Source organism: Oncorhynchus masou, chromosome 29 (genome assembly GCF_036934945.1).
Source record: "Oncorhynchus masou masou isolate Uvic2021 chromosome 29, UVic_Omas_1.1, whole genome shotgun sequence".
In the NCBI taxonomy this organism is placed as follows: Eukaryota; Metazoa; Chordata; class Actinopteri; order Salmoniformes; family Salmonidae; genus Oncorhynchus; species Oncorhynchus masou.
The window spans coordinates 39,361,564-39,505,742 of NC_088240.1; the positions used below are offsets into that span (position 1 = coordinate 39,361,564).

The window sequence follows — 144,179 nt, forward strand, 5'->3', positions numbered from 1 at the left end:
GAGCAAATCTTGATTTGAAAAAGTAATCAGATGAGAAGAAACAAAACGCATCAGTGATCAGAAATACCGAGGTTATTTTTGGAGACAGCAAAAACTGAGGATGATGTCAAAAAAAAAAACATGAATAATTTAACATTAACGGTATCAGGAAACATGCCTTTTGCAATGCTTTAAATTAGATTTGAAACCTAAACTTTTGAAAGGGCCACACGTTCACTGTTTCTTAACTCCAACAAAGGAAAATAATGTATTTACACATTTTCAATTCAACCCAGCATTTATATATATTCAAACAATTCCCAAACCAATCGATACAGCCCAGCTGCTTCTACCACCTACTGTATGATCTGTGAGTTGAGCTGAGCCCTTGGAGCTATAGAACTCTATAGCCCGGTTCTCTTCTGACTCCAGGCTAGATGGAGAGAGAATCACAGAGTCTTGATGACTCTGAGACTTTGATAGCCTCCAACTTGCCTGCCACTGCCCACCTCCAATTAACAGTCAGCTGAGCCGCAACCAGTTAAGGATCCACAACTTTTCCCTTTCCATCTGCCCATCACCAAGGAGGATAACTGTCTGACTAGGGGTCCAGGGGTCAGCAAAGCCAGGTTTAGCAGCCCGGGATAGGGGAAAGTGAGGGGAATCTCAACGTATCACCTGGAGTTTATCTAAGCTACAGGTGACACTCGGGTCGCCCCCAGGTGGTGAAGATAGGAAACAACATCGCCACCCCCCTGATCCTCAACATTTGGGCTCCACAAGGGTGCGTGCTCAGCCCCCTCCTGTACTCCCTGTTCACCCATGCGCACCTCCAACTCAATCAGCAAGTTTGCAGACAACACAACAGTAGTGGGCTTGATTACCAACACCGACGAGACAGCCTACAGGGAGGAGGTGAGGGCACTCGGAGTGTGGTGTCAGGAAAACAACCTCTCACTCAACGTCAACAAAACAAAGGAGATGATCGTGGACTTCAGGAAACAGCAGATGGAGCACCTCCTAACCACGTCAATGGGACAGCAGAGGAGAAGGCATACCTTGGCATACCTTGGCATACCGTCTGCGTACCCATCACAGACAAACTGAAATAGTCCACCCACACAGGCAGTGTGGTGAAGAAGGCCCAACAGCACCTCTTCAACCTCAGGAGACTGAAGAAATTTGTCTTGTCACCTAAAACCCTCACACACTTTTACAGATGCACAATTGAGAGCATGCTGTCAGACTGTATCACAGCCTGGTACGGCAACTGCACCACCCACAACCGCAAGGCTCTCCAGAGGATGGTGCGGACTGCACAACGCATCACCGGGAGCAAACTACCTGCCCTCCAGGACACCTACAGCACCTAATGTCACAGGAAGGCCAAAAAGATAATCAAGAGCAACAACCACCCGAGCCACTGCCTGATCACCTCGCTACCATCCAGAAGGCGAGGTCAGTACAGGTACATCAAATCTGGGACAGAGAGACTGAAAGAGAGACAGCTTCTATCTCAAGGCCACCAGACTGTTAAATAGCCATCACTAGCACAGAAAGGCTGCTGCCTATATACGAACTTGAAATCATTGGCCACTTTAATAAATGGAACACTAACTTTAACAATGGCACTTTGATCATGTTTACATATCTTGCAATACTCATCTCATATGTATACAGTGCCTTGCGAAAGTATTCGGCCCCCTTGAACTTTGCGACCTTTTGCCACATTTCAGGCTTCAAACATAAAGATATAAAACTGTATTTTTTTGTGAAGAATCAACAACAAGTGGGACACAATCATGAAGTGGAACGACATTTATTGGATATTTCAAACTTTTTTAACAAATCAAAAACTGAAAAATTGGGTCGTGCAAAATTATTCAGCCCCCTTAAGTTAATACTTTGTAGCGCCACCTTTTGCTGCGATTACAGCTGTAAGTCGCTTGGGGTATGTCTCTATCAGTTTTGCACATCGAGAGACTGACATTTTTTCCCATTCCTCCTTGCAAAACAGCTCGAGCTCAGTGAGGTTGGATGGAGAGCATTTGTGAACAGCAGTTTTCAGTTCTTTCCACAGATTCTCGATTGGAATCAGGTCTGGACTTTGACTTGGCCATTCTAACACCTGGATATGTTTATTTTTGAACCATTCCATTGTAGATTTTGCTTTATGTTTTGGATCATTGTCTTGTTGGAAGACAAATCTCCGTCCCAGTCTCAGGTCTTTTGCAGACTCCATCAGGTTTTCTTCCAGAATGGTCCTGTATTTGGCTCCATCCATCTTCCCATCAATTTTAACCATCTTCCCTGTCCTTGCTGAAGAAAAGCAGGCCCAAACCATGATGCTGCCACCACCATGTTTGACATTGGATCATTCAGAGATCCCCAATGAACTTCTGGAAAGAGTTTGCTGCACTGAAAGTAAAGGGGCTGAATAATTTTGCACGCCCAATTTTTCAGTTTTTCATTTGTTAAAAAAGTTTGAAATATCCAATAAATCTCGTTCCACTTCATGATTGTGTCCCACTTGTTGTTGATTCTTCACAAAAAAATACAGTTTATATCTTTATGTTTGAAGCCTGAAATGTGGCAAAAGGTCGGAAGGTTCGAGGGGGCCGAATACTTTCGCAAGGCACTGTACATATTCTTATTCCATCCCTTAACTTAGATTTGTGTGTATTAGGTAGTTGTTGTGGAATTGTTCGATTGCATGTTAGATGTTACTGCAGTGTTGGAACTAGAAGCACAAGCATTTCGCTACACTCACAATAACATCTACTAACCGTGTGTATGTGACCAATACAATTTGATTTGATTCAATACTTTTTTCTCTGGCTGCAGGAATGGGAATGTCCCTGTTTCTCTGGTTCGATAACAAGCAGGTGATCATACCCATCCAAACGCAAATGTCTAGAGGTCAGCTCCCACCACCTGCCATTTCCTATAGACAGTATTTCCTATACTTATAGGATTTTCTGGATTTGGACGCCATGATATAGCCTAAATGTATACCTATATACAGCTATATAATACCCCAGATCATCATCTTTCACTGGCTCCACATTTCCACAAAGTGTCTAAAGTGTCATGTAGTTACCCTTTACTGTGGTGAAATGTGGCTCTGAAGAGAGATTTAATGATGTGGTGATCAGAGAGGATACCTGCACTGCTGCTCCTATGCAATAAATAGCCTCATTAATGTCAGCAAGAATAAGCCATTATTTAAAAGCAATGTTTTAATCATTAATTTTGGGCTATCAGAGTAATAACATAATATTCATGTTCTAATTTGGTGGCAATTACCTTTTTTTTGGGGGGGGGGGGGGTTGAATATCCGAGTAACATTTTAATTAACAACAATAAATTAAGAAGTTAAACCGGAGTAGCACGGAATTCTGACTGTTTGATTTCTAGTTAATATCTTAATTACTATTTGGGAATCCCTAATTGACTTATTCTCAGAGCTGTTATTTACTGTAGGTCATCACAAATATAGTTTTACGCAAAAGATAATATTTTCCTTCCAGCTGAAATACCACGGGCTGAGGCTGACCAGCTCTTGGCTCTAGGACCCGGGCTTCTCTTTAGTCTGTCTTAACCCTTGACTGAGAACAAGTGGTGCTAATGGGGAGCAAAGACAGAGGAGAACATGTCCAATAACCACACATCCTGTATCCAAGGCGATCATTGGAAACACAGAGCGTCACTCTTTCAATTTCATCCTTTTTCCACCGCAAGCCTCCCCTCTCTAATGTCATTATCTGCACCAGATCTGCTGGCTCTTTTGACAGGGGCTATGTTATCCAGGCACTAGGGAAATGCAAATTGATTTCATATCTGCAATGGCATTTTTAAGGCTTCGAATGTCACACGTACGTACTGTCAATTCCAGGACCTGGATATGAAAATCATAGGGAAATGTCAGATGCATGGGAGGACTCCGTGTCCTGGGGTTTGTGTTTAACTGTGATCATCAGCTAGTGAAACAATACACTTTGTGATGTTTCATGGTACAGTCTCCCCGATTCCTTTAATCTCACTAAGAGTGGGTTTCTCACATGCACCATAGCTGACTGGAGTGCCTGCCAACAGACATCCAGACTTATGGAAAATAATATAGTACATTTGTTGTTGTGGTTCATCCAATTAAGTTGCTATGAAAATACTTCTTTGTCAAAGGATATTACACTAAGTGACAGATACATCGGGAGCTATTCAATGAGAGATGTTCAATTAAAACTGGTTTTCAGGTTGGTTCAACTTCATAATAATTTGCAAATGCTCTGTCGAGACGTCTGTATGTTATGGTATAATGAACTGCACTCATTTTAATTCCGAACTGGCAAGTACTATGTGTATGTTTTATAAATAGGTGCCGACCATCCCTTGCAAGCACTTTTGAGTTAAGGGATACTGCAGAGTTCGTCTCAAAGGATCTGATAGCAGTGGAAGGAAAACAGAGGGTAACAAAATAGTGGAAAGCAGATGGCTAACGATGAAGGTCAAATCCGATTGAGAAGTTTGTCAAAATGTGATGACATAAGCAATCTGTAAACTGTTATTGCGCCATGCTTGAGGTGCAGAGAAACATATTGAAATTACAAAAAACACTGCAGCTGCCATCATACTGCCAGGAATGATTGCCCCGAGTGTTTTTCTTTGTTGCCTCTCATTCTCACTCCCCTCTACTCCCTCCCTCGCTCTCTTGCACACGCATGGCTGACTGCCAGATGTGAAGAGAAGCATATCTGGATTTAATGATATTACAAACGGCTTTCTTTATGCTCAATAATAACTAAATTATGATTGATACAAAACTGTCAACGTTTTATCTGATTCAAATGGACTTGTCTGTCATCCTGTATCGAGTCATCAACTTCCATTGGTTACGAGGCTCGTTTGCATTATCTAATCATCTGTCTCGATGGGATGTCTCGGAGGCTGATCAGATAGCACTTTTGAACAGTGATGCAACAACCGTGACACCAGAATCATTCTGTGGAGATTGCCATAAGTAGGAGTCACAATGTGACCCTCTCAATGTCTGCGCTTTCTTGGTACATAAAACCATTGACTCTACTCAATCCCTCAGCACAGCCACATTTGTATCGATTAAAGTCACTTCCACGTCTCCGTCTGGTGTGTTTTCCACAGAATAAACAGACGTTGTATATTCTCCCCTGTCCAAATTGTAGGGCTCTCTATCAAGGCCAGTCTGAGCCACACAAGTCCTACAGTATGTGGGAAAAAAAGAATCGAGCACCAGATCACTAGAATACATTTTGCTCTAATTTCAAAAGCTGCATTGGGATTCTGTCAGTGAATTGATTTTACTGTAAATCGTTGAAATCAGTCTCAGTAATCTGCATTTGCAGAAACAAATCTTGTTGGTTTTTTTTTAAATGCAGAACCCACGTAGGGAATCCAAACAACATGGCTACCCTGTTGACTTTGCTATCTTTATATTTGTGTGTCAAAAGTGTTATATCATATTTTATTCATAGAGCTTCATGTCACTTAAAAAAAAATGTATTTGTGATATTGTAAGCATGGTTGAGCTTTAGTCATTTTTTTCAAAGACTCTCAAAGGAAGGGCCAGCGGAGACGAGTTTATGTTATGGTAAGGCCCCCTGCAGTAGTGCATTGGCCAATTTCCTATACAATCACTGTGATGAAAACGTAAAGGAGGTGTCAGTTGAGGAGTGTTAAGCAGGCATAGAGCCTTTGAACCCTGGTTTCATTCATATGCCTGACATCAGGGAGTCTAGGTCTGGCGTGACTGGAAAAAGTTTTTTTTTTTTTTTTTTTTAATTCTCCAGGCAGAACCACAAATTAAGCTCGCTTCTATTTGACCCGAAGATGAGACCCAGCCCAGAAGTGAGAAGCTCTTGTCCTCCCAGCTCAATTTCAGTGTACAGTGTACAGGAGTGAGAAGGTGACGGAGAAAAGGTAAGTACTTTACTGTATTTACGTGTTTATCTTACGATTTTTATTGTCAAAAGCCAATGAAGGATTAGAAAAAAGAGTATTGAACCCCAACTGTAGGACAGAGGCATTAATGTATCACCAAAACAGAGGTCTTTTCATTTCAGATTTTGGTGTCCCTGTCTTGGACGTTGCTATTAGATAGACACATAAATGCTTTTTTTTTCAAATGAATACTGGCATTCACTCAAATCTTACTTGCGAATTCAACTGTGAAAAAAACGTGTCCAAACTGGGATATATATTTCCATACTACTCAGCTGTTTATTGATCAGTAAACTGGATGTTTTACGCAGTTTTTTTTTGCTGCATTCTCACACTTAAACTGAGAGGAGTGAAGAGGAGGGTGGATATGTTCTTGCTTGAGTAAGGGTACGAGAAATGTGGCATTTCAATCTATAAATGCAAATACCTCTTCCCCTCATTTGTGATGATAATGTTTGGATGTAAGTTGATTTTGAGGGAGAACAAAAATACTGGTGGGGAGAATATATTGATTGAGGATACTTGCAGCTTACAGGTAATAAATATTCATCATGGAATATGATTTTGAAATTCGAAGTGGGGATGGATCTGTTTCCTGGCACTTACATTGAAACATTATTTTCTGTTTGAATAAGACCAGAGAGTTTGTCCAGTGCGTTTCATCTGATGACAAACTGGGTGCATTTAAGAAGTTACAAGTCTCTCTCATGACAAGCAATCAGCCCCTAGTAAGACACTTCTCATCCTGACAGATTCTCAGGGAGAGATTATCTGAAGCTATTCTGAGCACATTCAAAGGCAAGGGACCGTGCACTCCCCTTGCGAGTTCATTATCATTCGCAGGTCATCACAGGCCCAGCGAATCTGGAACACAGATGAATTAGTGAGAATTTAACAGTCTCTGTGGTCTGAAACCTCTCCAAATCTCCTCCAAGATGAAAGCATACATAGCCATGGCTTGTGCACCGTCGCTCCCCTCGCCTGAGCCCCCTGTGGAAGTCCTCTGTCTACAGACCTAACCCTAACCCTCCTGAAATGACACAGGCAGTTAATGTAGCCTGTGTCTCCTGACCGCGGGGTCTGTCGTGAGGGAGAAAGTTGTGCAAGGCTGCAGGACTGAGTGTGCTTAATTACAGTGCTAGCTGTGGTGCCGGCACCAAGGCATCAATGATCTCTCCGCAGGCAGGCCGAGCTGCCTCTCATCTCAGCCTCTCTGCAGCTATCAAGGATCTCTGTATTGCCTGGCTGCCAGTGACTGTGTCAACCTGTGCCGGGCAAAGCTGTGTTATTTCACTCTAGTATTTGAACAGGAATTTATCAGTTACATGATTTGATACTTCATACTCCTAAATGTGTTCTCACCATTAGACATCTCTAATACATGCAATGGGTCACTTAATGGTTTCCTTCAACTAGTAGCGGCGCACCACTCGGTTTTTGGTTTTTGCTCCAGAGATGATACAATATTACAAAAAAACGTGTGACTTTTAAAATGGCATATTTCAAATGGCCATGGAACAGAAATAGAGCTTACGGATTGACATTGATGTCCACCGGTTTCAAAACACGGACATGGCTACAGTGCATATATACCGTACAGTACCATTTCCCACTTTGTTGTGCTCACATGTAGCTGGTTATCAAAGCCTTATTTTTCCCTCACTAAGTCTCTGGAATACAGTAATGGTCTGTCTGTTTATACTCTTCCCTGCCTGCCTGCCAGGCCTTTGTAACAGACTGCAGAGAGAGGCTGCCTCTCTCCATAAGCTCATTCAGCATCCCACCCTGCCCTTGTGCTGGACATCAAATGACCAGCCGACCCCCTGAGGAGCTCTCAAGTTTCTTCATTTCAGCAGCCGCTCTGCTCTCCCCCTGGTCCCTCCCCTGGTCAGCAGCCCCTCGGCTCGGGGACAGAGAGAGGACATCTGCTTGTCAGAGGATAAGGGACAGACTGGCCCGCTGTCCGTCTGTCACAGGATCGGATTGGGCAGGTCATCTCTCCGACTCTTTATTATTCACATAAAAATGTATCTGATATGGGCTTTTGTTTGTGCCTTGTGCCAGACTGTCCAGAAAAGAAGACTAGCTAGCTACAACCTTGCCAGATTGACCTGGTAGACATAGTTGAGATATGGTTTGGGAGGTCATGACTGCTCTCACATAATATTACGTGTATTTCAAACATGTATCATTTCTATTATAAAAAACTGATTTTAGTGTCAGCTATGGGCTGGGATATCCCTTGTCAAATATAAAAACAGGAAATCTCTAAATCAAAGCCATATACAGTACTTCACGCTGGAAACAGGTGGTCTCTCTCTCTCTCTCTCTCTCTCGTAATGATTATCTCTATCCAATTACATGGAGATTTTGACATCCCATTCTGTCAACGAAAGACTCTAGGATCGATAGAAACATAGCTGCATAAAAATCTATTTCACCGCAAACAGCAGGAGGGAGATTGAGCCTCCTGGATCAGGATGCCTTTGGCCTTGTCTCCTGTCTCACCTGCTCAGGCGTTTGTTTGATTCCTAAACTTAATATGAGGTTCTTTCACCCGGAGATTTTCACATCCCCCTTTCAAGTGCAAGCAAATGTGTTTGAGGGGGAGGGGCATCTTACAAGAATGACATACGAACTTACATTACATTTGCAGGGTCCTAAATGGTCCCAGCACATTCCCATCGTTGGCATATAACGGTGATAAATGGCGAATCACTGCTTTTGCGTTCTATAGATTACGCAATTAAAAGTGATTATGGCTCGTTACATGTCGGGCTGTGGCCGTGGCATAATGGTACCTTGTTGTGTCTGACACAAGTACAGAGGGAGACACCAGGGAGGCTGTAAGTGATCCTGCAGGAGTGGCTGCTGGCCAGGAGCCATGACCATGTGAGGAGCAGCGAAAGAAAGACCAGTATGAAGAGGCTGCTGCCTGGCCGTGCTAGCTCTGCCTCCTGGCCTGAGCTGGAGGTGAAAGAGAAAGTATCACACTCTCCTTGTCAGCTGCAAGGGTAATTACTGCTGGCTGAAATTACTCAACATTTGTTTATTAGCTCCCCAGAGCACACTGTAAATAGATGGTCTGTTAGAGTCCGATCGCATTAAAACCCTGCTACCTCCTCGCAGCCAGGCACCACAGCAAATCCCCGGGCTCCTGTTTGCTGTAAGCTAGCCTGCTGCTCACTTATTGAACAGCTAGAACCAAGCAGCCATGTTAAATGTGATTGTTTTCCATTAGCTACATCCTGTCTAATACCTCATTGTGCGTGGCAATTACTGAATTCTGCCATGCAACATCAGATTCATTAGCACACTGTATACTCCTACAACACTAGCAGCCTGCTACTCAAACATTTTTTTCTCCTTTCAGTTTGTTATTCATGAGCTTCGGGTGTTTTAATTCAATATTGATTTCCACCTACACTTGTGCTGTGTGTGTGTGTGTGTGTTTGTGTTTGTGTGCGTGTCCCTCCACGGTTGCTATGCATTTGTGTATGTATGCAGTGATTGAAAAACTTGGGAAGGCCAGATCCATCCCTGCATTCATTGTGTTGGATGGTTCCTGTCAAAGATGACATTCTAAAACACTTGACCCACAAAAATGAATTCTTGGCCGGGGCCCAGTGACAGTGGAGAGCAATTCATTCTCCTAAAATGTGAGGACATAAAAAGCAGGGGCATCCAATAGTCCTGTCAAAGGAAGCGCTAGGGGGTATAACAAAATAGAAAGGGAGTACGTTAATGTCGAACAAATGTGAATGAAATGTATAAGCAGTCGTAGAGAGACATTCTAGGATTATTAAAGGAAAATTCCAAAGAATGCATCAACAAACAACACAGACCGATACCATTATAATATAGATGTTTTGCTGTGAAATGCATTGAACAGCCATGCTTTGTATGCCTGTGACAGGTAGCAGCACACGGCTACCTAGAAAGCAGAGTATTAAAATCCCCTCTTTGTGTGGCATCCTCCATGCCTCTGTCTCTAATGTCCCCCTAATAAAAGCCACCGCTGAGGTGACTGTGTGTAAATAAGATCCGGGAGCTGCTGGACGTCTATCATATCTCTCTGGAGCAACATTACACACACCTAATGGGCACTCTTCGCTTCATTATGAGATTAACTCTCCGCATTTCTGAAGTGATTCCGTCTGTAATGTGACAGAGTCGGGCGGCTTGGCCAGACAACTTGTATGCATGCCGTCCTCCTCCCTCTTTCTCCTCCTCCCTCTTTCTCCTCCCTCCCTCTTTTCCTCCCTCCCTCTTTTCCTCCCTCCCTTGCTTTGCCATATTGTTATTCTTACAGTGCCTCTGTATCAGGTCTTCCAGGGAGAAGAAATCTGATAATAGTGGATCTCCTTTGAGACACTGCCAACAACGTACATTTGACCGGCGGACCAGATGGCCGTTTACACCCGGGGTCTGTGAGACAAGCAGCAACGCAAACATTAGATGTCATTTTGCATTTTTAAATACATATCACATCCTCCCACCTGCAGAATGTCAAAAGCACACACTGATGCCAACGGTCATGGAAAGTGCATGCCTCAATAATGGATTTATTTCTAAATGACATTTGAAAAAGAGCATGTAAATCCCAAAGTTAAATGAGGACAAATAAGTCAAGTTGCCTTTGTAGACTTAATGAACACAGTTGGCTGTTATATTATTTGGGTTAATTCATTTGGTGTAATGAACAACCTGAGAAACTCAAGGTCTACTGAAATTCTGTCGAATCCAAATATTTATCGCCGTTAATTGTTCCCCATGACAAACTCATTTATATCTTTGGAGGTTGTACATCTTCCATTTTATTTGTGGGTAGGGGAATGTCACTGATAAAGCGTTGGGCCACCACAAGGCGGCAGAACAACTTCAATCCGCCTTGGCATAGATTCTGTAAGTGTGTGGAACTCTATTGCAGGGATGCGACACCATTCTTCCACAATCAATTCCAGCATTTGGTATTGTGTTGATGGTGCTGGAAAACACTCAGGTGTCTCAGGCGCCACTTCAGAATCTCCCATAAATGTCCTGGTGTCTAAGACACACACACACACACACACACACACACACACTTTAAGAACCTCTCTTTCAAAGTCACTGAGATCACTTCTTCCAGTCATGATCAAAATAATGTGCAACTAGGCATTTTTACACATGACCTTAAGCATGATGGGATGTTGATTGCTTAATAAAATCAAGAACCTTTCAATGTAACTTTTTATCCCTCATTTACACAAGTGTTCCTTTATTTTTGCAGTTGCCTACAGTATATCTCCTGGCAGCTATATTTCTATATTTGTTATTAACTAGGGCTATAGGTTTATCCTGACCATGTGACCTGACTAGAAACACCCCCAATGGCCCTCGTTATAGCTTATAACTAGGGCCCCGAATTCTTCCTGACCAGGTCACGTGGTCAGGGAACACTCCAGGTCCTAATCATAACCCTCTTCGGTACAGCTAAAAATGCCAAAGGGAGGGCAATACACATTCCATTGCCAGCACTGCCACCAAGTTAAGACAGAACCTCTGAAATCAAATTCAAGGCAGAAATCTAAAACGTCTCCATCAGCATCTTACATATGGAATATTCTCACAGTCTACAGCTTAAAAAAAAACGTGATGGATAGAAAAAAAAGAGGCTCTTGGAGAGAATCAAAGCAGAAGGAAATGAATGGGGAGTATTTCAAATGCAAAAACTCCTCTTCTTTTTCAAAGGCCAATATCAGCGGGGTGGGGGTGGGGGTGGGGGTGGGGGTTAGTCATCTTTGCCGGTGAAGAATTCCATTCATCCCAACAAGGCCCCTGAAAATACAACTGAAGTGCAAGATTCTGACATCTCTAAAAAGTGAAATGATAATTGCCTTTAAAGACCAAGGAGGAAAGAGAGAGGAGATGAAAGATAAAGAGTGCGTACTAAAGAGAACATTAGGATGTGGAGAGAGATGCTCAAAGCCATAGAGACAAGCCACATAAATAGTCATGAAATGAGAACTTTCTGCCCTGCGTTGAAGTTGAGGAATACTCTGGGAGAGGCCAGCAGGCCAGTCTAAATAATCCTAGACTTAGCGTCCCATTCTGAATCCCATATTAGCTGCCGAGGTTTTAATGTAAATATGCCATTACGCCGTTATCATAGTGATCAGACTGCGTGGCTTACAGGTCAGCCCAGCCACTGTTAATTTTGCAGGCAAAAGCTTTTTTTTCTCTCTCTCTCTCTTGAAATGTTAATAACTTTCTATTAGTTAATGTAGCGTGACTAAAATTCAAATTAGACATAATTTATTTTAATATCTGTGACTAGCTTGCCTGATCATTTAGCAATGGTCTCCTGCTGAATACAAGATTCTAAATTGGGGTAATTTGCATTAGATGGTTGAGGCATGCCTTGTCTCACAGTTGTGCCATTGTGAAGTCAAGGATGGTTCATTTTGATCCTTGAGGTACAAGTATTCAGAATTGAATAATGCCATCCGTCACATTTAATGCATGTAGCAACATTTGTGGGACAGTGCTTCCTGCTATGCTGTTAAACAAGCGAGTGAGCATTAGTCCAGTTTGAACCAATCCAATTTCACATTGTGGTATATGTTTCAAAAATAAATGTTGGTATATTTATAAACTGCTGGTTGGTGTTGTGAACTCACAAATGAACTCAACTTGCTTTCCAAACATGCCATGCCTTCTCTGATGTCATAGAATCTATGGTCGACATAAAAAGACAACTAAGAACACAACTTATCTAATTGGCGACGTGCATTAGAGGAGCGTTACACCGTGACACATTTTACGACGAGCACCTCTTTGACTTGTTTTTGCAAAGTTGTTGAAACCATGTCGGTGGCACTTTAAACGCAGGCTGTGCTGACAGTGGGTGAGCAGGATAGGAGAAGCCCAGCAGATTGGAAACATCTGGGCGATTGTAGGGAGCACTCCCACATCACACAGAGCTCGCTGAGATTTGACAGTGCCCTCTGAAGTGACAGCTCTGACCTCAGCTAGTGTGCATGCGTGCAGCTGCCAGAGACAGGACTGCGTGGCTAAAACACAGTGGTTGGAGCCAGCCGCTCAAGGCACTGATTGGTACTACAGCCAGCCATGGGCTTGATAGGAACATAGTCGACACGCATCATTTCGACAACAGTAAAAATACAAAACTCTTGTTGAAATGTACTTATTATGAACGTAATAAAAGGAAATCTACTCCTTCAAAAATATTTACGGGGTACAATTAAGAAGAACGAGCCATAAGAATGTTGCGTGTATGTGTGTGGTTGTGTGTATGTCCCTCCTTCCGTTGCTTTTAAACTGAATGCAACAGTCTCCAAATTAAGCTGCAGTATTGCTGTATTGGCCAATACACAAGCCACAGTATATATATATATACATTCTGTAATGGCCAATTTTAACATCAAATATGATCGGCGGCTGCAGACGTCATGAGTCCTTCGTTACTTCATACATTATCATGATGCATTACTTACGTTGTCCACCACAACGACCTCCTTCCTAACATACAGCTGTATCAAATCCAAAAGACAAGGGAGCAACTGCACACGTTTATGTAGAGCCAGATGTTCTGTGAGAAACCTTAACTAAATAATGGGAACCAAACCGTGCCTTTTTAAATTCTACCTGACAACAGCTCCCCTGCAAGCTTAACCAGACCCACATTGACACGTACTCTGTAACATAACAAACACACATACCCGTTTTTTAATTTTTTATTTTAGAAGCACTCTTCTTGACCTAAGAGACAAAAACGTTGCTCTTTAAAAGTTCATTTCCTGGAGCTACACATTTTGCCATGGTGCGGAGAGAAAATGTGACCGTTTTAAAGTACATTTCCTGCAGTTCTACTAATTTTGCCGTGGCTTATGCCGTGTTCTTATGTTCTCTGGCTTAAAAAAATTCGAACAAAATCAAATGGGGACCCCATTGCTATGATTTAGGATTCCCTGACTATCCAGTTTTATTTTGGTGGTTGGTAGTTCTCAAAGATGATCTTATTTAAAAAAGATATAACGTCATATTTGGGTTTTAGTCGTTTAGTTGTTTAAACACTGAAAACGTTTTACCATCCCGAAAAGTATTTGCGGCCATGACTTAGCAGCGGCGGCCCACCTCTGCTAAATTAAAATGGGAAACATTGCATACACAACTTTGCTACATATCTTTCTTTTGAGTAATTGAATGTTGGCATTTAGCCAAAACATAACAACAACACTGTTTTGTTTGGAGTGCTGGCATAGTTTCTAAATGTCTAAATGTGTTAGGTATTTTTAGAGCTCACATACAGTCTAGTAAAAAATCCTACAGCACACCTTTTCCTATTGCTCTGTTTTACATACATCTCTACACTGAAACATGCTATTATAGAGTTTAGCTCAACATCACTCTATAACCATATGAATATTCATGTTTATGGTAATGAACATTGTTTGATGGGGGAACACTGATTCATATTAGATTCATTAATGTAACGAAAGCAGGAAATGATCAGATAATATGTTTCTGTGTCCTTGATATGCAATCAGGGGTATTAAACAGACTTTAAGGGAAGATCGGTGTGTCTGAGATACATTCAATCGGTGGCAGGATATATATACATTTTTTAAAAACGGACTGAGGGAAAGATTTGCTGAGAACATACAATGTTATAGATTAAACAGAACAGAGAGCGAAATGGATTTCATTTGCATCAACCTCATCTTTGGAGAAGAGCTCAACTGCCTACCATTATTCAAAGATATCTTTTAAACGAGGCCCAAATATGAGGGTGAAACCAATTTAGTTAACGGCCACCAAAGACTGCATAAGCCTCTTATCATGGCTGCTACAAAACACACATCGTTCTGTTTCACCACTGAATCTGAGAGATATAGAAACACAATAAATGTGACATTTTAAAGCTCGGCTTACTTGTTCATTACAGAACCATTTTAAATTGAACTTAGGGAACTTAATAAGGGCATATTTGGGTTGAGGAATGTGCTTAGCTCTGAGAAGGGAAAAGTATCTTCTCGCTGATGCTTTTCACAAGAGATCGACTAATGGTCTAGAATTCTATGTCATTTTATTTAACTTCTAATCAAGCTGTGTTCCAGGTGGGTTGCTTCTTGGGTGACTTACAACTTTTCTATCCCGTAGTTTTGTGTGTAGCATGAATATATTATAATATATTTTGATTTTGTATCACGTCTCATTTTGCATTAACTTGAACTTTTAGCCAAAACATGCACTATAGGCTGCTTTGTAAATTGAACAAGCGACAGTCATGTAATCACATTTGCATCAAGCAGGGGGCAATGAGGACAATAGCACCCAAGCGGAAGACTTCAATTATATCAAAGAGAAGCAAATTAATGCATCTTCTTTAATTGTCTACTAATAATCCATGACAGCGTAGAAAGAATTGCCCAAACCAAAGTAGGGTGCAGCACTACATATGATTCAGTATACAGCATGTATGTCTGTTAAAGTACAGTATGTGTAACATGATTCATTATACTGAACTAGGTATAGTTTATTACATAATGTCTATTGTATATAGTGTTTTCAGTATATGCACTAAGTGAACATAGTGTACAGTGCTTTCAGAAAGTATTCATACCCCTTGACTTGTTTCAGATTTTGATGTGTGACAGCCTGAATTCAAAATTGATTCAATATTTTAAAGATTCTCACCCATCTACACACAATAGCCCAAAATATCTATACATTCCTATGTATCATACTTCCACAGTTCTCCTTCCTTCATTTACAGTTAAGGTTATCATGCTCTGTTTTTCAGTAATAACCGTCAACTCTGTGACCTCCCAGTGAGATGTGAACGCCCCTCAGATGTCTCTCACTGGAGAGAGGCCTATAATTTTTTGGGACACATAAGTCACCACCCCCTCCATTAATGAATGGTGGAGACATCACATCTATTGTACCCTGATTAAGACTTTAATATTAGCAATTATTCCTAAGTCAAATGAAACATAAACAGTCTTTTTACCTTCTTGACAGGCCTGTTTAACAGTCCGAATTCAATTGAATTTTGCCTGATGAGTTGTTACAGTGCTGCGGCAAGCTGGGTCCACCGGTTTAATAATCACAAAGGTTGGCCAATGTTAATAATTCCATGGGAATACTTCTAATTGGTACACTTTCTGATTTAAAAAAAACACAATCCCCTTTTAACAGTTACATGAAGTAGTAATCATCAAGTCATACATTTGTTGCGGGGTTAAATTGACAAATGTAACCCGACCCGAGCCATCTTTCTTGACTACCTGTTAGCAGTTAATATAATATTCATAGACTTTGTACATGCATTAAATAAAGTAGAGTGGTACACATGCTCTCAAAGATGGATGAGCAGCACACCTCAGTCATAGCAGCCACATTCATTTAGAACAGAGGGGAGATTTCTGTTGTGGAATGACTGTAGTCGGGGGTTGGTAGCCAGTTTGGGAGAGAGAGAGGACCACCACTAGTCCACCTGACAGTGACGAAGAACGTAGGCACGTGCTGGCAGTTTCCTCTTGAGCCGTGGCCGAGAGAGAGGCGAGGAACTCCGAGGAGAGAACAGCCAGTGGATGCATACTAATGAAACACTACGCTTTCAGTGAAAACTCTTTCTTTTAGCCTTCACAACAACAGCACACTGCTTGCCGTGTGCTCTTCACAGAGCACGGATAGAGTATAACATAAAGTAGGTCTGTTGGAGTAAGAAGGAAACAAAAGAGCTTCTAAAGTGTAGTACATGTCGATAATTTGACTGAAGTTATAGTCGTTTCATTCGATCACTTCTTCCAGTCTTTGTGTTTTGTGATAACGTTGATGTTGGTTACAGTCTGTGCTCTCTATGGTCATGCCGTCTGTCTGTCAGAGCGGAGTGCAGTGAGGCACGGCTGAGCCCAGGGATATAAAGGAGGGCATGCCTTTTAGATGACTGGGAGATGTGAACTCTGGATATTTATGCATTCAAGCTGCCCTCTGCTGTTCACAAACTCAATGACAAGACAAATGGATTCGAACAATGGAGAATTACGGACCTGTTGTGGTTGGAGCATTTCATGCTAAGTCTGGCACTGCCAATGAAATGCATCTTTCAACTAAAGAATAGAGCACAGTGAACAGCAGAAGATGTGGGTGGATTTCCAAACACATTTTCAACTTGTTGTACGAGATGTAATTTATGACAGTTGATCCAAATCATACTTTGTTTTATAAATAACAACACAGGTACATATCGGTGGATAATTAAAATGATAAATTCACACATGCAAAGCTTTTCTGGGTCATGGCAAAATAAAAGTGATGATGTTTCGGTGAGAGTTGAAAAACAGGACATTCAACCATGATAGCCTATTGAATTGAGAAAACATTCAAAACATCTCTTCTTAAACAACCAAGACGCTTCTTTACACGTAAAATATATGTGGAGGAAAGTATTTTTCTCTGTTATACGCCGGCATGCAATGCTTTTACATCTGTCAAGCACCTCAACGATGATAGGGACCTTAGAATAAAAGGACTGTTCCTTATGTTGGTGATGCAAACAGCTCAGCTTCAGGCTAGCTATGTCCGCAGAATACACGTTTCACAGCAGAAACGCAAACTTACTCGATACTGTACTGCACAATAGGTTCCAGGGCTTTAGCACCAGGATATTCAGGACCTAACTTCCTGTTTTTATACTGCATCGTGATGTCTTTAAAAATCTAAACATTAGTTTATTACAAAGTCTAACCTGTCTGAGTCAAGAATACTTAACTTAACAATTTACATTACTTTGAGAACAGAGCCCTTTATCTTGGTTGAGGGGATTTTTTAGTCTTTAACACACTATCTTTGACCTTATAAAACAATGCAAATGTATTTTTCTACCAGACAATTAGATTATTATTGTGCTGTTCGGAAGGTGCGCGAGCTGAATGATAATAAGGCCCAGGAATGCAATTGGTCCATATGCTAATTATGGCAACATATTTCCCCTTCACATTAACATATCATCTGAATTTAGTACCTGACACAATTGTAGAGATCAACACAGTTGATGTGTCAGCTACATGTATGTGTTGGCTTGGAAAATCTGCTGCACTCAAAGTCAAGTGGATGTTAATGCCCCACAGACCCGTCAGTCCGATTTACCTCACAAAGAGGGAGCACATTTGTGCAATGGCTCCTCTTTACCTCTCTTTAAAAAGAGGAAATTGTGGAGTTTAACCTCCAAATATTATCTTTTTCCTTTGCTCTTTATGCAGGGAACGGCCGTACATCCGCCAAGAATTTGGCACAGTCAAGACGCTGATAATCCCAACTTTTTAAGTGCTGATAAGACAACCAATTTAACATAATTATTAACCGGCTAGTAGGAATGGTTAGTATCTTCAGACATTTAATATACATAGGTAGATAGGTCATTTAAATCATCTTAGCATTTTGCTTACAATTACCACACAATAGTTTAACAAAATTCTGCACAGAATGTGGCATTATAAATATAATTGGCTCTCGCAGTCAAAGCTACTGGTACACTTCTAAAATCACACACCATGAATAGGATTGTGTGCTAGGCTGCATTAAAGAGGCAAGACAGACAAATCCTTTTCTAAAACAAATGCTTTTGACCAACGCTATTATTACCTCAGCACTTAATTACTTTTTTTTTTTTTTTTTGGCTTTTTGGTTTAATTGCTTCAATAAAAATAATCTATAACACATTTTTTTATTACACTTTCCAAGTGACCTATGTAAAGAGAGTTTTATTATGCAGGCAAAATAATTAGCCTGTCACAGTCCAGTTAGGGGCTATTGTCTAGCTATCCTTTTCATTGCTATTCCTGGCATGACCAACATTCCAAAGTACTTATTTATTGCTCCCATAACTTTCTGAATAGTAATACAATATGTTCAGCACGAGCACATTTGGGCTGTCTAATTTGTCCATTCAGTGTCATGGGGAGGACAAACTCTGGGGAGAATCCTGAACAATACCACTAATATCTTTAAAGAACCTCATTGACCGTCTTTTGCTGTCTTTGCTGCTTGCTGAAATACACAACACTGCTGGTCCAACATCTCATTCCAAAATAATGGGCCGTTAATATGGAGTTGGTCCACCCTTTACTGCTACTGTATAACAGCCTCCACTCTTCTGGAAAGGCTTTCCACTAGATGTTGGAACATTGCTGCGGAGACTTGCTTCCACTCAGCCACAGGGGCATTGTCATGCTGGAACAGGAACGGGCCTTCCCCAAACTGTTGCCACTAATTTGAAAGCACAGAATCATCTAGAATGTCATTGTATGCTGTGGCTTTAAGATTTTCCTTCACTGGAACTAAGGGGCCTAGTCCGAACCATGAAAAACAGCCCCAGACCGTTATTCCTCCTTCACCAAACTTTACAGTTGGCACTATGCATTCTACTGGCATCCACCAAACCCAGATTAGTCCGTCAGACTGCCAGGTGGTGAAGCGGGATTCATCACTCCAGAGAACACGTTTCCACTGCGCCAGAGTCCAATGGCGGTGAGCTTTACACCACTCCAGCCGTCTTTTGGCATTGCTCATGGTGATGTTAGGCTTGTGTGCAGCTGCTTGGCCATGGAAACCCATTTCATAAAGCTCCCGACAAACAGTTCATGTGCTGACGTTGTTTACAGAGGCAGTTTGGAACTCAGTAGTGAGTGTTGCAACCGAGAACAGATGATTTTTATGCACTACGCGCTTCAGCACTGGGCGGTCCCATTCTGTGAGCTTGTGTGGCCTACCACTTCGCGGCTGAGCCGTTGCTGCTCCTAGATGTTTCCACTTTACAATAACAGTACTTACAGTTGAACGGGGCAACTCTAGCATGGCAGACATTTGACAAACTGACTTGTTGGAAAGGTGGCATCCTATGACGGTGCCATGTTGAAAGTCACTGAACTCTTCAGTAAGGGCATTCTACTGCCAATGTTTGTCTATGGAGATTGTATGGCTGTGTGCTCAATTTTATATCAGCAACGGATATGGCTGAAATAGTCAAATCCACAAATTTGACGTGGTGTCCACATACACTATATACACAAAAGTATGTTAATATCTAAATGATAAGTTTGTGTATGTGTGTGTGTGTGTGCGCGTGTCATCCCTTAACTGTATTGATTGGAGGGGTTAGTAAATATGTTAAGATGTCAGGGGGATCTTTGCCTTATCTGAAATCTCCTTCGAATTGATATTTGCACAAATTTAGGAACCCATTCTCTCCCCCATCTTAACAGGGAATCTCTTTCCCCATCTTACTGGAACGAAAATTGTGATGCAAGAATGTAGGTTTATGACTGCTCATCATTGGAAAGACAGGGAAATGAAAATGGACATAGTCAAAGCATGTGAGTTACGTGGCCAGATAAATGACGTTGTGCGTTACATGTATCACTAATATACGTAGCTAGATTCATTGTTAAGAAAATAACGATTTGGCATTCTAAAATGTTAATGCATACCAATTTAACCTTGAGCGGTTCATAATTACTTTTAGTTCCGACTGGTTGATCATGGCATTAGAAAGCACCACATTTACAATACATAACCCTTCTAAGTGATTTCAGGAGCTTGTTTTGTAATTGCAACCTTCTGAGGGTAGCATTTTAAAATCTATGACGTCGTTGAATCTCATGAATAAGTACATTCTTGCTTCGACTTGCTTCCTTGCTTGGATTTAACCCCGTTTAAAATCAACAAACCAACATAGAACATTTACAGTATGTGCAACAGTAGAATACATGTATATTCTTTGATATAAACTGATCCAGAATCAATTTGAAAACCCTCGGGGAAACGAGCCTAGTGAACAGGTACGAGATGTTGTTTGGCTGCTCTGCTACTGGTTGAAACAGTACGTGTTGTAAATGTGTTGTACATCTCTAACTGCTATCATTATAGTTGCCTCTCCTCCTCCCTCTCACCATCTGGAATGTTTAAGCACAGACACATCAGTGCTAAAGTGGACCATCAGCCAGGTAGAAACAAACATGTTTGATTTGAACAGATGTATCCACGATTTGCCAGAGTTTTCTCTTCGACTCTCACAGGAAGAAACATGGAGTGATTTCAAAGAGCTGAAAGTATCAAAAGGTACTAATAACCATAGCGGTGGGTTGTGAATATGTGCTCTCCCCTCCCCCACTGGATGACTTGGTGCTGCCTCTTCCTTCGTTTTTTTTTGGGGGGTGGCCTTGTCAGTCCTCATCATCTCCCAGCAGCCGTGGCCTTCCCTCATCCTCCCCATTGCCTCCCCCAGCTCCTCAGGCTCCACACAGTCTATTCTCACTGCAGCCTCTTACTGGAGCCTTTGAAGAACTGGATCCCTCCAAGGCACGGAGAAATATCTACAACTACATGCAGTCAGAAAATAACATAGGCCTTCATGTGGATATTGTTTATGAAGGCATCGAGTCGACAAATCTGGGGGCTCGTCATTGTCTGCCGAACTGGTGAAGTAATTACAAAATGATTATAGTTTCATTTGAATGTTATGGCTGAGGCTCAGCATGTGTGCTCCGACAATGCTGCAAACATTTCGCTAGTGTTCTATCCACTGAGAAGTGTGTGGATGGCATAAACTTGATAACGCCTGTGAAGAAGGTTTAACCATGTCATACTGAGATGGCACTGGCAGTCGGCTATATTGACTGCAGAACACTCTGAAATATCCTCTGCATTTCCAGGTGCACTTTTGCCTCAGTCAGTATGCTAGAAGCTCAAACCCAAACCCTGTCTTCAGACTCCCTGTGTAGAGGCTGAGTGGGGAGCAGCGGGACGGCCCTGGGACTGGAGCAGACTGTCTTCATGCTGGGCTAGAGAAGAGGCGCCCAAAGCATGGACAATTAGAGGGGTCCCCAGTGCCTCTTTGCTCTCTGTGTGCTTGGTGGGCTGCGCTGTGAGGCACTGTGAAGCACTGGGGGGCTGGCTGGGCCCAGCCAGAGGCACTGAGCTAGGGAAGGCTTGCTCTCAATAATCCCCCTGCCCCAAGAGGCTGTCATAGCGCTCATGCAGCTGGAGGCTACATGGAAATGGACTGAGGGCTTTCTGTGGGTGTTACCTGTTAGAGGAGTTCATCTTCGAGAGACACTATGAAGAATACCATGTTTCAAATACTGTGCCGGGATCTATCAAGTCAAAATTGTATGCTAAAATGTGTGTCAATGAATTCGATCAGATGTTTAATACGATACGGTATATCAAGGCCTCTACAACATATTTTTTCCTCTGTAATTACAGAAGTCATGGATTGCTTAGATTAAAAGTGCCATGTGACATCATGAACAAATCAAAAAGGAACACATGTAGACAAAGCAGAATATTATGCCCTTCTATGACATTTCCATTTGAGTCACTTAGCAGTAGTGAGCGCTGGTTCCCAGTAGAAATCGAACCTGCAACCCTGGTGTTGCAAGCACCATGCTCCAACTGAGCCACATGGGACTGGCAAGCAGCCAGATAGCTCTTGAAATGAGCAATAAGCTATTTCAAGGCAGTCTTTTTATGCTTTGATTAGGCTAGAATTTCTACTTGAAATTCCCAAGACCCCTGGCATAATCTATTGGCCCAGCACAATATATGTAATATATGTAATATAGTAATATCGTAATCATATGTAATATATATAATCACCTTGTTGTACAACTTATAGTGAGTTGTCCCGTATGAATATGACCACAGTCAAAACCATTGCCCCTAATTACGGCTACATGCCCAAGAATGTAAGGAGAAACTTAGTGTAAATGGAGAAAGGTCTTTCAGTCGGCTACCACTGGCTGTCTCAGTCCCTTAATGTATTACCACCTGCAACCGCAATCACCGCTGGAAAATGTAAATGACGGTAATTCAGAGGAGACCCAGCACCAAACTGCAGAGAAACATTGGCTGTAATGAAGCTGACCGTCGGCTAGCTCTGATCTGAATGTGATGGGAGAAATTAGGGGTGGAAACAGGTCAGGGATGGAGTTGGAAAAGGGCAGTGCAGCAAATGAAACACAGAAAGGAGGAAGTCTGCTGCCGACTGTTGACGGGGCTGTTGTTTACTTCCAAGAGGGCTACAGGGCCTGTTCCCACAGCAGGGGGAGAGGTAGAGGTAGGATTGGCTCTGACTGTTCACTTCTCCAACATAAGGTTTCTGTTTTCTTTAATTCCGACCTCAAACCTATGAGTGAAAGTAACAACCTATTTTGACAATGTTTTTCCCTATACACAGCGCCGGCCATAGCCTTTTGGTGGCCCTACGCACGATTTGGTTAGGGAGGCCCAACCACCTCACAGGAAAAACCTTTTAGTTGTTCTTCTCTTGACGGAGGATACAACAAAAATATGTTTTAAAGTTATTTTCCTGCAATTCTACACATTTTGCCAAGGGGCTACAGAAAATTTTGCAGTTTTATAACAAAATTCATGCAATTCAAAAAAAAAATCCATGTTTGCAGAGATATTATTTTTCTTCAGTTTGACAGTTGACTTCCTGCAATTCTGTCAATTTCTTTCATGGGGCGGAGAGAAATGCTTGCAATTTGAAGCAAATTTTCTGCAATTCTACACATTTTGGCATGACTTGTGCCATGTCGATGGGGGCCATCTGGAGGTCAGGGCCCCTGGGCACGTGTCTTGCGTGCCCTCCATGCCCGGTCGGTCTTCTGTATTTTTTGGTTGGGAGCCCCCGGCCTGGACCGCCTATGTTGCTTTTTTTCTGGGGCCGGCCCTGCCCATATCCCACATAGGATCATAAAACATTTATGTTTAACAATCATTTTTATTAAAAAGAATTGTGAAACATTTTTCATGTTGGTCGTGGCCTCCGGCGGGGACCGCCTGTGCCACTTATGCCTGGGGCCGGCCCTGCCTATATACCACAACGGATCATAAAATCTTCATGTTTTACAATCATTTTCAGTAAAAAGGATTGTGAAACATTGTTCATGCTACAATGGCATAACACACTCAACTAATTACAGTAAGATTAGATGCATAATGACGATAACAACACACAAAGTCTGAACTTACATTTACAATAGAATTACTCTACTTCTAGGTTTACAAACCTTTGTGGTGTTCCACCTTCTTTTTGTAACATCAAGAGACATAAGACAACCAGCACCAGCCCAGAGACGAAGACTGATGTCTGCTAACTGATCCCTGAGATTGTGATAGACAGCCACTGACCACCACTCAACTGGCCCTGGCTTCTCCACACTGCTGAGCACAGCAGGTAGTGTGAAGGCTTGCTGAGATTCCCCAATAAAATGGACATTACAGGGATAAACAACAGGCAGCCTAGCAGAGGTGAATGTTAGGCACGTAGCATTCTTCCATCACACAATGGAGTAAGGTTCACTGACTCTCTTCTGTTTCACCATTGCAGCATAGACCCACACTGAGGTAGATCTTATTGAGAGAAAAAACCCAGCTTAAATGACCACCAATTCACTCACGGTGAAGGCTACTCCTTGATCAAAGAGCCTCATATAAGTCGTACCGATGGGTAATACTCTATTGATCAATTGCGCTCGTTTGGTTTTACAAGGCATAAGGTGGAGATTCGGATCGGTATGCCATCGAGTCACTTTGACACAGAAAACCTCTTTCCATCCATCCTCACTGTTGATGAGTCGTGTGTTAAAATGATGCATTAGAAGACTTTGGTGTTTGTCTACTTGTCCTTGAAGATGTTAGAGCGTACCTAAAATAGCATTCGGGCGCTTTCAAACAAAAAAAACCAGCTTGTATAATGCAGGTTACATAAAGTGTCATCTTTATCTGGTGAACGTTCCCACGAGTGTTGAAAAGAAAGACTCCAGACCATTTACATGGCTAATTTTCACATCTATTAAAGAGATGAATGCTTTGATACTTTTGCAGTGTTTATCTACGTTCTCGGGGGATTCATTAAACTGAACACTCCCTTCAAAACATAATCTATTGCTTAATTAAACTTTCCAAGTATGAAATCTGAACCCACATATCGGGATAGAAGTTATCACTTTGTTGGTCCCTCATTTGCACAATATTTTAATGAACATGTTGTTAAGATATATTATAATTTGCATGTAAATAAATCTTTTCCTCAAGCACTTATGCCTTTGATTTGGGCAGCTTTTTTAGGCGAACGACTCTCCCAAGAATACAAATTCAGACTCATTGACTTCTCCGTACATTTCACAGCTTCTAACGCTGAAGCACAATCATTACATTGTGTGAAATTTTAAATCAGAGATGTTGTGAAGAAACAACGATCGACTGATGACCATAATTAATGTCCTCTGTCATAGAGATTACGATGGCGAATTTGGATGTGCAAGTGTTTTAAACAGCAAGGGGAATTAGCTGAATAACATAGCATGACAGGTGGGAGAACGAGCCATTATGGTTTTCTGTCACTTTTAAGTATGTCCTGATTTTCTTTGTTATATACTGTGGGATGCCATTACTTTTCCTTTAATTGAACAACATTTTGTTCGGCATACCGAACTTCTCATTTGTCATGCATAAATTTCATGCATGGCTTGTTGATACGTGTCACAGTCAAAGTGGATTGCTGAAGTGTAGGATGCAACAACGCTGAAATAATGGTGCATATTGCATGTGCATAATTACTGTAGGCCAAATACAATAGGCTATATACAATTAATATTGTACAAGTAAAATCAAATCGATCTTTATCAAAAACAAGTTCTTAATGAGTACATAGTGCATTTTCATTCACATTATAACCACACACAGAAGTTAAATGTATCCTTACGAAAATGTTATTGTATTACAATAACAAGCTGGAAGCTACAGTTGTTTAAGTGAGAGGGTTGTGTAGCTGGGATCATTTATTTTATAATGCTCAATAGCTCATTAAAATGCAAATGGTGTATTATACGTTCATATTCCAGCACAGTAAGCCAGCACATTTTATCCAATCATCAACTGTACTCTACGATCAACAGAGAGAGGTTGATCCTTAGAGGAGTTTTCTGCTTCGCACACATACTTGATTAACTCACTAATCACAGATGGCAAACTGATGTCTGCTTCAACATATTTTTAATTTGACTTAGTAAGTAAGAGCACATTCCCATTGGTCCAATCAGTCAGTTTAAGTCTTCCTTGAGCCCAGGGAATCTTGAAAATAGGGGCAACATTTTTTCCTACTAATATTGTTTATAATGTTAACAAAACTTGAAGTACATATTTTGATAGACCAAAGTATCAACATGTAAAGAGAGAAAATCTTCATTTTGTCTTCATAAAACGGCACTAACTGGATTCATAGCACCATCAGAAAGTATTCGCACCCCTTCACTTTTTCCACATTTTGTCGTGTTACAGCCTGAATTTAAAATGGATTCCATTGAAATACTGTGTCACTGTACTACACACAATATCGCATGAATTCAAATTGGAAGTACGTTTTTAGAAATGTTTTCAAATGTATTCAAAATGAAAAGCTTACGTAAATTCAGGACTAAACATTTGCATAAAAAGTCACATAATAAGTTGCATGGACTCACTCTGTGTGCAATAATAGTGTTTAACATGGTTTTAAATGATTACCCCATCTCTGTACCCCACACATACAATTATCTGTAAAGTCCCTCAGTCGAGGAGTGGATTTCAAGCACAGATTCAACCCCAAAGACCAGGGAGGTTTCCCTATGGTTCACAAAGAAGGGCACCTATTGGTAGCTGACATTGAATATCCCTTTGAGCATGGTGAAGTTATAAATGTTACACTTTGGATGGTGTATCAATACAACCAGTCACTACAAAGATACAAGTGCCCTTCTTAAATCAGTTGCCGAAGAGGATGGAAACTGCTCAGGGATTTCATCACGAGGCCAATAGTGACTTTAAAACAGTTACAGAATTGAATGGCTGTGATAGGAGATAACTGAGGATGTATCAACAACATTGTATTAATTCCACAATACTAACATAAATGACAGAGTGCAAAGAAGGACGCCTGTACAGAATAAAAATATTCCAAAAATTACATTTGAATGTTCCTGTGTGGCATAGTTACAGTTTTGACTTTAATCAGCTTGAAAATCTATGACAAGACTTGAAAATGGCTGTCTAGCAATGATCAACAATCAACGTGACTGAGCTTGATTCATTTTGAAAATAATATTGTGTAAATATTGTACATATATTGTACAGGTGTGCAAAGCTCTTAGACACTTACCCAGAAAGATCACAGCTGTAATCGCTGCAAAAGGTGATTCTAACATGTATTGACTCAGGGGGCTGAATACTTATCTCATCAATATATATTCAAATGTTTCTTCCAATTTGATATTACAGAGTATTTTGTAATATTTTGTAACAAATAAATCCATTTTAATCCCACTTTGTACGCATGAAAATGTGGAAAAAGTCAACTGGTTTGAATACTTTCTGAAGGCACCATATGTCAACTCCATCAGACACCATGAAATGCATTTCATTGTTACATACAGCGCCTTCGGAAAGTATTCAGACTTTTTGACTTTTTACACATTTTGCTAGGTTACAGCCTTATTCTAAAATTCATTACATTGTTTTTCCCCCCTCATCAATCTACACACAATACCCAATAATGACAAATCAAAAACAGGTTTAAAGATATTGTTGCTAATTTATAAAAACAAAAAACTGTAATATCACTTTTACATAAGTATTCAGACCCTTTACTCAGTACTTTGTTGAAGCACCTTTGGCAGCGATTACAGCCTTGAGTCTTGGGTATGACACCACAAGCTTGGCACACCTGTATTTGGGAAGTTTCTCCCATTCTTCTTTGCAGATCCTCTCAAGCTCTATCAGGTTGGGTGGGGAGTGTTGCTGCACAGCTATTTCCAGGTCGCTCCAGAGATGTTCGATCAGGTTCAAGTCCAGGCTCTGGATGGGCCACTCAAGGACATTCAGAGACTTGTCCTGAAGTGTTGTCTTGGCTGTGTGCAAAGTGTCATTGTCCTGTTGGAAGGTGAACATTCACCCAGTCTGAGGACCTGAGCGCTCTGGAGCAGGTTTTCATCAAGGATCTTTCTGTACTTTGTTCCGTTCATCTTCGCCTCAATCCTGACTAGTCTCCCAGTCCCTGCCTCTGAAAAACATCCCTACAGCCACCACCATGCTTTACCATAGGGATGGTGCCAGGTTTCCTCCAGACGTGAAGCTTGGCATTGAGGCCAAAGAGTTTAATCTTGGTTTCAACAGACCAGAGAATCCATGTTTCTCATGGTTTGAGAATCTTTAGGTGCCTTTTGGCAAACTCCAAGCGGGCTGTCATGTGCCTTCTACTGAGTGGCTTCCGTCTGGCCACTCTACCATAAAGGCCTGTTTGGCGGAGTCCTGCAGAGATAGGAGAACCTTCCAGAAGGACAACTATCTCCACAGAGGAACTCTAGAGCTCCGTCAGAGTGACCATCTGGTACTTGGTCACCTCCCTGACCAAGGCCCATCTCCCCCGATTGCTCTAGGAAGAGTCTTGGTGGTTCCAAACTTTTTCCATTTAAGAATGATGGAGGCCACTGTGTTCTTGGGGACCTTCAATGCTGCAGAAATGTTTTGGTACCTTTCCCCAGATCTGTGCCTCAACCCAGTCCTGTCTCAGAGCTCTATGGACAGTTCCTTCGACCTCATGGCTTGGTTTTATATATATTTGGACCTTATATAGACAGGTGTGTGCCTTTCCAAGTCATGTCCAATCAATTGAATTTACAACAGTTGTAGAAACATGTCAAGGATGATCAATGGAAACAGGATGCACTTGAGCTCAATTTAGAGTCTCATAGCAAAGGGTCTGAATACTTATGTAAATAAGGTATTTCTGTTTTCTATATTTAATTCATTTTCGACTAAGGCTGTGTGGAAAAGTCAAGGGGTTTGAGTACTTTCTGAAGGCACTTTATAGTGTCCAACAAGTGTTTAAATGCCTTGATTGTGTAATTCTAACATTAGATAATCTCCAAACATCTTTATGTTTAATTTTATAGCACTACATAATGCACCAGAGCTAAAAACAAAATCTCGCATTTTTGCATGTTTTCTAGATTCAGAACATAAAACAATATTTTATAAAACAAACATTGTCCCTTAGGTCAAGCACAGCAAATAATTCAATAGATTAAGGATGTACTAAAGAACAGTTGACAACAGATACTCAAAACAGACAATACAAACATTTGTACAATTTGAAAATCCTCAACAAAAACAGCACTCTGACAGTGTTTCACAAATCTGACTTGATGTTTTAAACAAAGTAGCAAGACATTTTTCCTCAGTTGCTTTTTGACTCTCAAACCTACATAAAATAAACATAATTGAACCTAAATAAATGTTCTGTCTTAATCAATCAGGGATATGGAGTTCACATTTTATGTTTGTTTTTTTTTAATTATAAAAGCTTTTTTGGAGAGTTTGATGTTTATCTCGTGGTGTTGGTACAGGACCCTGGTCATTGTAGACACTTCATTCCTTTTTGCATTGAAATCCTTTTCCACTATATCTTGTACAATGGCATTTCCGGGCATTGAGCAGACATGGAAATAAATAATATAGAAATAAATGGAAAATTCCAAAAACATATTTTCTTCCCTGATAAGATGTCAATAAAAAACATTAGTCTGTGAGCCACAAAATTACCTTTAAAGTGAAGATTTTTATACAATATTGGGAGCTGTACACTTAAGGTATTCTAAGTATTCCATCATGACAGGTAAACTAAATACACAATCTCAATAAAATCACTTTGAGGACATGCATTTATAGCACACTGCAATGAAGTCTACTAACTCTCATCCCTTCTGGACATTTTTTTTACAGTATTCCAATTCAGGTTGAGATGTTAAGTATGCTTATGCTTAATGGCACCCTATTCACTATATAGTGCACTACTTCTGACCAGAAGCCCTGGTCAAAAGTTGCACACTTTAAAGGAAATAGTGTGCTATTTGGAAAGCATACAGACCCCTTCCTTTTTCCACATCTTGTTACTTTACAGCCTTATTCTAAAATGGAATAAAACAATGTTTTCCTCATCAATCTACACACAATACTCCAAAATGACAAAGCGAAAACAGGTTTTTAGAAATGTTTGCAAGTAAAAAAAACACACAAAAAAACAGATACCTTATTTACATAAGTATCGAAGGAATTGTCCGTATAGCTCCGGGACAGGATTGTGTGGAATATCTGTGGAAGGATACCAAAACATTTTGGCAGTTTAGAACCACAAAGACAATACTTATGTAAATGTCATATTTTATTTTTCACTTTTTCAAATTCCTTTTCTAGATGTTCTAAAAACCTGTTTTTGCTTTGTCATTATAGGGTATTGTGTGTAGATTGATGAGGGGGAAAGACAATTTAATCCATTTTAGAATTAAGCTGTAACGTAACAAAATCTGGAAAAAGTCAAAGGGTCTGAATACTTTCCGAATGCACTGTACAGTGTAACGGCAGAGAGATAGAGCCTGATGGGAGTATGTGGGGCTGGCCTGGCCTGGCAACGTGCCCAACTGTTACCAGGACATGCATTCACCTCTGTCGCAAGTGTTTGTTTCACAAGTCTCCTAATAAATTTTAATGTGGACCTCGGTAAAGAACTTGGCACTGAGATCTACCCTCCCATTGTGTCTCCTACTCAATGCTCAGAGAATACTACAGGTCATTCATGTTGCTTTCATATTTTCCTCAACTATAAGTAGGAAGGAAATTAAACAAAGTGTATATTATTGTACTGCGCTGTGACGGCCCAGTTGTGAAAGTAGTGCTCCTTTTTTTGTGGTGGGGAGGGGTCTACAGTGCAGTGTGTGTGCATATGGTCGTTTGCTTGAGTGCTTTGCCTGGTGTGTGCCCTATTGTGTTTAGCTGACAAGCAGTGTTAATGAAATCACAGGCGACAGGCCGGGGAATAAAGGGGACCTGTGAGATCCTGTGAAAACACTCCCCATGTGGATGAGCTCTGGAAACTGCACTTATTTCTAATTCACTTCAGACAGCGTTGAGTGGGATCCCGGCGAAGCCACACAATCATTAGTCCTCTTGGAACACTATCGGCTGGAGGATGCAAATTGCTGATTCTTCTCACAATGGCAGACAGCAACAAACATGAGATAAAGGACCCGGCTGGAACAAGAAGACTGATAGGCCATCGCCTCGACAACAAGCGAGTGCATCAGCCTCTGTCTGCATGTTGGCATGTATTCCCAGACAAATTAAGGGCAGCTTGCCTCTCACCGTCTCTGTCTTAGCCTGCCAAAAGCTTCATCACAGCCTGGGTTAAACAGGAATAAAAACACATTAGTGTCATGTTAGGCTGATAAAGAAAGCTGCCTCAATTGCCCGTCCACAATGGTCAACGTTTGTCCGGGGTATTGATTTGTGTTACATAAATCTTGTTCCCTGTCTGCAGTAGTGAATCAGGGATAACCCGGAGGGCTAACAAACATTGTAGAGCCTTGCCTTTCAGCTGGCGTGTGAGCCAACAGCCTCCTTGCATTACAATAGCCATGTCCCATCTTGTCATTTCTCTGCCTCCATAGCTTTACTAATTGCAGGCAATCCACACACAATGCGACAGGGGCTAAAGGAGAGAACTTGGTGCCACCAGTTTTGGCACTAGCAAGGACTTTGAGCTCCTGGGGCCAAAAACAATCAACAATGGATGTGAATAAATCAGCAGGAGTCTCTCCTAGTTACAACCTGGATTAATTGGCATCAACGTTTCCAGCATGGCAAGCTCCAGATCCCATTAAGCTGATGTGAATTTGACTCTGTAAACTTCTGCAATAGCAAGCCATACCTTTACCCATGGAAAGACAGTATAGCACATTAACGTGGCTACTTCTTTTTGGTCATTACTCTGACATGCAAAGTACATTTCACTGTAATGGAATTGTGTCCTGAAATCTTAACAAAACACAACTCTGGGGTGTAGTACCAGCAGCAAAGAGCTACAGCAGTCCATTAGTAGAGGAGGAGGTGGAACTGTAGCAGTGCTGAACTGGATCCAAGGTGTTTGGATACTTAGGGACCTCCCTTATGGTCACGTAATGTTTATAATCATTCAAAAAGGACATTAAATGTTAAATTAAATTGTTTAATCTTTTTGCAGTATATGAAATCCATTTGTTTGTGGCTTGGGAGATTACAACGGCGAAAGTAATGACAATATCTGCAGGTGTCATCATCGTTATTTATCTTTATGACATTCTGTCTCACTAAATGCCACAGGATTCCTTTGAGGACAATGCTTGATTACATGCAGTGTTTAGATGCTTAAAATGCTGGTTTTGAAATAGCTAACTATAGTTAACGTCCATGTACAGGCGTACCATAAGATATGACTGAGTGACTTGATAACATTCTAAAACAAGCAGATGACGTTCAGTTAATGCTACTGAAAGTTATGCATGGCATATAACGATGCTACATCCTATCATTGAGCATATTGTTCGGACATATTGAGAAAAACAGCATTGTAAAACTGTCCCAAGTGTCTTGAGGTAGATAAGTACTGTTGACATGGAAATGATGGACATTTGAATGCAAATGCAGATATTAAAAGGTATTTTCCTGTGTCATATTGGATAAATCTGTCCGTACGGCCATAAATATATGAACAAATCAATTCCATAGCTGCTTGTGTTGTTACAGAGCACACTTGGGCACCTGTTATTAGTGCTTTGGAAGCCGTAAAAGATCTTGAGTGAAAGTGGTTAACATTAATCAGCCAGCTTGCTGAGGTTTGTATGTTTATTTATACACTATCGTGCAAAAGTTTGCGGTCACTTAGAATGTGTCCTTGTTTGTGAAAGAAAAGCACATTTTTTTGTACCTTAAAATAACATCAAACTGATCAGAAATACAGTGTAGACATTGTTAATGTTGTAAATGACTATTGTAGCTGGAAATGGCAGATTTTTTTGATGGAAAATCTAAATAGGTGTACAGAGACCCATTATCAGCAACCATCACTCCTGTGTTCCAATGGCACATTGTGTTAGCTAATCCAAGTTTATCATTTTAAAAGGCTAATTGATCATTCGAAAACCCTTTTGCAGTTATGTTAGCACAGCTGAAAACTGTTGTCCTGATTAATAAAGCAATATAATTGGCCTTCTTTAGACTAGTTGAGTATCTGGAGCATCAGCATTGGTGGGTTCGATTACAGGCTCAAAGAGGGCAGAAACAAAGACCTTTCTTCTGAAACTCGTCAGTCTATTCTTGTTTTGAGAAATTAAGGCTATTCCATGCGAGACATTTCCAAGAAACTGAAGATCTCATATGCTGCAGATACTCAGCTAGTCTAAAGAAGGCAAGTTTTCTTGCTTCTTTAATCAGGACAGCAGTTTTCAGCTATGCTAATATAATTGCAAAAGGGTTTTCTAATGATCAATTAGCCTTTTAAATGATCAACTTGGATTAGCTAACACAACGTACCATTGGAACACAGAAGTGATGGTTAACAATGTCTACACTGTATTTCTGATCAATTTGATGTTATTGTAATGGACAAAAAATGTGTTGTTCTTTCAAAAACAAGGACACTTCTAAGTGACCCCACACTTTTGAATGGTAGCAAATATATATATATATATATATATATATATATATACATATATACATATATGCATGTGTATGCGGTTATGTATGTCTGTATGTGCATGCGTGCCTGTGTGTGTGTGTGTGTGTGTGTGTGTGTGTGTGTGTGTGTGTGTGTGTGTGTGTGTGTGTGTGTGTGTGTGTGTGTGTGTGTGCGTGTGCATGTGACCCCCCCTAGTGGGGTATGGGACCACAAGGTTTAAATAAATGATGGTTATTGTAGTTTTTTACACTTCATTCAGTTCTGGGATTATCACTCAGATTTTCCTACAAACGTTTATACATGAAAGACATAGAAAGTGATACGGACAACATGAAAAAGAAAATCTTATGTATTATTACTACATACGAGACTCTACATCACATTAACAAACAGTTCTGTGAGAGAATACAGTACTGAGGGCAATGCTGATATCTCTTCATGAAGAGCAGACTATCATTGGAGTGTGTACAGTATGAGTATAATGCTCTTTTGTTTCCATGAGTGAGAGAGTAAGAGAGAGAAAGAGAGAGAGGGGGAGAATTAAAGAGCTAGATAGAAAAATAGGGGGTGGAGGGCCTCTGGAGGCCCCTGGACCAGCATTCACCCTGCTGCCAGGCACGCTACGCACACCAGAGACCTTGTTTACTCAGCAGCCCTGGAGAGGACTGGGCCTGAGATCTTATTTACTCAGAGCCTGGCCAGCCATCAGGTGCTGAGGGGATCTGGCCAGCAGCAAAAGCAAATACCACAGATCAAAACCAACCATGGAGGAAGAGTGGAGCGCACAGCCAAAGTCATGGTCAAGCGCTAATGTTTACTCTTTGGTTTGGAGGGCTTTTGGATGGACTCCATTTTGAAGAGCTCACATCAAATTGACTCAAGCCCTTCCGCTGCTAGCTAGCTACCACCGCTAGCCACTCTTTATTGTTCATCTACCTGCAGTAATGTGGCCCTCTCCTGTCTTTTAAACCTGCCACTGCCACTGGTCTCCGGGATCAGACGTGGTGTCGGGGGGGAGAGAGATGAAGATGGGAAAAAAAGGCTCAGCTAATGACTAGCTCTTATGCATCAGTGCACTTACTAATGAGCTTCCAGGGAGAGGCTGAAGGAGCTGGAGCGAAGGCTGAGTCGGGATGTGAGAGGCCTGGACCATCACTTCCCCGCTGTGATCCCTGCCTTTCCACTCACAGGGAGCCCGGGCTCCCAGCCACTAATGAGTGTTAGAGGGAAAGTCCAAGCCCGCGTCCACCTGCCAGCCTTCAGAGCCCAGCCCGGTGCAAGACAGTGGGGGTCAGACGCATTCCTGAGCTCTTAATAATTTACATCATATTGATTTCCTTACTGTTAGACATTCTCACCTGGATGGGCGCACTCTTTCACAAAGAAGCACATTCCAACCAGAGAGAGGAATTATAACGATACAAAAGAAACCATGTCTCTCTGTCCAGGTTCCAAGTGAGTTAAATGTAACATTCAATTGAATCGTCTGTGATGTAGTCAGACTACTGTACATGTCAACTACGGGTCATATACAGGTACACAGTTTATGTCTTTTTGCTTCTCTAAAGCCCTTACAGCTAAATATTAAATGTACTAATAACAGTGGTTCAATTGGTATGTTTAAAATGTGTGCATGGTAAAGATGTGAGTATTCCTTCTATGTAATGTCAAAACACAGACATCACCTATGTACTCTCATTTGCATGCACCGTCTTCCTATATATTCATTTTTTCACTGAAAATATTTCTTCTTTTTTGGACAGGAAATAAAAAACAGAGAAGTTATTCAACCCTCCAAAAATCTATCAAAGGTAAGAAAATGCAAAAACGAAACTGAATTATGCAGTTAGCATTCTGTTTAACCTCTCATCAGAAACAGAGATGAGAAAATTAGTATTCTCCCATTGTCAATATGCTGATATGTATGCTCAATCCTTTAAATATTAATCAACTCAGAACATAGACTTTTCCTCGTTCTGATTTATAATTCAAATGATATGAATGTTACATAGGTATGGTGGCATTTTGCCCCTCAATGGTGCCACTTCCTTTACAATATTATCAGAGTCAGGCTTCTGAATAACTCTCTCCATCTTCCTGCTAACTACATGGGGGAGAGAGAGAACTTAAACGTTGAGTCTGTCGGCCTCTTGGTTAAAAAAATACCCAGATATTGAGCGTCACACAGCCATTATTGATGTATTTATTTCCACTAATAACGTGTCTATTTGGCTGTACCCTTCAGTGCCACCCTGTGGTCAGCTGAAACAGCCATACAGCCATTGGGGCCACAATGTGTTCAGGAGGGATGCTATGCTATGCTAACGTGTTCAGGGGAAATTCTATGATATGCTATGCTCTCCTCTCCTCTCATCTCCTCTCCTCTCCCTGGCTCAATTACAAGAGCCCATATGGCAGGCTTTTACCCCAGCTCTGCTTGTCTGACTGCAGTGTGGTAATCTGACACTGTCACGCATGGCCAGAGCACCACTGTTTCATATCGCCAGTCACACAGGTATGACTGCCTGTCCCACAGAGGTCACCATAGGAGCTTTGGTCTGAAAATATCAAGTTGTTTTCCTCTGCTTGAGAACGGATAATTAACACAGGTTGGGACAAATACAGTACTACAGTATACCTGTGATCAGTAACGTCTCAAGTCTAGTTCATACACTGAGTGTACAAAACATTAGGAACGCCTTCCTAATATTGAGTTGCACCACCCTTTAACCCTCCGAACAGCCTCAATTCGTCAGGAGCATGGACTCTACAAGGTGTTGAAAGCATTCCACAGGGATGCTGGACCATATTGACTCCAATGTTTCCCACAGTTGTGTCAAGTTGGCTGGGTGTACTTTGTGTGGTGGACCATTCTTGATACACACAGGAAACTGTTGAGCGTTAAAAAAAAACCAGCAGCGTTGCAGTTCTTGACACAAAACGGTGCGCCTGTCCCCTACTACCATATCCCATTCAAAGGCACTTAAATGACCCTCTGAATGGCATATATTCAGATGTAGGATCTTAATTTGGGCCAGTTTGCTACAACCAGAAAAGAATCCAACAGCAACAGGAAATGTGAATTATTATTTTTTGTAGGGGTTGATACATTTTTCATCAGGGCAAATCAAATCTGACATTTTAAAGTGGAAATGACAAACTTCAGAAGCATTTTTAAACCTTGACTATACATTTGCATTTCCTGCTGTAGAGGAAAAATTATCAGCAACAAAAGAGTGATCAAACTAAGATCCTATATCTGTACACAATCCATGTCTCAAGGCTTAAAAATCCTTCTTTAACCTGTCTCCTCGCCTTCATCTGCACTGATTGAAGTGGATTTAACAAGTGACATCAATAAGGGATCAATGCTTTCACCTGGATTCACCTGGTCAGTCTATGTCATGGAAAGAGCAGGTGTCCCCACTGTTTTGTACACTCAGTGTGCAATTTAGTGTTCGAGTTGGGAAGCGACCACACATTTAATGCACAGAACAAGGCCCTCCCACAGGTGTTGAATTTTGACAACTACCTGTAAGTACCTATTTGCTGTCCATTTATGCTATGAGAAAACGGTCATGTAATTTGCTTTATAAATGACCATTTCAAAAACGACTCCAATAATAACATTGTCAATGTTCAATATTTTGGATCACCATCAATTATACGTCTTCTTTGGAGGGTAATATAAACAGTTCTGCGCTTGAGACACATGCAATAGTCAACCCTGCCCTCTACTGGCAAGACAACTGTTATGTGTCCTACTGGCACAGGTCAAAGAGCAAGTTTATAATGATATTGTGAATATAGGGGTGCAGTTCTAAAACATTGTGTACGAGGAAATAAAACATATAGGATGCTGTACTACTGCATTATCCCAAACAGACAAAGGACTGAAGTTTGGTGGAAGAAAGTGAAATCGTTCTCCAGCTGTGGCTGCATCATAAATGCAGAGTAAAGCTGACCAAAACACCCTTAACTGATGTGGATGGAGGATGATTGAGTAGAACATGAGACACATCACCATCAGGAAAAGTGACAACGTGATACTTACTCTGAGTGCATAACGCTTCCACTCCTTCCACTATTAAGTTTCAAAATGTCTTTGACTTTGACGTACCTCGGTATCTGATGTTGGTCAATGTTTCCGTTGCTGCTAAGCAATCTATTCAAATGTAAAAGTACGTCGAAGTTCACAAGAACGCCGCTATCTACTGTGCCGCTCTATTAAGCATTTACCATATAACAAAATAATCTTTCTCTCAGAAACATACGCCTGATAAAGTGTGTCTCGAGTGACGTGAAGCATTTAGTAAGGAGTGCAAACATGAACCCATTGTTAAACAATGGGGTTTCCAGACAGCTTTTACCCCCAAGACCCTAAACCTCCTTCTGCTGAAGTAATGACCTTGCATCTGCTTTCTGCCTCATTGGGTCTCCGTTTTAATTCTGGATGCACAATGTCCTTAGAACAACCTGGTAATTTGCCCAGGCATGACTGTAATTGTTTATGAGGCTGTAAATGGCTTTGCAGCGCAACACTAATAGCCAGTGCAAATGGAAATTCATCATGTAGGCTATTTTTCTTACAACTACAATGTGTCCTATTTAAAGTGAACTACTTCTATTTCCCGTGTAACTACTTTCTACTCACACAGTGGTGATATCGCCTGCCTCCTTCCATTGCAGTTCCTCAGAGCATTTACAGAATGTCTGCCTATAAGACATTAGACCCGGTGGCCTTTAGCGGTGGGGGAAAGACAGTGTGGTTACAGTGTGAGACCCAGATGGGTTGTGTTCACTTCGCAAGTCAGTGAGTAATCGATAGTGTGAAGGGTGTTGCTTACGCTTCTGCAAAGTCACATTTCCCCAAATAACATTGTTTACAAACCACTTTTCCAGACAACCCCATGGCATTGCTCATCGTGAAATCAGATGACATACTTCGTATTCATGATTCTGATAACAGAGGATAAGAGCACCTACACAGTCCACCACTAGCACCAAAGCACCTGCAGAAACACATGAGCAACTACCACATGGTCTTGACAGCTTGACGAGGACCTGTGAGAAGAGATTCTGGTATTTTGTTACATACGGACAAGCCACTTTAGAAGAGTTAGTTAAGGACCTAAGGCAGTGGAGAAGGTGTCCACTTGCTGGTCAGTGTGATTGATTGAAGTGTTCTTTGGCGCTGTCTAAATTTACCCCAGCTCAATTACTTACTTTTCCATTGCCTTCGTGCTTTCTCCAATCAACAATTAGAAGCAAGTTAGTAAAGCCATGACTAAAGTATAAATCTAGGACCCACATGGACTTTAACCTTTTTTTTATGGTCAGCTGGTCAATTTCCTAATTTCCAACAACTAATATGTCGATCACAAGAATCTTTGTATTTGGATATACAAGTTAGTTATAAAATAGAACATGTCAAAGCTGCACTACTTGAAACATACATATTGTTATCAATCCACCACACACAAAAAAAAACTGTTTTATCAGATTCATTGTAAAGCATTTTTTTGTTGTTGCTAGTGTCTAGAGTTCATTGTCACAGATCAGGAGGTGTGTCTGAGTCTAGATTTGTCCTTTACAAATAGTTTACCTGATTTATTCTTACATTTTGAGAGGAGTAGTCTGTGTAATTAATGACAATTAAGTTTGAATGACTCCTTTAAGGTTAATGGACAATAGACAGGTTCCATGCCCCTTAGAGCCCATGCCCATGCCCCTACCGACATCGAATTAGAGGGGGGGGCTACGTCTGTCGCCGAACGGTTTGGCCTGCAAATGAATACCGCCTACATACCACTCTATGGACAGAGGAGGCTCTCATGAATACGATGGTGTTCTCTCCATTTGCTCTAGGATGCCCACCAGCCTTACAAGACTCGTCTGAAGGTTTCTAAAAAAAATGCATGTAAGTATATGGAAGTAGTTCACCCCCCAAAACATAGGTTAAAAAAATCCTGTTCTTTCCTATATCTCTCAGATATAGGACCGACACTTTAAACACTTTAAAACAAACTTCCTTTTGATTCATTTTGGTTGTTTTTTTGATTCATCTGTTTTTCCATGTAAGAATCTGTTATTAAATGTAAGAATGTGTTATTCAATGTAAGAATCTGCTATTCAATGTAAGAATATGTTATTCAATGTGTTTCTATGGGCTCATAGCAGCAAAGCCAAATTCATCAAATACGTGTCTTTATTTTATACCAAACGGGGTCCTAAAATTCCAAATCAAATAGCTAAATGATCCTTGCTATGACCATCTTCAAACAATTCCATATGTTGGATTGGACTCTTAATAGGGATTATGCTCGTTTTAGAAAGATATCCGGTTCAGTGCCGGTTCAAGGAATATACTCTGAACAACATCAAATGTCTTATAGAGCTCACATCTCAAAGTTATTTCTGTTCTGTGTCAATTTAGACTGGATTTTAAATAGTCGCTGTCGTAATGTGAATAAGGTTAATGAACCTGATCTACAGTGAATAATTCTAAGTGTACATGATGATAATTTCCACAAGAGGGCGGCATATAGCTTTTCATAAATCAATACATTCAACAGTGATAGCCTTCAGTACGTTCTCCAAAAGAGTATGACTTGTTAGGTTAAAAAATAGAACATTTTAACATTTTAGCTTCCTACTCAATTCTAACCTCAGTGTTCAGAAATGCAGAAGACATTGTTATAGATGAAGGTTGTTGAACAAAGCAACCCAAATAAGTACGTTAAGATTAGGCATTATCGAGCAACTAGATATAAATCAACTGAATTGCAAAAAAAAAAAAAAAAAAAGGAATTGCAACACACACTTCCTATCCAGGGAATAAACATGTACCGTACATCATGCTGCCTCATGCTACAGAAACGGGAGATAGGCTCATGCCCTTATGGGCCATTCAGGCTCGGATACGGCTTACTTAATAACTTACGTTTATCAAGTCACTCGATCGAAATAAACTAAATGAAACAAAAACGAGCATGTATTTACATAGTATAGGAACATGTAACTTGCACAAATGATGCATTTGGGCTATTCAAAGGGATGAGGAGCACATTGAAGGAGCATGAGGCAACATTCTGTTGAAGATCATTCTAATATCGGTTCTCTAAGGCAATAGCTATTATTTGTTTTACAACATGAATGAAAGTTTAATTACAATTTCATCACTGTGCTGGGAGTGATAGGATATGAGGTAGCTCAAATTAAAACAATAACTGAGTTTCAGATGAGCTGCTCCAAACAAATTACGTCTGGGAAGGGGCTGTGTAGATTTAATAAACTGATCTTTTGCCTGGTTTTGGAATATTTGTCATTCATTAATTCCGCAGCTCATTTTCATGTAATAAAAGGTAACTAGTGAGAATTAGATTGCATCGAATGAGAGGTCCTCGTTATTCCTGGAAAACCTTGAATGACGCATGTTGAATTTCCAATCTGTATGGATGACCTGTCCGTAACTGATGCCATGCTGAGGTCTGATATGTCAAGCGACAATTTACAGTAGTGGAAAACGGAAAGTGAATCCAGGTTTCAAGGGAACTCTTGATTCAAGACGCTTACTGTAGGAAAGCCATACTACTGTATAATATGTTTTACCCCTTGTAATGGAATGTCCTTCACTGGGATATATTTTCACACAAATTCTCAATTACTGTTATTTGGGGTATCTTATCGCAGGTTATCTCACTCCGGTATAGCAGTGTATACAGTTGAAGTCAGAAGTTTATATACACTTAGGTTGGAGTCATTAAAACTCGTTTTTCAACCACTCCACAAATTTCTTGTGAACAAACTATAGTTTTGGCAAGTCGGTTAGGACATCTACTTTGTGCATGACACAAGTCATTTTTTCCAACAATTGTTTACAATTACAATTAATTCACTGTATCACAATTCCAGTGGGTCAGAAGTTTACATACACTAAGTTGACTGTGCCTTTAACCTGAATGTGGTACCCTCATGCGTTTGTAAACAGCTTGGAAAATTCCAGAAAATTATGAACTTGGTACCTTCAGGCATTTGGAAATTGCTCCCAAGGATGAACCAGACTTGTGGAGGTCTACAATTTTTTTCTGAGGTCTTGGCTGATTTCTTTTGATTTTCCCATGATGTCAAGCAAAGAGGCACTGGGTTTGAAGGTAGGCCTTTAAATACATCCACGGGTACACCTCCAATTGACTCAGATGATGTCAATTAGCCTATCAGAAGCTTCTAAAGCCATGACATAATCTTCTGGAATTTTCCAAGCTGTTTACAAACGCATGAGGGTACCATGTTCATCTGTGCAAACAATAGTACGCAAGTATAAACACCATGGGACCACACAGCCGTCATTCCGCTCAGGAAAGAGACGCGTTCTGTCTCCTAGAGATGAATGTAGTTTGGTGTGAAAACTGCAAATCAATCCCAGAAAAACAGCAAAGGACCTTGTGAAGATGCTGGAGGAAACAGGTACAAAAGTATCTATATCCACAGTAAAAACGAGTCCTACATCGACATAACCTGAAAGGCCGCTCAGCAAGGAAGAAACCACCATCAAAAAGCCAGACTACGGTTTGCAACTGCACATGGGGACAAATATCGTACTTTTTGGAGAAATGTCCTCTGCTCTGATGAAACAAAAATAGAGCTGTTTGACCATAATGACCATCGTTATGTTTGGAGGGAAAGGGGGAGGCCTGCAAGCCGAAGAACACCTCCTCAACCGCGAAGCACGGGGGTGGCAACATCATGTTGTGGGGGTGCTTTGCTGCAGGAGGGACTGGTGCACTTCACAAAACAGATGGCATCATGAGAAAGGAAAATTATGTGGATATATTGAAGCAACATCTCAAGACATCAGTCAGGAAGTTAAAGCTTGGTCGCAATGGGTCTTCCAAATGGACAATGACCCCAAGCATACTTCCAAAGTTGTGGCAAAATGGCTTAAGGACAACAAAGTCAAGGTATTGGAGTGGCCATCACAAAGCCCTGACCTCAGTCCTATAGAAAATTTGTGGGCAGAACTGAAAAGGCTTGTGCGAGCAAGGAGGCCTACAAACCTGACTCAGTTACACCAGCTCTGTCAGGAGGAATGGTCCAAAATTCACCCACGTTATTGTGGGAAGCTTGTTGGAAGGCTACCCAAAATGTTTGACTCAAGTTAAATAATTTAAAGGCAATGCTACCAAATACCAATTGAGTGTATGTAAACTTCTGACCCACTGGGAATGTGATGAAGAAATTAAAGCTGAAATAAATCATTTTCTCTACTATTATTGTGACATTTCACATTCTTAAACAAAGTGGTGATCCTAACTGACCTAAGACAGGGAATTTTTACTAGGATTAAATGTCAGGAATTGTGAAAAACATCTGACTTCAACTGTAAGTCGTTTCTCCTTAACATATTCTACTCAAGTGCAAGATAATGTCAGCATAACGACAGGTTTCACATAATATATTTTGGGCTGAATGTGAATGTGGAAAGATAGCCTTAGGAAAGAGTCTGAAGGAAATGTGGCTTCTTATTTTGAAGCGTAGCATAATTTGAGAGTGTAGATTTAGGTGTGGAGAAGGGGTTTTCTGTTGGCAGTCCTCCAGAGGACCTTTGCTGTGCAGACAGACTACCCACAAAGAGAGTCCCTGGTGTGGGATGTGCCAAGCAGGCAGAGCTGAAAGAGAGGTGCTTGTCTGTGCCTGCAGAATTCAATGTAATGCACTTCCATGTGGTAAAGACACAAAGAGAGAGCTCTACGATGTAAGGGGATACGCTTTTGCCAGGTTGTTGCTTTCTATTGTAAGAAACTGCATTAGCAAGCTACATTTGAATGCTGCCAGCAGCTGAGTTTACAAACAGTCCACATGACTTGAAAATGTTTGACATTACAGTGGTTTTGTACTGATTCTAAGCCATCAAGATAAAAATGTGAAGCTTGCCGATGGGAAGCTGGCCGATGGGAAGCTGGCCGATGGGTTATGAGGAGATCACAGCCTTAGAACTATGGGAAGTCAATTTACATTAAGAAAAAGCAGGCGGGATCCATTGGGGCACAGCAGTTTCCATGGAAACGTCTAATCAAGCAGACCAATGGATCTGGCAGCAATGAGGAAATCACTCCATTGAGACCTGCCAGCAGTTTGACAACAGTAGTAATGAACTGGCTCCTTTCTAAACTACCCAAGAGGACACTAATAGTTTTGAGCTATTCCATTTCCTGTAACAGCCCTATCAAGAAATCTCCCAAAGAGAAAAAGACAGAAAACTCTATCATCCTCAATGAATATTTCCAGCTGGTTTGATAACGGCTGTTGGGTTTTGTGAATGGCATAATGAAATAATCATCAGAAAGTGCCTGCGTATCAATACATTACATTATATTCCCCATGGATATGCAAATAATCAATCTGTTTTATCTGCTGTGTTCTAATGCTCCTGCAGATACAGTAAATGCATGTCCCTTGACTGTATAGAGCAGATGTGGGCAACATGTGTGCCAGATCTGGCCCAAGAGCCTTTTCAATCTGGGGGGGATTCATACTTTGTTTTGTTTTTTAAACACTCCAGGCCACACTTGAACACCTAAAACTAGGTAGAAAGTACGTAGAAAATATAAAGGACCTATACGTTTTCAAATAACTTCCTGTTTTCTAGAGCACAAATTGCTTTTCACAAAAAAATAGTTCCATAAAGAAAATCTGTGTGGCCCTTAATTTTTAAATCCAAAGTGGCCCTTGAGACAGTTATTGCCCACCCCTGGGGCCTCAGAGAGAGTGGACCATGTCATACAAATGTACTGTAATTAGTGATGAAATTAGCTGACTCATCAGCTTCCTATATAGAGCCCCACAGTGGAGGTGTCATAATACTTATAAAACCTAGGGGTCAAACAAGGAAATTATTCCAATCATTTTTCCACCATTTCATTTTTCCCATTGGGGATTTTAAAAATACTTACAATACAGGCTGTTTTTCTTGTAGGCTTACCCTGTCGTGACGTTTTGATAACCAAAAATCTATTTCGGACACGGTGACTTTTATCAATATATTCAGCTCTATTTACTTCAGCATATTTTCCATATGAAACACTTCCTGCTCCACCTCTCTTTCTCTCTGATCATGTGCCCTTTTATCTTTTCTTTGTCTGCTGCGTAATGGTTTTGAGGCAATATTTTATTGTGTAAAACAAATCAATTATTTATGATGGAAAATTGGTACTTTGGAAAAGAGCTCAAGGATGATACCTTTAGCATGCCGTTGAAAATGGCAGGGCTATGTCCCTGGGTAAACGATCAACACTCAGGTGTTGTTGGAGACTTGGAAAGCCATTTCCATTGGAGAAATAAGGGCACTTATAGCTCAGCTCAGTGGGAAATTATTACAAGACCATTTGGAAATTATGAAAGGTTTTAAAGTGAATTCTCAAACTATATGGTTTTATATCTGTGCCCTGATTATTTGATAGACAGTAAGCCAGTAATGCTGACTCCAATGTGATGTCCTACTTAGGTACAGTGGGGTCCATAATTATTGGCACGCTTGATAAAGATGAGCAAGAAATACTGTATAAAATAAACAATACAAATATGCTATGTTGTACGCTAAATTTGGAAATTATATTATTTTCAAATAATACAATTGCTCAGAGAAATAAATATTGTTTAACAAGTAATATATAAAAAATGTAAAAAGACATGGGTCAAAATGATTGGCAACCCTATTTTCAAGACTCAAGCACCCTCCCCTTGCAAGGATAACGACACTGAGCCTTTTAAGTCCAGAGACTGAGACGGCCATTGGAAAATGTTGATTTTGTGGTCAATTAAGCATTTGTTTGTCGATTTTGATTAGTGCTGGGGGTTATTGTCTTTCTGGAAGATTCACTTGCAGTGTTATCCTCCTAGCAGAGACAACCAGGGTTTTGGCTCAAATGTCCTGGCACTTCATGCTGTTGTTGACCTTAACAGGTGCCCCGGGATCAGTGGAAATAAAATAGCCCAATCACACCAAAGATCCACCACCATATTTTGCCATAGGTATGAGGTACCTTTCTGCATGTGGTTGTGTTTTTCAACACCAAACCCACTGTTAGTGTGAGTGGCTAAAGAACTCTATTTTCATCTTATCTGACCATAGCACCAGTTCTAATCCAAGTGCCAATGCCTTTTATCAAACTCCAGGCGGTGCTATGGTCAGGCAGTGCTATGGTCAAATATTACAAAGATGAATAGTGGGCACCACCAACCCACTAGTACTGTTATCCAGCATTACACTGAAGATAATAGGAGGAGCTGAGAACGACACATAGATTAGATATGAGCCTACAGTCTCATCTCAGACAGGGACTGTAACAGTAGACAATGCAGGCAGTTCACCGTGGGGCACTGCCCGATTTGTGGGTGACATCAGGGTGAACGATCAGTCCTTGGTTACAATGTGCTGTGCCTGCCTGTCTACTGCTGTATTCTCACAGGACTAGTGCTGAGTGATTAACCAAATTTGACATTGGTCAATTTGTTGTTAAATAATAATAAAACAATGTCGGTTCAATTGCATTAATTCTATTTAGTTTGTTTTTCTTATGAGCTCAACGCACCGTTTCTAGAGGGAAATCATATCACGCATGAGAGGCATCAAATCAATAATGAACTGAGGGATGCTGTAAGGAGTTGTAGTTTTCAATAGGCAAATATTAAGCCTAGATTCAGCACAGAAAAAGTGACAATTGAAAACAATGTCCAGAACCTAGTGCGCCTATTCTATTCCATTGCACCCGCACATAGACCTCAGGAGAGAGGAATGTGCACAACACAGCAACGAGAGTGAGAGAGACTACTAAAATAGTGATTGTGTCAGACAGCTGTACAGCATAGCCAGCTGTGGCAACCCAATGATCACTGGCGCTACCCTTTCGCTAGCCAAGAGGAGCACAGAAATAACCCTAGATGGCTGGCTGGCTGCTACAGCCTGAGCAGAGATGAGATGATGACCGTAAGAAATTAAATTGTCAAGTCATCAAAAGAATAATAACCTATACACAACTGAAATGTTTTATTTTGGTAAAGTAATGTGAATAAATAATAGTAAGTGATGAGCAGTAATGGGCAGTCATTCTGTTTTGTAGTGACAATGGAATATTTTGTATGTTTTACAATTGAATGTTCTCAATTTGCGGCTTTGGAGTTTAAATTAAAAGGCTCTAAAATAATTTGAAGGTCATATTTCATCATGCATTTCATGTAAACAAAAGAAGGGAAAAAAATTGAAACCGACCAAAACCGTACCGACACCCAAGTGCACTAATTGCTCAGCCGTACACGGGACTCAGCAGCACCTCCCTATAGATAGAGACACTGGGGACACATGGTTCAGCACTGCAAATGAACGGAAAAATATGAGGTAAGGAGAGGTATCGAAGGAAGCTGTGGACTGAGCAGGATAATTGGGAGTTTTTCAACACAGCATGCATTATCATTATGCCTTAGTGATGATCAACTCAACAGAACCTCCTCTAACTCTATTAGGCTGTGACAATCAATGAGCTCATTGTTCTCTTTTTGCAACCAGACAACAGCCTGTCCTTAAAACTCAGTTCACACAGTGTGCAGGCTTTCAAATCACAACTGATAAGTCTACAACTTTGAAAAGATTGCCGACAACCCGAAACCTCAACCTCTAGTAGATTAGACTTGCAGTGGTTCTCAAACATCTCCTTGGGGAACCCCAGCCATTTCCTGTATTTGATATATTCTAGAGCTAGCCCACCTGATTCATCTAATCATCAAAGCCCGGGTGAGCTACTTCAGAGCACCAACATTATGAAAGGTCCGGGGCTCTCCGAGGAGAGGATTTGACAACCACTGGATTAGTTAAAGCCACATGAAGTGGCCAGAGGTTCAAGTCAGCGTTTGTTGTTCATTCAGTTGTTCCTTTTGTCTCATTCATGGCAGATGGTTTTGACTGCGTGTGGGATGTGGGGTATAAGCGCAGCACTCTATTTTATGTGGTGGATTATTCTCTGAGATGGGACAGTAATAGTTTATATGGACAATGAGTAAGCCCTCTGTTGTGCTGTGTTACCAGGGTGGCCCTAATCAATGGCAATGTGTGTGGGAGAGAGGGAGGGAGGGAGAGAAAAGAGAGAGGTGCGAGAGATAGGCGAGGGGAGTGAGGCAGAGTGAGAGGCAGAGAGAGAGGCAGAGAGAGAGTGAGGGAAAGAGCGCAGGGGTGGGCACTGCAGGGGACAGAGAGATGGAGTCCCTGCCTGCCTCCATGTATGCCTGGCCTACTGTGAGACCTGGATTAGGCACTGTACTGCTGTTTTCAAATTGCTCTAAATTCCCAGAGATTAAGGGGGAAATGAATGAACAGTGACAATCTGTCATGAGGGGAATGCTTAATGTCCAAACAGCCATGCAATATCGAAAAAACATCCTTAAAAAGCAATATGCAGTGTGCAGAGAGTCATGTTTGAAGATCTATTACTGCTCATTATACCTGGCTAAAAAGTCGGAAATATATTTTCTACAACAAGCATGAACAGTACTGGGTATGTTAACTGTTTTATAAGGAGGTTTACATTGCTTTGCTCATTTTCAAGGTTTAAAGAGCACCCTTTGGGCTAACGATCAATGTCCTTAGCTGAATAATACTGGCAATCTGAATTATATGAAGCTCTCCACTGTTAGTGGGGCTTTTAACGCCAGTCCTTAAGAGATACACCGGTACTTTTGTATACTTTTTAATCGGTAGTTCTGAAAGTAGCCCTCACAATTGAGTACCATATGAGCAGATATGTGCATTATTGCTCTCTCTCTATCTCTCTCCATTGTGTATCCATGTGCATGGGGTTTTCCACTGAGCCGGTGGGTCTGCCCTACATGCTATGTGACCCACACTGTGCAGGCCTGAGCCAGCCTTGTTTTTCCCCCCACACGCAACCTCATTTGACTTGAACACAAGATTGTGCCTCCCCCCCAAAAAAAATAAGTTCATGCTTGTGGCCCTCTCACTCAAGTCAGCCATAGAGAAAAGTTGCTCCAGCTATAACTATGCTACAAATGTGGAAATGATGCTATTGATACTTGGTGTCAGGCCAAGAAGAGAAAACTAGATTGAGATATCAATGGAGGAGTCGTTCATGAAAGACAAAAGGCAGACAAATAATAGATATCGGATGCTTTTCCGAGATGGCCTCAAGGAAGAGAAACACGAGTGCCTCATCCAGTGTTGGACATCCATAAAAGTCATATTTGGTCAAAAGGTAAGAGATGAAACGTATTGTGTTCAGTGAGAAGCTTATTTTGTTTGTGTAAAGTGGAATGGGTCTGTGTCGCCATTAGCTACGCTAGCCAACATTCTGTCTGTCATCATAGCTAGCTAGCGATCATTGTATTTTTTTATTTGCATTTTATTAAGGATCCCTATTCCAAGGCAAACAAGATTAAGGCAATTACATCACCCACCCATCACCCACCTACATCATACAACATGTTATTACATCACTACTGTACCACTACATACTGTATCTACAATACAAAATGTAGAATACTGAAATAAAAACAATTACAACATTACAATGTATAGTGCCTCAAGAAAGTATTCATAACCCTTGAATTGTTCCACATTTTGTGGTGGCACTTCCTGATACACACAATAACCCATGATAACGAAGTAAAAACATGTTTTTGGAAAAATATATACTTAAAAAAAATGAAAACGAAATACAGAAATATCTAATTTACATAAGTCTTCACACCCCCGAGTCAATACTTTGTAGAACCACCATTGGCATTGATTACAGCTCTTTGGCTTCATGACTTTTTAGCCAGGCATACAATGAGCAGTAATAGATCTTCAAACATGACCCTCTGTGCGACTCATTTCCCACTTTGACACACGTGTTCAGTCAGCGCAGAAGAAGCATGTTACGCCCGAGGACAGCGCAACTCAACCAACTGGCATTTGAAGGGGAACTTACAAGCATATTTTGGGGGAGAATTGAATGCAACTCCTTTGAAATTATACAACTAAAACAATCTAGCTGGTTGATTTCATACAAATCTTGCTTTAGTGTGTATTGCGCTGTCCAAGGTGCTGACAAAAGCGCAGCAGGATATCGTGCCATTGAACCTGTCACTTCTTGGCGAAAAGCATTTTTTGAACTTTCATGTCCATTGTGGTAGTGCATGATACCAGCAGAATTCAATATAATTCCAATGCAAGAACGCAAATGACGCGCCTGGGTATAGCTACATATCAGTATGTTTCATCATAGAAATAGATACGTTATAATATGGTTTTCTTGGTAACCTGTTGGTTTTCGTTCCTGTAATGGAAGTGTACGTATTGGAAACATGTTTATAGTAGGCTGGCATTGCTTAATTGATCATGTGGGTCGAATTTGATTCACAGAAGTGTATTGTGCCATATCACAATGTGTTGCTGAACTCATGAGGGAGCGGCATGATTCTCCATGTTGGAAGCGGGCCTATAGGCCTATTTATTTTGCAAGACAGCTGTGCACGGCTGCATCTCACTGTAGTAGACTATAGGCTATGTTTTGGTTACCGTATATAGACAGGTGTGTGCCTTTCCAAATTATGTCTAATCAATTGAATGTACCACAGGTGGACTCCAATCAAGTTGTAGAATTTCGAGTCGCTTAGCAAAGGGTCTGAATAATCACGTAAATAAGGTATTACTGGTTTTTTTTAAAGATGTTTCTGCTTTGTCATTATGGGGTATTGTATGTAGATTGATGAGGGGGGGAAAACTATTTAATCCATTTTAGAATATGGCAGTAATGTAGCAAAATGTGGAAAAATTCAATGGGTCTGAATAGTTTCCGAATGCACTGTATATGGCTCTGGCTATAGCTAGCCTAGCTCGACTAACAAACAGCCATGTTTTTGTGGTTGTTGTTGTTTTTTAGGGGATAGATCAGCTACCAAATTAGCAGATATATTTGGAGTCTATTAAATAACATTACTTGCATAATTTCTATTCCCCTTTTTAAATATATATTTTTTATTATGCCCCTAACCCCCAGTTGTATAAAACACATCAGTTCATAAATCAGTGTTCATAAAAACATGATGCATAGCCTATATACCTTACCTCTTTGGATGACATTTTGAAAATAATAGCAATTGTTTACCCAATCCATGCAACGACTCTGTTAGATAGCTGCAGTCTCGTCAGTCTTGTGCGAACTCATGCATCTAGCTAGCTGGAACTCAAATTGCTAGTGGGCAGGTCCATGTGGGCCAAGCTTGCCGTGCGTCACTAAAATGTGTGTAGATTCCCTATATAGGGAAAATGCCACCGCGCAGCTTTCATAAAACTGTTGCTTTCAAACTAGGGATTTCATGGCTAATTGAGGTAAAACAGTAATTCTGCTCAGAGATTATGCACGTATGAACTACACATGGACACATCCAGCCCAAAGGGAGGTTTAAACAATAACGACGAGGTTTAGCCCATTTCGCCAAAGTCCCGGAGAATGTCTTTAATGTCAGACTACTCCAGACTCTGCATAGGGAATAATAGATCAGGGTAACTGCTCCCTTCAATGTAATAGAGGAGGACCTACTGGTACCTACTGGCACTATCTGTTTGCCAATGTTATAAAGCCTCATAACTTCTACTTCTACAGTTCTGCGAGTCTCTGACATCTCCCAGGAGTACAGATACAGTAGTACAAACAGTATATTGTATTCTACAAAGCATCATATGGTTTTAATAGCTTTTAGTTAAAGGGATAGCTCACCCAAATTACAACATGATACATTGGTTTCTTTACCCTGTAAGAAGTGTATGGACAAGGTCAGACAGCAATCCATGCTTTGGTTTTTGTTTACCTGACCAGTCTCCAAATGATAACATTTTATTATTTTTGTCTTAACAAACCAATGTCAATATCCCCTATATAAGCATTTTGTGTTTAGGATTCGGCGCTCTCACCGCCGCGGCCCGGGTTCGATTCCCGGTCAGGGAACTACTCTTTAAGGTTCCCGAGTGGTACAGTGGTCTAAAGCACTGCATCTCAGCAAGAGGCGTCACTACAGTCCCTGGTTCAAATCCAGGCTGTATCACATCTGGTTGTAATTGGGATTCCCATAGCCTACAATTGCAGCCCACAATTGGCCCAGCATCGTCCGGGTTTGGCTGGGGTAGGCCATCATTGCAAATAAGAATTTGTTCTTAACTGACTTGCCTAGTTAAATAAAGGTTAAATTAAAATAGTATATTTCAAAATATTTAATATGCGTGTAATTAGGACACCAGTAACCAGCAGCCATTAGAGAGATCAAACTACTGCTGGTAAGTAGGTGCCCTCACAATGTCATGGTTTGCAATCAAAGTGAGCGCCAGCCATCATAGTTCCAGCTGTGCCAGCTAGTTCTATTTCCAGTCTTTCACACCCAGGATGCTGGCTGCTGAGAGATGAGGGACCAGATTGGAGCATCTGTAATGTCCATACCCAAGGGCACTAAGGGCTCGGTGGGGGACTATTTGCCTTGTGTGGAACACTCAAACGAGGTCAGTAGATATATCCCCTCACCCACCCGAAGCTTCTCCTCTGCCGTAAACACTCAGCATATTTTATCACATAAATCAAACACACTCATGTGACTATGATGCATTAGTCAAGTCTTGCACTCTTCCTAGCTCAGATCCATTTCCACATAAGAAATTCAGCTTTAATTGTACTGTATGGATGAAATGAAAAAGCATGCCAAGATTTTACCCATAACCCATAACTTGATTTTGGGTGAATGATGACCGCCCTGGTACATATCTGCAAGGTCCCAGTGTAACTGGTATAACTGTAGAATGAGTAACGAGGGAGGCCTGCTGATTCCCTTAATGCAACTGTGATTGAATAAAAGCCCACAGATAAAGCTCTGAGGCCAGAGGTAGGCTGTGTTTTCCTGTAAGCCACACCAACAGCACGGCTAATACACAGTGGCACCACCACGCCTTGCCGAGATCACGACACACCAGCTGAGGGCTAAAATACACTCACATTCACTCTGGGTCTATAAATACACTACATGACCAAAATTATGCGGACACCTGATCGTTTGAACATCTCATTCCAAATCATGGGCATTAGTATGGAGTGGGCCGCCCCCTTTTTCGATATAACAGCCTCCACTCTTTTGGGAAGGCTTTCGATGTTGGAACATTCCTGCGGGGCCTTGCTTCCATTCAGCTACAAGAGCAGTGATGTCGGACACTGATGTTGGGCGATTAGGCCTGGTTCACTGTCGGCGTTCCAATTCATCCTAAAGGTGTTCGATGGGGTGAGGTTAGGCCTTTGGGCAGGCCAGTCAAGTTCTTCCATGCCGATCTCGACAAACCATTTCTGTATGGACCTCACATTGTGCACGTGGGCATTGTCATGCTGAAACAGGAAAGGCCCTTTCCCAAACTGTTGCCACAAAGTCGGAAGAACAGAATCATCTAGAATGTCATTGTATGCTGTAGCGTTAAGATTTCCATTCACTGGAACTAAGGGGCCTAGCCTGAACAATGAAAAACAATTCATTAAAAAAAAATCTTCCTCCACCAAACTTTACATTTGGCACTATGCATTGGGGCAGGTAGCATTCTCATGGCATCCACCAAACCCAGATTAATCCATTGGACAGGTGAAGCGTGATTCACCACCGTAGAGAACGCACTTCCACTGCTCCAGAGTCCAATGGTTGCAAGCTTTATACCAATCCAGCCAACACTTGGGATTGCGCATAGTGATCTTAGGCTTGTGTGCGTCTGCTTGGCCATGGAAACCCATTTCATGATGCTCCCAATAAACATTTATTGTGCTGTCTTTGTTTGGAAATTGGTATTGAGTGTTGCAACCAAGGACAGACGATTTTTACGCGCTACGCGCTTCAGTACTAGGCGGTCCCGTTCTGTGAGCTTATGTGACCTACCACTTCGTGGCTGAACTGTTGTTGCTCCTATACATTTACACCTCACAATAACAGCACTTACAGTTGACCGGGGCAGCTCTAGCAGGACTGAAATTTTCGTTAACTGACTTGTTGGAAAGGTGGCATCCTATGACGGTGCCATGTTGAAAGCCACTGAGTTCTTCAGTAAGGCCATTCTACTGCCAATGTTTGTCTATGGAGATTGCATGGCTGAAGTCAGTTGAAGTCAAAAGTTTACATACACCTAAGTTGAAGTCATTAAAACTCGTTTTTCAACCACTCCACATATTTCTTGTTAACAAACTATAGTTTTGCAAGTCGGTCTGGACATCTACTTTGTGCGTGACACCAGTCATTTTTCCAACAATTGTTTACAGACAGATTATTTCACTTATAATTCATTGTATCACAATTCCAGTGGGTCAGAATTGTACATACACTAGGTTGACTGTGCCTTCAAACAGCTTGGAAAATTCCAGGAAATTATGTCATAGCTTTAGAAGTTTCTGATATGCTAATTGGCATCATTTGAGTCAATTGGAGGTGTACCTGTGGTTGTATTTCAAGGCCTAACTTCAAACTCAGTGCCTCTTTGCTTGACATCATGGGAAAATCAAAAGAAATCAGCCAAGACCTCAGAAAAAATTGTAGACCTCCACAAGTCTGGTTCATCCTTATTAGCAATTTCCAAACGCCTGAAGGCACCAGATTCATCTGTACAAATAATAGTAAGTATAAACACCATGGGACCACGGAGCCATCAGACCGCTCAGGAAGGAGACACGTTCTGTCTCCTAGAGATGAATGTACTTGGTGTGAAAACTGCGAATCAATCCCAGAAAAACAGCAAAGGACCTTGTGAAGATGCTGGAGGAAACAGGTACAAAATATCTATAACCACAGTAAAACGAGTCTTATATCGGCATAACCTGAAAGGCCGCTCAGCAAGGAAGAAGCCACTTCTCCAAATCCGCCATAAAAAAGCCAGACTACCGTTTGCAACTGCACATGGGGACAAAGATTGTACTTTTTGGAGAAATGTCCTCTGGTCTGATGAAACAAAAAATATAACTTGTTGGCCATAATGACTATCGTTATGTTTGGAGGAAAAAGGGGGAGGCCTGCAAGCTGAAGAACACCATCATGAACTGGTGCACTTCACAAACTAGATGGCATCATGAGTCAGGAAGTTAAAGCTTGGTCACAAATGGGTCTTCCAAGCATACTTCCAACGTTGTGGCGAAATGGCTTAAGGACAACAAAGTCCAGGTATTGGAGTGGCCATCACAAAGCCCTGACCACAATCCAATAGAAAATATGTGGGCAGAACTGAAAAAGCGTGTGCGAGCAAGGAGGCCTACAAACCTGACTCTGTTAGACCAGCTCTGTCAGTAGGAATGGGCCAAAATTCACCCAACTTATTGTGGGAAGCTTGTGGAAGGCTGCCCGAAACGTTTGACCCAAGTTAAACAATTTAAAGACAATGCTACCAAATACTTATTGGGTGTATGTAAACTTCTGACCCACTGGGAATGTGATGAAAGAAATAAAAGCTGAAACAAATCATTCTCTCTACAATTATGCTGACATTTCACATTCTTAAAATAAAGTGGTGATCCTAACTGACGTAAGACAGTGAATGTTTTACTAGGATTACATGTCAGGAATTGTGAAAACTGAGTTTAAATGTATTTGGCTAAGGTGTATGTAAACTTCCGACTTCAACTGTAGGCCCTTTTCAAAGGTATTAGTTGGGTTTTAGGGTCAGTCGAAACAAGCAGAACTTCAGAAGTCTTCCCTCTTCCGCCTACTTCCCTCAGGCATCTAATATGATTGTAAATGGAGACAACTACAATATAGACACTGAGTCATGTATCACTATGTAAATTGCAGACCTCCTGCCATTAGGGGCTATTTCAGAGGCCTGTCCAGGAGCCCTGTTGAGTATGATGGCTTTATTGTGTGTTAGGGCTGTTGTAACATCAGTGCATGTGGCCCTGAAACAGATGGCAAAACATTGTGTAAGGAGGTTTCTGAATGATGGCTGCCTCATATTGATTTTATACACCTGTCAGAAGTGGGTGTGGCTGAAATAGCGAATCCACTCATTTTAAGGGGTGTCCACATACTTTTGCTCATATAGTGTATGTATCGCCAGATGCCAAAATATGGCTAAATTGAGATGAGAGTATATATTTATTCTGTTGTATATTTGCTTGCAGTTCAATGGTGCTGATATAAATATCAGACAGATTAAAATAGCAGTGCTGGAAAAAAAGAATGCTGGAAGACAAAATATTATGTAAGACTTTGTAATAGCTGACAGTGAAATGAGAAGAGAAGCGGACACGTGCAGCACACATGCTAAGGCTCTCTATTATACACATGGTTGTGTTTGTCAGTCATGCCTTCATTCAACCCGTTTTCTTAATGGAGCAGATAGGCAATGAGCTCCTATACTGAAATACATGGACAGATGTTGCAGGACAGTATGAAGGGCTTTTCATTCTGCACACATTTGCATATCTTTACGGAGATTATCTGAGCTGTGTATTAGACAGGTATGGGTTTCATATAAATTGGAATGCAACACTGAATCAATTTAAACTATGTTTTGCTACACAACAAGGTAGAACTATACAATTAATTAAAAACTGTCAATAGGCTATATAATCAATGCAAAACAATATTTTATAGGAAATCAAGAGGTCTCAATTGCGCCCATGTGTCATCGCTGAAACTTCAGCACCATGGACAAGTCCTCGTGCGCTATTACTAGGCTACAGCATACAGTAAGTAGGCTACTCACAATTTGTTACAGAACGCTTTCATGTTATCAGTTTGAAATTATAACGCTCAAGATGTACATTAATGACATAACAAATACGATGGATAAAGTACATACTTCATACATCGTGCACTTTGTACTTTATTTGTACTTTGCACTCAAAGCTTTTTCATAAATATTCTGTCCATGGATGCTATATTGTACGTAAATAAAAAAAACACGTGGCTGCAACTCAAAGATGCAACTCGTTGAGCACGTATTACATGCGCACTGAAGAGGACCTACTGTACAGGTTTTCGAGATTGCTTGACTGATGTATGCTTTCTCAGCACTAAGAATGAACCTTACCCGAGGTGGCAGCGCTGTGCACTAAGCCCCTAGGGGTAACGTCACTCCCCTGGCATATCAGCCCCTGTCCTCTAGTCGTCCACCACATCACCACAGAGAACGTCAAGATCGCATCCATCTTCAACTAGAAATGGTTTACAAACTACATCTGACCCAGGCAATCCTCCCCGATTCCGTGCGTATCGGTACGGAGTCATTCAAATGCTCCCGCATGCATGCAGGCTAAAGCGTATTCTTGTGAATTTGGGAAAGGTCATTTAAAGTGGAAAGTGCGTGTGCGTCGAGTAGGCTATGATTTGTGACAAAGGAAATATAAAGAAGAGGAAGCTACAACAGTAACTTCAGGTCTCATTGCGAAAGCGCCTTTATACAACACTACGGAATAATCATGCCTGTTCGGAGAGGTCACGTTGCGCCACAAAATACATTTCTTGGAATAATAATACGGAAATTCGAGGGACAGAGTAAGTATACCATCCCAAGTATCATTATTTTAATCTAAAGCGTTATTCTTGGCATTGTGGCAGTCGTGTATATCAGTCTGTTTGGAAATGAAGTTAGGTTTTAAAAACAGTTTGAACTTGTCCAATTGAGAATAGGGTTTGTTCATTGAAATCAATTTGTTAGTGACAAATCAGTGTCAGTAATGTACTTTGTTGAGCTTTACTATATCTTCATGATCTATTACTATCTATTTACTATCTATTTAGTATCATTAGTGGTGGATGAGTTGAGCCTCCTCCTTTGGGTGTCTAGAAAATAAATATATTAGTCCAATCAATTATTATTATGATTTTGATATCTCCTATGCTCCTGTATGCTTCAGGTCAATAGTTTTACTCAGGAATCAAGTTGTTTCAAAAAGTCTCAAAAATGATTTAAAAATATATATCACCTTTGTAATAATAAAATCAAGTATTGGACTGTCTTTAGTTTACAAATACAGCAATGTTCAAAAACTCTCAAATTGTAATGTATTACCTCTAGACTGCAGTACATAAAGATTGGTTTGATAGCATTGTGTATCATTTTTGTTTTCTTACAGATAGGAAATTTGTTATAGCCAATGCCCGGGTACAGAACTGTGCGATCATCTACTGTAATGACGGCTTCTGTGAGATGACCGGCTATTCCAGACCGGATGTCATGCAGAAGCCATGCACCTGTGACTTCCTCCACGGCGAGAACACTGACACACATGCCATCAGCCAGGTGGCCCAGGCTCTGATGGGCTCAGAGGAGCGCAAGGTGGAAATCACATATCACCGCAAAGATGGTGAGTCAGTGAACCAGGCCAGCGACAGACTGGAGAGGTGGTGGTATGCACTAGGTGCGACAGGCTGCCTCTGAGAAACCATAAACTACAGTCCCACCACAAGACAGCCCCCTTAATCATTTCAAATGTGTCCCAAATGGCATACTATTCTCTATGTAGTGCACTACTGTTGTACTTTTAACCAGAGACCTGTGGATTCTAGTGCACCATATAGGAAATAGGCTGCCATTTGGGATGGTCCCTTGTTTTGGTTAGCTGAGCTCTTAAATATGGCGCTATGCTATTAGAGACACAGTCAGTGAACACAGTAGAGATGAGGTGACACAGTCAGTGAACACAGTAGAGATGAGGTGACACAGTCAGTGAACACAGTAGAGATGAGGTGACACAGTCAGTGAACACAGTAGAGATGAGGTGACACAGTCAGTGAACACAGTAGAGATGAGGTGACACAGTCTTGACAGGGCACTTGACAACGAGAAGTAATGAGAGCCTTTCTTTCCATCAAGTGTTTGTCTCCATTGACCTGTGTTATAAACGTCGCTATTCGTGTAGATGCTACTTTTCTGATCTTCTGTACAGTGGACTACTGTGCAGTAAACTGTGGCTGTTATGTGAGTATTTAGTCTATGACAAGATAATTATAATTATCCACAAGCCAATTCAAGGGTTGGGTATTTTCTTTCTTGGAAAACAACATTTATAGGAAAGGACAAAAAAATCTATCCATAACAAATTGTGGAAAAACATTTCCGACCCATGTATGATGTGGATCTTCCCTTGCATTTACTGAAATATGCTATGTCTGGAAACTATTATAGGGAGCTACCATCAATTACAATTCCTGTCTTAATCCATAACTGATATCATCGTTCTGGTTATGAGGCACAATGTCACGAGAGAGTTTCAGGGAATGTTATTATACTCTAAGCGAGGAAGCAAGCTAACCTATGACAATGATCTCTGGCTTGATAAAAAACAAACATTTGCCATTGCATAATGGAGGCATAATCAGTGGCTTGGCAGACAATACCAGAAGTCTGAACATGACATTGTATTAAGACCATGGCATATGAGAGGTATTAAAGTGACATTCAGCATCTAGCAGTATGAACCAGCAGATCATATCAATTTCAGATGTGTTGTATGTATGGCAGGGGTAAAATGGTAGTTTACTTTATCTTAGTCCTAGTTGTGACCAAGATACACGCAGCAGAGAGAGAGTGAATCTTGACTCTGACAAGGTTAACAGGGATTGGTCAGCTGCCATGACACAATAGGGAGTAGTGTGTTATTTCTGACAGAGGAATGGAAAGTGCTGTCTCAGTTCCCTCTGGTCTAGCGCACAGTTTGCTTCGACTCACCTTCCAGTCTCCAAGGCTGTTCTAGACTATTTTAATGAGGATACAAATAGCTCATAGCGATTCAATGCACAGTCTTGTTTCACAGTGAAAATAAATCAATGAATGTCTGCAGTATGTGAATGCCATCCCACAAAATCTCTCAACAGTGGAGAGACAGCCAAGCCCAGCCACAATTCTTAAAGAGAAATCTATGAGAGTATGAACAAACAATTAATTTAGTACTCAATGTACCATCATCAGACTGGAACTGTAAACATGTCACAGACCAGTGCTGTTTCCAAATAGTACCCTATTCCCTACACAGTGCACAAAATGTATGCACTATATTTCCAAAAGTGTGGCATTTGGAATGCACACCAGCTTCACAGGTGGGCTTTTCTATTTTCCTTTCAATTTGTTTCCTACACAAATTGGATTTAACTGTCGGTTCAGAGTTTTTCCCACAGAGATCCTATTAAATTACTATTCTATTTCCTAATTCTATGTTTTTTCCTGACCACATGAACTGACCTGAAAAAACTCTGGGCCTTACTCATTAACCACACAAATACAAGGACAAGGAGTTGCCGTAACTGTACAGTATGTCTATGAGGCATTGTTATTCCGTCATATGTTCCAGGTCCTTGACTCCTCTGGCAAAACAAAACCAAAATACATCTCATTTTTCACTCCAAAAGCAGATGTTGTTTTCCTCTTCTAGCCCTGTTTGACCGTTCTCGTGAGGACCTTGAGTCCTCTTTGGCTTCCATTTCCTTGGGCCACTGTGTTCCACATGGGTGGAGTGCTTTTTTAGCTAAACCCTAGACATGATATGAACTGTTTTCAGTGCAGGCAGCAGTACTGCCGCCCTCTGTGAAGTCACATTGAATTAAAATGAAGTTGACGCTCAATGACACATCTACACATGTAATGCCACTAATATCATCTTCAGGCAGAGTGCTTTTTGGTCAGTATAATACCCTCTCCAAGTCAATGTGATGTCGCACCCCTTTTCGGGGTATAGTATATGACGACAGGAAGTCAGGTTGAATTTTGTTTGTGCCTTGGCTCACAGCCGGTAGCCTAGCAGTTGAGTGTTGGGCCAGTAAACCAAAAATTGCTGGTTCCAATCTCTGAGCCGTCTAGGTGATTAAATTGTCGATGTGCCCTTGAGCAAGGCACTTAACCCTAATTGCTACTGTAAGTCGCTCTGGATAAGAGCATCTGCTAAATGACTCAAATGTGAATGTCATTTTCTTCTCTTATGTGGTTAACTATACTGTGTACATAATGAAACATTTGCCTTGGCGCTTTGCAGCTCCCTAAACGGACTGGAGATGTACAGGAAGATCCAGATAGTTCCATTTTTTATCTTCCTGAAGCAGCAGTCATCAGCCTAGGCAGATTTCTGCTAATCACGTGAAAATCAGAGCCAGATGCTCCTCTAGTAAGTTGAAAATGTATTTTTTGAATCCTGGAGAAAGAGAATTACACAAAATACCCCAGGGGGCTCTTTGAAAATGTACCACTGTGGAGAGCGGGGTTTTAAAGGCACTTCAGTCACTGTGCAGTTCTGTATTAACTCAATGTGTCGATCATGGTTAATAAGGAATGGGAGCAGAGTAAAAGCCATAAGACACATTCAAATGGAATCATTACACTTGCTCTCCCACCCTCCCTCCTGTGCCTCGAGACATGACTCTCAATGCTCCTCTGAGGAGTCTAGAGTGAGCCGCGGAGCTCATGAATAAACATGTTGAGGATGGCACTGCTGTGAATAGGAGTGAGCAGCTTACAGCGTAAATGCATTATTGCGCTATGGAAGGACACAATCCACAGGCTCCTGTAGATGGGAACGCATATTGCAAGCGTCATGACATCCTTGAGAGCAATGGCCCTATCGACACAAGTTCACTTCCTATGAATGAAAGCTGATGGACTGTAAAGTGGCTGTGTTTGGTGTCTCCTAGTTTGACCCCATTCTGAGCTATCAGAACCCCTGCAAACCAATGATATTTTTTTGAGTGGGTCATTTTGTAAAAGCTTATCCCATTTCATCTCGTGTAAATTACATTAGACACAAGAAGGGGCGAGACAGTGTTGACAGCATACAAAAAATAGTTGAGCATAAGGATGAATAGGCGGTAGGTCCCGGCAGAGGAAATAGAGGATGTGTGTGTCTAATCAATATTAAATCATATGACTCACAACTCGGTGGTGTTAGACCTCAGGTGCTCTCTCCCTTGCTCTTACTCACCCTTACTGTGTAACGGGAAGCACTATCAAATGAATCATAGGCATGCAGAATTGTTAACATAAAACCGTGGATGGGAATAGTCAAGCATCTCTTTTGGTTGTCCTACTATCATTGTCCCACTCTGGCGGATCTTGAAATGCACCGTCAAGTGGTTAAGAAAGCCCAGTGACATCGTCATCAGCCACACATCTCCAGCTCTTTGACCTGAAGAAAGCAGAAAAGTTCAGTTGCTTATGTTTGTGCTTAGAAATTAAGGCAGAAGGACAATGAAGACCACAGTGAGGTACACGGCCAAAAGCTTCACCACAGGGCAATTGGATCTATTATCTAGGTGTTGAATAGTAAATGATTGTGAAAGGAGATACATCCACAATCACAATGTCTTCGCTCTCATTGAAGATTCCTAATCAATAAGGTAAATGTCTTCCTTTGCGGGGGCTTTGCAAAAAACGATCCTATTCCGAGGGGTGTAATAATACTTAGTAACTGAATGAGTGTGAACAAAGGGAAGCTGACACTGAGCAGTGTGGTGGAGTTAAATGGATAATGGGAACAGTCCCAGCTTAGCTAGCCGTGCTGCTGAGGTACGTGTGTGGGTGCCTGATTTCAAAGGAGACTCCTTCAACTCCTTGAGGAGCTGAAGGGACGTCTCCCTCCCCAGGGGCGGACTGGGACAAGAATTCGCCACCGGCATTTTATCCACATCTATAATGCTCAATGAGTGAATAGGTGTGGAGTCAGGCGCAGAGAGCAAAGGATGCGGAAAAACTCACGCTTTAATGTCCAAAATAATCACAGGAACAAAATAGTATACCAAACCTGGTATAACTACAAAACAAAAATGTACCCTAACGTGAAATATAAGGACAGCGAGAAAACCCGATGAAGACACTAACCACTCTAACACATACAGAATGAACAAGCCCGCACAAACAGAAGCGGGCTAAACAAACTTAAATAACCCCACCCTAACAACCAAACAAGGAACAGGTGAAACCAATTAGACAAGACCAAACGAACACAGAACAAAGGATCGGTGGCAGCTAGTAGACCGGCGACGACGACCGCCGAGCGCCACCTGAAGGGGAGCCACCGTCGGTAATATTCGTGACAGTACCCCCCCCGACACGCAGCTCCTGCAGCGCGCCGACGCCGGCCTCGGGGACGACCTGGGGGCCGAGGCGCAGGGCGATCCGGATGGAGGCGATGGGACTCTCTCAACATAGATGGATCCAGAATATCCCCCACCGGGACCCAGCACCTCTCCTCCGGACCGTACCCCTCCCAGTCAACAAGGTACTGCAGGCCCCTCACCCGGCGTCTTGAGTCCAGAATAGCTCGTATCGTGTACGCCGGGGACCCCTCGATGTCCAGAGGGGGCGGAGGGACCTCCAGAACCTCACCTCCCTGCATGGGACCAGCTACCACCGGCCTGAGGAGAGACACATGAAACGTGGGGTTAATGCGATAATACGAAGGAAGTAATAATCGATAACAAACCTTGTTTATTCTCCTCAGGACTTTAAATGGCCCTATACACTGCGGACCCAGCTTCCGGCAGGGCAAGCGGAGGGGCAGGTTTCGGGTCGAGAGCCAGACTCTGTCCCCCGGTGCAAACACGGGGGCCTCACTGCGGTGACGGTCAGCGATCTTCTTCTGCAGTCCACTCGCCTGGCGTAATGACTCCTGGGAGGCCCCCAGGTCTCCTTAGAGCGCTGCACCCACTCCTCCACCGCAGGAGCCTCAGTCTGGCTCTGATACCATGGTGCCAGGACCGGCTGGTACCCCAACACACACTCAAATGGTGACATGTTGGTAGAGGAGTGGCTTAGTGAGTTCTGGGCCATTTCTGCCCAGGGGATGTATCTCGCACACTTCCCTGGCCGGTCCCGGCAATACGACCACAGAAACCTACCCACCTCCTGGTTCACTCTCTCCACTTGCCCATTACTCTCCGGGTGATACCCTGAGGTCAGGCTGACCGAGACCCCCAGACGTTCCATAAATGCCTTCCACACACGGGAGGTAAACTGGGGACCCCGATCAGAAACAATATCCTCGGCACCCCGTAGTGCCGGAAGACATGGGTGAAAAGAGCCTCCGCAGTCTGCAGGGCCGTAGGGAGACCGGGCAACGGGATAAGACGGCAGGACTTAGAGAACCGATCCACAACAACCAGGATCGTAGTGTTCCCCTGAGAGGGGGGAAGGTCGGTAAGAAAATCCACCGATAGATGGGTCCACGGCCGTTGTGGAACGGGGAGGAGTTGTAACTTCCCTCATGGCAGGTGCCTAGGAGCCTTACTCTGGGCGCACACCGAACAGGAAGAGAGATAGAATCGCACATCCCTCAACAAGGTGGGCCACCAGTACTTCCCCCTAAGACCTCGCGCTGTCCTCGAAATACCCGGGTGACCCGACGAGGGTAGACTATGAGCCCATCGAATCAATTGATCACGAACAGCGAGCGGCACGTACTTACGACACTCCGGACACTGTGGAGGAGCAGGTTCCTCCCTTAGGGCCCGCTCGATGTCCGCGTCCACCTCCCATACTACTGGTGCCACCAGCTTAGCCGCCGGAATGATGGGAGTAGGATCGATGGACCGGTCCTCAGTGTCATAGAGGCGGGACAGCGCGTCAGCCTTAGTGTTGAGGGAACCTGGTCGATACGAGATTGTAAAATGAAATCTGGTGAAATACATGGCCCACCTTGCCTGACGAGGATTCAGTCTCCTAGCTGATCGGATATACTCCAGGTTACGGGGGTCAGTCCAGATGAGGAAAGGGTGCTTAGCCCCCTCAAGCCAGTGTCTCCATACCTTCAGAGCCTTAACCATAGCCAACAACTCCCTGTCCCCCATATCATAATTCCACTCCGCTGGCCCGAGCTTCTTCGGGTAAAAAAGCATAGGGGCGGAGCTTCGGTGGCGTACCCGAGCGCTGTGAGAGCACTGCTCCAACCCCAGCCTCGGATGCGTCCACCTCTACTATGAACGCCAAAGAAGGGTCCGGATGCGCCAACACCGAACCTGGTATAACTACAAAACAAAAATGTACCCTAACGTGAAATATAAGGACAGCGAGAAAACCCGATGAAAACACTAACCACTCTAACACATACAGAATGAACAAGCCCGCACAAACAGAAGCGGGCTAAATGAACTTAAATAACCCCACCCTAACATCCAAACAAGGAACAGGTGACACCAATTCGACAAAACCAAACGAACACAGAACAAAGGATCGGTGGCAGCTAGTAGACCGGCCGACGACGACCGCCAAGCGCCACCTGAACCAGAAGGGGAGCCACCGTCGGTAATATTCGTGACAACATCAGCCCACATCCTGACCCTACACACCCTACTTAGACACTGCTGTCATTGTGCTTCTTTTGGTTTCTGTCTGTCTGTCTGCTTACGCCTTATACGTTATAAAAGCCAAGCTAACAACTTAGCCTATCTTGCAAATGAGTTCTTGGCATATGTGTTCCCCTGAATCAACACCTAACCTAAGTGTTAATTACTATTTCAGGGCTCCAGATTAACATTTCCCCTTGGTACCCTTGCTGCCACTAATCTTTACAGTTGGTGGCACCAGCCCATGATTTGGTCAGACTCCACATCCTCCACAACCACATTCGGATGCTGCAGGAGACCAGGATGGCTGCGGTCAAAAGGAGGCACATGCATTTTTTATTGATCATTGCCTCTTTGGTTTCTCCCAGTATGTCTCAAAATGCATTGAGTGTTTTCCCCTCGTCAGAGTCAGGCGTTTAGCAGATGGAAGCCAGTCTATCAGAGTAATGATTAAAACATGAAATGAAAACAGATCAGGTTTTAATTTGAGATCAGGTAACAGTAGTGCAGCTTCCTCCAGTCTGTTGTATTAGCATCTCCAGGCAACTACATAAAGACTTCTCTGTGAGAACAAACTAGAAATGGAGATCGAAAATAGAATGTTAAAAAAAACATAGAATTCATTTTGTGGTAGATTTGTTCAATAAATCAACCTTGGTTTATTCTCCAAAGATATAAATCCTGTTCTAGACCGGCTTGATGTAATTATCATCTGAGAAATAGCTGATCAACACTGAATTGGTGGCAGATGGAGTATTGGACAGCATATCAAGGACAAAATCCTTGCCTAGTCACCCTACATATCCACATATGAATTCCTATCTCTATCTCAAGGGGACATTGTTGAATCCAATCCAATGGTCACAAAATCATCTGTTTTAGCTTCCAGTGAGCTTTTGCCAGCTGATTAGCCATTCCAGTCCACTGGATTACAAATATCATCTATCTAGCTTCCACAGTATTGGAAGACACTGATGAAAGATTAAAGTAAGCTACGATGACTAGCTTGGAGCAGTCTCACTGAGGCGAGATATGGCCACATAGCCAAGAGACTCCAAACAAAAGGTTAGCACGCCTTCCCTCCCCTCCCCTTACATATTCCCCTCTTAATTGGCTATGCGTCAGTGCAGTTGTGAATGGCCTCAGCAACACAGCCATGTAACAACCATGTCACAGTGTATTAGCAAGATAACCATGGAGAGTGTCACGTATAGCTTACACCATCTAGAACGGTTGTTTCTATGTCTTAATGTTGTGATTCATAACATTTTTGTTTTTGAAGATCAGTGTTAAAAATATGTAATATGAGAATGCTTCTCCCTCATTGGACAAGCTACCATGCCAATTTCACCAGAGTCTGCTGAAACAAAATGACAAAACGTGTACGCCTACATCAATTTTGTTTTCATTATAATGTAGCATAAACACCCTATCTAGTGGGAGCACTAAAGATAATTTATTTAAGAGATGGACATGAAGTTCTACATATAACACTGTCCTAATTTCACTCTTCTGGACGCTTACAGACTTTTCTTGCAGATAAAAATGCTTATTTACAGAGATGTACTTCAAGGCTTTTGTTGACCACTTCCATGAGCAACAGCACTTAAGAAGAGCTCCTCCTTAAATATCAATTGTTTGTCAAATGATTTTATTATACGTGAACAGTTTAGTTTTTTATTGTTGATTGCTGTGTTCTGCACATCAAGAGGAATTGGAAGATGCTTTTCTTTTGTGGAAATAGTTTTGAGAGATTGATCGGCTTGGTTCTTGCAAGGGTCATCTGCTGAATCGTCAGGCAACGCAAGGAATGAATGGTAACGGGGTGGACTATAAACCCAACAAGGACAACAAGAAGAGTTAGGACATAGACAAACAAACACAAAACCAACACAGGGCGAAAGAGTAAGGATTTCTGAGGGAATTCTGGAGGACATTTCAGGCCTTGATAAGAAAACAAGCATTCAGACGATCAAACAAACAAGCAAAAGAACACTTGAAAATGAGGTGGGAAGATCCTAAACATGGAGAGGGTATCTTCATTTATGTGTAACGTGTTGTTTCATTGAAAAACACATTTAACATCTTTATTTGTATTATTCATACAAGTGCATTGTTTAAACAGTGCATTTATCTCTATAGGTGCGTTATTTCAATAAGTGCTTTCATCAAGAGGCACAAGCACATCGTTCTAGACCTTAGTGCATTGTTTAAAGAGGTCAAAAGGGGGATGAAGATTGACTCATTCTCTAAGCATTGTTTCAGAGGCCTTGCCATCACGTGTCCTGAAAATGGGTTGTTGACATTCTAATCAATAATGAGGAGAGACAAGGTCAATCACCAATCAGGATAATACTTTTGTTCAAAATGTATTAATATGGAAGGGATAGAGTAATAACGATGACCGGTTGAACCAACATGGAGACTGTTGGGTTGAGAGCCCCGACACAAAGGATACAAAGTTATTTTAGAGAAAAGATACACCCCCTTAGTCCACATGACAAACAACAGATGTGTGGAATTGGTCACAAGATTAGGAATTAAGAAATTAATAATTCACAGCAGACACCGTATCTGCTGTAAAGACTGTTCTCATTGTGTGGAAACCACAGTCTGGACCCCAAAACAAGGTTTCCCTCATCATTATCCATACTCGAGTCACCTCCACCCTGGTACCTCCCAGTACACAAACACCCACTCATTCTCTGGAATGCGGGCTCTGAGAGACAAGACCATTATCAATCAGTTGCTAGAGTTAAATCTCAGAAGCTCCTCTCAGTTCACACAGACACAATAGAGTTCTAAGAACCCGATTCTGTTGCATAAAACAACCATTTGATGTAATAACAGTATTATAAATTAATCTTGTAATTTCTACACGAAAATGTTACAAGTGAGTCATGAAAGAAAAAAATGAAAAAAAAATGTTTTTCTAAGAGAATCCCCAGAGACTCAAAGGAACTCAGAGGGAAGAAAATAGAAGGAGACCTTCTGTTCACCAGTACACAGATGATCCTAATGCTTGGCACACAGCTCTCCAAAATACCAATAATGAACTTAAAATGTCAGAAAACAGAACAATAAACAACTCTACATTGATTCCACCTCCAAATATAACATTAATATTTATTATAACGGCACTGTGATGTTCAAGGTTCAGAGGCCAGTCTGGATCAATTTGTCCCCAACTTCGACCAAACAAAACCTCTTGTTGCTGAACTTAAAACCTCTTCACTGCCACTACCTACAACATGCTCCACTCCATCTGTGCCCCAGTATGTAATCCCTAGGGTCCCTCTCTCTCCCTCGCCTGCAGCAGACTCAGCCCCGAGTATGCCTCTCACACGTGACACCTGCAGTACCACAGCATCTATTAGAGGAGATCAGCCTGGTGCGTCAGCATAGGGAGGAGATCCGGGAACTGCAGTGTGCAGTGAAGAATGTTGAGGAGGACAACCAGACTCTCAGGATGGAAGTGGGCAGACTTAGAGAGGAACTGTCCGGTACAGTCAACACCAGCTACATGCAGGACCTGCAGAAGGAGCTACATGAGCTAAGGCAGGAATTTCCCAGCCACCACCATCCACTCTACAAAGGCCCACAAAAACCTAGAACCAAGCCAAAAGCTGAATTGGAATCCACCAACCAACCCCACCAACCAATGCACCAACCCAGCTGACCTCCTCCATCCCCATCTCATGGCCTGTAATTACTCCCATCACTCCTGCCGTCCTCCACAGACCTGATGAGAAACCAGACATTATATTAATGATGGACTCCAATGGAGTTAAGTAGAGAGAGAGCTTTGGAGCTCTTGACTGTGGCCCAGCTTGGCTCCTCCAGCCATATCATCATTCACACAGGGACCAATGACATGCGTGCCCAACAAGAGAGGGTGACAACACCCAGGGCACTGATAGAGAGGACCATCTTCCCCCATGCGGAGATTGTAATATATCCCCACTCCAGATGAGAGATTTCCATCCTGCCATCCTCCAGAAGGTAAAATCTAGCCTCTGTCAGGAATGTGTGCTATGGCCCAACGTACACCTGGTCCACCATCCCACCCTCAGCCTAGACTGTCTTTATGACAATACACACCTGTTCCCATCTTTCGCAAGGACGTTAAAGGATTCTGATCTGGGTGGCCAGTCCACCTCACCCACAGAAGCCACAGACCAGCCACCAACTCCCTGAGACAAATCAGACACTCCTTTAGACCTGGATCCGGTGTTGCTATACAGAATGGAGAACAGCCAGCAACACTGTCCCCCACACCACCATCAACCTCTTCTCCCCCAGGAGACGCAGTCAAAGAGGCCATATGCAGAGTTAGGAGCATTGCCAGCCACACTGCCCTCCACACTGCCCTCCACACCACCCTCTTCAATTCCCCCTACAACCTCCCTCCCATGCTACTAGACCAGGCTTGCCTCGGCACAGCTCTACCAGACCAGGCCCGCCTCAACACAGCTCTACCAGACACAGCCCATCACAGCAGAGCTCTACCAGACCAGGCTTGCCTCATCATGGCTTTACCACACCCGGCCCACCTCAGTACAGCTCAACCAGTCCCGGCCTGCATCAGCACAAATCTACCAGACCAGGCTGCCTCAGCACAGCTCAACCAGACCAGGCCCGCCTCAGCACAGCTCAACCAGAACAGGCCCGCCTCAGCACAGCTCAACCAGAACAGGCCCGCCTCAGCACAGCTCAACCAGAACAGGCCCGCCTCAGCACAGCTCAACCAGACCAGGCCCGCCTCAGCACAGCTCAACCAGAACAGGCCCGCCTCAGCACAGCTCAACCAGAACAGGCCCGCCTCAGCACAGCTCAACCAGAACAGGCCCGCCTCAGCACAGCTCAACCAGACCAGGCCTGCCTCAGCACAGCTCAACCAGAACAGGCCCGCCTCAGCACAGCTCAACCAGAACAGGCCCGCCTCAGCACAGCTCAACAAACAGGCCCTCCTCAGCACAGCTTCACCACACCCGGCCCACCTCAGCACAGCTCAACAGAACAGGCCAGCCTCAGCACAGCTCAACCAGAACAGGCCCGCCTCAGCACAGCTCAACCAGACCAGGCCCGCCTCAGCACAGCTCAACCAGAACAGGCCCGCCTCAGCACAGCTCAACCAGAACAGGCCCGCCTCAGCACAGCTCAACCAGAACAGGCCCGCCTCAGCACAGCTCAACCAGACCAGGCCTGCCTCAGCACAGCTCAACCAGAACAGGCCCGCCTCAGCACAGCTCAACAGAACAGGCCAGCCTCAGCACAGCTCAACCAGACCCAGCCCATGTATCATTTACATCGTCAGCCTACATATACTGAGAGTTTGCCATACTGCGTTCCACCCCCTTCAATTCCCCCCACAACCTCCCTCCCAGGCTAGTTTTGGTTACTCTCCCTACTCCCATTCTCAGTACAAGCCTGGAACACTCCTATCCCCAATGGCAGCCCCAACCCTGCAACAGGAGCCACACCAAGGTTTCCTGTCCACACCCAGAACAGGGTATTGGCAGCCCCACCGGTCCCCTGCAGCAGCTCCACTCCTTTGGATGGAGCTTCATCCGGGTGGACTGCTCTGCTCTCCCAGTTCCCGCCCCAGCCCCTGCATCCAGCGACTTGAGGGATGTCTGTCAAATGCTCAGTCTGCTCTGCTCTCACGTGGGTGACCAGGGACCTTGGCAAAGTCTCAGCTTACTGAACAAGTAGCTGCAGATGACCCTATGTCTGTTAGCTCTTATGGGAATGAGCTAATTAACCCCCCTGACTTTAAATATTGTAGGAGGCTTGGCCTAATGCACCTAAATGTGTGAAGTATGATCAAAAGAATGGACACAATTGACATTTGGGTACAGGACTCGTGTCCTGACATCATGGCTCTCTCAGAAACATTGTTAAATGGTTATATCTCTGATAAAGACAATGAAGTAAATTATTATAATGTATTTAGATGTGACAGGTTACAAAAATAGGAAGGAGGGGCCATATACAGTACCAGTCATAGGTTAGGACATACCTACTCATTCAAGGGATTTTCTTTATTTTTACTATTTTATACATAGTAGAATAATAGTGAAGACATCAAAAATATGAAATAACACATGGAATCATGTAACCGGAAGGTTGCAAGTTCAAATCCCCGACCTGACAAGGTACAAATCTGTCGTTCTGCCCCTGAACAGGCAGTTAACCCACTGTTCCTAGGCCGTCATTGAAAATAAGAATTTGTTCTTAACTGACTTGCCTAGTTAAATAAAGGTAAAACATTATTTTTTAAATGTAGTAACCAAAAAAGTGTGAAACAAATCAAAATATATTTTCTATTCTTCACAGTAGCCACTTGTTTGCCGTGATGACAGATTTGTATATGCTTGGCATTCTCTCAATCAGCTTCACCTGGAATTCTTTTCCAACAGTCTTGAAGGAGTTCCCACATATGCTGAGCACTTTTTTAACTGCTTTTCCTTCACTCTGCGGTCCAACTCATCCAAAACCATCTCAATTGGGTTGAGGTCGGGTGATTGTGGAGGCCAGGTCATCTGTATTCTTGACTGTTTACATACAAAATATTGACTTGTCTGTAAAGAATTGCAACATGCACTTGTATGCCGATGATGCTGTTGTATATGCTATTGCCCCCACAGTTGACAAGGCTCTATCTCAACTAGTCTGCCTTCATTGTATTGCAGAAAAACTTTATTTACCTGAAATGAGTATTGAACGCAGGTAAAACTAAGCATATGTTGTTCTCTAGAGCACATAAAAATAATTCTGATGATTTAATCTTATGTACTTTGGATGGTGTCCATATTGATCGTGTCCCTACTTCGAAGTATCAGGGCATCTGAATAGATGAAAACTGTTGTTTTTTTAAAGTATATTGATGAGTTAGTAGAGAAGCTGAGAATAATAATGGGCTTCTTCTGTCAAAGTAGATCCTGCCTCTCTAAATAGTAGAAAGCAGATTATTCAGTCGACGTTCCTATCAGTCCTAGACTATGGCAACATCATCTATATGAACGTAGCTGCCACTTCATTAAATCCGTTAAATGCAGTTTATCATAGTGCACCCCGCTTTGTTACGGGCGACAATTTTAGTACTCATCACTGCATTCTCTATCAGAAAGATGGTTGGCCCTCTTGGATGTCACATAGGTTGATACATTGTTATTTTTTCATTTATAAAGAAAGCTATTTTACAAAAGTCAGACTGTACCTAACATCATTACTAAACTTTAGACATTTGTGTTACCACACCCGGTCTCAGGGATGGCTAACTCAGGAAATTCCTTTGTTCTCTAGGTCTCTATCTTTTAGTTTTTTTGCACCTTATTTGTGGAACAATCTTCAAAATGTTCTTAAATGTAATGTCTTGGTGCCTCTATGCCAATTTACAAAGCTGATTGAAGATCTTTTTTTCTGAAGAATGTGTTTATCAAAATGTTTATGACCGTGACTTTCTGCTTGCATTTTGTATTTTCTGTCACTTACGAAATTCAGGGCTCATCTGTAAAAGAGACCTTGGTCTCAGTATGACTCCCTGATAAAATAAAGGTAAAATTAATTAATTAAATAAAAGACGAAGAGCACCACCACACAGCGGTAGACCTTTGGCAATAATGGCTCAATTAGCATATATGTTTTGAATTATTGATGGTGGAAATATAATCTAGTTAAAATGCCTATTTAATCTGTTCCATCTGACTGCGCAATCCACTGTCTCATCAGCCAAGCCAGGCACTTTATAAACTTGATCTCCACTATAAAAAGCATCGAGACATTATCTCACATTTCTTTTTGACTAACATTTCGTTTTCAATAGCAGAGATAAAATGGTTGTGTAATTCAGATAGTTCTAGCCTCTATCAATTTTGACTTCACTTATTATTGTCAACAAGATGAATATTAAGAAAATGAAGACGTGATATCCCTTCTCAACTTGTGCCTTTGCTGACTATTGGGGAAATTTGAAATTATAAGACTGTCAAATCTTTCAATTACAAAGTACATCCTCTTAATTACACAATTGCTTTGCCCGCTGACCTCATGCATTCATAGTCAGCTTGATAAAAGCTTTTTCCATGATGGATGCATTATCCTGAAAGGCAACGGGATCACTAAGATTTGCATTCCTCTGTGGCCTGGTATCTGACCAAGGTAAAGAGCTAGAAATCTCAATTTGACTATCTGTGAGTGTGGGGTCTGAAGACAAGGATCATGTTGGGGTGCTGAGAGAGCACCTTAGGCGGTGAGGGCGATCCTAGATCTCGTAGAATGACACTTGAAGGGAAACTTGAACCCACCTGTCACACCCTGACCATAGTTTGCTTTGTATGTTTCTATGTTTTGGTTGGTCAGGGTGTGATCTGAGTGGGCATTCTATGTTGGATGTCTTGTTTGTCTATTTCTATGTCTGGCCTGATATGGTTCTCAATCAGAGGCAGGTGTTAGTCATTGTCTCTGATTGAGAACCATATTTAGGTAGCCTGGGTTTCACTGTGTGTTTGTGGGTGATTGTTCCTGTCTCTGTGTCTGCACCAGATAGGACTGTTTAGGTGTTCGTTCGTTCGTTCGTTCGTTCGTTCGTTCGTTCATTGTTTTGTTAGTTATTTCATGTCTAGTTCCTTTTATTAGAGAACATGAATAACCACCACGCTGCATTTTGGTCAGTTTCTCCTTCACCAGATGAAAACCCTTACACCACCGACTGGAATTGATAATGATAGACATCCAATCACTGGTAGAGAAACTAATTTACACTATCAACACGTTGTATTATCCTGGACCTGCCAGTTTCAATGACCCAACCTACCTGTGAATGATCTACAACTCAGAGAGGGGAGCTGGTAACTCGGTCATATTCAGTAGTGCACATAATAGCAAAACGTTTCGCACTGAAAAATGAAAACCACGGTTTCTTATTAGACAAGTTCACTTAGTCCCTCCTTGTTTTGTTTTTTTAATTAAATTGTTTTATTTCACCTTTAGGTAGGCCAGTTGAGAACAAGTTCTCATTTACAACTGTGACCTGGCCTAGATAGAGCAAAGCAGTGCGACACAAACAACACAGAGTTACACATGGGATAAACAAACATACAGCCAATAACACAATAGAAAAGTATATATACAGTGTGTGCAAATGTAGTAAGATTAGGGAGGTAAGGCAATAAATAGGCCATAGTGGCAAAATAATTAAAATTTAGCAATTGAACACTGGAGTGATAGATGTGCAGAAGATGAATGTGCAAGTCGAGATACTGGGGTGCAAAGGAGAAAAAAAAGTAATAACAACATGGGGATGAAGTATTTGGGTGGGCTATTTACAGATGGGTTATGTACAGGTGCAATGATCGGTAAGCTGCTCTGACAGCTGATGCTTAAAGTTAGTGAGGGAGATATAAGACTCCAGCTTAAGTGATTTTTGCAATTCATTCCAGTCATTGGCAGCAGAGAACCAGAAGGAAAGGTGGCCAAAGGAGGAGTCGGCTTTGGGGGTGACCAGTGAAATATACCTACTGGAGTACGTGCTATGGCTGGGTGATGCTATGGTGACCAGTGAACTGAGATAAGGCGGGGCTTTACCTAGCAAAGACTTATAGATGACCTGGAGCCAGTTGTTTTGGCGATGAATATGAAGCGAGGGCCAGCCAACGAGAGCATACAGGTTGCAGTGGTGGGTAGTATATGGGGCTTTGGTGACAAAGTGGAAGGCACTGTGATAGACTACATCCAATTTGCTGAGTAGAGTGTTGGAGGCTATTTTGTAAATGACATCGCCGATGTCAAGGATCGGTAGGATAGTCAGTTTTACGAGGGTGGCAACATGAGTGAAGGAGGCTTTGTTTGCAAAATAGGAAGCTGATTCTGGATTTAGTTTTGGATTGGAGATGCTTACAATTAATGTGAGTCTGGAAGGAGAGTTTTCAGTCTAACCAGACACCAAGATATTTGTAGTTGTCCACATATTCTATGTCAGAACCGTCCAGAGTAGTGATACTGGACAGGCGGGCAGGTGCTGGTAGCGATCGGTTGAAGAGCATGCATTTAGTTTTGTTTGCATTTAAGCGCAGTTGGAGGCCACAGAATGGGTGTTGTATGGCATTGAAGCTCCTCTGGAGGTTTGTTAACACAGTGTCGAAAGATGGGACAGACGTATACAGAATGGTGTCGTCTGTGTCGAGGTGGATTAGAGAATCACCAGCAGCAAGAGCGAAATCATTGATGTATACAGAGAAAAGAGTCTGCCCGAGAATTGAACCCTGTGGCACCCCCATAGAGACTGCCAGAGGTCCGGACAACAGGCCCTTCGATTTGACACACTGTACTCTATCAGAGAAGTAGTTGGTGAACCAGGCGAGGCAGTCATTTGAGAAACCAATGCTGTTGAGTCTGCCAATAAGAATGCAGTGATTGACAGAGTCAAACGCCTTGGCCAGGACGATAAATACGGCTGCACAGTATTGTCTTTTATCAATGGCGGTTATGATATCATTCAGGACTTTAAGCGAGGCTTAGGTGCACCCATGACCGGCTCCGAAACCAGATTGCATAGAGAGAAGGTAAGGTGGGATTCGAAATGGTCAGTGATCTGTTTGTTAACTTGGCTTTCGAAGACTATAGAAAGGCAGGGTAAGATAGATTTAGGTCTGTAACAGTTTGGGTCTGGAGTGTCACCCCCTTTGAAAAGGGAGGAGGGGGCTCTTATTCTCCATGGACTTTACAGTGTTCCAGAACTTATTGGAGTTTGCACTACAGGATTCAAATTTCTGTTTGAAAAAGCTAGCCTTATCTTTCCTAACTGCCTGTTTATATTTCTTCCGAACTTCCCTGAAAAGTTGCATATCGTGGGGGTGAATGAGGTCAATGGAATGAGGTCAATATCGTTCCAGGATACCTGGGCCAGGTCGCTTAGAAAGGCCTGCTTGCTGAAGTGCTTTAGGGAGCATATGACAGTGATGAGTGGTGGTCGTTTGACCACGGACCCATTACGGACACAGGCAATGAGGCAGTGATCGCTGAGATCCTGGTTGAAGACAGCAAAGGTGTATTTAGAGGGCAGTTTGGTCAGGGTGATATCTATGAGGGTGCCCGTGTTTACTGATTGAGGGTTGTTCCTGGTGGGTTCCATGATAATTTGTATGAGATTGAGGGCATATAGCTTAGATTGTTGGACGGCTGTGTTGTTAAGCATATCCCAGTTTAGGTCACCTAACAGTACAAACTCTGAAGATAAATGGGGGGCAGGATTCAGACGCGGCTAGGACATCAGGGTTGGCAGAGTGTGCTAAAGCAGTGAATAAAACAAACTTAGGGAGGAGGCTTCTGATGTTAACATGCATGAAACCAAGGCTTTTGTGGTTACAGAAGTCAACAAATGATAGCGCCTAGGGAATAGGAGTGGAGGTTAACCTAGGTGTTGAGTGACGATGAGAGAGGTTTCGTCGCCGGTAGGACAAGTTAAGCCAGGTGGGGTCTCCGCATGTGTATAGGGTGGGACGAAAGAGGCATGTTGAGCGGGCTCTACAGTGAAGTAAAACAGTAAAAACTAGCCAAGGCAGCAGTAGACAAGGCATATTGACATTAGAGAGAGGCCTAAAGCAATCACAGGTGTTGATCAGGAGAGCTAAGGCAGCAACGGGAAAATGGTGGTGAATGGGCAGAGCGGGTCAGTTAGGTACATGCAGGACCTGAGTTCGAGGCTGGGGCCGACAGGTAAACAAAATTAGGTACCGTGTTATTGAAACAGTCCAGGGGGCATCAACTGTGTAGCCGAGTGATCATAGGGTCAGAAGAGCAGCAACAGGTGAGTCATGGTGCTGTTCGGTAGTTACTACTATGCTAGGCAAGCAGGGGACACAGCGTTCTGAAAAGCTAGCGGGCCGGGGCAAGTAGCTGGTTCTTCGGCGACATCGTAACACAATAGCCTGTTGAGACCACATCGGGCGATCACATTGGCAGTCCAGTCATGATGGATCGGCGGGGCACCGTGTCGACAGTAAAGGGTCCAGGCCAATTGGCAACGGAGGTATTGTAGCCCTAGAATTAGCTGGTACATGGGCCTAGCTCGAGGCTAGCTCAAGGCTAGCTGGTGATTGCTTCAGGACAGAGGCATTAGCTAACAGTAGCCACTCGTTTGCAGCGAGCTAGCTGTAATGATCTGGTGTAATGATATGGTAGAGAGAAGCAGTCCGATATGCTCTGGGTTTCAGTCCATTCTCTTCCATGTGGTGCCTAGTGAATACAACCGTGTACACGCCTAATGACACAATTGTTTAGGAATATGTATAGCACTGAATAACACCTCTCAAACCTTAAGCCAAATGTTCCTGTACTTTTTAGGGAGATTTACCACCAACCCGAGAGGCACACATACATACTACTCTATATCCTAGCCACTATCCACAATAATTCATGTAGTCTGATTTGATCGGTGTACTGGCAGAGGGAATTAACTGGAGAATTCGCTATTCAATCAACACACCAGAGTCTGTCTGCCTTCCTAATGACTATAAAAAGGTGTGAATAATTTCCTGAAAGTAGGAAATGATTGGCCTTATTTACTTTATTTTCCCCCAGTGGAAATAATTATTGTACACCTGACTTTCTGCAGATGACAGGATGAGGAGGGACCCCCATAGCTCACCCTTTTAGCCAGGTATTGTTTTCCCATCTAGTAAATCAATTCCCAAACATATTTCCGCTGAATTTGCCGTTCTGGCCCCCTCTTGGGTCCGCATGGGTCTCCTCTTTCCTGCAACATATTCTGTACTCACACACAGTAGCTAGTTTCTTTGCGCAGATTTAAAATGTGACGCAATGTGCAACATTAATGTATGCCAACTGACAGACACAAGATCCGTGTATACACTGAATAATTTATTGCTGAGAAAGATGAAGATGAATAGGTGTTATTTTCGTCATGTAATTGCGGGTAATCCTAAATGCTGTTAACTAAAAGCGATGAATGTTTAATACCTGCGAATCTTCCCTTTGGCATCTTCCTTTATAATGAGAATCTTAAAGCGCTGACAATGAACAGTATGATATCAGAGGAGGTGAGTGAAACTTATACACCGGATTTTGTTATAACCGGATAGCAGATTAAATATCTGAAGGCTTTACTTATTACCAATTCACCACAATTACAATGATTGTGATATGTGGTTGCCTTACCTACAGTAGCTACCTCAAGCTGAATAGCCTGACCGTCAGATGCTTTGGATAAGTGTCAGCTAAATGTCTTCTTTTTTGAAATAAAATAAAAACATTCAATGAAAACATTCATGTAATTCACAGTTTAGGAAATAAAATGTTGTTTCAGAAGGGTTGTTCCATGGGGGCTGGTGATGCATGGAGGCATCCTATTAAAGCCTGACATATGAAGGCAGTCCAACAAAAGATTGATATATTTTGTCAGACAGACAGCTACTGCTAATGAATGCGACTGGCAGCGTGGTGTGAGATCCAGCGCTCTGAGACCGACTCCTGTGAACGCGCAATGTGTGTTCTTTGTTGCGCGTTCTTTGTGAGCCCGGCTGGTAGACAGCGGGAGACAGAGACATTTGCATATGGAAGGATGGGCATTTTTTTTATTGCTTATTATTGCACATCAGGTGTTCTTCCTAGAAGGGCAGTGGATATGTGGCTTGTTTTATGAGGGCAGCGAGACTTTCGGGAGAAATGGAGTCCCACTGAGGAAAGGATTTATTTATGTCTACTGTGAATGACATTGAATGAATCTGAACCTGCTTCTTACACTTCAGTGGTAATGCTGATAGCATTACAGTATATTTGTAGTGGAGGATATAGGGTTATGGTCCTAGGAGATTAGGGAGGGTAAATTATGAGTTGAACATAATCTAATGAGTGGATAGATTTAGCAGCCAGATAACTCTGCATCATCAGTGACAGTGCATATCTACCTCTACCACTCCAGTATCCCTGCACATTGTAAATATGGTATTGGATCTGACCCTGTATATAGCTTACTTATTTATTTATTTTCTTGTTTGTTTTTGTTCCACTTTATGTTATTTTTAGGACTGAATTGATATGGATTCCTGTATTGTTGGGTTTCAAGCCTGCAAGAAAGGAATTTCAGGTACTTGTGCATGTGAAATACAAACTTGAAACAAGGCTGGATACATTTTTAAACCATGCATATAGACCCCAGGAGACCACCCTCAACGTCCTGGCCTTCCATTCTCTAACAACAATGTGAACTTGTGAACAAAAACATGTTTTGATAAGGAATGCCTCCTATTCCAATTATATAGCCGTACAAATGAGTATAATAGTGTATACTTGTCTATATGGAAGGACCCTTAACATTTCAGTATGTATTTTTGTTTACGATGCCATTCTGATAAGCTTGTTTGGTGTCCTTTGAAGCAAGTAATAACATTTTCCTAACATTGATGCCCTACCAAGGCCCCGGCATGCTCCTCCTCACATTGTACTGACTCTAAATAGATTGGAGGACCCTAAGGAACCAACTCAAAAAGTTCCTGTATCATCATTTTTGTTGGTGGTAATTAGGTAGCAGTGCAGCTTTAGCATATGCGTTATAACTCAACACAGTAGAATTCAGTTGAGTTTTGAGGTAACTGGAAGAGCACAGTCAATCTTTCAAAAACAGCCTATGTGGCATCGATATGAGTCGGAAACGTTTATTCTAGTGATATAAATTTACTATAAAGTGTGCATATGATAATCTTTGTAAAAAAATGAGTATTGTCCAAAATGTTAAGGAATGAACGGTACCGTAACAGTTTTTATTGGGTTGTGTACCGTTCGGCAGAGGGCATGTACAAACGCTTGCCACGTGCGAACACACACACATTACCCCCCACACACACACATTAACCCCCCCGAGACAACTCTCATTTTAGTTTCAGTCATGGCTGCTGCATTTCTTTAAGACCAAGTCGAAGAACGAGGCCACATCATGGAGTTCAGCGCCCCTTTAAAAGGTCTTGATGGTGCTGTCAACCTTTTCCTCCTCTATTATTACAGCATGGCTCGGCTACAGCATGCATGTGAAGCATTCAGACTTGCAAATTATTGTTGTTTTGTTGTAGTGTCTCCAGTAGCGCTGAAATAATTAACAATCTGTTAACACTCTCTCGACTGATTAAGTTCTGGTAAGGATATTCTGGGCGCTGTTAGCGGTTTGCGTGACATTTCAAAGATTCAAACAATCACAGTCATGCACAAAATATTAGTAACTATCACCTAATGTAATACTGATTTAGTGCTGAGACTATTAAACTTGGATTAAATGTTGCATTCAATGTTTTGCATATACTACATTGTATTGTAGCCTAACTGATTCAGTTTCCGTAAAACACACATTTACTGGCTTGTGGTCAGTTGTTATTCTTCTCCATTCTGCCTGGAGAAAGTCAACCCCTGTGTCTGAAATGACATCACAGGAGGTTGGTGGCACCTTAATTGGGGATGATGGGCACATGGTAATGGCTGGAGCAGAACAGGTGGAACTCTATCAACATCAAACATACAGTATGGTTTCCATGTGTTTGATGCCATTATATTCGCTGCATTCTAGCCATTATTACGAGCTGTACTCCCATCAGCAGCCTCCACTGAATTGCACCCTATTCCCTATTCTTTAGTGCTACATTGATATAGCTAAATGCATTGTTGGGTCTGGTGCTTGCAGGAAAGGTATTTCACTGTATTTCTGCACGTGACATTAAAACTTTAAACTATTCCCTATATAGTGCAATGCTTTGACCTGTTGCTCTTGTGAAGGAGGGATTATTATAGGGCTCTGGTCAAAAGTAGCACACTATTTAGGTTATTAGGTGCAATTCAGTACCCAGATGAGCTCTCGGTAATGGATTCTTTGTCACGACTTCCGCCGAAGTCGGTCCCTCTCCTTGTTCGGGCGGTGTTCGGCGGTCGACGTCACCGGCCTTCTAGCCACAGCCGATCCACTTTTCATTTGCCATTTGTTTTGTCTTAGTCTTACACACCTGGATTCACTCACCCAATTACCTGTTTTTATTTAACCCTCTGTTCTTTGTACACCGGTCCGTTATTTGTGGGCTCGTATATTTGCCTTGTATTTTTGTATTTTGAGTAAAGTACGTTGATTACTCATTTCTGCTGTCCTGTGCCTGATTCTCTACACCAGCCACACACAGGACCCGATTACATTCTTCCTTCACTTAAGGAGGCAGCTCAGCAGCACTAGGTCTGGTATGACTCTGTTCTAAGCGTAGTTCTTTCAGTCTTATGTTTGCGTCCCAAATTACACCCTATTCCCTAGTGCACTGCTTTTTATCAGAACCCTATGAGCCCTGGCCAAAAGCAGTACACTGTAAGGGGAATAAGGTTCCATTTGGGCACATTCTATGTGTACACTGTAAAGCCCTGGCCTGACTTGTGTGCTGTAGCCTGCTGCTCCCACGTGCCTCAGATGTCTGCATTCTAGGCCAATGTTTTGCAAATGCAGGATAGTCTGAGGGCAACATGTTTCACCACTGTTCCTTTAATCGCATAAAGCACGCTACTTATCTAGTGCCGTCTTGGCCAATCAGTGACCCTGTCGAATCCCCGAACTGCCTTACTAGCATATAGCTTGGGGATTCATGATGAACACTTAGCCCTAAGAGGTGTTAGCAACATCTTATTACATGATCAATTGCACTAACAGCATAGTTGGAATAATATGGTTGGAATAATAATAATAATAATAATACATTATTATTATTCCAATAATCATAGTTGGAATAATAATAATAATGTCGAAGTAATAGTTTCTCTCCTCGGGGCTTTAGAAAGTATCCAACCCTCAGCGCTATATTATTATTACAAAGGTGCCTGCTCAGGTTCAGTAGCAGGCGTATGCAAGAACACGGATTACAAGTTATACTGTAGTGGAGCTCAAATATGGAAGGAGAGCATAAGGTACGTCACCTTTTAGACATGGCAGGTTTACTATTTCTCTTCCAGGGTCAGACTTCCAGTGCTACACTCACATACTCCCGGTGAAGAACGAGGAAGGCGTAGTGATGCTGTTCATCCTAAACTTTGATTACGTCCTTGAGGAAGGAAGCAGCGACTCGACAGAGAAACTGAACCACACATCCCCGGAAAGAACTGATTCCGGTGAGTATTTTACCCTATGCACTGCACTGCTCGGTATTCTGGTAATGTGGGTATGAAATATTACAGTTGTTTTGACTCTTCCCAATACAGAATGAATGTGCATCAAATGGCTCTCTATTCCCTACGCAGTGCACTACTCAAAGGTAGTGCACTACATAAGGAACGGGGTGCCATTTAGGACGCAGACCTATGTAATGATGTAGGACTGCAGCTAGATCAAGGTGCCCATCCCATAGGAAGCCCTAATTGACTTCCTACCAGTTCCCAAAGACACACTCCTCTTCAATAGAAGGGCAATTATACAAGTGGATTCCACTAATTGCGATTATTCATGCTCATCCTCATCTATCTGCAAGAGGCTAATTAAGCAAGTTGGAACAAAGCTTAAAGTGGAACAAAGCTTTAAGTAACTGTCCAGTGTTTCATTAATTATATTACCTACAATTAATAATAATATGAGTGAAATAGTTTTCCTTCCAGAAAAAAAATAATTTAAATATGTTAAAAAGCTGCTTTTCTGTGTTGGAGTGTTGTGGGCTTACCCCAACAACAGAACAGTGTGGGCCATGTATGTGTATGCCAGTCATAAAGATATGAATGCGAGTAGACCGCTGATTGGCCAGCTCACCCAATGAGCTAACATGACATCATGTTCTATGAGGAAATAGCAAGCATTTTTTAAACCAAAGCAAGTAAATGCTTTGGCCACAAATACCAAGCAATCCCAGTCAAATGAAAATAAAGGGAAGGGAATAGAGCTTGGTGTCATTTTCAAACAGATTAAAGAGATGTTTTGGAACTTTGGCAAATTTGAAAGTGACTATTTTCTGCAAACTGTGAAATGCCATTTCACCTATTTAGGGAATATACAACATAATTTGGGTATGATTTAACAGAATATGAACTTTTAAAAGTGATATTTTCACTGGACAGTTCTTTTAACATCTGAAAGACAGATCGCTAGATTGTGTTTCTTTTCACAAGGAAACTGAGTAGAGAGCTCAAACTAATAGATAATGGGTTTTATCTATTGACCAGCTGCTTCCATAGGATAAATTGCACAGATGCACTTTTTAGCGGCAGGAGAGCTTTTGCATGGCCATTTCATTTCACCATTTATTTGGCCTCCACGAATGTGGAATATTGCCATCTCTGCTCTTATTTTTAAATAGAGATAACAGAGCAGTGGTGTTTGAACTGGGAGCTGTGTCTCTTTACCATCTCCTCCACTGCTGTGTGTCAGAGGGTGTAAATGTCAACAAGACATCTCTGCTTGCTCCTGATTGAAGGTACCGAGCATCTCCTCTCACTGAGCAAGGCAGAGCCCGCCGCTTGGTTCAGCATGAATCCTGAACACTGCACCCAAGGCGGTGGGGGTTGTGTTTCCTCTGTGTGTGTCGTGTGTCAGGCTGCAAAAATTCTGTGAACTTTCAATAAATACCCTGGTTTTCTGGAAAAAGAAAGGGAATTTATTGAAAGGTCCTGGAATTTTGCAACCCTAGTTTGTGTGTGTGTGTGTGTGTGTGTGTGTGTGTGTGTGTGTGTGTGTGTGTGTGTGTGTGTGTGTGTGTGTGTGTGTGTGTGTGTGTGTGTGTGTGTGTCTGTGTGTGTGTGTGTGTCCGTATGTGCGTGTGGGTGTGCGCATGTGTGTACGTATGTGTGTGTGTGTTTTTAACTAATCAGAGCTGATCACTTCTTCCGTACTAGAGGTCTTCACTGAAGGGAAAAAGTGCCACAGAAGGAAAGGACAGATACGCAGGTGGTGTGACAGATCAGCAGACCGACACCACAGGCACACTTATGCTTTATCCATGTTATGGACATAAATGCATAGGCCCGATGTTATTGGCCTCATACAAATATGCTTTCCTTGCAAATTGATTTTAGGGACCATGGGGAGCTAATTATGATCCCATACATACTGTACGGTCTCCAGGTATCATAGCAACTAGCACAATAGTACGTGCAAGTGAGAACATAATCCCTCCTTCACAAAGTCTGCACACAGAACCCACTTCTCAGGATTTATTCCATGATGTCACCAACACCTGAGCAAATAGAACAGCTGCACATTACCAGGAAAAGAGATGTATTGCACCGTATGAAAATGTATCTTTCCGCTATGCTATTTGTGGGGAAATTACAGTGGTATAGATTCACATAAAATACTATAAATTATTTTAATTTAGGATTCTATTGTCAACTAGATTCACTGGGTGCAACCAAAGAGCTTTCCTCTCATTATGTCTTCCTCTTTGAACCATTTAATTGTAATTTCATACTGAGTTATTGCGACGGATTAATAGCTGCCGTATGAAATGGAAAATGTATGTGTTTTGAGTAAATGACCCGTAGAAGGTTTAATGGTATAAAACAGAGAGGCAGCCGCATGCATCTCTTCTTCCCAAAGGAAATAAATACTGTAGATTAATGGGTCTGAATCTAAAAGGACATTCAATATTCAATTCCCATTCTTCTTGCTTCTCAAATATTCTGCTCTTTTGACGTTTCCACAAAACACACAGGAACTGTGTTCTCCAAACAGAACTGGGAACATTGTATTTTGACATAAGCACGAGTGATACACTAAAACAGCCACATAAATCCAATAATTCAGAAGGCTCAGCGAGGATCAAGTGGTCTCTGCCCTACCATTCATAAATCAACAGCTTCTATCTGCAAGTGACCATTCATACCAAGCAGTCCCAGTTGAATGAAAACTAAACATGTGCCAGAGCACGTGAAGCAGGAGGCAATGCCTGGTGATGCTGGGTTTAGATTTTGGTGTAATTTTCACGCAGATTAAAGAGACGTTTCGGAATTTTGGCTAATTTGACGTATTTTTTAAACTTACCGGGTTTGGGCTGCACATGTCTCGGTATAGTTAATGCATGCAAAATCTATTAGCAGAATTACTGTCTAACCGCAATTAACCATGAAATCCTGAGTTTGAAAGCAGCTGTTTTCTGGAAGCTGTGTGGCGCCTTTTTCATATTCAAGGAATCTACCCACATTTTGTTTACACTCTGCAAGCTTGGTCCACTTAGGTCAGCCCCCTAGCAATACTGTATTTAGAAAAATGAAATACATGGCTCTGGCTATTGTAAGCTAGCTTATGAAAATAGATGAATCAAAAAAGAAAATACTTCCCATAGTAGCTACAGTATGTACCTAATGCAAATATTCAACTGATAAAGCTAAAGGATTAGCGGTACCAGTACTTTCTATTACTTAAAATGTACATATGAAATCAAAAAAAATCACAAGTCTATTAGTAGTTATCTTCCCATGTTGAAAATCAACTTATACAATGTGTTGCTCGTCATTAGACTAGCCAAGGGAGAGGACGTGTGGTCCACAGATGATTCGAGCAGCGAGGGCTGGAGTAGAAGCTCTGCGCTTAGGGTCATCAAATGAGAAAAAAGCGAGAGCAGATGATGACACAGCAGGGTGTGCATTTGCAGTCAGCATGGCAAAATGTCAATGGAAATATCACAGGCCTCGTTTACTATAAAATGCATAACTTCTCAACCTAACTCCCACCCACTGTAATGCAGGGATATTCGATAGCATGAATAATGTATGGATAATGAATAATGTATGAAAAATGTACGTACAACGTATGGAACCTTTGAAAGGGTCTCTATGAATCACATAAGTGTCTTATAGGAAGTATACCACATTCATACACAAGCATTATACAGAACTATATGTCTGACAGTGTATATTGTCACATATGTGAGAAACACAGGAATTGTACAAGAATCACGTGTTGTGTGCTTCCTTATAGGAATTAGGCCATAATCATATAAGATTGGTCTTTACAAATGTGTGTAAATCATTTTCATTTGGGACATTACAAGGTGAGAGTTTACTGCAGCCGTAGCTTTACAGAAGTCTCGGTGTCTTACGAAAGCCCATGTTGACATACAGTACAGTGCATTCGGAAAGTTTTGAAACGCCTTGACTTCACACCACGGCTGAAGTGGTGTAAAGCCTTGCCTCAGCCTGAGGTTTTCAGGATCTCTCTGTACTTTGCTCAGTTCATCTTTCCCTCGATCCTGACTAGTCTCCCAGTCGCTGCAGCTGAAAAACATCTCCACAGCATGATGCTGCCACCACCATGCTTCACCGTAGCGATGGTGCCAGATTTCCTCCAGACCTGACGCTTGGCATGCAGGCCAAAGAGTTCAATCTCGGTTTCATCACACCAGAGAATATTGTTTCTCATGGTCTGAGAGTCCTTTATGTGCCTTTTGGCAAACTCCAAGTGAGCTTTCATGTGCCTTTTACGGAGGAGTGGCTACTGTCTGGCCACTCTACCATAAAGGCCTGGTGGAGTGCTGCAGAAATGGTTGTCCTTCTGGAAGGTACTCCCATCTCCACAGAGGAACTTTGGAGCTCTGTCAGAATGACCATCGGGTTCTTGGTCACCTCCCTAACCAAGGCCCTTCTCTCTCAATTGCTCAGTTTGGCCAGGAGGCCAGCTCTAGGAAAAGTCTGGTGGTTCCAAACGTCTTCCATTTAAGAATGATTGAGGCCACTGTGTTATTTGGGACCTACAATGCTGCAATGTTTTGGTACCTTTCCCCAGATCTGTGCCTCGACACAATCCTGTCTCTGCACGCTACAGACAATTTCTTTGACCTCATGGTTTGGTTTTTGCTCTGACATGCACTGTCAACTGTGGGACCTTATATTGACAGGTGTGTGCCTTTCCAAATAATGTCCAATCAATTGAATTTACCACAGGTGGACTCCAATCAAGTTGTAGAAACATCTCAAGGATGATCAATGGAAATAGGATGCACCTCAGCTCAATTTCGAGTCTCACAGCAAAGGGTCTGAATACTTATGTAAATAAGGTATTTCCATTTTTTTATTTTCTATAAATGTGCAAAAAATTCTAAAAACCTGCTTTGTCATTATGGGGTATTGTGTGTAGATGTATTTATTTTTATTTATTCCATTTTAGAATAAGGCTGTAACAAAACAAAATGTAGAAAAAGTCAAGAGGTCTGAATACTTTCCGAAAGCACTGTGTATGTGACTGCATTTGTTATACATAAAGTCCACTGATTGTTTTATGAAAAAATGTACTTTGTCTCGTTGAATAGTATTTACATTTATACATAATGTCCTTCTAGCTCGATGATTGTCACTCCATTATGGAAAGGGGATTGCCAGGCCCCAGGAAGCCCACAGGAAGGTCAAGGTGTGGTGGATGTGGGACTGGGGGTTCATGACTGCTGTTGTCCACCTCCTGTGGAAAGAGAGCATATACAACATGTCTTTAGCATACACCAAAGTGTTACATTTATTTAATGTTTTATTTGACCTTTTTTTAACTAGGCAAATCAGTTAAGTACAAATTCTTATTCACAATGAAGGCCTACCAAAAGGCAAAAGGCCTCCTGCAATATAACTACAGGACAAGACACACATCACAACAAGAGGGACAACACTACATACAGAGAGACCAAAGACAACATAACAAGGTAGCAACACATGACAACACATCATGGTAGCAACACAACATAACAACAACATGGTTGCAACACAACATGGTAGCAGCACAAAACATGGTACAAACATTATTGGGCACAGACAACAGCACAAAGGGCAAGAAGATAGAGACAACAATACATCACACAAAGCAGCCACAGCTGTCAGTAAGTGTCCATGATTGAGTCTTTGAATGAAGAGATTGAGATAAAACTGTCCAGTTTGAGTGCTCGTTCCAGTCGCTAGCTGCAGCGACCTGAAAAGATGAGCGACCCAGGGATTTGTGTGCTTTGTGGACCTTTAACAGAATGTGACTGGCAGAATGGGTGTTGTATGTGGAGAATGAGGGCTGCAGTAGTTATCACAGATAAGGGGGAATGAGGCCTAAGAGGGTTTTATAAATAAGCATCAACCAGTGGGTCTTGCGACGGGTATACAGAGATGACCAGTTTACAGAGGAGTATAGAGTGCAGTGATGTGTCCTATAAGGAGCATTGGTGGCAAATCTGATGGCTGAATGGTAAAGAACATCTAGCCGCTCGAGAGCACACTTACCTGCCGATCTATAAATTATGTCTCCGTAATCAAGATGGTCATCTGAATCAGGGTTAGTGTGGCAGCTGGGGTGAAAGAGGAGCTGTCAACAACGATAGAGGACTATCAACAAAATGTTTGTTTTTTTACCTTTATTTAACCAGGTAGGCCAATTGACAACAAGTTCTCATTTACAACTACGACCTCGCCAAGATAAAGCAAAGCAGTGCGACACAAACAACACAGAGTTACACATGGGATAAACAAACGTACAGTCAATAACACAATAGAAACATCTATATACAGTTTGTGCAAATGTAGTAAGATCAGGGAGGTAAGGCAATAAATAGGCCATAGTGGCAAAATAATTACAATTTAGCAATTAAACACTGGAGAGATAGATGTGCAGAAGATGAATGTGCAAGTAGAGATACTGGGGTGCAAAGGAGCAAAAAAATAAATAACAATATGGGGATGAGGTAGTTGGGTGGACTATTTACAGATGGGCTGTGTACAGGTGCAATGATCGGTAAGCTGCTCTGACAGCTGATGCTTAAAGTTAGTGAGGGAGATATAAGACTCCAGCTTCAGTGATTTTTGCAATTCGTTCTAATCATTGGTAGCAGAGAACTAGAAGGAAAGGCGGCCAAAGGAGGAGTTGGCTTTGGGGATGACCAGTGAAATTTAACTGCCGGAGCGCGTGCTACGGGTAGGTGCTGCTATGGTGACCAGTGAGCTGAGATAAGGCGGAGCTTTACCTAGAAAAGACTTATAGATGACCTGGAGCCAGATAAATGCAGAGCCTTTCAAAACTTTATGAAAAATAAGAGTGGGAATTTGCACATAAAGCTGTGCAGCTGGTTTACCATCATGTAAACAACTAGATATTCAGGATCAATAGTCTGATTCTATTCTCAAACCTAGTACTTTGCTCATGTGAACCCTACAGAAGATTTGGCTATGATTGTGTTAGTGGATTTGTCATTTCTGTGATATGATCAATCAATTTAAAAACCACTAGCAATCTCAGCATCATCTTCAATTTCTCCTCAGAGTTGTCATCAGCCCATGCAATGCTGAAGACATAGATGAATCAAGTAAACTCTATGCTGCTGCCGCTTATATAGAATCACTGATGAGCCATCACATAACCTCAATTAGAGACAGCTGTTGTTTAAAACTGACTGAGCATCAGCTGACAAAAGGCTACACTGTATTGTAATGTGTACAACTGCAAATTGTCGGTGTGGAAACCCAGGCAGGTATATGGCCATCTGGGGAGATGGTTCCAGCCATTTACGAACATGTTTGGCCCAACAGGTACACTCAATGATGGGTTAGACCTATTGTTTGTAAACTGCTGGAACCATCAACCTTGTCACCTACCTACTTGTTAATCCACAGGGCAGAACCCAGAGAGACATCTTCCTTACAGACCATAAGAGTGATGATGCATATCTATTACATGACATACAGTACATGGCCAAAAGTATGTGGTCACCCCTTCAAATTAGTGTATTCGGCTATTTCAGCCACACCCATTGCTGACAGGTGTATAAAATCAAACACACAGCCATGTAATCTCCATAGACAAACATTGGCAGTAGAATGGCCCATACTGAAGAGCTCAGTGACTTTTAACATGGCATCGTCATAGGATGCCACCTTTCTAACAAGTCAGTTCATCAACTTTCTATCCTGCTGGAGCTGCCCAGGTCAACTGTAAGTGCTGTTATTGTGAAATGGAAATATCTAGGAACAACAAAGGCCGCGGAGTGATAGGCCACACAAGTTCACAGAAGAGGACCGCACACAAGCCTAAGATCACCATGCACAATGCCAAGCGTCGACTGGAGTGGTCTAAAGCTCGCCACCATTGGACTCTGGAGCAGTGAAAACGCGTTCTCTGGAGTGATGAATCTGGAGTGATAATTCTCTGGAGTGATGCATCTGACAGTCCGATGGACAAATCTGCGTATGGTGGATGCCAGGAGAATGCTACCTGCCCCAATGCATAGTGCCAACTGTACAGTTTGGTGGAGGAGAAAAAGTGGTCTGGGTCAGTTCTTCATGTTTCGGGCTAGGCTGTCACCTTCGTTGTAGAAATGAGCGGACCAAGGCACAGCGTGAGTAGAGTTCCACATATTTATTGAGGTGAAACTTCAAACAAAGAATAAACACACGTGCAGTTCCTAGCACACATAGCACTAAACAAAAACAATATCCCACAACGCAGGTGCAAAAAGGGACACACTAAGTATGATCCCCAATTAGAGGTCACGGTATTCAGCTGCCTCCAATTGGGAACCATACTCACACACCAACATAGAACTAAAATAATTAGAAAAAAACCTAGTCACGCTCTGACCTATTACACCATAGAGGTCCCCGAGTGCTCTCTATGGTCAGGGCGTGACAGGGTGTGACTCCGACCGCAAAACCTGAACCTAGATGGGGTGGGGTTAGGGTGGGTAGCTAGCGTCGGTGGCGGCTCTGGTGCGGGACGTAGCACCCGCTCAGACTGCGGATCCGGCCATGAAGCCGGGCTGAACGCCGTGCCTGGACTGAGAACCGGCGCAGAGGAAGGCTCCGGCCATGGAGCGGGACTGGACTCCGTGCCTGGACTGGGCACCGGCGCAGAGGAAGGCTCCAGCCATGGCACCGGCGCAGGAAGCTCCGGGCCTTGGACCGTAACTGGAGGCTCTGGACTGTAGACCATCGCTGGAGACTCAGGGCTGGTGACACACACTTCAGGGCGAGTACGGGGAGCCGGCACAGGACGTACCGGACTGGGGAGTTGCACCGGAGGCCTGGTGGGTGGAGCCGACACAGGTTTTACCGGACTGATGACACGCTCTTCTGGGCGAGTGCGGGGAGCCGGCACAGGACGTACCGGACTGGGAAGGCGCACTGGAGGCTTGGTGCGTGGAGCCGGCACAGGTTTCACCGGACTGATGACACGCTCTTCTGGGCGAGTTTGGGGAGCCGGCACAGGATGAGAAGGCTCTCTTCAGGGCAAATGCGCTGTAGAATACACCTAACCAACATCTCTCTCCAATATCCCTCCTCACACTGCTCCATCAACTCCCCGACGGTCTCTGGCTCTCTCCTCGGCTCGACCGACCGCCCCTTGTGCCCCCCCCCCCAAAAAAAGATCTTGAGGTTTCTGTGGCCGTGGACCCCGGCGTCGTCACTTTTCCTCCAGGGCACGCTGCTTGGTCCTGTAGTGGTGGGATATTCTGTCACGTTCGTTGTAGAAATGAGCAGACCAAGGCACAGCGTGAGTAGACTCTGACCTATTACACCATAGAGAACCCCGAGGGCTCTCTATGGTCAGGGCGTGACATATGCCCCTTAGTTCCAATGAAGATGATTCTGTACTTACAACTGTGTGGCAACAGTTTGGGGAAGGCCCCTTCCTGTATCAGCATGACAATGCCCCCGTGCACAAAGCGCGGTCCATACAGAAATGGTTTGTCGAGATCGGTGTGGAAGCAGCAATGAGTCCATTTGATCTCATCATCATGATCTGTATATTCCATGATATTAAAGAGATTCTCTGGTATATTTCTATACTTTTTAGCCAGAAGTTCTGAAAGTTGCACTCACAAGCCAAAAGTGATCCCTGAAAATTGCGTACTATAGCACATGTCATTTTTCCCTCTCTCGCTCTGCTGTGGGCACATCATGCTAGGTGTCACTCATATAGCGAGGGGCTGAAGCTCATTGGCTGAAATCGAATTGCTCGGTGGATGGCCCACGTGGGGGAAAATATAGTGACAGCTTCCAGCAAAGAAGTTGCTTCTAAACTAGTTATTTTGTGGCTAATTGAGGTAAGACAGTAATTCTGCTCATAGATACTTAGTAGTCACCAAAGTTCCAGAGCATGTCTTTAACCAATACTATACATCTTACAGGGGCATAGCTGGGCTAGGCTACTACCAAAAAGACTATATGTAGGGGTATGGTTGCAAAATGTCAGTAATTTTCCCCAAATTCCCATCTTTCCTTTAATTCTAGTTGAAGGATTCCTGATTTCCTGCTTATTGTAAGCTAAGTGTTTTGATAACTTTCAAATATAGTGCCAGGTCCATGTAGAATGAACAACTCTTTACATGATACCATACTGTAGAAGCAGTGTTCTGCTAATATAACAACATGTACCTTTCATTGTTATTCCCAGCCGATACAGATACTGTGCCTATCGACATTTTATCTGGTGGTAATGGGGCTACCTTGTCAAACATGTCAGAGTGGTCATATACCTTCCTATGTGATGTCCCTTATACAACAGGAGTTCCCTGATCCTGGAGCAGAATACACCGGGTTTCTCCCTCCCCATATTGACTGATACCATTCAATTCAATTATTTTTTTAAAGACATTACAGGTAAAAGTTGTGTCTAGTAAAATGATTATGCCGAATGTGCCAGGTCTCTCGCCATTCAGACAGTATCAAGCCTATGTCTATCAGTCTGGAGTTCATCACACCCCCTTGCAAGTCCCCATGTGCTGGCTCCATACATGTTTATATGAACACATACACACATAATCACTGTTCTATTACAGTACCAATGGCAGTTAAGATAGTACATGTGTGTCAGATATTACATATGATGACGTTTGAACACGTCAGACTAAACCTACCCAATTCTGTTCTCCCCATCTACAACCATTGGTGAGCAGGGAAGAGGTGAGGCTGGAGGTGAGGCTTGTAAATGGTTTGACATTGTACGCATCTAAGAATAATATCAGTTTACAATCAATTTTGTTTCACAATTGGGTTATCAAATGAATCAAAGTAATGAAGAGGGATACTTTCTGTATTTGTACAAATGATGAGCCTGTGAAATCTGTTGCAGAGGGAGACTGGCAACAACGGAGGAGGTGCCACAAGGGTACTTGTGTCGCATAACACTTTTATTCTGAGATCTTGCCTGACAAGCTGTGAAAATCGCAAGTGAACGGTGAATGAAATGATTTTAAGGTCACTAAACCATTGCAATGACATTGCTGGACATGTTATGATACCCACCTTTGCTCCTTCTGGTAGGTCCCGGCATCCGTTTATGGGAACCAGGGGATCAGTCTGGCACCCAGCTGTGCACTTTGTCTAACAGAACAACAGGGTCAACAATTGTCATCATCCTTCAATCATTAACATGGCTTGAGAAAGAACGTAATATCCTTTGGAAGCTAATTCTATTCTTTACAGATGTAGACCAACTGGATCCAGATTGGATTAGCTTCAGGCAGTTGCTATGGCCCTGGGTTGGATTGATGTTTGTTGCTGCTAGTTAGTACACTGTTGCAGCCAGATATGAGTTAGCTAGTACCACAATAGCTGCATCCAATATTTATTTGTGACCGAGACATGGTTTGCATCTTGGTTGACACTAACTTAGAGTGGCATGGAAATACGAAGGCATTGCTAAAGTAGGCAAGTAGTCAAATTTACTTCAGAGAGATGGTAATGTTGCCATTACTGTTACAGGCAAAGTTGGTCAAAAATAACTGGCAATGCTAATGTTAGCTAGCTAAAATATTAGTGGTCCCCTCAATCTTAGTTAGCTAGCTAAAGTTATTCTGCATATAAAGTCAACCTGGTGACATCACAATCATGACAAATGGTTTTCTTACTAATTATTTGACTTCTTTTGAAATGTTATCGTGTTTCCAAGCCAAATCCAAGTTTTATTGAGGTAGGGTAATGTTAGCCAGCTAGCTAGTTGGTAGCTAGCTAGCTAATGTCAGCTATGCTAGTAATGATAGTGATAATGATTCTCAAAATATACAGTAAATTCGGAAAGTATTCAGACCCCTTTACCTTTTACACATTTTATTACGTTACAGCCTTATTCTAAAATGTATTAAATAATTTTTTTGGAAGTTGAACCTTCAACCCAGACTTAGGTCCTGAGAGTTCTGGAGCAGGTTTTCATCGAGGATCTCTCTGTACTTTGCTCCATTCATCTTTCCCTCAAATCTGACTAGTCTCACAGTCGCTGCCGCTGAAAAATATCCCCACAGCATGATGCTGCCACCACTATGCTTCACCGTAGGGATGGAGCCAGGTTTCTCTCCAGACATGACGTTTGGCATTCAGGCCAAATAGATCAATCTTGGTTTCATCAGACCAAAGCATCTTGTTTCTCATGATCTCAGAGTCTTTGGGTGCCTTTTGGCAAACGTTTGTGTCATTTACTGAGGAGTGGATTCCGTCTGGCCACTACCATAAAGGCCCCATTGGTGGAGTACTGCCTTCTGTAAGGTTCTCCCATCTCCACAGAGGAACTCTGGAGCTATATTAGAGTGACCATCGGGTTCTTGGTCACCTCCCTAACCAAGGCCCTTCTACCTCAATTGCTCAGTTTGGCCAGGAGGCCAGCTCTCGGAAGAGTCTGGTGGTTCCAAACTTCTTCCATTTAAGAATGATGGAGGCCACTGTGTTGTTGGGGACCTTCAATGCTGTACCCTTCCCCAGATCTGTGCCTCAACACAATCCTGTATCAGAGCTCTACAGACAATTCCTTCGACTTCATCACTTGGTTTATGCTCTGACATACAGTGTCAACTGTGGGGCCTTATATTGACAGGTGTGTGCCTTTCCAAATCATGTCCAATCAATTGAATTTACCACAGCTGGATTCCAATTAAGTTGTAGGAATGTCTCAAGGATGATCAATGGAAACAGGATGCAGGATGCAGCTGAATTGAGCCGGCTCAATTTCGAGCCTCATAGCATAGGGGCTGAATACCGCTGAACAAAACCTACTCACCAGTTATTGTGGCCACTTTTTCAGGATCCAACCCTACTTTTTTCTCCGCATCTTCTCCCCTTTTAGCTTTGCCACCCATAATTGTTCAAATTAGATAAGTTCAATGTGTCATACATAATTCTCCAAAGTTCAAATGACACAGCCAGAAATTTTTATTTGAGTTAGGACTGAAGATATTGACTCATAGTATTGGCTTAGCTTACAACACTACAGATAATACATACATAGAATTAGAATGGGTTTCCCAAACTCTGACCTGCCCCCCCACTACTCACCAGTTATTGTGGCCACTTTTTCAGGATCCAATCCTTCTTTTTTCTCCGCATCTTCTCCCCTTTTAGCTTTGTGACCTAGAATTTTATTTCTAGATGGCAAAGCCAAAGAACACCATCCCAACCGCGAAGCACTGGGGTGGCAGCATCATTTTGTGGGAGTGCTTTGCTGCAGGAGGGACTAGTGCACTTCACAAAATAGATGGCATCATGAGGGAGGAAAATGATGTGAATATATTGAAGCAACATCTCAAGACATCAGTCAGGAAGTTAAAGCTTGGTCGCAAATGGGTATTCCAAATGGACAATGACCCCAAGCATACTTCCAAAGTTGTGGCAAAATGGCTTAAGGACAACAAAATCGAGGTATTGGAGTGGCCATCACAAAGCCCTGACCTCAATCCCATGGAAAATTTGTGTGCAGAACTGAAAAAGTGTGTGAGAGCAAGGAGGCCTACAAACCTGACTCAGTTACACCAGCTCTGTCAGGAGGAATGGGCCAAAATTCACCCCAATGTATTGTGGGAAGCTTGTGGAAGGCTACCCGAAACGTTTGACCCAAGTTAAATCATTTAAAGGCAATGCTACCAAATACTAATTGAGTGTATATAAACTTCTGACCCACTGGGAATGTGATGAAATAAAGTAAAGCTCAAATCAATCATTCTCTTCTATTATTCTGACATTAAAATAAAGTGATGATCCTAACTGACCTAAAACAGGGAATTTTTACTAAGATTAAATGTCAGGAATTGTGGAAACTGAGTTTAAATGTAGTTGGCTAAGGTGTATGTAAACTTCCGACTTCAACTGTAGGCCCTTTTCAAAGAGATTAGTTGGTTTTTAGGGGCAGTCGAAACAAGCAGAACTTCAGAAGTCTTCCCTCTTCCGCCTACTTCCCTCAGGCATCTAATATGATTGTAAACGGAGACACCTACAATATAGACACTAAGGCATGTATCACTATGTAAATTGCAGACCTGCCATTGGGGGCTATTTCAGAGGCCTGTTCAGAGGCCTGTTGAGTACGATGGCTTTATTGTGTGTTAGGGTTGTTGTAACATCAGCACATGTGGCCCGGAGAATGGAAACAGATGGCAGTAACATTATGTATGAAGGGTGCTGAACGATGGCTGCCTCATATTCATGAGTGAGCCTGGGGCTCACTTTCAACCCTTCTTCCATTGCTAATGATCCCAAACTACAGTTCCCTCCCAAGGTGGCGTCTATATTGTGCCTGTGTGTCCTCTCTGAAGATGTTACTGGACAGTGGGCATACATGAGATGGGATACTGGACAGGACACACCAACTCTCTCAGTTTAATTAAGTGTTTCGACTTACAGTATACCCTTGAACGCGGTATGATGGATAATGATACCCTGCGGTGTACAAAGTTGATCAAAGTTGAATTAATGAATCATCAAAGAAGACAGAACACTACATATATGATAGGCATAACTGCAGTATGCACACTATGCACTGAGGGGTAATGAGCCAACCAAGGTGTTTCAATCACGTACCACTGAATGCCATTGGATTAAAAGTTTGATTCTCCTGCTTTCCTTCCCCTGTTTGATCATGAACACATATAAGGTAATCTAATTATAGATTTCCACACAGTCAGAGAAATGAAAGTGCACCTTCCAACTCAAAGAACGGTAATGAGATTTGCATTAATTGAAAATGTGACTGAATTGACTGAAGAGTTGTTGCCATTGCTTGTGATTTAGATCCTTGACATTCTGTTTTGAAGTCTCAAATCATACTTTTGTGTCACTTCTTCAGTTGATTGTTTACTGCAGGAATAAACACATCCAACATCTTCTGTTGTTTAGGAAAGGGACGATTCTTCCGATTCCGCCAGGCTGCCTTGAGTCTGGTCTCCAACAAACAGTCTCTTCCACAAGAGGACCCAGATGCCGTCACGGTGGACTCACCCTCCTCCTCGGTGGCTCTGACCAATTTCCAGTCGCCTCCGACCAAGGAAAACTGCAGCCCCACCAATGCCAAAGACACACGGGCCCTCATCAGCTCCAGCCACCACTCCTCCCAGGCCAGTTTGCATGGACCCGGACCCCTGAGCCACTCCTCTCCCAAGCAGTACCCCTGGGAAAGGCTGTACCAGATGGAGGCGCACCAGTCCACCACCTGCCTGGCACACACCATCTCCAGAGGCAGCATCAGCGGGAGCAGCATGAGGCGAGCATCCTCCGTCCACGACATAGAAGGCTTCAGCAACTCCAAGAGCATGTTCAGGGACCGACACGCAAGTGAAGGTAAAGTAGGATAATGAAATGTCTAATGAAAGCCTTGTGGTACCTAGATTTAGAATGGGGGACAGAGCTATTGTCATCTATGTGAATAGAGAATGCTCCTTGCTCAATAATTGTGTATGATAGTATGCTATCACAGATTTACGTCAGCATTATCTGCATCCACAGTGCTATGTATTTCTCTCTTCCTCTCACCTGTATAATGCTGCTTTTAGACAATGGTCGCTATATCCGAGGTAACGATGTGTTCTCTGACCATGCTTGATGTGCACTGGACTGTTTGAAGCATGTATCCTAATCAAGGCAATTGCCCTCAACTATGATTATTGCGCCCTGAAATTCTACTCTCAATGGAAGTGCTACACTTGAGAATGTGTTGTGACTTAGACATTTAGGTGTGGTAACGTTTTTGTCATGTCAGCTTATTTTAAATGTCTTTTGATGATTGATCAACACCTCTTGAATGAAAGCCTGCTGCCTCAACTGATTGCTAATATTGCCATTCCCACCCAACACCTGCATGAAAGACAGCCATTTTGCTTTATTGGGGGGGGGGGGATCAGCTCTGTCAGCTTCCCATGAATACTACTGCATGCTCTTTACTGGAGCTGTGCTGTACTGTATTACCACTTCTCTCTCTATAGTCAATTCCTTTGGGTTTTCTTCACGTTCCAGGTCCGTTCAATCATTTCAAGTCCAGTTTGCTGGGTTCCACCTCGGAGTCCAACATCAACAAGTACAGCACCATCAACAAGATCCCGCTGATTGCGCTCAACTTCGCAGAGCGGAATAACGAAAATAAGGCACAATCTCCTCCATCGTCAGAAAACACTATCATAGCACCCAAGGTCAAGGACAGAACGCACAACGTCACTGAAAAAGTCACACAGGTGAGACAGTTGACTGTTGTAACATTTGTTGGTATAATCACATTCAAATATTTTTTTATTCGTACAACTTTCCTGTTACATCATGCAGAAAATAAGATATGTACCTAATGAATGCCTGACACATATGATTATTTTTTGGCGCTAATGGCTGCTTGGCCATCCTCAATGAATTGAGGTTTGTGCTCTGTGGAAAAACAAGTCCAGCAGTGTAGTGTGTAGCAGAAACTTGTGACTAGGACAACTAACCGCTGTACAGTGACTGTCGTCTCATTAATGTCAGTGACAAACCTCAGCACAGTCCGTAGGATAGAAAACCAAGCTTTCCTTTGACAGGTGAAAACCAAGCACTCCTGACAATGACAATGTATAGAAGGGACAAGCCATTCTGACTCATAAATACAGCCATCATCCTACTGAACTCTCCATTTCTGTGTTGCTGTACCTTGAGTTGGCCATTCAATGGGTTTTTCACATCAGTAGCTGTCGGGATGCAATTAAGAATCCATAATTGTCAGAGCTCATTAGGATACAGATGAGAGGAAAGCCACGTACTCACTGGCTATTAGATTACAACATTGCTTGAATAACCATAATAACCCATGGAGTCCAACCATGGAGAAAAGCTTACAGAGATGTTAATCAAGCTGTTGAACATTGGACACTGTCTGTTGTATCTATACCATTGTTATGAATCAAGCACTACAAATGTCTAAAAAAAAGAGCACAAAGTAGTCTTTTCAAAAGATGTACGGCTAGGATACGTTACCTGATTATCCTCCTTCTATACTATCATATCAAATTAATCAAAGTCAATAGATTCATTTACTACCACTTACTGCCAGAATGTGAGACAGTAAGGCAGTGATCCTGTGGAACACATCTATATTGGAAGTCACATGATTCACATCGCAAGACAGAGGCAATTGTCATGTCTGTCAATTGAGAGTAGAGGACTGTGCAGCATTTACTCTCGGGTTAACTGAGTCAAGTGAGTTAAAAGCAGACTCTGGTTAAACAGTCAGATTAATAATTTGCCATTCCGACAAAGGTTTGACAGTCATATCTACAGAGTAAAACTTGATTTCTATCAGAAGCCTAGTTAATTAGTGCTCTTAGTGGTTGCTGTCTTCGTGGTTGCTGTCTTAGTGCTCTTAGTGGTTGCCACTTCTCTCTTTGCTACTACAGGTACTGTCACTTGGCGCTGATGTCCTTCCAGAATACAAGCTCCAGACTCCACGCATGGACAGATTCACCATCCTCCACTACAGTCCCTTCAAAGCTATGTGGGACTGGCTCATCCTGCTGCTGGTCATCTACACAGCCATTCTTACTCCCTACTCTGCTGCTTTCCTACTCAATGACCGCGAGGAGCAAATGAGGCGCGAGTGTGGATACTCCTGCAATCCCCTGAACGTGGTGGATTTCATGGTGGACATCATGTTTATCGTTGACATTGTTATCAACTTCCGAACCACCTATGTGAATCTGAACGAGGAAGTGGTCAGCCAGCCAGGGAAGATTGCCATTCAATACTTCAAAGGGTGGTTCCTTATAGACATGGTGGCTGCGATCCCCTTTGACCTGCTTATCTTCGGTTCAGGATCAGATGAAGTAAGTCGTCCCTGATGCATGTCTTTCCCTGTGTTTTTCTCTCTGGGAGGTTTATTGCATATCACTTTAGCAGTGCTCCCATTCTTTTCCCATTTACTAAGCTCAGTTTTATGGGCTACTACTTAAAGCCTGCATTTCTCTGTCTCGTCTCTGAAAGGATTACTGTATTAAATTGCATGTTGCCTTTTTTTCCTTCTGAATGGCCGTCATTTCAAAATCCATTTACGTGGATTAATGGCTTACAAATGGCAATCAATGATGCATTTAAATGAGGGGAGAGTCAGCAGCGCTGTGTGCACAGCTTACATGCAGATGTGAAAGGCCCATTGGGAGGCAGGCTGGCTTGTTTATTTATGAGGGAATATCCCTTCAGGGTCTGGAGCCACTTCAGCGCTTTATCATGCTTTGTTGGCACACCAGAACATGAGAGACAGCTCGTGCTTATAAACCATAATCACCTATTCTACTGCTGCTGAGTCAGACTGAATATTGACAACAAACCAAAATTTAAACCAGTGTAATAAACCAAAACCGTTCGATGTTGAATTTACCCCCATTGTCTTCTATCTCTGCCACCAAGGTTTGCCCCCAAGGTTTGTCTCCAATTTTTTACCTTCAAATAATTTTTTTAATGTATGTTTTGGATGAAATTGAAACAGGATCTTTAGTACTGTAGAGCTACAGCTTATTTAAGGGTAATTGTTGACCATTTATATTAGTTTTCTTTATTGACCAACAGCAACCAGGTATAGGGAGCTATTTTGTCACAACCTGCAAGTGTTAATGGATTCACATATTTGCCCTTTCAAAGCACAGTTTTTGTCTAAGACAGTAATGATCAGGGAGATTTGTAACCAAGCCAGCAGGCTCCCGTGCTGTGTTTAAGTTCTCCGCCATGCTTCGGTTGCTTATACCCTGCTGGCTGTACAACACACTATACATAACATTGTATTGTTTGTATTCCACTGTAGGTATTCCAGTAATATTTTTTGTAGACTTGAGACTATGCAATGTATTTTTATATGTATTATTGTGTAGCAAAATGTGGTGGTATGCTCGGCAAAAGAATTATAATAATACATTGACCGTTGTTTCCTTTTAACTAAATTAGTAATTCATTTTTTAGTAATATTACGTACATATTTTTGTACTTGTACTTAGTAACAAGCTTTTGCTCAGTGGGAATAGCTTGAAAGAAAGTTGTGTGTTTTTGCCTGTCTTGCATCCCCTGAATAGTTTTATTGCGGAGGCTATTTTCTATTGGTAACGGACCTGTAATGCTACTATAAGCCCTAGCTATGTGGAGCTAGATCAAACAGCTAAAGGGGGCCAGGCAGGGATATGTACATGAGCGCAGTGCTAGAAAGACACGCTGTACATGTACAGTATGTTCCTCGGCCGAGAACTGCTACAGAAAGCATCAAAGAATGTCGAGACTTAACAGCTGCTCATTCAATGTTTCAATTTGATCTGTTTCACACAATTACAGCATCGCCGCAGCTTCAACAATGACATTTCTACCCATTCAACAAGCAAACATTCCCACGGCCACACACGAAAGTCTCATCCACACATACAGCGGGGTCCATAATAATTGGCACCCTTGATAAAGATTAGGAAAGAATACTATAACATCCAAATCAAATACTGAGCTATGTTGTATTCTAAAAAGTATATATTGTTTAACAAGTACTGTAAGTATGAGGTACTTTTCTGCACCGCTGGTGTGCTTGGCCAAAGAGCTCTATTTGCATGTCATCTGACCATCGCACCGGTTCCAATCAAAGTGTCAATGCCGCTTATCAAACTGCAGGCGGTGCTACTGTATGGTCAGATGACATGAAAATACAGCTCTTTGCCCATGCACACCACTGGTGGGTTTGGTGTTGAAAAACAGAAGCATATGCAGAAAAGTACCTCATACCTATGGTAAAATATGATGGTAGATTTTTGATGTTATGAGGCTATTTTGGTCCACTGCTCCTGGGGCTGTTGTTAAAGGAGAATTGAGCTTTTTTACAACCATATCTACATTTTTTTATACAAATGGCATATTATAGAAAGGTCCAGACAATTTTACTTGTGTCTGAGAAACTTCATCTCTGTTGTGCAGCATGTACTGTACGGGGGCTCTTCCATTAAAAAAAAATCATGTTTGGCCTCCCTGTGACATCGGGTATTGTAGGTGTTATGTAGGGCAGGTAGTTTGCCCCCGGTGATGCGTTGTGCAGACCGCACCACCCTCTGGAGAGCCTTATGGTTGAGGGTGGTGCAGTTGCCATACCAGGCTGTGATGCAGCCCCTACAGGATGCTTTCGATTGTGCATCTGTAAAAGTTTGTCAGGGTTTTGGGTGACAAGGCAAATTTCTTCAGCCTCCTGAGGTTGAAGAGGCGCTATTGCGCCTTCTTCACCACACTGTCTGTGTGGGTGGACCATTTCAATTTGTCTGTGATGTGTACGCCCAACTTTCGACCTTCTCCACTGCTGTCCCTTCGATGTGGATAGCGAAGTGCTCCTTCTGCTGTTTCCTGAAGCCCACGATCATCTCCTTTGAGAGCTTCAAGCTCCTTGGTGTCCACATCACCAACAAACTAACATGGTCCAAGCACACCAAGACAGTCGTGAAGAGGACACGACAAAACCTATTCCCCCTCAGGAGACTGAAAAGATTTGGCATGGGTCTCAGATCCTCAAAACGTTCACAGCTGCACCATCGAGAGCATCCTGACTGGTTGCATCACTGCCTGGTATGGCAACTGCTTGGCCTCCGACCACAAGGCACTACAGAGTGTAGTGCGTACGCCCCAGTACATCACTGGGGCCAAGCTTCCTGCCTTCCAGGACCTCTATACCAGAAGAAGGCCACCCTAGTCATAGACTGATCTCTCTACTACCGCATGGCAAGTGGTCCAAGAGGCTTCTAAACAGCTTCTACCCCCAAGCCATAAGACTCCTGAACATCTAATCAAATGACTATTTGCATTGCTACTCTCTGTTATTATCTATGTAAAGTCACTTTAATAACTCTACCTACATGTACTTATTACCTCTATTACCTCAGTTTACCAGTGCCCCCGCACATTGACTCTGCACCGGTACCCCATGTATATTGCCTTGCTATTGTTATTTTACTGCTGCTCTTTAATTATTTGTTACTTTAACTTCTTATTCTTTTTTTCTTTTTTTGTTGTTGCTTTGTTGGTTAAGGGCTTGTAGTAAGCATTTCACTGCAAGGTCTACACCTGCGCATGTGACAAATACAATTTGATTTGTTTTGATTTCAGTAATGTAATTCAGGTCTTTAGATGGTATACACATGAAATTGTGTCATTCCAAACTGTATCTGCAACGTTATATACCATTCTGTTGTGACTTGAGCGATATCTCTCTGTCTATTCTAGTTGCAGGCTATGTAGAGAATGGAACAGCTGGATAGGGGAAAAAGGTTGAGCAGCACAATGAGGTTGAGGAAGTGAATTGCTGGTTGCGGTAAACAAGTGAAATCTTTTTTTAAAGTCTCTGGACCATTCTATAACATTCCATTTACATAAAACATTTAGATTTGGTTGTAAAAACACAAACTTATCCTTTAGGTCAAGACTGCCCAACCCTCTTCCTGGAGATCTACTGTCCTTTATGTTTTCAATCCAACCCTAATTTAGCGTATTTGATTCAGCTAGTTAAGGTCTTGCTGAGCAGCTAATTAGTAGAATCCGTTGTGTTACATTAGGGTTGGACTGAAAACCCACAGGACGGTAGATCTCCAGGAAAAGGGTTGGGCACCCCTGCTTTAGGTCAACGGCATCAACGGCATCATGAACTACCAAGTATAAGGACATTTTTGCCCAAATGTTCATTGCCTCTGCCAGGAGGACAAGACAATAAGCGCTAATCAAAAGCGCTAATCAAAATCCAAAAAGATATTGTTAATTGACCACAAAGTCAACAATTTGAAATAGTTATCTCAGTCTCCGGACTTTAACACCAATGAAAACCTGTGGTTTGAATTGAAGAGTGTACTCCATGAGTGCAAACAAAGGACATCCAGGATCTGGAAAGATTATGTATGGAGGAAATAAATAAAAAATGTGTAGCATAAAATATAAACTCAGGAAAATAAGAAATGTCCCTTTTTCAGGGCCCTGTCTTTTGAAGATATTTCGTAAAAATCCAAATAACTTCACAGATCTTCATTGTTAATAGCGACTAGCAATTCCGTATCCGGGAGCGTAATCATAGCCTCAAGCGCATTACCATAACGCAACTTTTCCTATTCATGAAAATCGCAAATGAAATTAAATAAATATATTCAAACACAAGCTTAGCCTTTTGTTAACAACACTGTCATCTCAGATTTTCAAAATATGCGTTACAGCCAATGCTAGACAAGCATTTGTGTAAGTTTATCATGGCATAATGCTATGCTAGGCTCTGCTGGCAGCAGGCAAAATTTTCACGAAAATAAGAAAAGCAACCAAATTAAATCATTTACCTTTGAAGAACTTCTGATGCTTTCACTCAGGAGACTCCCAGTTAGATAGCAAATGTTCCTTTTTTACAAAAATAATATTTTTGTAGGCGAAAAAGGCGCCGTTTGTTCATCAGTTATGGCTGAGAAATCGACCGAAAAATACTTCAACTATAACACCAAACTTTTTTCAAAATTTGCTCCATAATATCGACAGAAACACGGCAAACGTTGTTTAGGATCCATCCTCAAGGTGTTTTTAACATATGTATTCGATAATATATCCGTCGAGGCAGTTGGTTTCTCATAAGAAGCGATTGGAAAAATGGCTACCTCAGTATTTTACACAAGGTTTTCTGCGGGAGACAACATGTGACCACATGCCATATATGGTCCCTTACAGCCATTCTTCAAGGGAAATGCCTAAAAAGACTTCACAATGCTGTAGACACGGGGAAAATGTAAGCTCATTCGTAGCTCATTCACAGCCATATAAGGAGTCATTAGCATGAGGCGGTTTCAAAAATGCGGCACTTCCTGACTGGATTTTTATCTGGATTTCGCCTGTAACATCAGTTCCGTGGCACTCACAGACAATATCTTTGCAGTTTTGGAAACGTCAGAGTGTTTTCTTTCCAAAGCTGTCAATTATATGCATAGTCGAGCATCTTTTCATGACATATCTTGTTTAAAACGGGAACATTTTCATCCAAAAATTAAAATAGCGCCCCCTATATCCAACTGGGTTTAAACACAGTTTCCCATTTAATGAACATGCACCTGTGGAACGATCGTTAAGACACAAACAGCTTACAGACAGTAGGCAATTAAGGTCACAGTTATGAAAACTTAGGACACGAAAGAGGCCTTTCTACGGACTCTATAAAACACCAAAAGAAAGATGACCAGGTCCCCGCTCATCTGTGTGAACGTGCCTTAGGCATGCTGCAAAGAGGCATGAGGACTGCAGATGTGGCCAGGGCAATAAATTGCCATGTCTGTACTGTGAGTCGCCTAAGACAGTGCTACAGAGAGACAGGGTGGACAGCTGATCGTCTTCGCAGTGGCAGACCATGTGTAACAACACCTGCACAGGATCGGTACATCCGAACATCACACCTGCGGGACAGGTACAGGATGGTACCAACAACTGCCCGAGTTACACCAGGAATGCACAATCCCTCCAGCAGTGCTCAGACTGTCCGCAACAGGCGATGAGAGGCTGGACTGAGGGCTTGTTGGCCTGCTGTAAGGCAGGTCCTCACCAGACATCACCGGCCACAATGTCGCTTATGAGCACAAACCCACCGTCGCTGGACCAGACAGGACTGGCAAAAAGTGCTCTTCGCTGACAAATCGCGGTTTTGTCTCACCAGGGGTGATGGTCAGATTCGTGTTTATCGTAGAAGGAATGAGCTTTACACCGAGGCCTGTACTCTGGAGCGGGATCGATTTGGAGGTGGAGTGGTCCATCATGGTCTGGGGAGGTGTGTCACAGCATCATCGGACTGAGCTTGTTGTCATTGCAGGCAATCTCAACGCTGTGCGTTACAGGGAAGACATCCTCCTCCCCCATGTGGTACCCTTCCTGCAGGCTCATCTTTACTTGACCCTCCAGCGTGACAATGCCACCAGCCATACTGCTCGTTCTGTGCATGATTTCGTACAAGACAGGAATGTCAGCGTTCTGCCATGGCCAGCGAAGAGCCCGGATCTCAATTCCATTTAGCACGTCTGGGACCTGTTGGATCGGAGGGTGAGGTCTAGGGCCATTCCTCCCCAGAAATGTCAGAGAACTTGTAAGTATCTTGGTGGAAGAGTGGGGTAACCTCTCTCAACAAGAACTGGCAAATCTGGTGCAGTCCATGAGGAGGAGATGCACTGCAGTACTTAATGCAGCTGGTGGCCACACCAGATACTGAGTGTTGCTTTTGATTTTGACTCCCCCTCTGTTTAGGGACACATTATTCCATTTCTGTTTGTCACATGTCTGTGGAACTTGTTCAGTTTATGTCTCAGTTGTTGAATCTTGTTATGTTCATACAAACATTTACACATGTTAAGTTTGCTGAAAATAAACGCAGTTGACAGTGAGAGGACGTTTAGCTCAGTATTTGTATTATTTATTTTATACAGTCTTTTTTAGCAACATGACATCTTATTAAGATATATTCATATACACCACCAGGAAGAATATGACACTTAAAAAAAAATCTCACAAGTGAGCACTAAGATATGGTCATTTTCACATTTTCATAAATTCTTAGAATGTTTGGGAATTACGTATACCAAAGCATTTGTGAATATTCTATAACAATATAGAGTGGGAATGCGGCCGTGCATTTGGACAATCAATAGACATTGCAGTAAAGAAAACGTAATAAAAACCTCTGTCTCGTCCAGGACTGGAGTCTACACAGACCAGTGCGCCATAGCCAATCAGAGCTAGAGTAGGCCTTTATGCAAAGCCATTTGCCACATTGGCCTGCCATCATACACTTTAAACTGGACTGTGTGTTTCCAGGCAGTTGCAACAGCGCGACGTTAGATCGTTAGAATGCATTAGCCAAAAGCCACAAAATACATCTGAATGGATTTCTGAAAATATGTACAGTAAATACCGTGGGAGTCCTCTTACATCTGGGAACTTTAAAGTCCTTTTTATCAAACAACCATTAATATGTAGGCTCTCTCAGTTATGCACATCAACAACTAGTGCTAGCCAGAGCAAGATGAGCTCAAATCTAACGAAGCAACATTAGATAAACCCTCTCAAACATTTTCAACTAGCCGGCAGTCAAAATCGCACTGATACACAATGGGTAGGTGTATCCTACTTGTCCTTCTGCAGCTGTAGCCTACTCGTCATTTTGCTTGTCCCAAGCAAGCACCCAAGCCAACTGGCTAAAGTTGACTAGCTTGCTATCTAGCTACTTCCAGACACAAATGAGAGAACACCTCACTCTGACCATTTTATTCACCCTAGCAAAGGTGGTTAGGCTGTTTACATGTTATCTAGAGCGGTCATGACTAACAATATATATTTTTTTGCCTACGTTTACTTATACCGGTCATATTCAGCGGGTGTTGCTCATTTTTAAATTCATCAGTTGTTCTGCACTCTGGCACACTCAGACGAGAGTACGCTGAAGTCAGAGTAGATGGCCAGTGAATTTGCAAACGCAAGAGATATGCCAACTGTGATAGTCGTTCAAATTCTTTCTAGCTAACCAAATGACACCTGCATCTCTAGCTGTGTATAGCCACCAAAAAATGATATCAGGGGAAACATCAGTCAATCATCTGCTCCTCCAATGACATGACATCCTCCTAGCAGATAGCTAGCTATCTACTGTAGCTAATGTTAGGCTCTGTCTTTAGCTTGCTACATAAATAGATACGCTAACCTATTAGCCACGTTATGACTGACTTGTGATCATTGCCCTTGACAGTTTGATTGTATTGACATTCCCAGAGTTAGTTACATTTGTCCATTTTTGTCCTAAATATTGAATCATGTAAACTGAACCAGTGGATCCCGAATGGAGGCAGCAAACAATGTACCAGGCCAGCTGTGATTTACAACCTAACAACAATGTTTTTTGGACTACCAATAAATGTATTGGTGAATTATATTAATCATGCATTAAACTGCATCCAGCCAAAGACGTTGCCAGAGTACTAACCACCGGTCCAGGGATTCATCATTGCGCACACCTGTTAACCATTATGATTCACACCTGGACTCCATTACCTTCATCATTTCCTCCCCTTTATATGTCACACTCTATGTTCACTCACCAGTTGGTATTGTTCTTGTGTGGTGGCGGTCTGCCTTGTGTTGTGGTCTTGGGTTTATGAAAACGTTGCACCTTCTTCTGACTCACCACCCCATCATTACAGAATACCAACTCAAAATATGGAATGGAAGCAGCAGGACAAACGGACATCTCCCAGATGAACAACACCATGATCAGCTGGCTCAACTGGGGACGGCCATGGAAGATGTTCTCCGCAGTCTACAACGTCTCAACAGCGGAGGATACCCAACAAGTCAGCGGAGGATATTCTAGAGCCAGTCTACCCCCGAGTCAGCACACCAGCCCATCGCTCAGGTCAGCGATGCCCGTCTATCCCTCCCAGAGAAATATGACGGGAAACCATCCAAATGCCGTGGCTTCCTCCTTCAGTGATCCCTCTATTTCGCACATCAGATGGGAGCCCCCTCCACCGAGAGATCTAAGGTTGCCATGGTTATTTCTCTGCTGACTAGGCGGGAATTGGAGTGGGCTACAGCCATCTGGGTGAGAGGAGGAGCTTGAGTCTTATGAGGGGTTCATGGCTCTGTTTTAAATGTATTTTCGATCATCCCTCGGAGGGCAGAGGGAGGTCAGCGTCTGCTTCAGCTCCAGCAGGGGAATCAGACGTCTGCTGAGTATGCGCTTACCTTCCGGACAGTAGCAGCTTCCAGTGGATGGAATCAGCCGGCGCTCAGCACGTTATTTAGAGGAGGTCTGCATGAGGAGGTCCAGACGGAACTGGCCTGCCGAGATGACAACCCCACCCTGGACGCCCTCATTGCGATGGCCATTCATCTGGATAACCTCCTTCGGGAGCATCGGCATCTTCATCGCTTCTCTCCATCTTTCGGCGAGTGTTTGGGATCAGAGCCTGAACCCATGGAGGTAGGGGTCACATGCCTTCCAGTGGTGGACGACTCAGACGGATACAGCTGGGGCTCTGTCTGTACTGTGGCCAGGGAGGGCCCAAGCACCAGCGGTGTCCGTTACTTCAGAATCAGGGATCCACTAGAGCAGAGGGACAGTCACGTGATGTTACATCACCTGGACCATGAGTGAGTATTCCATCTACTGCACTTCCTGTTAGACTCTTTGTAGTACCCTTCACTCTGGCTGACTGTCCCTCATTCCCCGTGTCTACAGCTTTAGTGGATTCCGGTGACTATGAATCAGACCCTTGCCTCCTCTCTCAATATTACTACATACCCGCTCTCCTCTCCTTTTCCGGTTCAAGGTCTTGATTTCGGCGTCTAGGATCCAGAACAATCACACACATCACTCAACCACTCACCGTGGAGCCCAATCACCAGGAAAACATCCCCTTCATCACCAGTGCACCAGGTCACAAGAGCATCCTCTGCCTACCTTGGCTTTAGCGCCAAAACCCTACCATCTCATGGTCAGGGATGAGAATCACTGACTGGTCACCTGAATGCCAGAAGACCCGCTTCCCTGTTCCCTGTGGTTCCACATCGGTTGAGAGTGCTGTGGTTGCCCTCCAACCCAACATCCCGGAGGAATATCAGGATCTAAGGGAGGTATTCTCCAAGACCCGCGCTACCTCTCTCCCTCCATATCGCCCCTGGGACTATGCCATTGACCTGTTTTCCAGTGCGACACCGCCGTGCAGACGCATCTACCCTCTGTCGGGGCCTGAGACTCAGGCCATGGAGGACTACAATTAAGAGGCGCTTCAACATGGTTTCATCCGCAGGTCCACGTCGGCTGGTTTCTTCTTCGTGGCCAAGAAGGAGGGGATTTTACGCCCTTGTATCGATTAACGTGGACTCAATGACATCACCACAAAGTATCGTACCCTCTCCCGTTGGTGCCATCGAGTAGCTCAGTGGGGACTGGTTCTTCACCAAACTGGACCTGCGGAGTGCCTACAATCTCATTTGCATGGTTATGCCCTTTGGCTTAGCCAATGCTCCGTCAGAGTTCCAGGCATTTGTCAACAAGGTGTTTAGGAACACGGTCGGACGTCAGGTGACTGTTTACACCGATGACATCCTGATCTTCTCGACCAACCTGGAAGATCACATCACTCACGTTCGAGCAGTCCTGGAATGCCTCTTGGCTAACCACCTGTTTGTCAAGGCGGAGAAGTGCCAATTCCACCAGAGGGCTGTCTCCTCCTTGGGCTACCAAATTAGCCCGCAGGGAGTGAGGATGTAGGACAAGAAGGTAGATGCGGTAAGGTCATTGCCAGTCCCAACCACCAAGGGGTTACAATGGTTTTTGGGGTTTGCCAACTTTTACCGCCACTTCATCAGGAACTTCAGCGCCGTTACCGCCACTCTCGCCTCCCTTCTCAAGGTTGGGTTGGCCTCCAGCAGCTGACGAGGCCTTTCATCTCCTCAAGGGGCGTTTCACCTCCGCCCCCTTGCTGAAACACAGATCCCATGCTACCTTTTGTGTTTGAGGTAGACGCATCGGAGTTGGGTGTGGGGGCAGTTTTGTCACAAAGACAGGGGGACCCATTAAAATTGTTTCCTTGTGCTTTCTTCTCCAAGAAACTGTCCCTCGCAGAGAAGACTTACGACGTCAGTCATTGGGAGCGCTTGGCAGTGAAGTTGGCACTAGAGGAGTGGAGACACTGGCTGGAGGGTGCCAAGGAACCATTCGTCATCCTCACCGACCATCGGAACCTTGCGTACATACGGATAGCCCTCTTCTTCACCAGGTTCAACTTCACGGTGACCTATTGCCCAGGTTATCAGAACCTCATGGCCGACGCTCTGTCCTGTATCTACAATTCGGAGAGGGTCCTGTCCAGAGGGCACCCATAATCCCATCCTCCTGAGTCGTTGGTCCAGTGGTTTGGAACGTAGATGTGGACATTCGCCAGGCTCTAGAGAGGGAGCCTGCACTCAGAAATTGCCCTCCCACGCGCATCTACGTTCCCACAGGGATAAGGGATCGGCTGCTGACCTGGGCACACAGCTGTTGTCGCTGGATATCCAGGTATTTCTCGCACCATCCATTCCCTCACTGAGAAACACTGGTGGCCCACCACAGTGCAGTATGTTACACGGTATGTCAACTCCTGTTCCGTGTGTGCTCAAACCAAGCCCCCCCCCGGAATGCTCCAGCTGGGAATTTTGCCACTTCCCGTGCCTCAGTGACCTTGGCTTCCCGTCCGTTGTCAGAAGGAACAGGCAGACCGTCACCGCAGTGAGACCCCTGTGTTCCATCCTGGGGATCGCGTCTGGCTCCCTACCAGGAACCTCCCACTCTGCCTGCCCTGCAAGAAACTGATCCCCCAGTTTGTGGGGCCGTTCAAGGTTCTACGGAGGGTGACATACAGGATACAATTACCCAGTCACTACCGTATCTCACCCTCTTAACATGTCTCCCTTCTCAGGCCAGTGGTTCCTGGTCCCCTAGCTGATGCTGTCCCCCACACCTCCTGGACACCGAGGGGGGCCCGGCGTACGCTGTCAGATCCTTACTGGACTCCTGACGTTGTGGAGGTCTGCTCCAGTTTCTGGTGGACTGTGCAAAGTATGGCCCAGAGGAGTGGTGTTGGGTTCCGGTGGAGGACATTCAGAACCCCAACATCATACGTGATTTCCCCCTTCACCAACCCGCTCCTCGTCCTCGGTCGTCCCCCTGGTCGGCGACGTCCTACGGCTGTGGCCGCACGTCAGAGGGGAGGGGGTACTGTCACATCTGCTCCTCCCCTCCGGCGTACGTAGTCGCCAGAGTACTAACCACCGGTCCTGAGATTCATCATTACGCGCACTTGTTATTCATTATAATTCACACCTGATTCACATTACCTTCATAATTTCCTCTCCTTTATGTCACTCTCCCATGTTCACTCACCATTTGGTATTATTCTTGTGTATTGGTGTTCTACCTTATGTTAGTGTCGCGTTCTTGGTTTTATTAAAACGTTGCACCTGCTTCTGACCCACCTCCCCATCATTACAATACGTCATGGAATGCTGAGTCAAATGGAACCAATTTTTAAAACCTCTTAATTAAGTCGGTTTTTTAGCAAAAACTGTGAATTTGATATTTTTGACTGATATGATTGTCTGTTAAATATCTGCAATGTAGTTAAAATGCTGTCATTTCCACTTTAAGGATGCCAATAATAATGGACCCCACTGTACATTAGAACCACTGTCAGTGTTATCAATTACGGACCCTTTAAAAATAATGAATGGCAGCCAGGGTCATATTAATTGTCAAGTAAATAAATTATCTCCCTAAAGAGGACGATGGTGTAAGTGTAGCCATTGCTGATGAGAGAGCAAGCAGCAATGTCCCTAGGTATCATTCATTGTGTTACCTTCCTCCCACCCAGACTTCAATAAAGCAGGATTTATCTGCTGGCTGCTTGTATCACAGCTCCGTGTTAATTCGTCCTTGACCAGAGAGTCATTACATTGAAAGTCGCCAAGATTAAGTCTTTGAATTATACTGTTTAGAGGAGTGCTGAGAAAGTGAATTTGACTCTTTTTCCAGCCTTTTTTAAAGCAGAGGTGTAAGCTAACTTTGGTAAAAAATCTGTCGGCCTGAAGTATATTTTAATGCAGCTGTGTGATATTAATATACTTTAAGTTAGTGCACACTTTGCACATAAATCAAATGCAGTAAATACATTGAGTATACCAAACACTAGGAACACCTTTCTGATATTGAGTGGCACCCCACCTCTACAAGGTGTCGAAAGCGTTCCACAGGGATGCTGGCCCATGTTGACTCCAATGCTTCCCACAGTTGTATAAAGTTGGTTGGATGTCATTGGGTGGTGGACCATTCTTGATACACATGGGAAACGGTTGAGTATGAAAACCCAGCAGCATTGCAGTTCTTGACACAAACCGGTGCGCCTGGCACCTGCTACCATACCCTGTTCAAAGGCACATATTTTGTCTTCCCCATCCATGTGTCAATTGTCTCAAGGCTTAAAAAATCCTTTAACCTGTCTCCTCCCCTTCATCTACACGGATTGGAGTGGATTTAATAAGTGATATCAATAAGGGACCATAGCTTTCACCTGGATTTACCTGGTCAGTCTATGTCATGGAAAGACAAGGTGTTCTTAATGTTTTTTACACTCAGTATTTCTTTGGTAAAAGGTGGAACATATTTCACAGTGTCTGGTCATGTCTTTTGGAGTGCTTGTTAAATATGCACCGTATGTTTTGTCTCTTTAGACTACCACTCTGATTGGCCTGTTAAAGACAGCCCGACTGCTGCGATTGGTGCGTGTGGCCAGGAAACTGGATCGTTACTCTGAGTATGGAGCTGCTGTGCTAATGCTACTCATGTGCATCTTTGCACTTATTGCTCACTGGCTAGCCTGCATATGGTACGCCATTGGCAATGTGGAGAAGCCTTACCTGGAGCACAAGATTGGTTGGCTCGACAATCTGGGGGTCTCCATTGGCAAGAGGTATAACTACAGTGACCCTAGTTCTGGGCCCTCCATCAAGGACAAATATGTCACCGCACTTTACTTCACGTTCAGCAGTCTAACCAGCGTGGGCTTTGGGAATGTCTCCCCAAATACCAACTCAGAAAAGATCTTCTCTATCTGTGTCATGCTGATCGGCTGTGAGTCTGAACTATCCATTGTGTAACTTTTGTCCTTAAATTGACGAGATTGATTGTACAAATCAATGCATATTATGAAAACAGAAAATAATTGTACCCCTGCCTTTATATATGTCTGTGTTGTTCAGCCCTCATGTATGCCAGCATCTTCGGTAACGTCTCAGCCATCATCCAGCGGCTGTACTCTGGCACAGCAAGATACCACACCCAGATGCTCCGGGTTCGAGAGTTCATCCGCTTCCATCAGATCCCCAACCCACTAAAGCAGAGACTGGAGGAGTACTTCCAACACTCCTGGACCTACACCAACGGCATCGACATGAACACGGTAAACAGAACAGAACCTCAAATCAACATACCAACGTAGTTAAATCCTCTTTCTTGCCAATGTGATCCTCGTGCAAAATGCTTTAAAAAAAAACGTTTTTATTTTTTATTTCTGCTTTTCGATTGGAATAACATCTACGCTGGTAAGAGCAGGAGGTATATATTATAATATTATATACATATTATGTGAAAGTATGCACTGTAACTATTTCCATTTTTGCTTAATTGCTTGACATTTTTCTTTGGCTTTCAAAACATAATATTTGGCTCTCAAAACATCTCATAATAGCCCATCATGTGTCGACAGAAGACAAATCAGCAACACCATAAACCACGACCATCGTCATTGTCATCATCACCACTTTTCTTTTCAGTTTTTGAGTGAAGTGTTTCAGTTTCCATACCATCTCCTGTGTTCTGTGTGCCAACACTGAGCTTCCACATGCATGCCGGATTCTCATTACAAGAGTGCCTTGCGCTGAGGCTAAGGGCATATGTCACAGGTTGGCTTGCATGTGGCTGCATGAGCTTGCTGAAAGGATATAGTAGTGTTTTCTTCTTTTGAAATCAAATACAATTTTATTCGTCAAATGCTTCGTAAACAACAGCTGTAGAGGAAGAGTGAAATGCTTACTTATGGCCCCTTCCAAACAAAGCAGAGTAAGAAAATAGAGAAATAACAGAAAAGTAAAACACATAATGACTAACGATATCTTGGCGATATACACGGGGTACCAGTACCGAGTCGATGTGCAGGGGTACGAGGTAATTGAGGTAACTCAAAAAAAAAAATAAATATATATATATATATATAATATTTACAAAAAAAAGATAGATACATATACTGTAATTAGGTGACAGTAGCAGCAGAATTATGTGATGAGTCAAAAAATTTTGTGCAATAAGGGTCAATGCAGATAGTCCGGGTAAATATTTGGTAAGCTATTTAACTAACTACACTGCATGATCAAAAGTATATGGACACCTGCTCGTCGAACATCTTATTCCAAAATCAAATCAAATTCTATTTGTCACATGTGCCGAGAACAACTGATGTAGACCTTACATTGAAATGCTTACTTACAACCCTTAACCAACAATGTAGTTTAAAAAAAAATATATAGAAATATAAGGAGCAACAATAAAATAACAGTAGCCAGGCTATATGAAGGGGGTTCCAGTACAGAGTACAGAGTCAATGTGTTAATATGGAGTTCGTCCCCCCTTTGCTGCTATAACAGTCTCACCTCTTTTGGGAAGGCTTTCCACTAGATGTTGGAACATTGCTGCAGGGATTGGGGATCCCTACAGGCTGTCTCACCGTTTTGGGTAATCAAGCCTACCACTGTTGTGTCATCGGCAAACTTGATGATGGTGTAGGAGTCATGCCCGGCCACCAAGCACGTACCCTTGAGGGGCCCTGTGTTGAGGCTCAGCGTGGAAGATGTGTTGTTGCCCACTCTCACCACCTGGGGGCATTCTGTCAGGAAGTCCAGGATCAAGTTGCAGAGGGAGGCGTTCAGTCCTAGGGTCCTTAGCGTAGGGATGAGCTTGGAGGGATGTACAGGTATTCAGTGAACACCGTTCTCACATAGGTGTCCCTTTTGTCCAGGTGGATAAGGGCAGTGTGGAGGGAAATAGAGTGTTGTGACATTATTAATGTAATGACTGCTATTAATCAAATAATTAGCTACTACATTTAATTATTACTACATTAAATTAATCATGTAACAATTAACTCATTAGGAATTTGGGACACCACGGGAGCAGTTGTTTACAAAGGTACTATCTCCCAACTTAAACTCTAAAGATTATATAAATATCTCTTCCATCAATAAGAGTCAATTATTAATTATTACCTCATCAGTCTCATTCTTGGATATCTGCACAAACCCTAACCTAAGTATTGGATCAGCGTTACACAAATTGGCTTAATTATTTATTTACTGACTAACTAAATCATCACACAGAATATGTAAACACACACAGCATAGGTTATTGATAGCATACATAATAGAATGAAAACAGGTCCCTAGTGGACTAGCAAAAGCATGACCGTTTGGTTACACAATGGAAAGAGAGGGGGTATGTACATACATTTTGAAACAACACTCACCGTAACCAGAATATTTAGCAACCGAACAACTGCTCATTCGGATTAGAAATGCAATATATGTTTACGAGATTATATTTCCCTGTCGAAACCACTCGATCCGTCTATGGGAAGTGGTTCGATGTAAGTCTCTGGTTGTCCACTAGAGGTCACAATGTCCTTCTTAGTTGTAGGCTTTTTCTGTCTTGGAGTATTCATTAGAATAGATACCTCAGGTGGTGAGAGGGATCTGTTCTTCCCTCTCATCTTCAGTCAAATATCCTAGACTACTTTACATACACAGATGCAGACTGTGAATGTTTGGTCTAGTCTTTAACTTCTTCACTCGTTAAGAGTTTCAGAGGGTCTTACCATTTTCAGCCATGTCCACGCTGTCTGGTCTTGTAGTTTTAACCATTTCAACGTGTGGGTCATGACCTCACATTCTCTGGTCTAATATAAATTTCATTCTGTACAGCACTTTGAGATATCAGCTGATGTACGAAGGGCTATATAAATAAATTTGATTTGATTAGTGGGTGCTTTTAAGCACTCTGGTCTTGGAGGGTGTTCCCTCATGTTGACATGAACTCTGAGCTCACTTGTGCCCAGTCAGTAGCCATGCCCAAGTTTGCATGAAACACAATTCTCATTTAGAAGGCTAAAATCACATTGCTATCTTCACAACAGTATTCTCATGCTTTTTTTAATCATATCATTTTTTACAACATTTAGATGTAAACCTGATATGTACAGTGTGAAAGCTCTTAAAGTTACAATGTTTCTTTTATAATGTCTTTCTCATCCTTTTTATGACATCACAAAATAGACATTCATTTTCCATATTCCATCTCTCATCATTCCCAGCATTCGGATGTTGAAATATATTGTCCCAGTGTGCTTTGTTTTTTGTTGTAGTTCTGGGCAGCAAACTCTTCATAAGACACAAAGACGTTTCAATCACCCAAACTAGAAACCAAAAGGAGTCGGCCTGCTGCATTACAATTTACGATTGATGTGAGGTGTCATAAAACCCCCACATCAATCCCTCCCCCCCTCTCTGAGAGAGACAGAGCTCTGTAGAGCTGATCCAGCTGTAACCGGATCTTTGGATCCTCACAGGAGAGTCATGACAAGAGATTGTGTCATCTGTGGATCTGTTGGGGCGGTATGCAAATTGGAGTGGGTCCAGGGTGTCTGGTATAATGGTGTTGATGTGAAACATGACCAGCCTTTCAAAGCATTTCATGGCTACAGATGTGAGTTATACGGGGCGATAGTCATTTAGACATGTTACCTTGGTGTTCTTGGGCACAGGGACTTTGGGGGTCTGCTTGAAACATGTAGGTATTACAGACTGGATCAGTGAGAGGTTGAAAATATCTGTGAAGACACTTGGCAGCAGGTCAGCGCATGCTCCAAGTACATATCCTGGTAATCTGTTTAAAATGTCTTACTTACATTGGCTATGGAGAGTGTGATCATCCAGAATAGCTGGTTCTCTCATACATGGTTCAGTGCTGCTTGTCTCAAAGTGAGCATAGTAAGCATAGGCATTTAGATCGTCTAGTAAGCTTGCATCATGGGGCAGCTCGCGGCTGGGTTTTCCGTTGTACTCTGTGATAGTTTACAAGCCTTGCCACATCCAATGAGCATCAGAGCCGGTGTAGTAGGATTCAATCTTAGTCCTGTATTGACGTGTTGCCTGTTTGATGGTTTGTCGGAGGGCGTAGCATGATTTCTTATAAGAGTCTGGATTAGTGTCCCGCTCCTTGCGGCTCTAGCCTTTAGCTAAGTGCAGACGTTGACTGTAATCCATGGCTTCTGGTTGGGATATGTACGTACAGTCACTGTAGAGACGACTTCGTCAATGCACTTATTAATTATGCCAGTGACTGATCTTGTAAACTCCTCAATGCCATCGGATGAATCCTGGAACATATTCCAGTCTGTGCTAGTGAAACAGTCTGGTAGCTTAGCATCCGCTTCATCGGACCACTTCCGTATTGAGCGCGTCATCGGTACTTCCTGTTTCTAAAAACGTACAATATCTTTCATTGTGAAAAAATGTCTGAACAGTCTGTGTGAGTGTATACAGTAGTTACATTTGCATCACTTTACATCACTGAAACACTTCATTATCATAGTAATTTACATGTGGGCCAACAGGGGAATAGTTTAACCTAGGTTCATTCCTATGTATTGTAAAGGTAAGTATATCCTTTTATTGTTTTTGTCACTACAGGTAGCCTACTTTAAATTCCAGGAGATGAAAACACTTTTGAGATACCATAACCATTTGAGAAGGGTGATCATAACTATGAAAACAAATGTATAAAACCCAATTGGTTGACTCAAGAGGTGATCCACGTTGGCTGCATCCTATAATTGTTCAATTTCTCCACACATACTGTAGGTGTTAAAAGGATTCCCTGAGTGTCTTCAGGCAGATATCTGCCTCCACCTCAACCAGGATCTGTTGGAGAGCTGCAAGGCCTTCCATGGAGCTACCAAGGGCTGCCTGAGAGCCCTGGCCATGCGCTTCCAGACCACCCACGCCCCCCCAGGGGACACCCTGGTCCACTCTGGAGACGTCCTCACCGCACTTTACTTCCTGTCTCGGGGCTCCATAGAGATCTTGAAGGATGACATTGTGGTGGCCATTCTGGGTAAATGCAGTTGAACTATACATAGAAATGGGTGTTTTTTTTTCCTGGTCAGATCATGTTTGTTTTATTTTTAAATTTAACCAGGTAAGTCAGTTAAGAAAAGTATATTAATTACAATGACAGCCTACCAGGGAACAGTGAGTTAACAACCTTGTTCAGGGGTAGAACAACATATTTTCACTTTGTCACTTCAGGGATTTGATCCAGCAACCTTTCGGTTGCTGGCCCTATGCTCCAACCACTAGGCTACCTGTCGCCATATGGTCAAGTGGAAAATTCCACCCAAAAACAATCTTTTTGTATTTGTTTTGCATGTGAGCAATCAACTTTCAAAATACAGAAATACAGACGGTAAGACACATTTAGCATCACATCGGGTATATTGCATTTAGCATCATATGATGCAAAACGCAGCATCATATGATACAAAATGCATCATACCGGCAGTATTTCTGTATTTTGAACATTTTTGAAACATAATTGCTCACATGCAAAACATTTTGGGACTATATCAACAACAGGACAATGAAAAAAACACCAAAAGATAGTTCTTGGGTGGAGTTTTCCTTTAAGGCTAAGAGTTTTTCAGGACCATGTGATCTGAGCAGTAAAAACTCTAGGCTCTTATACATGCTGATTGGAAAACATGCCAATGCTTATTGGTAGCTTTTTGAGGCATAACAAGACACATTGCTACTTACTGTACTGTCAGGGCAGTATTGAAAGGACCCAACCAAGTGGAGAACTGTGGTTGGTGAGACATTAACAATGGTTTCAGGAGCACTTACTCTGGCATATGCATGAATATTAAAATTAATTTATTCTGTGTTTATACAATTAAAGCGGACATTTTTTTTTTTGCATGTTTGCTGGACGTGTTGATTTGAATTATTGATTCGAATCATTCCGTCCTAGACCATGTAGGGTCTTCGTGCTCGTATGATATTTGCAGATATGTTGCGCTAGATGTCAGCTCAGGCAGGGATACACAGTGCCACCTCCCAAAGGAAAGATGGGTGGTTTTTCAAACACTGATCAACTGCAGCAGACCTCTTTTTTTCAAATCCAACAACTGACTGGAACAATGTGTTCTGTCTTGGCTACCCGGAATCGTAACATTCTCCTCGTAAGCTTAAACACCTGAATGTATTTTATACCAGTTGTCTTACCTGGTTATGATTTTACTTCTCACATTTAGACAAGAACCGTGACTAGAGAGTTAGAAAGGCTTCCATTCCTAAGGTCCTGTCTGTTAAGGCATTCGGACTGTTCATCAGACATGATGGAGGCTCTGACATTTCTATTAAGTGCCACTGTGTGAGACTGTTTGGCAACTTCGAAGAGCACAGTGTAATGCTAGATTAATAGCTACAAAAGAGAAGGAACACAGAACAAGAGGCATATAGCTAGGCTTAAAGGGGTAGTTCACACAAATGACAAAATTACATAATGGTTCTCCTTAGTGGCCGGAAAAATCTTACCATGCCCTCAGCAGAGCATTTTAAGATTTGCAGCCATTAAAAGAGCAGCGACAGCCATTTTCCTGTGCTCTTTGATATCGCAAAACAGTCTCACACGGAACCGCTTCACGGAAATGTCAGAGCCTCCACCCTGTCTGATGAACAGTCCTAACGCCTTAACAGACAGGACCTTGGGAATAGAAGCATACCTGACTTCAGAAAGAAAACTCTGCATAGAGATATGTTTAACCGTTTGTTCCAACAGTGCAAGCTCTACCAATCCCCCTTGCATGAACACATAACTGAACAGGTGGAGGCTGGGTTTCTGATGGGAGCAGGAAGCCAGGCCAGAGTAGCGGTAACAGCATGCAGCAGCAGGTTGAGAGCAGACCCGTAAAGTTTAAATACCCACCCAATAAGGTAGGAGTGATTAATACTAGCCTCTAATTGGTACCATCTCAGCTGAGGCGGGGCACTCGGGTTTCTTTTCTGAACCGGCTCCGCTTAATTTCAGAAAGAAAACGCCACGTTGAAAAATGTTTAGCCATTTGTTCAGCAATGAATAACGCAAGATTTCGCAAAATAGGCTCTACTCCTTCAGGGTAACTGACTGCCGGAGCGGAGCATCCATTATAAGATATAGCCTACGGGCAGTGCGTGCGGTAAACGATACCAATCCCCCAAAACTGCAGAACTTTACTCCAGACGCTTATGTGTAGCTATGGCAGAAGCGCCGTTGAAAATATTATAATCGAATGACCCCTAAAGGAATCCTATCACGCAAATGAATCTTAGGTAGATTGTTAATCATACGTGCATACTGAGCCACGTATAACTCTGACGTATCTCTTGTGACGTATCGCCAGGTACCCTCGCTTGAGGCAAGATGAGCGTCAATCTTGGCACATGTGACCATCTGCCTACCCAGCCGCCCTAAAGAAGAACCGACAGGTGCCAACACTGAACTATATGAGTAGCCTAATCTATGGCCGACGTGAAATATCTACTACCATACATCCTAAGTATTAAGCACCCAGCCAACCACCTGCGCTAATATCCACTGAACTTTATTACGATAACCACCAAAGCAATGCTATTGACTGTGGGCCGAACACCGACACGGCAAACTATGTAAAACGTGGAAATCGCAGATTAAAGCACAGGACCACGTCCCATGGTCGTCAGTCAGTGTGTACGCAGGGACAGAGAAAAGTCATGGAAGCAGCACCGATGCTAAATTAAATGTTTCTGCATATCAGGAGATAGCCCGCAGCGTTTGCAGAGGAGACAGAGCCGTGATGTAAACCAGTATCTCGCATCGGTGATGAATAATTGATCGCCCAGCGTGGCCAGTGGTCGCTACTGCGGGTAGCGTAACATGGACTAAAGGACAGAAACCAGTGTTAGTTTGAGCAGTGACAAATGGCATGCCTTTACCCTTCCTATTCGTTTGGGAATGTGAGTGCCCATAATTAAATCGGAAAATCGAGCGTTAATGCAATGATTAAAGAAAAATTTGTGCAAAGTGTATTCCCCAACCGTAAAACAATCCTGTAGAAAGCCGTAAAACGACTGCCTCTAATAATATCATTGTATGAACCAGAACACCCTTCCCTTAATGTGAATCCATTGATTGTAACCTTTCGCATTGCCTGAAGATTGCTCTTTTGAAGCCCAGGAGGCAGAGAGAGCTCTCATCTTGGTGTATGAGGATATTCTACTTATGCACGGGCTGACAATCATGATCATATAGCAATACTGCAACAACTCAGGTAGGTTTCGCAATCTCAGAATACATCAATTTTAACGTCGTAGTAGCAGAGGATCAGAGTGAAGCCAGGATCAATTGAGAAACAGTAGCAGCGCCGATTCAGAATTGGGCGCCAATAGCTCAGACCGAGCCCTCAGCTCTGGCGAAGGAACCAGAGCCGTGATGAGTTCCAGTATCTTGTCACTGATTACCAGCATCAATGTTGAACAGAGGTTTGCCAGGTGCTGCCCAAGCTCAGCATGCAGGCAGCATAACATGAGAGAGGACAAAGTGGTCTTAGTTCTGGTGATGATGACAATGTTCCAAATTTGACAGTCCATAATGCAAACTGATCTTATGAAATCAATTAAAGGGAAGGAACACTTTGTTCATTCAGACCTCTGGGAAAGTGTAATGTAAACCCAACACTGTTGCCTTAACGTGAACTCAAACTTGTGCTACTGAGAGAGAGGAGAGATACTGTATTCTGATATACGTTTGTTGCTTTTCCTTAGGCCATGGAGAGTAGGCAGACAGATGGATTCTTGAGCAGCTGGCACGCTGAAGGGACCTGACACCCAAATTGAACAGAATCCCTGCTATTGGAGCATGATAAGGCACATTTGCCGTACTGAAATTGGAATAGAAAAGGCATACGTGTTTATATAACAGAAGACATTGTACAGAGAGAAGACCATACAGTAGACTGCTGCAGAGAGCCACAGCTCAGCCATGACATACCATCACATGGCATAAAACATACAGTATAATTAACAAACCCCGAAAACCGCAACTAAGCTGAGTATCCATTTAGTCTAAATAGCCTAATGTCCTACTGAAATTGCTCAGCAGTAGCTTATGCATCTGCAGCATGCACAGTGTGCACAGTGAGAGTGACCTGATAATGAAAACCTAGACCTAAAAATAGTCTACTTGAACTAAAGGCTAATGTCTAATGTCTAACCTGATAACGAAAGAAATAGACCCAATAAAGTTCATTCGGAAAGTATTCAGACCCCTTCACTTTTTCAAAATGTTGTTACATTAGAGCCTTATTCTAAAAATGATTAAATTGTTTTTTTCCCCGAATCAATATTCAAACAATACCCCATAATGACAAAGCAAAAATAGTTTTTTTAAATAAAAATTAACAATAAATCACATTTACATAAGTATTTAGACCCTTTACTCTGTACTTTGTTAAAGCACCTTTGGCAGTGATTACAATCTCAAGTCTTCTTGAGTATGATGATACAAGCTTGGCACACCTGTATTTGGGGGGGTCTCCCATTCTTCTCTGCAGATCCACTCAAGCTCTGTCAGGTTGGATGGGGAGCGTTGCTGCACAGCTATTTTCAAGTCTCTCCAGAGATGTTAGATCAGGTTCAAGTACGGGCTCTGACTGGGCCACTCAAGGACATTCAGAGACTTGGCCTGAAGGCACTCATGCATTGCCTTTACTGTGTGCTTAGGGTCGTTGTCCTGTTGGCAGGTGAACCGTCGCCCCATTCTGAGGTCCTGAGCACTCTGGAGCAGGTTTTCATCAAGGATCTCTCTGTACTTTGTTCCGTTCATCTTTGCCTTGATCCTGACTAGTCTCCCAGTCCCTGCCACTGAAAAACATCCCCACAGTGTGATGCTGCCACCACCATGCTTCACCGTAGGGATGGTATTGGCCAGGTGATGATCGGTTCTTGGTTTCCACCAGACGTGACGCTTGGCATTCAGGCCAAAGAGTTCAATCTTGGTTTCATCAGACCAAATAATCTTGTTTCTCATGGTATGCCTTTTGGCAAACTCCAAACGGGCTGTCATTTGCCTTTTACTGAGGAGTGGCTTCCGTCTGGCCACTCTACCATAAAGGACTGATTGGTGGAGTGCTACAGAGATGGTTGTCCTACTGGAAGGTTCTCCCATCTCCACAAAGGAACTCTGGAGCTCTGTCATGGGTGACCATCGGGTGCTTGGTGACCTCCCTAACCAAGTCCCTTCTCCCCCAAATGCTCAGTTTGGCCAGGCGGCCAGCTCTCTGAAGAGTCTTGGTGGTTCCAAACTTCTTCCATTTAAGAATGATTGAGGCCATTGTGTTCTTGGAGACCTTCAAGGCTGTACCCTTCCCAAGAACTTTGCCTCGTCACAATCCTGTCTCGGAACTCTACAGACAATTATTTCAGACATGGCTTGGTTTTTGCTCTGACATGAACTGTCAACTGATAGAAAGGTGTTTGTCTTTCCAAATCATGTCAAATCAATTGAATTTATCACAGGTGGACTCCAATCAAGTTGTAGGAACATCTCAAGGATGATCAATGGAAACAGGATGCACCTGAGCTCAATTTCGAGTCTCATAGCAAAGGGTCTGCATACTTATGTAAATAAGGTATGTGTTTTTAATTTGTAATATATTTTCAAAATAAATTTAGCGGTTTTCGCTTCGTCATTATGGAGTATTGTGTGTAGATTGATGAGGAACATATTTTATTGAATACATTTTAGAATAAGGCTGTAACGTAACAAAACGGGTCAAGGGGTCTGAATACTTTCCGAATGCACTGTAAATGACTAGATATGCCTGCATATAAGAGTGTCTGAATACTTTCTGAATGCACTGTAAATTACGAGATATGCCTGCATATAAGAGTGTCTGAATAAGCTCTAACAGAGCTTCCCATAAGGGACCATTAATGCTTGATCGTCAACACTGATCGCCATATAGGTGTTTCGCAAGCCCACCACATGCTAGGTAATGCTAGTATCAACAGCCCATCCAAAAGGTCTCAAGTTGTTTTATTAAACCGAAGTCCCGCCTTAGTGATGTCACTGACTACATCATTACCTTTCTACCAAAACCTTGCATCTATAGCTATACAAACATAGAGTTTCAGTGTTATCTAAAAGCTAGGCAATAAATGTCCACTCCCCAAAATTGATTTATTGTGGAATGTCTCTTATCTCCCACACTCCCTTGCAGAGTTCTGTCTCAGTCACACATTTCTAAGAGGGGTCTTCTTTAAAAGAGAGTGAGAGAGAGAGAAAGAGCAAACAACTGTGGAACAATTCTAACAATTCTAAAACTATATAATGAATATATATTTTGTTAATCTGTAGTCTAGGACCCTACACATGTAAGGAGTGTAATAAAACATAAGCATAATCAATTATTGTAATACATCAAACATTTTGGTACAAACCTTTCCCCGACCCCTAGGTGAACCCCCCTCCTATCCTAAAAATGTGCCATCGTACTGCAATGCTTCAGCAGATGCTGTGGAAGGAATGTGTTGCCTTCTAAGTAACAACAACCTCACTGTATGCTCTTGCAACAATAGCCACCATGCCATAACACTATGTGCAGATAATACAGAACATACAGCCATGCATGAATAACACAACATCCACCTAGGTGATGTATACAGAGCCTAACCAGCACATGCTCCCATGATGCAATATTGGCAGCCATGCCATACTGTGTGTGGAAAATGAAGCAAAGAATTCCAGCTAACACCTGAATGTGCAAGCATTCACCACAGCATTACGAGTTACAGCCTCAACACATAATATAACTAGTGCGTAAGACATGAAAATAACAAAATTCACAAAAAATGAATAAATACAACTACTAATACATGATGCCTAGAATGAAGTGATTGCTAAAATAGCATACAATACAATAACATATGATAGAATAAGAATAATACTACTAGAATGCAGGATGGATTGACAGGGAGGACCAGCTATTTAAAATCCATAACACATAAGACATGCTAATAAAAAGCTTCAATCTACTGCTGCAAAGAAGAATCAAATATAACTATGTTGACTGAAATTATACCGTAAATGTATGCTAATAGTGTGACTCATGCAACAAATATGCTACCGTGAACATAGATACTCAGATTGCTAAGAGCAGAAACCAGCAGGAGTGCAGCTATATAAGTGCAATAATCCAGAATATTCTGCAAATTAATAAAAGTTGAATGCGTTCTATCGTAAACTGTGTAGGGGAATAGGGTTCCATAGTCATAATGACTTGTACAACATTTAAGGTGTGACTGCTGGCGCAAGTCACTACCAATGTGACTGGCATGACCCGTAAATATAGCCATCAGTGACAGTATGCATAATTCCAGTGTTCTCATGCTCTGCGCGATGTGCAGTGAAACTAAAATCAATATTGATGCTGCACTAAACGATAAACGTATGCATATAGACTGAAATACTATTGAATCACCATGATAGATGACGCCGAGAGACATGGCAGCTCATCTCCTAGTTCCTAATCAACTGTATTTTTCTGTATTTAGTTTTTTTGTCTGTTATTTCTTACATTATTAGCCCAGAATGTTTTTTGTGTTATTAAATACAGCCGGAAATAACTTTTGGATAACAGAGCGACAGTAACTCACCAGCATTATGACCAGAAATACGACTTTCCGGAATTGGATCCTTTGTTCTTACCCCCAAGGGCAATTGAACTTATCCCAGAGGCTTCTCCAAGATGCCGCCGGTGGAGAAGAGGTGTTCGGAGTGGACTTCTAGGCCGACTCAGGAGGTGTGCACACCATCCACCCCAGTATACTACTGGCTAATGTTCAGTCCCTGGACAATAAAGTAGATGGGCTCATGGCAAGGATCTCCTTCCAGAGAGAAATCGGGAACTGTAACATACTCTGTTTCACGGAATCATGGCTCTCTCCGGATATACTGTCCCTGTCCATACAGCCAGCTGGGTTCTCAGTACGTTGTGCAGACAGGAATAAAGAACTCTTGGATGAAGAAAGGTGGTGGTGTATGTTTCATGATCAACTACTCATGGTGTGATTGTGATAACGTACAGGAACTCAAGTCCTTTTGTTCAACCAACCTATAATGCCTTCAAATCAAATGCCGTCCGTATTACCCCCCAAGAGAATTCTCTTCGGTTATAGTCAGAGCCGTACATATTCCCCCTCAAGCCGATACCACGATTGTGCAAACTGGAAACCACATATCCTGTGGCCGCATTTATTGTACCTGGGGATTTTAACAAAACGCATTTTATGAAAATGCTACCAAAGTTCTATCAACACATTGCCTGTTGTACTCTCGCTTTAAAAACTCTCAAACATTGTTACTCTCCCTTCCAGGATGGCTACAAGGCCCTCTCCCGCTCTCCCTCTGGCAAATCAGATCACAACTCTATTCTGCTCCCCCCTTCATATAGGCAGAAACTCAAACAGGAAGTACCCATGCTAAGGTCTATTCAACACTGGTCTGAACAATCGAAATCCATGCATCAACATGTCCCAGTCCGCGTGTTTTGATCACGTGGACTGGGACATGTTCAGGGTTGCCTATGAGAATAACATTGACGTATACACGGACACGGTGACTGAGTTCATCAGGAAGTGTATAGGGGATGTGGTTCCTACTGTGACTATCCAATCTACCCAAACCAAAAACCATGGATAGATGGCAGCATTTGCGCAAAACTGAACTTTTTTTTTAACCACGGTTAGGTGACTGTAAGACAATCAAATAGGCAAAACGTCAGTACAGAGACAAAGTGGAGTCACAATTCAATGGCTCAGACACGAGACGTATGTGGCAAGGTTTACAGACAATCATGGATTACAAAGGGGAAACCAGCCACATCGCAGACTCCGACGTCTTGCTCCCGGACAAGCTAAACACCTTCTTCGCCCATTTTGATGATAACACAGTGCCACCGATGTGACCCGCTACCAAGGACTGTGGGCTCTCCTTCTCCATGACCGACCTGAGTAAGACGTTTAAGCGTGTTAACCCTCGTAAGGCTGTTAACCCCGCTCTGTGCAACTGGGACCTGGACTTGCTGACGGGTCGCCACCAGGTGGGGAAGGTGGGAAACAACACCTCCACTACGCTGATCCTCAACACAGGAGCCGCACAAGGGTGTGTGCTCAGCTCCCTCCCTGTTCACCCATAACTGCATGGCCAGGCAAGCCTCCCACTCATCAAGTTTACAGACGACACAACGGTAGGCCTAATAACCAACAATGACGATACAGCCTACAACCAGGAGGAAAGGGCTCCTGGTGCCAGGAATATAACCTCTCCCTCAATGTCAACAAAATGAAGGAGCTGATTGTGGACTTCATAACAGCACACCCCCATCCGCATCGACGGGACACCAGTGGAGAAGGTGAAAAGCTTCAAGTTCCTCGGCATACACATCATTGACAATCTGAAATGGTCCACCCACCCACACAGACAACAGCGCCTCTTCAACCTCAGGAAGCTGAAGAAATTCGGCTTAGCCCCTAAGACCCTCACAAAGTTTTATAGATGCACAATTGAGAGTATCCTGTCAGGCTGTATCACCGCCTGGTACGACAACTGCACCACCCGCAACCACATGGCTCTCCAGAGGGTGGTGCTGTCTGCCCAATACATCACTGGGGGCACACTGCCTGCTCTCCAAGACACCTACAGTACCCGATGTCTCAGGAAGGCCAAAAAGATAATTAAGGACAATAACCACCCGAGCCATGGCCTGTTCACCCCATCATCATCCAGAAGGTGAAGTCAGTACAAGTGCATAAAAGCTGGGGCAGAGAGACTGAAAAACAGCTACCTCAAGGCCATCAGACTGTTAAATAGCCATCACTAGCAGACTACCACCCGGTTACTCAATCCTGCACCAAAGAGGCTGCTACCCTATGTACATAGACATGGAATCACTGGTCATTTTAATAATGGAACACTAGTCACTTGAAAAATGTTTACATACTGTTTTACTCATTTCATGTATATATATTATGTACTCTACTGTATTTTAGCCAATGCCACTCTGACATTCCACCTCCTAATATTTATGTATTTATTAATTCCATCATTTTACTTTTAGATTTCTGTGTATTGTTGTGAATTGTTAGATTCTACTGCACTGTTGGAACTAGGAACACAAGCATTTTGCTACACCTGCAATAACATCTGCTAAATATGTGTGTGTGTGATAAAATTAATCTCCTAATCATGATTAAAAAACATTGCTACTAACGCCTGTATATTTTGACGCATTGCCTGTATGCTAGCCTAGCATTAGGCTACTTCCTTCTTGTATGATGGGGGATGATTCCCCATGATGGGGTGTGTGTTCACAGAGCGCACCGTATCTGCCTGAAAGCAGGTATTGGGAACAAACGAGTAGTTTGATATATATGATAGGCTACTCCCGAGGCAAATTCTACTTAGCTAGCTAGTTTGTAGCCGCTATTGACTGACAACAAAAGAGCAGCAACATGGTACCAGGGCATTCGGGTTTCCTTTATGAACTGGCACTGCTTAATTTCTCTAGTCACTGTTCTTGTCTAAATGTGAGAAGGAAACCCAGCTAGCAATGAGGAATCGGCCCAGAAGCGGCCCTCTTCCCGGGGTGGCGGAACTGATTGAATCAGCCTGGAATCGGGTGTAGGTCTCGGCCCGGATTCAAAATGAATGACTGCCCAGAATCGCCCCAAGTACATTGGGCAGTTTCCGTCTACCGGAATTCAGCCTACTTTGCCGTCATCCTACCAGAATACCCCCAGAAGCGTCCCAATGCACATTTAGTTATTTTAAATATTACTATTACACATTTTATGCATATAAATTATACCCATCCACCCCGAAAAAATGTTTTGTCGGAGAAAACAACATTTCAGTGTGCACGCACCCGGCCCGCCACAGGAGTCGCTACAGTATGATGAGACAAGGACATTCAGGCTAGCCAAACCCTCCCCTAACTCAGATGACGCTGGGCCAATTGTGCTTCGCTTCATGGGTCCCCCAGTCACTGCCGGCATGGGTATCAAACTAGCATTTGCAGCAACACAGTTTGTACGGCAATGCAGTGTCTTAGACCGCTGCGCCACTCGGGAGGCTCCATGCGCAAGGTTTTTAATGCTTGTCAATTTCCTTGCACAAAGTTTCCAAATACTAAAATACTACTTAAACAGGACTCTTAAAGAATTTATTTGAAATGTTAATTCTATTTTTTTTATCACAAAAACAATGAGAAAATATGGGAAAATAAATAAATAATGAAATGTTATATAAAGCAGCCCATGTAATCATCTGCCAGAGAGTAGCCCCAATCGGCCCGAGCACCAAGTAACCACAATCGGCCCGAGCCCCATCTGGGCCAGATAACTCACACCGGAATCGGCCCGAGCACAATCCCCGCATCCTAGCCATAAGTAATACTGCCTGAGGCGGCCCAGACTGGGGCCACATGACGTCGGCCGAGTCTGACTGTCAGCCCAAGTGCCCCGACTCTCGCCCAGAATCGGCCCAGATCCATTGTGCTAGCGGGGAAATCCTAACCAGATAAGACTAGTAGTAACTAGTATAAAATACATTCAGGTGTTGAATATGCAAATCTTGTACTGTTGATCAGCGTATTTGATAACAAAACATATAGTATTAACATATCACAGAGAAATCCATTTGTATGTATAGGCTTAATGGATGCTTTTGAGAACCAAAAACATGTGAATTGTTTGTAGTAGGCTAGTGTTCTATTGTAAGCAAGTGTTCTATTGTAATCATGATAGAAAGCCTTGGTGTGAGAGCTGAGTGTGGGCCTCTACTCTGAGCCACTCTGCTGTGCTGCAGTCGTGTGTTAGGGAAGTATCTGGTCCCTGCTGAGGTGGAACACTGAGGCTGGAGGCCACTCCTCATAGGTCACTTAAAGCCACACAGCAGTCCAACCTATTGCATCTCATTCACACAAAATGCTGCACATGGGTTGACATTTACTAAGACCTGGCACCACTGAAAGGCCGCCTTAAGCCCGATGACGAGTGGCTTAAGATGCCCTTTAAACTATACACTCCGTATACACGCCACCCGCTGAGAGCTGACAAACTGGTCTCTCACGTTTGTAAAGAGCATAATATAATTCATTATACAATAGTAATTCCAAATTTAACAAATGCATTGCATCTCATTATCACAACAATCGATTCCTTTTTGTAGTTGAACAAGCAAAGTATGTTGATCACTAACTCAAACGGTGCTCATGACATCAAATTTGTTTCGGATATACTGTATACTGTATTACTTTGTTTAAATCATGGATCAAGACCACTGATGAACAGACCTTGAGTTGACAACGCATATAGAGACAGAAAGAAAATAGGCACTCTACTTTTCATATCCTCAAAGGCAAACCCAGACAGGCCGTCCTTCTCCACACCAGTCGAGTGCATTAGTCTACACTCCGCAGGAGGTGGGTGTCACCTTAAGTGGAATGGTATCAAACACATGGTTTCCATGGTTTCCATGTGTTTGATGCCATTCCCTATGCTCCATTAGTCTTCATTATGAGCCGCCCTTTCCTCAGCAGTCTCCTGTGTTACACGCAGACAGACAGAGCCGTTCTCCTAATCTTCTGAGAATATAAACGCGGCAAAAAAAGAAACGTCCTCTCACTGTCAACTGCGTTTATTTTCAGCAAACTTAACATGTGGAAATATTTGTATGAACATAACAAGATTCAACAACTGAGACATGAACTGAACATGTGACAAACAGAAATTGAATAATGTCTCCCTGAACAAAGGGGGGGGGGTCAAAATCAAAAGTCTATATCTGTTTCACCAGCTGCATTAAGTACTGCAGTGCATCTCCTCCTCATGGACTGCACCAGATTTGCCAGGTCTTGCTGTGAGATGGTACCCCACTCTTCCACCAAGTTCCCAGACATTTCTGGGGGGAATGGCCCTAGCCCTCACCCTCCTATCCAACAGGTCCCAGACGTGCTCAACGGGATTGAAATCCGGGCTCTTCGCTGGCCATGGCAGAATGCTGACATTCCTGTCTTGCAGGAAATCATGCGCAGAATGAGCAGTATAGCTGGTGGCATTGTCATGCTGGAGGGTCATGTCAGGATGAGCCTGCAAGAAGGGTACCACATGAGGGAGGAGGATGTCTTCCCTGTAACGCACAGCATTGAGATTGCCTGCAATGACAACAAGCTCTGTCCGATGATGCTATTACACACCACCCCAGACCATGACGGACCCTCCACCTCCAAATCGATCCTGCTCCAGAGTACAGGCCTTTCCTTCTACGATAAACACGAATCCGACCATCACTCCTGGTGAGAAAAAACCGCGACTCGTCAGTGAAGAGCACTTTTTGCCAATCCTGTCTCGTCCAGCGACGGTGGGTTTGTGCCCATTGATGACATTGTTGCCGGTGATGTCTGGTGAAGACCTGCCTTACTTCAACAGGCCTTCAAGCCCTCAGTCCAGCCTCTCTGAGCCTATAACGGACAGTCTGAGCACTGATGGAGGGATTGTGCATTCCTGGTGTAACCCGGGCAGTTGTTGTTGCCATCCTGTACCTGTCCCGCAGGTGTGATGTTCGGATATACCGATTCTGTTGGCGATCCTTAGGCGTCTCATAGTGCGGACATTACAATTTATTGCCCTGGCCACATCTGCAGTCCTCATGCCTCCTTGCAGCATGCCTAAGGCACGTTCATGCAGATGAGCAGGGGCCCTGGGCATCTTTCTTTTGGTGTTTTTCAGAGTCAGTAGAAAGGTCTCTTTAGTGTCCTAAGTTTTCATAACTAACCTCAATTGCCTACTGTCTGTAAGCTGATAGTGTCTTAATGATTGTTCCACAGGTGCATGTTCATTAATTGTTTATGGTTCATTGAACAAGCATGGGAAACAGTGTTTAACCCTTTACAATGAAGATCTGTGGAGTTATTTGGATTTTGACTAATTATCTTTGAAAGAAAGGGTCTTGAAAAAAAGATGAGTTTATGATCATCTTATATTTACTGAGAGACTCAAACCAGATCTCCTGATGACTAGAGTATTCTGATAATTCTCTCTAAGAACTTAACCCAATCTACTCTCTCGCTCTCTACTCACCAGGGAAGAATGACATCTTTGGGGAAATGATCCATCTGTACTCCAAGCCTGGGAAGTCCAATGCGGACGTCAGAGCCCTGAGTTACTGTGACCTGCACACGATCCAGAGGGAAGATCTCTTGGAGGTGCTTGACATGTACCCTGAGTTCGCTGATTTTTTCCGGAAAAATCTGGAGCTGACATTCGACCTCAGAGACGAGAATGGCAAGGTACATTTACATCAGATGGCCCTAACACAAGCCTATTGGGTTCTCTGTCAAAACTGTATGGTCAGTAAACATGGGTAGTGTCCCAAATGGTACAATATTTCCTTTATAGTGAACTTCTTTTAGTGAGCAAGGCTCGTAGGGCTCTGGTCAAAAGTAGTGCACTATAGAGTATATGGAACAGGGTGCCATTTGGGATGCATCTTATGCTGTATCATATTCTAACAATGAAGTCCTGACAACAACAGAAAAAAATAAGACTTGCCATATGAGATTGTCTAAAATAAAATATTTCATACAACTGGTGGGTCTAATCCTGAATTCTGATTGGTTAAAACCACATTCCAGCCAGTGTCTATTCCACAAGTTACCACCGGCTAAATCTATGATGTTAAAATGCCTATTTACTCTGTTCCATCTGACTGCGCAATCCACTGTCTCATCAACCCAGCCAGGCACTTTATAAACTTGATCTCCACTATAAAAACCATCTAGACATTATCTCACATTTTCTTTAGAATAACATTTAGTTTTCAACAGCGGAGATTTGGATAAACCTTGCTGTCTGTCTGTCCAATATTTGCAACATTGTTTCAATATTCAAATTCGATCTCCAGCTGTCCCATAGTAATGAAGGTGTCGGGAGTCGGAACAAGACAGACAGGCAGGCAACGTTTCTCAGCCAGTCGTTATCATGAATCAGCTGACATAATTTTTATGACCTTAACTTTTTCCACGTTTTGTTACGTTACAGCCTTATTCTAAAATTGAATATATAGTTTTTTCCCCCTCATCTATCGTCACACAATACCCCATAATGAATAGTTTTAAAGAAATGTTTGCAAATTTAGAAAAAACAGATATCACATTTACATTACTATTCAGACCCTTTACTCAGTACTTTGTTGAAGCACCTTAGGCAGCGATTACAGCCTAGAGTTTTCTTGGGTATGACGCTACAAGCTAGGCACACCTGTATTTGGGGAGTTCGTCCCATTCATCTCTGCAGATTCCATCAAGCTCTGTCAGATTGGATGGGGACTGTCGCTTCACAGCTATTTTTAAGGTCTCTCCTGGGATGTTCAATCGCTCTGACTGAGCCACTCAAGGACATTCTGACTGAGCGTCTCAAGGACATGCGTTGTCTTGGCTGTTTGCTTAGGGTTGTTGTCCTGTTGGAAGGTGAACCATTGCCTCAGTCTGAGGTCCTGAGCACTCTGGAGCAGGTTTTCATCAAGGATCTCTCTGTACTTTGCTCTGTTCATCTTTCCCTAGATCCTGACTAGTCTCCCAGTCCCTGCCGCTGAAAAACATCCCCGCAGCATGATGCTGCCACCACTTTGCTTCACCATAGGGATGGTGCCAGGTTTCTCTCCAGACATGACGCTTGGCATTCAGGCCAAAGAGTTAAATCTTGGTTTCATCAGACCAGAGCATCTTGTTTCTCATGGTCTGAGAGTTCATAAGTGCCTTTTGGCAAACTCCAAACAGGCTGTCTTGTGCCATTTACTGAGGAGTGGCTTCTGTCATGCCACTCTACCATAAAGGCCTGATTAGTGGAGTGCTGCAGAGATTGTTGTCCTGGCCGGTTCTCCTATCTCCACAGAGAAACTCTGGAACTCTGTCAGAGTGACTATCGGTTCTTGGTCACCTCCCTGACCAAGGCCATTCTCCCCCAATTGAGCAGTTTGGCTGGGCAGCCAGCTCTAGGAAGAGTCTTCATGGTTCAAAACTTATTCCATTTAAGAATGATGGAGGCCACTGTGTTCTTGGGGACCTTCAATGCTTCAGAAATGTTTTGGTACCCTTCCCCAGATCTGTGCTTCGACACAATCTTGTCTAGGAGCTCTACAGACAATTCCTTCTATCTCATGGCTTGTTTTTTGCTCTGTCAACTATGGGACCTTATATAGACAGGTGTGTGCATTTCCAAATCATGTCCAATTAATTGATCTTAACTACAGGTGGACTCCAATCAAGTTGTAGAAACATCTCGAGGATGATCAATGGAAACAGGATGCACCTGAGCTCAATTTTGAGTCTCATAGAAAAGCGTTTGAAATACTTATGTAAATAAGGTATTTCAGTTTTTTAAAATCTTTAATACATTTGCTAAAATTTCGAACAACCTGCCTTTGTTTTGTCATTATGGCGTATTGTGTGTCGATTGATGAGGATTTTTTTTTAATCAATTTTGGAATAAGGCTGTTACGTAACAAAATGTGGGAAAAGTCCAGGGGTCTGAATACTTTCCGAATGCACTGTATACAAAGAAATGTTAATTTTAACAAGGTAAAATGAAACAAAGTGCAGCTAGTTTGCAGTCTTTCCAGCTTTATTTTGAAGTGATTGTATTAACTTAGTTGTTGACTAGCTCTTCTGAACAACAGTGTCCTGATGCCGTCTTTCTTTTTCACAACGCAGTTATGCCAAAACCACGCCCCGTTATTCAGAGGGGCGTTCTACAGCACTTTGAGTGCTCTCCAAGTCTCTAAGTTCAGAAGTGAATATCACGTAGCGCGAAATTTCAGTCACTGATTAATAACATTCACCCTTGTATTTCAAGATTGAAAAATATAATAACAATTTCGTGGACCGAGTTCCCTTAATGCTCAAAGACAACTTGAATGTCTGTAGCATAGCGTATTTGACTTAACGATTAGCTAATAAATATTTGAGAAATTATTAATAATAAGTCTATGCTTTTACCTGATAATAGACTTCTAATGATAATATAACAACTTAAAATACCGAGCGAGTAACGTTAAGTAGCCTAGGTTAACTTAGCTTACCTTCAACTGAGGGAATTCAGCAGAGTTCTCTGAGACATTTTTACAACTCATTGAAACTCTGAAAATATATACTTGGTTAGAGCCAGTTTACACGGTTCTGTGAAGGGAGTAGTACACAGGGTTGTGCGAGATCTTCAGTTTCTTGGCAATTTCTTGCATGGAATAGCCTTAATTTCTCAGAACTAAAATAGACTAACGAGTTTCAGAAGAAAGTTCTTTGTTTCTGGCCATTTTGAGCCTGTAATCGAACCTACAAATGCTGATGCTCCAGATACTCAACTAGTCTAAAGATGGGCAGTTTTATTGCTTATTTAATCGGTACAAAAGTTTTCAGCTGTGCTAACATAATTGCAAAAGGGCTTTCTAATGATCAATTAGCCTTTTAAAATGATAAACTTGGATTAACTAACAGAATGTGCCATTGGAACACAGGAGTGATGGTTGCTGATAATGGGCCTCTGTACGCCTATGTAGATATTCCATAAAAAAAAATCTGCTTCCAGCTACAATGGTTATTTACAACATTAACAATGTCTACACTATATTTCTGATCAATTTGATGTTATTTTAATAGACAAATAAATGAGCTTTTCTTTAATAAAAAACAAGGACATTTCTAAGTGACCCCAAACTTTTGAACGGTAGTGTATGTAAATCATTATTTGAATATGTTGGCAACCCGTTGTATAAATGTGATAACGCCCTTGAAGCCGGTGTTTGGAGGATATATTGGCACAGTTTGCCAGCCAAACACCGGCTTCGAGGGCATTATCCCTTAAATATAATCCTGGTAAATCAGTAATACTATTTCAAAAACCACTCCCTGTATTCTAAAGTATTCGAAAAGGTCATCTACACTGACTTTACTTAGCATTCCTTAAAGGTTCAATGCAGCTGTTATTTATCTCAATTTTGAATAACTTCTGGGTAACAATTAACTAGCTCACAGTGTTTGTTTTCAATTCAAATGGACAAAAATAAAAAGAATTGCTTCTTAGCAAAGATATTATAATATTTTTGCTAGGACTGTTTGTGAATGGTCTGAGTAGGGAGGGGAAAACGAAAAATGATTTGTTATTGGCAGAGAGGTTTGGAACGCTTTCTTATTGGTCTATTAACTAATTTACCACCTGGTGATGTCACTAGGCAGGCATGTAAATACTCCATCCCACCAAAACAGGTTGAGATATCAGACAGTCTTTTCAACAGCACTTGGCATTATCATCATTTTCACAATTTCACAGTATTATTCAAACCTCATAGTGTGGAAATACTGACCAGGTTATTAGGTACACCACCCCCATTCACATAAATGGATCGCTCCTACAGACAGTCAATCAGGTGACCTTGGCTTGCTATATAAAACAGGCAGACAGGCCTCAAGGCATTCAGTTACTGTTCAATTGAAAATTAGAATGGACAAAACTCGTGACCCAAGCAACTTTGCGTGTGGTATGATCGCCGGTGTCAGGTGGGCTAATCTGGGTTTTTCACACACAGCAGTGTCTAGGGTTTACAGATAGTGGTGCGATAAACAAAAAACATCCAGTCAGCTCGTTGATGAGGGACGTCAAAGGAGAATGACAAGAATCATGCAAGCGAACAGGTGGGTCACAAACAGACAAATAATGGCACAGTACAACGGTGGTGTGTAGAACAGCATCTCAGAACGCACAACTCGTTGATCCTTGTCACAGATGGGCTATTGCACCAGACGACCACACCGGGTTCCACTACTATCAGCTAATAACAAGAAGAAATGCCTCCAGTGGGCACAAGATTAAACAACACTGGACAATTGAGGAGTGGAAAACATCACTTGGAACATGATAGCGAGTTCTGTTTGCTTGAGTGGCCTGCGCAGACCTCAACCCAATAGAGCATCTTTGGGATGAGATGGAACAGGCTGTTCGCAGCATGATGTATCTCCACCCAATCTGCAGCAACTGCATGATGCCATTGCGTCAGCATGCACCAACATCCTTGTGGAATGTTTACTTCACCTTGTAGACTTCCTCGAAGAATTCAGGCTGTTCTGGTGGCAAAGGGGGGTCCGACCCTAAATGGGTGCACCTAATAAAATAGCCGGTGAGTGTATATAAAACACAGGACAATCAAGTGTCTGACAGCCCTGGGCCTTTAACTATGCTCATGGCCACTGCTATAATATGTTGCTGTAGCAGATTATACAATATTCATTATATAATATTACATTACATTTAGGAGATGAGCCTAAAGTGCATCTCAAATGGCACCCTATTTCTTATTTAGAGCACTACCTTGACCATAGCCCTGGCCCCTGGTCAAAAGTTGTACATAATATTATATTACATTTGCGAGACGGGCGCAGTGTGCATCTCAAATGGCACCCTATTCCCTATTTAGAGCACTACTTTCACCAGAGTTCTGGGCCCTGGTCAAAAGAAGTGCACTATAAAGGGAATAAGGTGCCATTTAGAATGCCGTTTCAGTGATTGTATGTGTTGATGTTTACATCTACACAGGCTGCGTATTCTCACGCTAGTGATTCCGATCCAGAAGATGCGAAGAGCACAAAAAGCGCAAGAAGAATCTCCTTCACACCACATCCAACTAAAGGTGGGTTCCATATTCATTCTCCGAAACGAGCGCTTCCTTTTGTGCATGCATTTGTTTTATTGTTATTTTTCACTGAGCACCTTTCTAAGTCCCAGAAGAGTTCAGTGCATTCTTTCCGTGGCACGAGAAGCACGGGTGTGTCCCACTGACTCGTGTTGATTACAATTCCACAGGAGGAAGCAACAAGGAAACAGAAAACAACTCGGAGAGGGAGTCCTACTCAGGACTAAAGAGAGCTTCAGTTGACCTGAAACACTCAGGGAAGGAGGAGCAGAGGTCCCTGGGGCCAGCCATCCAGGGGTGTCCCTCGGTGGAAGACCCTGCACTGGGGCTCGACTCCAGTAACACCAGAGACATCCAGGCACGTGACAGCATGGAGAGAACTCCCTCTTGTGACAATAACATTGGTGAGCAGAAATACAATCCTAACCCTTACTGTGCTCAAACATTGAACAACATTTGTTTCATTATCCATTGTTGATATAGTCCCAACATATTTAGCTTGTCAGCAATCAAGTTTTCAAGATATATAACTTTCTAAATACAGAAATATAGCCAGTAGGATGCATTTTGCATACACAGTGCATACCAAAATTCAAAAGACACTAGCAAATCTGAGCTATCATTTTTACAGGTGCGCTGTAACTGTTGAATAAAATGAGAAAAAAGAAAAAACCCGCACACTGCTCTTGATAGTATCACTGCTCTTCAATAAGCTTTAAGTATCGGCCTCACGGCCTTAGTCAGAGCTTTTGTGAGTTTTTTAAATGAGCAATCTTATGTACACATAGCCCCACCCACATCCGTTCCACGCATCGAATGGGGTTGGAGTCGAGGGAAAACAAATAAGTGCTACCAAATATAACAATGTGCATTTTATAAATATTCAAATAAAGTGTGTACATAAAACGTATTAAACACGTCTGTAAAACCACAATGAGGACATTGGCCTACCAAGCATAAGGGCGATAATTAAAAAAAACTTACAAAAGCTCTGACTACGGTCGTGAGGCCGATATGTAAAGCTTATTAAAGAGCAGTGATATTATCAAGAGCGGTGTGTGGGTTTCTTCTTTTTTCTATTTTTTTGTTGCATGTATAGTGTATGCAAAAGTATGTGGACACTCCTTCATATTATCTGATTCAGTTAATTCAGTCACACCCGTTTTGACAGGTGTATAAAATCGAGCACACATCCATGCAGTCTCTATAGACACACATTGGCAGTATGATGGCCTTACTGAAGAGCTCAGTGACTTTCATCGTGGCGCCGTTATAGAACGCCACCTTTCCAAATAGTCATTTTGTCAAATGTTTACCCCTCTAAAGCTGCACCGGTCAATTTTAAGTCCTGTTATTGTGAAGTGGAAACATCTAGGAGCAACAACGGCTAATACGCAAAGTGGTAGGCCACACAGCTTACAGAATGGGCCAGCAGAGTGTTGAAACACATAAAGCATAAAAATCGTCTGTCCTCGGTTGCAACACTCTCTACCGAGTTCCAAACTGCCTGTGGAAGCTTAAGATCAACATGTGCAATGATGATGTCGCCATAATCTAGGACCAATAGGGATATCGACTGAATAATCTGATTTCTACCATTTAGCTAGAGGCAGGACTTACAGTTGAAGTCAGAAGATTACATACACCTTAGCCAAATACATTTAAACTCAGTTTTCACAATTCCTGACATTTAATCCTAGTAAAAATTCCCTGTTTTAGGTCAGTTAGGATCACCACTTTGTTTTGTGAATGTGAAATGTCAGAATAATAGTAGAGAGAATTATTTTTTTCAGTTTATATTTCTTCATCACATTCCCAGTAGGTCAGAAGTTTACATACACTCAATTAGTATTTGGCAGCATTGCCTTTAAATTGTTTAACTTGGGTCAAACGTTTCGGGTACCCTTCCACAAGCTTCCCACAATAAATTGGGTGAATTTTGGCACATTCCTCTTGACAAAGCTGGTGTAGTTGAGTCGGGTTTGTAGGCCTCCTTGCTTGCACAAGCTTTTTAAGTTCTGCACACAAATTTTCTATAGGATTGAGGTCAGGGCTTTGTGATGGCCACTCCAATACCTTGACTTTGTTGTCCTTAAGCCATTTTGCCACAACTTTGGAAGTATGTTTAGGGTCAAGCTTTAACTTCCAAGCTTTAACTTCCTGACTAATGTCTTGAGATGTTGCTTCAATATATCCGCATCATTTTCCTCCTCATGATGCCATCCATTTTGTGAAGTGCTCCAGTGCCGCCTGTAGCAAAGCACCCCGACAACATGATGCTGCCACCCCCGTGCTTCATGGTTGGGATGGTGTTCTTCGGCTTGCATGCCTCCCCCTTTGCCTCCAAACATAACAATGGTCATTATGGCCAAACAGTTCCATTTTTGTTTCATAAGACCAGAGGACATTTCTTCAAAAAGTGTGATCTTTGTCCCCATGTGCAGTTGCAAACCGTAGTCTGGCTTTTTTATGGTGGTTTTGGAGCAGTGGCTTCTTCCTTGCTGAGTGGCCTTTCAGTTTATGTGGATATAGATACTTTTGTACCCGTTTCCTCCAGCATCTTGACAAGGTCCTTTGCTGTTGTTCTGGGAATGATTTGCACTTTTTGCACCAAAGTATGTTTATCTCTAGGAGATAGAATATGTCTCCTTCCTATTACGGCTGCGTGGTCCTATGGTGTTTATACTTGTGTACTATTGTTTGTACAGATAAACGTGGTACCTTCAGCCGTTTGGAAATTGCTCCCAGGGATGAACCAGATTTGTGGATGTCTAGAATTATTTTTCTGAGGTCTTGGCTGATTTCTTTTGATTTTCCCATGATGTCAAGCAAAGAGGCACTGGGTTTGAAGGTAGGCCTTGAAATACATCCACAGGTACACCTCCAATTGACTCAAATTATGTAAATCAGAAGCTTCTAAAGCCATGACATAATTTTCTGGAATTTCCCAAGCTGTTTAAAGGCACAGTCAACTTATGTAAACGTCTGACCCACTGGAATTGTGATACAGTGAATTATAAGTGAAATAATCTGTCTGTGAACAATTGTTTGGAAAAATGACTTGTGTCATGCACAAAGTAGATGTCCTAACCAACTTGCCAAAACTCTAGTTTATTAACAAGTAAGCGCAGATTCCAGAAATCGACCCCTGCAGGACACCTTTCATAATACCCAGGAAACCTGATTTAACACCATCAGAAGTGTTAGGTTCTTATTTTTCAGAGTAAATAACTCACAGACTCTAGAGAAGCTTTAACCAAGTTTAATTCTGCCCAAAGGTTCTGTACAGATGTAATTCAGACAACCCAACATTTCTCCCATCACAGATATATATATCCCACTTAAGACACTCCTCCTTCTATCCAATCCTTACATCGTATGGTTCTACAGGAAAAGAGTAACAGGATACTAAACCCTTATAACTCCCTTCTGGGGATCTGACCTCACCTCCTGACCTCAACCCCTCCTTCACCTAATCCACAGATGTCCATCTGTCTCCCCTATATCAACACGTTGCTCGCCTCCCGTCCACCCAACACATTCCAAAGCCATCTGTCTTTCTACAGGGAACCATTCTTCTTCTCTATCATTTGTTTAATATCTTAATAATGTTCCAAATGTCGAATCCAACAGTAGATACTATCTGTCAAGTACTTGTTAAACCAGTTACATACAGCCTGGTCTAGGCCAATTGAGGAAAGCCTCTGAATTAGCCGTGTGTAATCAACATTATCAAAAGCCTTTGACAGGTCAATGAAGAGGGCAGCACAATGTTGCCTTTTATCCACAGAGTTATCATTTATAACTAGAGATGCAGCAGAGATAGTGCTATGACCTGGTCTAAAACCCGAATTATGTACATTTAGAATAAGATCTTAGCTGAGACTTAATCAAGGATTCTATATTTTAGCTAGGCAGGAAAGTTTAGAAATACCATAGGGAGACAATTATTCAGGTCACAAGGGTCACCGACTTTGTGAAGGCGGAGTACATGGGCCACCTTCCAAACCTTGGGGATAGTACCAGATAAAATCGTCAGGTAAAACACATGGGTTAATGATTCAGCAATCAGGGGGGCAGAGATCTGCAGCCAAAATGGATAAAGCATATCAGACCCAGTGGATTTGATTTTACATCAATCACAAGGCATCTAGCACGTCACAGATCGTACATGGTTGAAATGAAACAAAGATTTACTGGAAGTTGACGGGTTTAACGTCGAGTCAGCTAGATACTGGCAGAGGGAAGAGCAGTCAAATAAACACTCAGATAAAGCACCAATAGCATCCACCATGGCAGCATGAGGGTAAATCCCAGCAACAAATAAATGTGTATTCTAGTTCATGGACACATCTACAACCAGGAGCTGAAATTTCTTGGGAACAGAAGTATTTCAAGATTGGGAGGCCATGAAATGAGATTCTCCATACAGTGCCTTGCGAAAGTATTCGGCCCCCTTGAACTTTGCGACCTTTTGCCACATTTCAGGCTCAAACATAAAGATATAAAACTGTATTTTTTTGTGAAAAATCAACAACAAGTGGGACACAATCATGAAGTGGAACGACATTTATTGGATATTTCAAACTTTTTAACAAATCAAAAACTGAAAAATTGGGCGTGCAAGGGGGCCAAATACTTTCGCAAGGCACTGTATATAGCCACTCCTCCCCCTTTTTGTAATCTGTCACATCTAAATAGATTATAATAATAAGAGACAACCATTTAATATTTAATGTATAGCCTAATATTTCGAGAGAAAGAAAGAGACAATAGAAAGAGGAGTGTGTATTTCAGTCTGAGCATTCCAAAGGCTCCTTCTACATCAGACAAACGTGATTAAAGTTCATTATCAGCCTGTCATTTGTTTCAAATCCCAAAAGAGCCGCTCCTACCCACACCAGCATTAATCAATGCACACAGCATGCATTAGCAGTGTGTCTAGCAGAGATAACACCAGAGTTAGCCTGACTACGACCCACTACTTCATTATTTGTTTATTTGTATCCCCATTAGCTTTTGCAGAAGCAGCAGCTACTCTTCCTGGGGTGCACAAAAAAAACAATACAGGACAAGTAACAAAACACTGATACACTGATAGACAATGGCAGTCACGCAAATGTTCAATTACAACTATATACAAACAATGCAACAACTAAAATAATACAAACAACACAACAACAAAATAGTTATTTGTTAAAGCGTTTGTGTGTGTGTCCCCTCACAGTCCCCGCCGTTCCATGAGATGTTTTTAATCCCTTTTGTAAAGGTAGTTTTGCTGTTTGCTTGAGTAATTGGAGATGGTAGGGAGTTCCATGCAATAATGGCTCTGTATAATACTATGTGTTGCCAGGAATTTGTTTTGGACTTGGACACTGTGAAGAGACCCCTGGTGGTAGGGCTCGGCATTAATATGTTATATTTACACAAAGCAAGATAAGAATGTAGACAGAGCTAAGATTCTCACCAAAGTAGCGCAAACTATCCAGTTAGAATTTTTGTTATTTCTCTCAAATATCAGAGGATCTGGGCTGTTGGCCAATGTCTATTTTTATAGTGGACCCTCTTGTGTCTTATTTTTGTAAAAGCCCATTTTTTTCTATTTCCTCTCCATTTGATATGAGTATGACTTGACCTATTGTCACGTTCGTTGACGGAAGAATTAGACCAAGGTGCAGCGTG

The 144,179-nt window shown here is 42.5% G+C and overlaps 1 protein-coding gene across 1 annotated transcript; it reads left to right on the forward strand.

Moving 5' to 3' along the window:
- Nucleotides 1-57,015: 57,015 nt before the first annotated feature.
- Nucleotides 57,016-118,839, forward strand: LOC135521186 (potassium voltage-gated channel subfamily H member 7-like). The gene is made up of 9 exons (XM_064947116.1): nucleotides 57,016-57,091; nucleotides 57,673-57,903; nucleotides 81,848-82,003; nucleotides 96,929-97,369; nucleotides 98,042-98,256; nucleotides 99,442-99,867; nucleotides 113,312-113,711; nucleotides 113,840-114,039; nucleotides 118,547-118,839. Exons 1-9 carry the CDS (start codon nucleotides 57,016-57,018, stop codon nucleotides 118,811-118,813), a joined length of 2,412 nt encoding a protein of 803 aa, XP_064803188.1. The 3' UTR covers nucleotides 118,814-118,839.
- Nucleotides 118,840-144,179: the final 25,340 nt, after the last annotated feature.

Coding starts and splice junctions, on each gene's coding strand:
- LOC135521186 (XM_064947116.1), top strand. CDS start 57,016: ATGCCTGTTCGGAGAGGTCACGTTGCGCCACAAAATACATTTCTTGGA. Junction 82,004..96,928: donor CCCGGAAAGAACTGATTCCG/GTGAGTATTTTA, acceptor TCTGTTGTTTAG/GAAAGGGACGATTCTTCCGA. Junction 98,257..99,441: donor TCACTGAAAAAGTCACACAG/GTGAGACAGTTG, acceptor TTGCTACTACAG/GTACTGTCACTTGGCGCTGA.